Source organism: Gymnoscopelus braueri (assembly GCF_963280865.1).
Source record: "Gymnoscopelus braueri genome assembly, chromosome: 8".
NCBI classification, from domain to species: domain Eukaryota; kingdom Metazoa; phylum Chordata; class Actinopteri; order Myctophiformes; family Myctophidae; genus Gymnoscopelus; species Gymnoscopelus braueri.
In genome coordinates this window covers 11,946,938-12,049,437 of record NC_137609.1, presented here as the reverse complement: position 1 = coordinate 12,049,437, position 102,500 = coordinate 11,946,938, and the positions used below count along the sequence as shown (strand labels likewise).

The 102,500-nt window shown below is 41.0% G+C and overlaps 7 protein-coding genes across 7 annotated transcripts in view; 4 read left to right on the top strand and 3 right to left on the bottom strand.

Annotated features, from left to right (window-relative positions):
* Positions 1-1,216, top strand: part of slco2b1 (solute carrier organic anion transporter family, member 2B1) — a 24,432-nt gene extending 23,216 nt beyond the window's left edge. The window contains exon 15 of the mRNA XM_080436312.1: positions 513-1,216. Coding sequence (XP_080292438.1) covers positions 513-699 — 187 coding nt within the window. The 3' untranslated portion in view covers positions 700-1,216. The remainder of the gene's footprint in view (positions 1-512) is intronic.
* A 13,122-nt stretch (positions 1,217-14,338) lies between these two features.
* On the bottom strand, positions 14,339-22,670 carry serpinf1 (serpin peptidase inhibitor, clade F (alpha-2 antiplasmin, pigment epithelium derived factor), member 1). The gene is made up of 9 exons (XM_080434777.1): positions 22,571-22,670; positions 20,284-20,344; positions 19,708-19,897; positions 19,333-19,488; positions 17,856-18,059; positions 17,569-17,708; positions 16,994-17,204; positions 15,533-16,029; positions 14,339-14,607 (listed from the first exon to the last, which is right to left on the bottom strand). The coding sequence occupies exons 2-8, from the start codon at positions 20,341-20,343 to the stop codon at positions 15,779-15,781; spliced, it is 1,212 nt and encodes a 403-aa protein (XP_080290903.1). The 5' UTR covers position 20,344; positions 22,571-22,670; the 3' UTR covers positions 14,339-14,607; positions 15,533-15,778.
* Positions 22,671-23,824: 1,154 nt separating this feature from the next.
* On the bottom strand, positions 23,825-38,212 carry serpinf2a (serpin peptidase inhibitor, clade F (alpha-2 antiplasmin, pigment epithelium derived factor), member 2a; the record flags this gene model as incomplete). The annotated part of the gene is made up of 11 exons (XM_080435944.1): positions 23,825-23,869; positions 24,952-25,286; positions 25,638-25,842; positions 27,701-27,843; positions 28,044-28,189; positions 28,686-28,728; positions 29,164-29,307; positions 30,739-30,988; positions 31,548-31,616; positions 33,499-33,540; positions 38,150-38,212. 11 exons carry the CDS (start codon positions 38,210-38,212, stop codon positions 23,825-23,827), a joined length of 1,485 nt encoding a protein of 494 aa, XP_080292070.1.
* A 5,010-nt stretch (positions 38,213-43,222) lies between these two features.
* Positions 43,223-73,238, top strand: slc13a5a (solute carrier family 13 member 5a; the record flags this gene model as incomplete). Its single annotated transcript, XM_080435943.1, has 13 exons — positions 43,223-43,351; positions 45,029-45,196; positions 48,677-48,813; positions 49,171-49,424; positions 50,269-50,472; positions 51,685-51,883; positions 52,834-52,956; positions 53,388-53,600; positions 61,077-61,171; positions 61,913-62,028; positions 62,120-62,281; positions 67,193-67,330; positions 73,110-73,238. 13 exons carry the CDS (start codon positions 43,223-43,225, stop codon positions 73,236-73,238), a joined length of 2,067 nt encoding a protein of 688 aa, XP_080292069.1.
* Positions 73,239-76,754: 3,516 nt separating this feature from the next.
* med31 (mediator complex subunit 31) lies at positions 76,755-80,911 on the top strand. The gene is made up of 4 exons (XM_080435448.1): positions 76,755-76,958; positions 78,361-78,435; positions 79,023-79,119; positions 79,758-80,911. Exons 1-4 carry the CDS (start codon positions 76,937-76,939, stop codon positions 79,969-79,971), a joined length of 408 nt encoding a protein of 135 aa, XP_080291574.1. The 5' UTR covers positions 76,755-76,936; the 3' UTR covers positions 79,972-80,911.
* A 776-nt stretch (positions 80,912-81,687) lies between these two features.
* LOC308091212 (uncharacterized protein) lies at positions 81,688-91,438 on the top strand. The gene is made up of 9 exons (XM_080436654.1): positions 81,688-81,756; positions 83,621-83,836; positions 84,458-84,596; positions 85,183-85,325; positions 86,280-86,332; positions 87,333-87,457; positions 88,113-88,220; positions 88,907-89,116; positions 90,048-91,438. Exons 1-9 carry the CDS (start codon positions 81,731-81,733, stop codon positions 90,372-90,374), a joined length of 1,347 nt encoding a protein of 448 aa, XP_080292780.1. The 5' UTR covers positions 81,688-81,730; the 3' UTR covers positions 90,375-91,438.
* A 1,154-nt stretch (positions 91,439-92,592) lies between these two features.
* LOC308090676 (P2Y purinoceptor 6) lies at positions 92,593-94,457 on the bottom strand (the record flags this gene model as incomplete). The annotated part of the gene is made up of 2 exons (XM_080435942.1): positions 92,593-93,526; positions 93,988-94,457. The coding sequence occupies 2 exons, from the start codon at positions 94,455-94,457 to the stop codon at positions 92,593-92,595; spliced, it is 1,404 nt and encodes a 467-aa protein (XP_080292068.1).
* Positions 94,458-102,500: the final 8,043 nt, after the last annotated feature.

Below are 102,500 nucleotides of genomic sequence, written 5' to 3'. Positions count from 1 at the left end.
GCTTTATCCCCAAGCCTTCTAACCTGGGCTGACCCTCTAACGTAGTCATTTCTGATCATGTCCTTCCTTGTCACTCGTAATGAGAATCGTAGCATCCTGGTAATATTTTTTTTAAACCTTGAAAAAAATGTATTTCTTTGTGATACCAATAAATAGGAACTATACTTTGTAGGTGTATTATGTTTGTTCCAATTTTCAAGCGGGCCTGATCCAGAAAAGTTCCACTGTCCTAAATCCCAAATCTCTTCTCTGCACAATTGTACTTCCAATGACTGTTATGAACAACAATGCACTCAGGTCGCTATCACAGAGATTAGACTAACTCAGTCTATAGCTAATCCATGTCTACACTTGTCTACACTGTGAAATCCTCAGTGGTTTGGTTACTTTTGCACACTCTCAGAGATAAATGAACACTGAGCATTTTCTGTGTACATGTAATCTAGATTAGTGATTTTAAACCAGTTCTATGGTATAATTCAGTGGTATTGTACTGTGTTGCTGGCCCGTAGGTTCTTCGGCGTTCAGGCCATCTTTATCTCCGCCGGGCTGATCTGCTTCCTGATGGTCATGACGGTCCTCCGGAGGCAGACAAAGACTCAGTCCCAAGACACAGGAAAAGAGTATGAGCTGGTCAATGGAGAGAAGAGACGAGACAGCGAGGTATCCTCCAGGCAACGCCCGAGCCTCACGACCTGAGAGACGGCAAGGAGAGAGCTGGGCGGAAAATACACTGAAGAAGAAGGATAGTGAGACTACGAGGAACACAGAGTACAGATGAAAGAAAGAACTACAAAGTTACTGTGAATCTGAAGGTCATTGAGAAAGGAGTTTTTTTTTGTTTAGATGGACTCCTCAGAAAGTGTGTGTGTGTGTGTGTGTGTGTGTGTGTGTGTGTGTGTGTGTGTGTGTGTGTGTGTGTGTGTGTGCGTGCGTGCATGTGGCAGAGGGATCCCACCATGAATTGGTGGCCCTGCCCACCTGAAATAGTCTAATGTCTACTTGTCATGGAGTTTACATAGCTCATTTGCTTAGTGATGTTGTTAATTACTATGAAGCAATTGTGTTGCCTCCATGTGTTTACTGCAGCTAACAGTATATATTATTGTATAAGAGTGGGGATTGTTGCTGTATGGGATTAAATCATGGTTTTTAATATATAAAATTTGAGTGTAATATTTATTTAAAGGATATCTAATGTGCACTGAGCCCAACATTCCAAATACTACTTTGAGTGAACTCAATAAAATACACTGTATTTGCATATACAAGCCCTGGTGTCTTTCTTTCGTTGTGGTTGACACTCATTTTCAATGAGGATGATACAGTCTATTACTTGCAATTCAATGGAGGTAGAGTAGGAAGTAGGAAGTATTGAGATTGCATTACTACTGTAAATTTGATTATTCTGGTGGTATACGTATTATTACAGTGAGTAACTAATGGATTATATTTTTTAAGTAAGTGTCCATAAAATGCTCCCAGATACACACAACAGCACATTTGTACACAGACGTGTAAAATAAAGGGATAAAAACATAATTCATTACTAATTTATTTGTATGTAATGCTCTTACAATAAGATAAGATAAACGTTCACTGTTCCATGAGGGGAAATGCAAGTGTCATAGCAGCAAGAATAAGAGTATAAAGATACAATAAAAACAAAATAATTAGACTTATAATAATTTGATTTTACAATTACAATTTACGCCTTTAGCAGACACTTTTATCCAGAGTGACTTGTAAGTGAAAAATTATGGAAGTTTGTGACAAAATCACACAACCTGACCCTGGATATAGGATAGGCACAGTTATATCTGACAATTGAAAGGCAGTTTAAGTAATTGTAGCCTAGTCAATCAGGGTGCTATAGAGTGGTCTTTTTACCAACAGAAAGAAGTTCAGGCTGATATTTTCTTTTAAGGAATTGTCTGACATTGCAAAGATGTACTGAAAAAGCTCAAAGCCCTGAAACCTTCCAACGCAGCAGCCAATTTTTAGGTGATGTAGCTGAAATCATCCCTCCCTGCATAATACTGTAGGACTATATAACAAACTTGTCCATCGAACAAGGCCATTTTCTTCACTAATTCAAATGGGTGAGAATACTGTATATACAGTAGTACTGTGGCTAGTGCGGCTAGTGTCCCCACCCTTGCATCGCATTGGATACAAAAACCTCAACAACAGCCAATTAGAACCTGGTAACTACCATTACAATTCTATGTTCAGTGTCAAAGGTATACAAAGGATCGTATAACATTTGACAGTCATTTGTCATCACACAATTTGCTGTTTGAATTTCAATCTGGTTTCAGATAATCATGTTACGACTCCCAACTGATATATACGTACCTCTGAAAAGAGCTGACGCCAATGCACTGAAGCCACTGCTTCAATGTCTTGTGGACATCAAAGCCTGGATGGCCTTACATTCTTTAAATTTTAATGAAAGGAAAACCGAGGTCATGATCTTTACACTGGCAAGTTGCCTCACCCTTACTCATCATCATCATAACCTTTATTTCAGCTCGGAGTACAGTTGAGGGGCAGGCCCTCATTTTCAATGTAGCCGAGATACAGAACACAGTAATCAACAGGAATAGACATTCACATAAACAGCAATAAAATACATGACTCAGAATACAGAAAGAACTCAAAAACTAAAATAGTCAAAGAACTAGAACAGATATATCATAATCAAACAATTAAATAAAGCAGTTACAATCCTGAACAAAAATGTTGGAAATCATTTCCCTGAAACTGCCTAAAGATGGAAGTGATTTGATTTTCAAGGACCTCTGGAGCTCATTCCAGGCAGATGGAGCACTGACAGAAAATGCTGTCCTGCCTAACTCTGTCTGCGCGAAAGGAACCTTGAGCGTCAGGAGATCACTCGAGCGGGTCTGGCATGTAACAGGGTTCTGAACCAACATAGAACAAATATAAGGGGGGAGCATTCCTGATATGGCTTTAAAAATAAATAGATACCAGTGCCTATCACGCCTCTCAGTTACTAAGGCCCCCTGACTCCAGCCCAGTGCAAAAAACCTTGGTGTCATAATGGACAGTAATTTTTAATTTGATAAGCAGATAAATGCTGCTATAAGATCCTCCTTTTTCCAATTACGGCTTTTATCCAAGGCTAAGTCCTTTTTATCCTAACTTTGAAAGGGGGATACATGCTTTTATTAAGACTCGCCTCGGCTCGAGTCGATTACTGCAATGCCCTCTATGCTGGCATCACCCAAGCCTCCCTTTCTCGTCTGCAGCTAGTTCAAAACGCCGCCGCACGCCTTTTAACAGGAACCCGGAAACACAAACACATCACCCCCATTCTAGCCTCCCTCCACTGGCTCCCAGTACGTTTTAGGATCCATTTTAGGATCCACATTTTATTGTTTGTTTTTAAATCCTTAAAAGGATTCGCACCAGTTTATGTCTCTGATCTACTTAAATTATATATTCCATCGAGATCTCTGAGGTCAGCTGACCAATTGCTGCTTGTCGTCCCTAAGACGGCGGCGAGCCTTTTCAGTTGTAGCTCCCAAACTGTGGAATCAGCTACCTCACCAGGTCAGGCTGGCTCCCGCACTACCTGTTTTTAAAAACCCATCTAAAAACTCATTTTTATTCCTTGGCTTTTAAACCCTGATTGATATTTGTGTTAATGTTAATTTGCATTGTGTTTTTTTGTATTGCATTATGTTTTATTGTTGGTATGTGCAGCACTTCTGTTGGGTTTTAACAGTGCATCTTTACAGTGGGTGAGTTCTTATCTGGAGGGCAAGGAACAAGTGGTGTATGTGAATGGCACATGCCCATGCCATTATCATTTCAGTATCATGTCAGTATCATGCTTAGTCATGGTCAGCATGTCAGTATCATGGTTAGTCATGGTCAGTATCATGGTTAGTCATGGTCAGTATCATGGTGTCATGGTCAGTATCATGGTTAGTCATGGTCAGTATCTATCATGGTTAGTCATGGTCAGTATCATGGTTAGTCATGGTCAGTATCATGTCAGTATCATCTGTCAATTTAGGAACTGGTCCTGGAACACAAAATTGTAATCTGATAATCTCCTATTCACTAAAGAGTTGGAGAAACAAGCAAAACCAGACTGTGTTACTGAACAAACACTCTATAGCAATGATTACTATCAGACTACTAGAGCTTTAACTTTTTAACAGAAAACTTTTAGTTTTAACCAAAGAATATCACTTAGATCACCTGTAAGCCCCATATATTTGGTATACGACGCATAGCGAAAATAGCCAATCCACAACTCACAGTGTATGGTGATGCAACGCGTGAGCATGTAGATGAGCTATTTCTTTTACATTTTGGGGAGGGGGTATTATTTTGAGGGGTTCTTTTTTGTTTCATCTAGAATGATCTGTCCTGATTTTGTCCAAACCTCACGCAATTCTGTACACGATAATCTCTATAGTCATGTGATCAAGACGTATCTGTCAGATTTTTCATATTCAATCCTGATTGGCTAAGATTGGCTTCCAAAGTTTTTTGAACAAAATCATAAACGCAGCATCCTATTGCCGTGAAACTTTGCACGCACAGTCCCACTAGGCCAAGGAAGAAAGGCCACCCTACATTTAGTGGTGCTATTAAAGGCCGATTCACGTTTTGGCTCTTGAACTGAGGTCATACAATAAAAAAATAATTTCCCTTGGATTTCTTGGATCATTATGCAATTCCCCAAATAGGCCACGCCCATTTCCACATGACAAGATTTTCCGCCATGTTGCGGATGTTTTTTTGCAAAAACTCCTACCGATTTTGTCCAAACATGACGCAAATCAGTATACATTATCTCAATAGTCATGTGATCAAGATGAATCTGTCCAATTTTTCATATTTCATCCTGATTGGCTAAGATTGGCTTTCAAAGTTTGCAAGAGTGGCCCGTTTTGAACAAAATACCTCAAATCACGAACGCAGCGTCCGATTGCTGTGAAACTTTGCACACACATTCCCACTAGGCCATGGAAGAAATGCCATGGTGGCGCTATAACAGGCAGATTACCGTTTTGCCCTATAGCTCTTGAACCGTAGGTCATACAATCAAAATTCTTTTCCCCTTGGATTCCTTGGATTGATACGCAACGGAAGCCACGTCCATTTCCACCCAACAAGTTTTCCACCATGTTGCGTTATCTTTCTTAATACATCTGGTAATCCCAGGTTAAAAATGAACCCCAGGATTTACGGTAATTCTGTCATTTTCAGTCATTAAGAAAAAGCCCTCTGTTGCCTCTGGCAAGGCCAGAGCTGAAACAACCTCCATATGTTATTGTATTGCAACACAAGCTGGCACACTTAAGATTCTTGACTAGAGAGGAGGGAGTGTGAGAGAGAGAGAGAGAGAGAGAGAGAGAGAGAGAGAGAGAGAGAGAGAGAGAGAATTTCGAGTGTAGGAATGGGACATTTTTACACTTTGAGTAAAAACACTACACTGAGTATACAGAAAAGTTACAAAAAAAAGTTGAGCTGTCTCCAACTTTTTTCAGCACTCTAATGACGCAGTGAAGCGTCAATCAATATGTTTTTGTTTCACCATTTCCACTCCCCTTCTCTTAATATTTCCACATAATTCCTGCGTGTAAACGCCATCAGCCAAGCCATTATTACCCTGTACTTTAGGGAACGGGCGTAGTGACGTCAGAATTAAGATTCACCGTTAACTTGGAGTCTGACGTCAGACTGTTGTTATATGCTTATTGTCTGGCAAGCAGCAAACACCTGTGACAGTGGAGTGACAGTGTACATTATCTTCCATCTCTCTTCTATCTCTAACTTGTCTGTTGCTCTAATTTAGCAATGGGGCGACGGTGCTTCGTTGTCGGATGCAATAGCAAGTGTTCAGACATTGGAGTTAAAATGTACACATTTCCAACTTGGAAGCAAAACTACTGGGATCAGATGTCGGAGATTTCAAATAAATGTTGTATGGCTGGGGTGTCAGCTGACGAAATAACATAACCTTCAACAACATTCCCAAACACATATAAGCTCTCTACCTGTGCTCAAACGACCATGACAGCACACAATCAAAATATAAACATTTGTTGTGTTGATCAGACCGGAGTTTCGGCTATAGTGGCTACTGGCCGTGGTGGAAAAAGTACTCAAATATTTAACTTAAGTAAAAGTATCAATACCAGAAATAAAAGTCTGGTAATCAAAATTTACTTGAGCAACTTGTGAGCTTGTAGATCGTCTATTTTCAACTAACCAAAGTTTAAATAGGGCTGAAGTGGTTAATGTATGTTTTGTTTATAATAATTAAAATCTAAAAAGTAACTAGTAACTAAAGTGTTCAAATAATTGTAGTGGAGTAAAAGTACAATATTTGCCTCTGAGTTGTAGTGGAGTAGAAGCAAAAGTATTGAAAATTGGAAATACTCCAGTAAAGTGAAAGTACCTCAAAATTGTACTTAAGTACAGTACTTGAGTAAATGTACTTAGACTCCAAAATGACGACCGGACTACGTCATTCTGGGCGAGTCTCCGCCCTAAACTTCAACGGCCATACTTGGTAGTTTTGTAGCTTTTGTTGCTGTCAGTGTGAACGTGGAGCGTGTATGTGTGTGTTTTTTGGGGGGGTATAGCCGAGACATACAGAAAAATGTGTGTGTGTGCATGTGTGCGTGCGTGAGTGTGTGCATGTGAGCGTGTGTTTGAGACATAGGTTTACACAGCAGGCGTCAGTTTAAATACACACTGAGGCGACAGGGTTGTAGCAGCTCTGGAGAACAGCAACAGAGCAGCACTTTACTTTAGTTTACTTTCACTTATAACTGATGATCATGCTCTTGTCCGGGAAACATGTGCATGTGATTGTTCAGAATCTGAATCCACGACTCTGGTTTCACTTCTGTTCTTACAGTACATGTTTGCACTTTCCTTTGAGTTTTTCCACATTGTCATCAAACCTTGAAACACCAGTGGTTTATCCACTTAACAATTTGACCACTTAAACTAAACCACAAAGAGTTTCGAGCTTATAGATTGGCTATTTAAAATAAAATAAGAAATAAATGTAATTCCCAAAATTGGGATGCCAGTGGTTAACTGATTGATTGTTAATGTTTTGCAATGATAAATAAGCTTTCAGGGGAGGTGACATAAGTCACAAGAAGATGTGACATGAACTGCATTTTATGACCATTTCTATCTTATCTCAAGACCGCACCCAGGGCCAGCCGCTGGCATAAGCAGTTTATGCGGTTGCTTAGGGCCACATCCACTATGGGGGCGGGGAGCCCGTCATAGATTGATTGATTGATTGAAATTTTTATTAGGCAAAAAGAATGTAAAACAACACAGTTACATTTATAATGCTTTTGTCTAAAAGGTCCGACCAAAAAAGTCCTTGCGGACTTGTTTCCGTTGGGGTCCTTGAGTTAATTTCATAGACATATATAGTAGCAACCAAACAGTTCAAAAATCAACATGAAAATACAGATAATACAGAAAAAATACCACTATGTACAAAAAAAGCATTTAAAAAATATATGTACAAAAAAAAGGGGGGGGGGAAGCATGGAAAAATAAAAATTATATACAAAAAAAAGCATGAGGAAATACAAAATATGTACAAAAAAAAAGGAGGGGGGGGGTCGTCTGTCTACAGGGAAACTGGTACTAGCTCCTCTTTCGGCCTCCAGAAAGATGGGTTTTTAGGGCTGTTTTGAATGAGCCCAGCGAACTGCATTTTTTGAGGGATGGGGTTAGACTATTCCATTCCTTGGTGGCTGTGCTATAGAAGGAGAATTTGCCCATGTTTGTTTTATGGGTGGGTGGTACCAGATTGTTGTTTACGCTCCCTCTAGACACAGAAATTGTTCAGACTAATTGAGAAGCCTGTGAACGTTGACACCTCAGAAGATCACACTTCTTGAGAAAGCTTTGCCTTTCTTCCTGTGATGTCTGCTCCTATTCAGTCATTTCTGGTGATGGCAGATCAGCTTTATTAATTTCCAACGAAGAACACAGCGTCCTGGCACTAGACAGAGGGAACTAGCCCAAGCAGGGTTGAGGAGATGGCATCACACTCTGTGATGATGTGGTCGAGGTTTCTGTGGTTTCTGCAGGAGCAGGAAGAAAGGCCAAACTCACAGGCAATCAAAACGTGTGATCCCATGTTCTATACATGTCACTGTGACTGTGACAGGTACTTCAAATGACATGTGATAATTATAAGCCTGTTCAAATTATTCAAACTTTTAATGCAGTTTTGGACAGTCACAGTAAGTACACTTTTGGAGTATCAGCTGATAACAGACAGTATAATATTTGTCTTAGAAATGCAGAGGAGTAAAATAAAAAAATTAAGTGGTATAGTAGTTATGGTATATTTACAGCACATGTATGGACAATTAACCGAATAATCACTTACTGATAATTAGTTTTTCCATATAGATGGATATTCAATTAACATTTTCAAGAAAACAGGTTCAGGTGAGAGAGTAAGGTCAAAATGATGTTCCCTGAGTGCATTGCCCACAACAATCCAATATTAAATAAATTAGTATAATGTTATCAGCATATCAAAAATGTTCAAGCCACTGTATGCATTAAGCCCAATTTATACTTGGGCGTATGACACTGTCAAAAATAACCACTCTACAATTAGGCATGAATTAGGCATTAGGGGCGAAGCACCCCTAAAAGTCTAACCCTAAAAATTCCACTGATATTTACATTTACAAAAATGCAAGCTTTAAAGGAGAATTCCGGACAAATTAAGTGTTATCTTTGATGTCTCGTTACTCACCTAGCGACGTGAAAAGTGGCGTTCTTTTTTTCCATATATTCCCCTGTCGTCATTTTTTAAACCCCCTCCGTTGTCATAATGGGAGCGCGTGGGTAAGGGAAATTCGTCTATTATAACCGACGCAAAGTTGTTTTTTTCTCTACTAGTATTCATAGTAGAGTCTCATGATAGTCAAACATGCGTTGAAACTATCTGCGAGGCTGCCGTCAATGGCGAACGATTTAACACTGGTTGCTTGTTTCCAGATTCTGGCAACACGAGTTGCCAGGTTCTGGAAAGAAACAAGCATCCAGTGTTAAATCGTTCGGCAGTAGCGCTAGCCTCTCAGGCTAGCTACTCTCATGTTTGACTATCATGAGACTCTACTATGAATACTAGTAGAGAAAAAAACAACTTTGCGTCGGTTATAATAGACGAATTTCCCTTACCCACGCGCTCCCATTATGACAACGGAGGGGGTTTAAAAAATGACGACAGGGGAATATATGGAAAAAAAGAACGCCACTTTTCACGTCGCTAGGTGAGTAACGAGACATGAAAGATAACACTTAATTTGTCCGGAATTCTCCTTTAACTATTCTTTTTGTCATCCTTTTTATTCTATGCCACTGCGTATGTGTGTGTGTGTGTGTGTGTGTGTGTGTGTGTGTGTGTGTGTGTGTGTGCGCGTGTGCGCGCGTGTGTGTGCGTGTGTGTGTGTGTGTGTGTGTGTGTGTGCGTGCGTGCGTGCGTGCGTGAGTGAGTGCGTGTGATTGGGAGGTTGTGCTGGGAGTGTTTTGAGGCCACAAACAATCTCGCTTAGGGCCACCAAAGTCCTAGGGCCGGCCATGACCGCACCAAAATAAATGATTATAATAATCTTCAAAGAATAGTAATGCTGTCTTCCCACATGGCCCGTGTTATACTGTATCTGACCTTTTCCAGCAGGTTGTAGACCCAGGGTCACGCAGCCACATAACAGCGCTGGTAGGGATTCTGAGTTTAGCACATTCTGTCTCCAGGGTGGTCACTAAGAATCTGGGATGGGTTACAAATGTCAACTGTGAATTAAATGAGCAGACCTATAGTGTAGAGCCCTGGGGTACCCAGGTCAAATAAGTCGGGTTTAAGGGTATGGTCACGACTAACTTTGATTCTGCCTATGTGGCCATGTTTTTGCAATGGTTTTCAATGGGAAGGGAGAGCCTTTATTGTTGCCATTTCGTGGATTTCTGCAACATAATGTTCCGTACCGTAACCACTTTCCATAACAATGAAATTAGAAATACTGCATCGCAATTGTATGCCTCAGCCGTGTCTGTCCAGAGAAGACTTTGAAGGAACATGATGAACATGTTGTGTGTGGTCACAGTGACCAATGACCATAACCACTTTCCTTAACAAAGAAATATAGAAATAGAAATAGAAATACTGCATCGCAATTGTATGCCTCCGCCAACCAAGTTACAGCCTGTTTTGTCCTCACCGGATGACAATGACAAAAAAACACGAGGTACATTTCTTTTAGTACTACATGTTTATTTGTCCAGACTGACAGACTCATACATTAGTGAATACGACTTTGAAGGAACATGATGAACATGTTTTGCGTGGTCACAGTGACCGTAACCATTGAGCACCTGTTTCTAATTAGTACACGCTTGAGTCAAAGTAGACGTTCTTTTTGCCAAACGTCATGAAATTCCCTCCGCGGGATATCGCATTCACAAGGTTGGGACAGACATGAGCTCACAGTAACCTTGACCTCCCCAAAGGTGTAACTGAGATATCGCATTCACAAGGTTGGGACGGTCGGACAGACGGACCTGAAAACATGACTCTTCCCGCCAGTGGGACCATTAAAAAGGCATAATTGGCAGTTATTTGGTGCTGCAACAAGCTGATTGGTTCAAATCTGGCCCGTGACCTTTGTTACATGTAGCCCTGATCCTCTGTTGAATGCAGATGCCTGGATAGATGTTCTGTTGTTGTTTTTTTGTTAGTTTTTTAATTCTGTGTCATTCCTCTTTCCTGTCTCTCTCCATTTTTTGTGGCAGGTAAACAAAAATACCTTCAAAAGTGTACACCAGGGGTCGGCAACCTTTTTGACATGAAGTGCCATGTTTTTATTTACTTGATAGTCAGTGTGCCATATCAACAATTAAGTGTAAATATGACACCACATCAACATATTTTAATTGTCCAAATACATAACAATGACATCAGGACATTGTAATGAGCATTAGACTAAGAGCAATAACCCGACCTATCTGTTGTATTGGTGATTTTGTTAGTGGTGGGAGTCGCTATTTTAATGACGTTACGTGCAGTCGCTTAACACCTACACTACAGGTCACACAATGGATAATTGATATGCATTTTAGGCTCATTCCTATGTTAATCCTATGTTAAATCATGCTGGTGTGACAACCGGCAGTCGGCAGCTTTTGTTAACTTTGTTGAGGTGTGAATTTAAGGTTGTTTTGAATCTATGCATGTGCGTGCGCTTGCTCCTGCTCAAAAAAGGGGTTGCACGGCGTGTTGCAGCATCCCATGACCAATGGATAAGGATAGGATAATCCTTTTTTTAACAGGTCGTTCAATTAAGTCCTTGCGGTCTTGTTTACAATGAGAACCTGTGAGCAATTAGGGGTTAAGAGTCTTGCTCAGGGACAAATTTCATTCCATCGACAAATATGCTGACCTGGCCTGGAATCGAACCTCAGGCAACCAGGGGCCTCTGGCTCCCTAGGCGGGCTCACTAACCACTCAGCTATGCCGCCCCTGAATGCATCCCTGCTCCTAGACTCCCACCTTATCCAGTGGTGGAAAAAGTACTAAAATTCTTTACTTAAAGGGATACTTCACTTTCGGGCCGGGGACACATTTAAAAAGAATATTAAAAATAAATGAAAAAAGTTATGGAAAATTCATGGCCCCCTCACGACACGCAGTGTCCTACTAATGTGTGAGGGGGCCATGAATTTTCCATAACTTTTTTCATTTATTTTTAATATTTTTTTTAAATGTGTCCCCGGCCCGAAAGTGAAGTATCCCTTTAAGTAAAAGTACCAATACTGCAATATAAAAATACTCTGTTACAAGTAAAAGTCCAGAATTCAAAATTTACTTGAGCAAAAGTACAGAAGTATTGGCATCAAAATGTACTTAAAGTACCAAAAGTAAAAGTACTACAATATTTGAAAATAGCAGATCTACAAGCTCACTAATCTACAAGTTGTGAGCTTGTAGATCGGCTATTTTCAAATAGCCTAGGTATAAAATAGGGCTAAAGTGGTTAATGTACGTTTTATAATGTAATAATTTATATCTGTAACTAGTAACTAAAGCTTTCAAATAATTGTAGTGGAGTAAAAGTACAATATGTGCCTCTGAGATGTAGTGGAGTAGAAGTAAAAGTATTGGAAATTGGAAATACTAAAGTAAAGTACTTAAATACCTCAAAATTGTACTTAAGTACAGTACTTAAGTAAATGTACTTAGTTACTTTCCACCACTGACCATATCTTATTCATCAGTCAGGGGTCAGAGGTTGCATACCTGGACATTCATTTGACTCTGCCTTGTCTGTTTGATCTTTGAAAGAGGCCTCACGTTTAGTCTCAAAGTGACACTAAACACTGGATGTTCAGCGCTCAACATTTTCCAAACAAATTCCATATTTATTCATGAGGGCTGGTATGGCCAAACATCTATTCAACCCATTAACACCTGGAACGCATCTGTGTCACTTTTTCATTTGAGCTAAAAAGCATTATTTTACACTTTGGCTATTCAAAAATAGCAGATCTACAAGCTGATAGCGCGTCGTGAACGTCGTGAACATTTGTGCAAATCTTTGAATAAATATATTCTTTTAAAGCAAACATTAACTCAAATCTTTGCTTCTGGGGGTCCCTGGAACAAAATATTTTGAGATGGGGGGTCCGCGGCCAAATTCATATCATTTTGAGAGTCCTTGACATGAAAAAGTTTGAAAACCACTGATATAGAAACATACGTTTTTCAGAAAACCGAACTTTGCAGAATCGGAACCTCAGGCCTCAATGGGTTCAGCTTGCTTTGCTTTTTTTTGCCATTATTCTCTGAGCCAGAACTGCTGCAGGGTGGTTGCAATAATTTTGAGCTGGCATGTGACCTAGCTAGGTTTCTTCTTTTAAAATATATTTTATTTTAAAGGAAAAAATCATATCTCTCACACTTAATGCCAGTGTGCCAGTGATTACCCTCTCCTGTGCCAATGGTGGCAAGGTCCATGCCTAAGGTTGCCTACCCCTGGGTGTACACCCTATGGGGGCACTGGCACTGGGTTAAATAGCCAGAGGGTTTGTTGCTGACTGTGTACAGTATTACCCTTTGCCCTAGAGCTAGAGGTAGGTACTCAGAAAACACACCTAAAGGGGTTGGTTGAGGGATCACGGTTGATGTTGAACTTGTTGATATTTGGCTCCCTCTGGTGGAGAGAGTATGACGGTGCTTCTGTGCCACAGGAAATAAGCTGAAATAAGCTGAAGCCAGTGACCAAGACATCTTTGCCAGTGAGAAATTCAACACTGGTCAGATGACGCCATTTACAGGAAAGATGGAAATTACTTTTTTAGGAGATTACTGGAATTATGCAGAGCCACTATTCTACAACCGCCATCTGTTGTAGGGCTGGAAGAATGTAGACTGGATGCCGACACTTGTTTCGATCTGCAAATGTTTAAACTTTTCAACCATCAAAGTCGTCAGCATTTGTAATTACCTGTCATTTTACTGTCTCTTTCTGTCTGTCTGTCTGTCTGTCTGTCTGTCTGTCTGTCTGTCTGTCTGTCCGTTCCTTTGTACTTTGATTCCATACTTATTTTGTTTGTTTTTATTTGGCACCCTATTGTTCTAGCTTTGAGTCAAAGCTAGAACACAATATGCCCAACACATCATCAAGTCAAAGCCTTTGACTTGATGATGTGTTGGGCATATTGTGAGTTAGAATCCCATTCTTGTCCTGCCCACCTTTTTGAGTTATGCCGTCTGTTAATGTCTAATACCAGAGTAGGATCACAACATCAAAATGTATCATTTAGTATGCATGGTGAACCCTGGTAATTCCTGTTCTCTTTTTGTATGTTCACCTGCTGCTGACTTGTAGCCTTGTCAAGCCAACTGGGTTGTTTATTTGTGTGACTGAAAATATCTGACTCTAATTTTATCTTCAAATTAACTAGTCATAGAGGTTCATACATACTTTTGCCAATCACAGTGTAATATTGGATTTTCTTCAATAAATAATAGACCACCACCAAGTATAATATTTTTGTCTCATTTGTTTAATTGGGTTCTCTCTATCTACTGTTGGGACATTAATCTGATGTTTTGGGTCATATTTATGCAGACATATAGAGAATTCTAAAAGGTTCACAAACTTTAAATTCACCAACATAATCACTGTACTGTTGTGTGTTTATTTTTATGTTTATGATTCCACTGTTGTATATGTTTACATTCTTATTTTTTGTCCTCAATGGATGACAATGACAAAAAACACGAGGTGCATTTCTTTCTAAATGTTTATTTCTTTTAGTGACTTTTGATTTAAAAGCAAAATAAAAAAAATATGTTCCTTTTGGTGAGTGCAAAGTACCTTTAGACGCCCATCAGATAAACATGATCAGACTCATTTTGTTTCAACATGAAAACGTCAAATTCTTCTCACATAAAATGACAAAAAGGTTCCAGGGGCCGTCAGTTTGACAGTTAAATAATGTCTAAATACTAAATGGCCTTTTGATACAAAGTCAAATGTCCCCTAGCTGCACATCCATCTACTAGTATATGTGTTACAGGGTGAATGGAGAACCAGGTAGATTGAAGAAGGCGTGTTCGTTTTTACCACCCACCCAGCAATTCTGTAGAAGCAACACTAGAGGGAGCCACAAGCCAGGCTTGTGCACAAACATGTATATGGCTGCGACCACACACACACAGTCACACACACACACACACACACACACACACACAAGCGCACACACACGCGCACGCGCTCATGCTTTTTTTGGTTTATTGAAAGCAGGACTGTTAAGATACTTTTATTGTGTTCTGGCTTTTGTTTTACTTTCTCCCTGACACACACACACACACACACACACACACACACACACACACACACACACACACACACACACACACAGTGATCCATGAAAAGAACTATTCTGTCCCTATCGGTTTACAACTCAAACGGCGCTGAGTCGACTAGTAGAGCATCGGCCGGTCAGCGCGGGCACTCGCGCCTGGAGGCGCGAGGGCGCGCTTCCTCGGCCTCAAGCTCCACTAAGTCGGCGCGCCTCCGTCGTGGACAAGCGTGTGCGTGTGCACGCGTGTTCAGCGTTCCCCTAGCGTAGCTTCCTGGTTGCTATGTGGGGGGGAACAACAAAAGACAGGTCCGCGTCGGCACATCAAAGCCCCGCCTCTCCGCGTTCTCCTTCTCCTCTCTCCTCCTCCTCGGAGGAGAAGGAGGACGGTTTATTTCGCGAGGAGGAGCTCCTCCTCGCGAAATAAACCGTCCTCCTTCTCCGTTTATTTCGCGAGGAGGAGCTCCTCCTCGCGAGCCTCACGTAATAAACCCCCGCCTCGCAGCGTCCTCCTTCTCCTCCTCCTCCTCGCGAGCCTCGCTAAAAGCCCCGCCTCGCCCCGAAGCCCTGTGCCTAAAAACGAGCGCTCTGTCTTCAATCTACCTGGTTCTCCATTCACCCTGTGACATATGCACTCATTAGTCAAAAGCAAACAGCTGTTTTCCCTCCTAGGACCTGCTAAGAGTGTGTGTGTGTGTGTTATCTAAATGATGTGCCTGCAAGTGAGATAACCTGCATGTTTTTCTGCCTATGCATGTCAATGTTTGTGTTTGCCTGCGTGTGCGTGTGCGTGTGTGTGTGTGTGTGTGTGTGTGTGTGTGTGTGTGTGTGTGTGTGTGTGTGTGTGTGTGTGTGTGTGTTGTGCCTATTTCTTCAGGTCCTTGGGGCTGACCACCTTGCCAATGAAGAGCAGAGCCCCCGAGGGCTCATCCCTGACCAGGTAGAGGAATGGTCGATCTACGCGATAGGAGAGGGGACTGGGCAGTGCCCTGGTGCTAGGATACTGCGTTCCCTCGGGGGCCATCTCCATCGCGACCTTGTGATTGACACTGCTGACCTTGAGCGGTTGGGCTGATATCTTGTCCAAGTTCGTCTCTGCCAGCCAATCAGTAAGACCTGGAGACGGAGAAAGGTGAACAAGATTAGGAGGAAGTAACAGTGACGAGGACATAAGGTAGGATCCATAGACTGTATAAAAGAGATGGACAAAGTGACGCCCCCAGACTCTACAGACCGTAAATGAAGCCCATTTTTCAACGATTTCAAATATGCCATCTTTATACCAAAAAGCAACCGGAAATCAATCGCTAAATGAATGCTATTGGTTAGGTAGCTTGTCAATCAAGAGCAGGGGCGGGGAATGAATGCTATTGGTTGTGTAGCTTGTCAATCAAATCATCCCGCCCCTCCTAGAGCATACCCTACTTTATCGTCAATTTTAAAATAAATGGGACCTTAATTTACCGAAACGCATATCATGCGGATTGAAAGAAGACTTTAAACTAGCGACTGGAAGCCTCTAACGTAACGCTCATGTCACCATGACTCAGCAATAACCATATAAGGAGTTCCCAATGCAGCTACGCCCAAATATGGAGTGTGTTGTCTAACCTCAATGTGTCGTCGTGACATCAGGCACAAACAAGTCACTGAGCTCCATATATGGGCACAAAAGGGACACGGACTGACAGATACCGAGATCTCCATATATGGGCATATCAGTCAGATCGGCGGAGCGGTAGCACAAACCTCTAGGAACAAGAATAGCAGATCTACAAACTCACAATACGTTGTGTTGCGACGCATTGTGATCTTCTAGAATCTCTAGATCTTCTTTTTTTGGTGTAGAGGGAAAAAAGATTGATAGCAAGGATAGACCCCTCAGGGGTTAACATTTAAGTGGTTAAATGGCTGACTTGTTTCTTAACCTTAGTCCTCTTGTACTATTGTGAAGAGTATCTGCTCTACGCTGGATGACGTGGACTTTTTTATGTGGATGTGCATTACTGTATTTTATCTACGAGAGAAAATGAGAGGCAAAAGCAGAAGAGAAGAGAATGTTTTCTGATTGTCCACTCACCCAGGTCAGTGAGCAAGGGCAGCAGATCTGTGGAGTAACTGAATTTCAGGACAGGCAGAGTGAGGTACACCTGCGCCGGGTGAAGGTTCATGGAGAGGTCCTGGACGAATTCGGCCGTCAGGCTCTCCTCCATCAGGGTCATGTTCCGAGTGACATCATCAGGCAGGAACACGAACATGCTGACATCATCCTGCATCTGAATCTGAGCGATCTGTGTGCAGAGAGGGTGGTCAATGTGGGGTTTAACCACTTAAGTGCTATATACTTCGTCGTTGTGTAACAATTAGCAAAAATAGCAGATCTACACGATACAATGCATTTTGAGGTTGTAGCTCTACTCTGTATTCACTATTTTTTTTATTTTGAAATTATTTTATATTTTTTAATTTCTTGAAACATTTTGAAAAATTGCCCAAAATAGGTACACCAGGGTCAAGGTGGAATAAAAAGATGTCTTCTCGATAAATCGAGGGAACGGTAGTTAGATGGTTAATTGATGTTACTCAATGTGTAATTGATGTGTTTCCAAAGAATTCAGCTTTTATTTGTCATCACGAAACATGACAAATACTCACTGTGCAACCCAGGTCTGGGTCAATTCCCATTTTGATTGGGTAGTTGTCCTGTTGCATCATGGGAATGCGAGAGGGAGCCTCACCATCGAGCTGGAATGGCTCGATGACTCCGCTCTGACCAAACCGAGTCATCCACTTCCCTAAACACAGATGGACAGTATTGACAATACAGACCAGTATAGAAATGTGTAGAAAAGTCAAGCTTTATAGCAGCTTACATGCTAATATTGTCAACCATATGTTTTCTGATATTACGGCTGCTGCCAATTACCTTTTTATAGACTTACCTTTGAAGTAGGCAGCGCCCACTGGATTCACCCCTACGGCACGAGGGAGGGGCTTTGTCAGGAAGCGGTCCACCTTGCCACCTGTCTCTAGTTTAACCCATTCGTTGACGTCCTTTGTATCCTTGGAACTGCCCATCAGAGACTTAGGTCGAACGCCATACTGTGTCTCCACCAAGCCAAAGTATTCCTGTTTCTGACGCACCCCTACAGAGAGACAGAAGATTAAGAAGACTAAGGGCAATAAGAAAACTAAGGGCCGATTTCCAGAGGTACAGTACAGTGGGAATGTTTCCTTGCTTGTAGGCGTGAAGGTAGATTGAAAACCTTCAATTGGGTGTGTGGTTTGGTCATGAAAAAAAAAAAAGAAAGTATGGTAACAACAATAAATCAAACGCACCCTTTCCCAGCACAGTGTGTGTTTCTAAGATTCTCATGCACATGCACCTTTATTACGGTAAGGGTTGCTTGACCTGTTGTCCATGTTGTTTGAATACTGAACATCACGAAACATGACGTATCTGTCATTTTACTTGGGATATGTGTGCAAAATCCCAAAACAGTGGGAAAGGCCAGCACGGCAGTGGGGTTCCGCCCTTCAGCACAAACACGCTGGAATAATTTAGAAGCAATTTAGAAGAAAACTAATTGTTGTTTATGTGTATGTGGATTTTGGCAGGCAGCTTCTGACCCCAGTTCCCAGTGTTTATTCCTACTAACAACGACACTACATGTTTAGGGGCTGCTGTTAGCAGTCTTGAGAGATTACAAGAACCATGATGAGCACCATGTGCTGCCCGCCTGCTTAGACCAGGTCAAATGGCGTATACTGTATTGAGGCGTGCACTATTTTCGTCACTGCGAATATTGATTGATTGAATTGATTGAATACTTTATTAGCAGTTTGCAAAAAGCACAGGAAAGTACAGTTCAATATAAGGTCTGCTAAGACAATTTTAAACCCAAGAAAGCCTATGGCTTGTTTCCATTGGGTTCCTTTGTACTCAGTTCATCGAAACATTAATGACAGACAAATATACACTACTATGCAAAACATTATATAAACAGTTTGAAAAAAAATATATATATATATGTACAGTAAACAGTTTAGAATTGCAGCCACCTGTAAGTGCTCTTTTAGAGCGGTTTTGAAGGAGAGTAGGGATTATATTATAATACAATATAATAATAATATATGTTGTTTGGAACCAAAGTGGTGGATGGACGGACGGACGGACGGACGGACAGACAGACAGACGGACAGATGGACTGACAGACATCGCTATCCTTAGAGATAAAGTAGAGTAGATGAAATGTCATTAAAATCGCAGGGCTTTATATAGGGGCTATTTAAATCACCTCTATGTTAACTTATCCATTTGCAACTCAGAGAGTGAACAAATGTAATCAAATGGACCAATGGTCCACTTGGTTATATTTGTAACCAGTCGACATACATAAACTCAGTCAATAAACTCACTGCGGGCCAGGTAGATGCGTGCAGCAAAGCTGAGGCCCTTTCCAGGGGCTTTGACGGAGCCCAGGAGCTCTTTCAGAGTGGTGTGGAGCTGGGGGTCTTGCAGGGTGTGGTACCTCAGAGCCCTGTACAAGTGGCTCTGGCCACGCTCAGATGCTCCTGGGTGGGGGGGGAGAGATTAGGATAGATTTTAGACAAGACCAAATGTTAGCTTAGACTAAATATTATGAGAATCGGAAACCATAATCAACAAAAAAACAATTGTGGGGTTCTATTTACTGTGCAGACTGCGAGAAAGGGGTAAATTAAGGCACAATAGCGATAACAATCTTCCTAATTATGTGTTTGTGTGCGTCTGTACGTGCGTAATTAACCAACCCAGAGAGAGTTGTGACAGAGCTGCAGAGATGCTGATCGGGGACAGGAACACGTTGGCTGTAGGGTTACGATTTGTCATGGCACGGAACAGGTTGTAGCCGAAATCTGAGGTGGCGGCAGCCATCTTTGTCCTAGGTGTCGTGAAGAGTTCAACGTGCTCCTCCTCGGCTCCTGTCTCCTCCGTGTCCGACTGTAAAAGGAAAGTCAACACAGCAAGCAAAGTCAAAAAGCAGAACGACCACCCAGATAGGTACAAGGAAACCCTTGTGGCCGTTCACACTGAGCACTATATCTATGACTACTTTAACTATAACTATAACTATAAAAATATAGTTATAATTGTATAAATCGTTCTAAGTCAAGTGGATGGCAGAGTTCACATCAACTATAATAAAATACAATGGTGAACCATATAGTTATTGTTATAGTTATATTGCTCAGTGTGAATGGCCCTTTAGGCATTGTCCACATGCATGGCTCAGGTCAATCCTGAAATACTACTACTACACTTTATTATATAACTGGTGACAAACATACACAGTTGTGGAAAAAAATTTAACAACACGGTCTCATCACCTGAGCTTGAGAAAAGGCTAAGAGCGCTGCCAGAAACAGCAGAAAAGTTGCGTGCTTCATCCTGTAACACAAAAAGTGTGATAATTAAATACAGATGTATGTCTTTGTACACTAACATGCTTCCTCCCAATGTTGGAAGAATCTCTCACACACACACACACACACACACACACACACACACACACACTTGCGCGCGTGCGCTTTCTTATGCACCTATATACACACACATCTGGTTTGCATTGGGCCGACTTGTCTGGCTGAGTTGAAGAATAAAAAAACAAACAAAAGATCCATCATGTGCACCTCAGACCACAAACCACCCAAAACACACTCTCTCTCTCTCTCTCTCTCTCTCTCTCTCTCTCTCTCTCTCTCTCTCTCTCTCTCTCTCTCTCTCTCTCTCTCGTCTCTGTTCCTTTCTCAGCCCTTTTATTTCCTCCTCTTTTCTCCCTCCAGATGTTAGATGGTAAACCCAGATGCTCATCTTTCCCCTGAGGTAGACGTCCAAAACCACAGCGGCAGAGTCTTTGTCCCTGCTGTTCTGAAGCAGGTCAAGACTTTGACTAGAAAAGTGAACTCCTCAGTGTATGTGCTTATTATCTTCCAAATACGGATACAGTTAAAATGATTGATCACAGATGTTTCTTTCAGTCTTCTCAGGCAACGCAATTGCCTTTTCTTTGCTGAATTGGGATTAAAAACACATGATAACAAAAAAACTAAATGTGGGGGGAAATGATTGGTAAAATGTCTACATTGGTTAAATAGAAGGCCAGAAAATAATATTGCGTTGTGTACTGAAACAAGTCTTGACATTGGGTAGCAATAGCATTCGACTTTTTCCCGATCCTCTACAAGTTCGAACATCACTATTTCACTCAGCGTGCCAAAAGAAATCCCCAGTTTTGGCTCTTGGTTGATGGTTGCATTAAAGTTATGTTTCACCCAGGACTGGATGGCTTCACAGGAACATTCCACAGACGTCGGACGGGTCCAGCCTAAAATCTTTGGCAAGCCAAACCATTACTCTTCCTCTGGCCCTTTGTGTCTGCAACAGAATGCCTCTAATCCACACGCAACATTTTCTCACAATGATGGTCCAACTGTGAGAAGAATATGGGTCTTGTGTGCATAAGGGATATATCAAATAGTAGGATTACCCAGTTATGAATTATATGTACTAATCAATGTTTTTGAATGCTTATACAGATTAAGTTTGGCTACTGGTTCTCGTACCATGCATTTAACTCTAAAGAGAAAATTTTAGAGCTGTATGGTATTTTTTGAAATTCCTTAACAGTACAACCACTCAAAATTGGCAATGAGATGAGATCACAATCATTACACTTCATGCCACATTACACTGATTGATGTCTTTTGCAGAAACAGCCAAGAGAGTTGAGTAGCACATGTAAAATCATGCTCAACAGTGTCCCAAAATGCCCAACCATGTACTCTTTGGAATGCATTGAAATTGGCTGCAAAGTCTCTTTGATATCAGACCACTGTTTTTCCCAAATCTGGATCGGGGCCCAAAGGTGGGGTTAGGGGCGATTGAAATAGTTCACCAATCCATTCTGGAGAAATTGGTCAGATTTTTTTTTCCTATCCAAAGGCTTTCCAACTGCTTTCACTTGAATACATAAAATGGAAAGTTTTACGCACAATAATTGAAACAGAAAGTTTAAAGAATAGGCCACTGTTAGTAGCAGTGCCAGTTTCTAGGTGAGAGCATAGAAAATGGAACTATTATGTAAGCCTTGTGTAGCTTGTGGAAAAGATTAGGCAAAATTGTGTCTCTGGCACAGTGGTTGTACAGGAGGGTGGAAAGTTGATGGAAAGAGTGGGATGTCTTTGCTGGGAAAGAAGCTTGTCGACTGGAAAGTCTCTGCAGCATTATGAGTATGATGAATCAACACGTTAAAAAGAGTCCCAATGAAATTGTATTATTTATTAGTTATTTTGTATTTTGTATTTGTTTTTTTAAGACACGCCAAATGAACAGACCCTATTCCCCTCAACAATAAGTATGCCATAATATTCTGCTTGAGTTGGTGCCTGGTGGAGGCTTTGTAACTCAAGAAACTCTTTCACTGCAACCAGCATCACCAAGAAAACACGACATGGCGTGAACGACGCTTAATGTCCAGAGAACTAACGTTAATCAGATCGTTTTAAAACTTGTATTTTTATTTTTATTTTTTTTAAATAAACAAATTAGTGCTTCCAGTTATTACACAAATGCAACACGTGATGCGTAAAAGGTAAAGATGCGTAAAGCACTCACCTTTCAGCTTGAACAGCCGTAGCCACAGTCAGTCCACTGTCTCCTCGGTGTCTGCCTGCCTGCCTGCGTTCAAGTGGACACTAGTGGGAGAGAGAGAGAGAGAGAGGAAACTCACCAGGTCCACTAGCATGGATCTGGATTCCACCCGCCCCGCTCTGACGTGGATCTGACTGGAGAAAGTAACGCTGCTGACTTTGCTCAGTTATACACAGCATTGTAAAATCTTAAGAGAATTCAACTCAAGAGCAGTGGTGGAAAAAGTACTCACATCGTTTACTTAAGTAAAGGTATCAAATATCAATACTGAACGGTAGAAATACTCTCTTACAAGTAAAAGTCCGGAATTAAAATTGTACTTGAGTAAAAGTAGCCTATAAGTATTATTGGTATCAAAATATACTTAAAGTACAACAGTGAAGTACTCATTATACAGAATGTCCCATTTCACAAGTTTTTCAAATGTATAAAATGTAAGATTTAAAAAAAAAATAGCAATCTTCTAGCTCACACTGCATTTTGATCCATTGTGAGCTTGTAGATCGGCCATTTTCAAATGGCCGAAATATATATAGGGCTGAAGTGGTTACTGTGTATGCTTTATAATAATAATCTAAATCTACTTAGTTACTAGTGAAGAAGTTTTCTAATAATTTGTACAGTAGATTACACGAAGAAGGTGCCAAAACATTGTGGGCACTTGGTAAATCTGGGCACCAAAACAGAGTGGGAAGCCAAACAGTGCGCACCTGCCAAGTCTGTACAAAAACAGAATGGGCAACGGTAATAATTTGTAGTTTATATGAAGTCTTTCAGCTTAACCCTTCAAAACCGCTTAAAAGAGCACTTATACACATGTGTAAATGCCCCGTGTAAAAAGTTGTATTGATGCACATTGAGCTGTACGCAGGAAAACAACAAGCATTGTTTATTGATTATTTATTAATCCAACAATGTGAACATATACAGCAGCTTCTCTGGCATTCTCTGACTACTCTGGTAAAATAAAACATTTTGTCCACCCATGTGCATATAGTCTACCCTTCCCCAATCCGCTGTCCTACCTATACCCTGGTGCCCACATAATGATCCAATAAACCAAAGATTATAATAAGTACCAAAACGAATAGGCTATATGGTAATACCACATAATAATACTAATATATAATTTAAAATATTGAAATGGCTTCTTCTACATTTCCCCCTACATGTTTTATTATGCATCCTTAAGTAGGGTATAGTATATTTTCATTTTCACTATCCTTTGGAACTGCTGTGTTGGTAGATGGTTTTGGGTGCAGCCTGCAAATAAGCCAAGAGGAGTGAATTTATAAGGAGACACTGGACAAAGAAGTTTGAATCAGATTATACATTTTACTCATTATAGGCCTATAACATTACCTTGTTGGTTTATCAGATTATACATTTTACTCATTAATATAGGCCTATAACATTACCTTGTTGGTTTATCAGATTATACATTTTACACATTAATATAGGCCTATAACATTACCTTGTTGGGTTATCAGATTATACATTTTACTCACAAGTCATTAACTATATAATATTTATTGGCTTGCTAATGAAAAAGAAATGCAGCCAGCACTGCCCACTCTTCCAAATAAATATGACAAATATATTATATAATCAGGAAATGACACAGAGATTATATTTAGTTTTTTTATTTTATTTGGCTTTTTGTGACCAATCATGAAAGGGGAATTAGGCAAGTTCAAAAATAATATACATTATTCACAACACGGATATGTCATGTCTATTATTGGTATTGTAATTTTACTTCACATAAGATTGCATGCTGGATATAAATGGTGGCGAACAAAATACATTCAACATTGCACATGGGTGTAGGGGTAACTACTTGAAATTGCAAGCAAGAAAGTTATAGGGCTAAGCGAATTATAAATGAATATCAACTACTCTTATATTATATTAATCTAAGAAAAAATGCATGCATTACAATACACCATGACAATGATAACTGAATTGTTATCTCTACAGTAGGCTAGAATGCATTCAACCCTAGCGTTGTATAATACAACAAACACGCTATAATATTGTGCTCCGACCACAGTCATACAACATAGTACTCATGATATGCTTGCTCGGGATGTGTGTACGATATGATTAACACCTTAAAGTGTTATTATGACAATCTCACTCTTGGAGCTGCGCATTAGAATTCTCTATGATGCTGTGGGGGTACGACCACTGATTTTCAGATGGGTTTGCCGTCTGCTCCTCGTCCACATTCACTCTGAGACATTTCTGCTGGAGACTGTCCTCAACATCCTATGATAGTGTGTTCTGGTATCTCCCAGGCCACCCGTGCTAAGCACATTGTCACCCTGTTAGGTTTTTTTTACGTCTGTTCCAATTGTGTTATCTTGAGCGGGTTCATCGCTCTGGGTGCTGTTGGCACGGGGATCGTCTTGGGGCATCGGGGCATCGTCTGGGGCGGGGTTTGTGACCATGCCCAGGAAGAGGGGGGTCATGGAGGCCTCGTCGACGACCGCAAAGAGGAAAGGAGAGTTGAGGGAGAAGCGGGAGATGGAGCGCGAGGTGATGACCGCAGTGACCGCGGATGCCTCGACCCCTTCCTCGCTCAGCTCCATTGCGCTGGCGTGACGGACGCCCGACACCCTCAGGGGAAAGTCTGAGATCCCGGAGAGGTCGGGTCCAGAAAACAGAGATCCCAGGCCTGAGAGGAGAGGGGAAAATAACAAAGAAGAAGAGAGGGACATGAGATAGGAGAGTGAAGAGAGAAGGAAGGCGGAGACAGGAGAGTCTGGACATCTGTCTTGACATGTATTTTTCACCTCTGTATTACTCTGGAGTCCTTCTAAAACAGTGGTTCTCAAACTTTTTAATTTCAAGGACCCCCATGGACCAATGGAACCAAATGGATCCACACTCTCAGAGTTACAGACCTGTAAGGGTCCATTTCATTTGGAACCCCCTCAAGGAACCCTGTGGGTCCCTGAACACCACTTTGAGAACCACTGTTCTAAAACATGACCCCTCATCATGTTAGTGAAGCATGTTTTCTTACCCATGCTAGTGAGTGCCTCCTGTAGCTCCTGGCGGTACTGCAGTTTAAACTTGGGCAGGTTGACGTGCATGGCTCTCTCCTGAGGCAGGCGTTTGTACACTTCAGAGATGTTCAGCTTGGGAAGCACTGATGAAACATTTCCTCGTCCTGGCAGAGGCATGACAACCAGGAAACTGGTGTTGCCTTTGAAAGGGAAACATGCAACCTGGACAGAAGAAAAGACAAAAACATAACATGCTGAAAAAAAGAGCCCTTTCATCACTGGCTCACTGTCTTTTTGTAACGTTGAAGATGCATAATGATATCAGAGTACACACAGTAACCATGTCAGATAGTGTCCTTACTGTAATGAACTGTTGTTATACTTCCGAGCTAATTCGTTTATTGAACGGGCCGAGTGGCCATCTTGCATACTCCAATTATTTTTGTCCTGCATTATGCATGCACTGTTGAGGGTGTATATTGTTGTATATTTTGTTCATTATGGATGGTGTTTCTTTTGAATGCATGTGATATCTTTTACCCCGCTGTATCAATAGCACTTTTCTTGCCCTGCTGTGCTGCCTTTGCAGACTGAATTTCCCTAGTGGGATCAATTAAGGTCTCATCTTATCTCAACAACACACACTTCTGTGATGCTGCAGAAGAGGGATGCAGGGTGGAGTTCTGGTTCAAGCCCTCTCTGCCCCCCATTCTACTGCTGTATGACAGTCCCGGCACAACAAGATACAATATGCGAACTATCGGTGCGTATTACAATCACACCAAGAAACCAGCGACAGTCTGAGGGGATCCCAGTCTGTGTTCGGCAAAGGCTCTCTCCAATAAAACTTGGGGAGAGGGGTGTGGGAGCATGTATCTGAAAACCTGTAAATTGTGAGAATTATTTATCTGTAATTTTGTTATTTGTTATAAATAATAAGGTTTTATAGTAGATTTGTATTTTCCAGTGTTTGGAAAACTATTTTACATGGACCCGTCACCCACAGTTCTGAAATAAAGATTATTATTATTATTATAATTTTTATAGTAGAACTGTGCATGATGTAACATGCTTTTCTGCTGTAATCAAGAGATCTATTTAGAACAGCTGCTTTGATTAGGTACAGGTGTGATTATAGTCCTGTATATAAGGAGTCAGGGTCACAATGACTTGATTCAGTACAAGTGGGTACAAGTGGCAAGGTTAACCTTAAGAAAGTGCTCCCGAAATATCCTCAACACATTACAAGCAACACTCACGTTCACCCACCCACCCACCCACCCACACCCACACGACACATACTGTATATTAGCCTTTCCAATCCTCAGCCTCACCTGCCACCTATGATGTACTGTATCAGACAGTGTAAGTGTTATTAGTACTTGATCATGCGGGTAAGAACAGTATGAGTAAGTAATAATATAATGTTCTGTCATCCAATGCCGACAGCTTTACACTCTAATATTATAACACCTCATCTAAACATAATCAACACCTACACACATAGTACAGCTCAGTGCCATACTGCAATAACAGTCATTTTATCCATGCAATGTTTATACAAACAAGTACATGCATCCAACAACATACATGCTTTTTGGGTTGATGCAATGCCTCACATTATCTGTGCCGATGTCACATTTAGCCTCTTACCAGATACTTTGGCCTAGTGCTTAAGGAAAGAAAGTAGGAGAGGGCCGATTCTATAGATACTAACTATGCTGTGGAAAAGTGACATTACACAGCCAGGCCACCTGTTCTGGCAGAGATCTGTGCTCCACAGAGCACCCTTTAGTTGTCTTCTATACTTTTATTATTTAAAATATAACTGCAATTCATGGGCAGCTTGTACCAACAAAAGAAAACGCGCAATAACCCCACGTTTGCAACTACTTTCGCCTGCGCACTTCACCGGGTACGGACTAGTGTACGTAATTTGGAGAAAGTGAAATGGCTGTAATCATCTAAATCACCTTTGGACGGACGAATTTCATAGGTCACTAATATCGGTGTAACGTGAATGATGATATGAATGAGGATGATGCGCACACCATTTGGGATCAAAATGCATCTACTGTACCTGAGCCTCTAGTTGTGCATCGTGCAGTAACCGTAGAGGGTACTGGGTTGACTTCATCATGTCTACAGACACAGACTTCTGGTTGTCCAAATAGAACACTCCTTTGGAGGTGGCCTGCGGGTCAAAACGGGACTCCCATTCACCTGTCAACAACAGTGGGAGACACAGGGGAGTCGTTACAAACAGACAAAACAGAGGAATGGACAGTGGAATTGCCAACGTATATATTATTATTATATATTATTTGTGTTATTATAATAATAATTATTATGTTTTAAATATGTATAAATAATTAGTGGGAAAATGGACAGCCCTGTTAGACAGACTAGACTCTATGGAATACCTTTGAAGTATACTGCATTGATGAGCATGAGAACTACATCATGTGGAAGGTTTGGCATGAAGTTGGCAATGTGGCCCTTGGTGGCATTCTCCACCCATTGGTTGACTTCCTCTACAGAGGTAAGAGGGGCGGGCTCTGATCTGTACCTGAAGGAAACCAAAGCAAATATCCTCTCACAACCTCAAACCAACAAAAGAAATGGTTGAGTGAGTTGAATGAAATTACAGATTTCAGTGTCATGAACATAATGGCATGTATGGCTATTTGAAAGATTCAGAGGTTACTGGCACATTAAATGTGTTTCTGTAACCAGTGCAAAACAAGTTAACATCGTTAAAGAATCACAAAGTATCACAAAATCTATCTATATATTTGAATTAATAGTTTACACTATTTGGGAAGCTCCTCCGTGGCCCACTGAGAGGTGCTCTGGGGTCCAACAGTGGGCAGCGCGGCCCACCAGTTGAGAATGACTGATCTATGACGTATCTATGATGTATGAATCCAAATTTGGATAATAAAATTAATATGTATGAATTTATTGCTAACACACAAAATCAACATATTAGAGAATTCATAGCTTTCATTCTGTTTGATTTATTAAAATACATTGTTTAATTTTCCTTTAGTTTTTGTCAGTACCTGGCAAGCGAGTCTTCGATAAAGGAGAGCTTCACATTAAACCCTGGGAAGAGGAGAGGGATAGAGAGGAAGGGGTGAGTAAGATGGATAAATGTGCAAAGATTGTATGAAGAGGGATTATGCACAGAATGTCTAATTATGCTTGGTATCTGTTTCTTTTGTATACATAATTTCTATTTTCTGTTTTCGTTTTCACTACTGCTTTAAAAGTTTTTCTATTCTACTTTCCTTGCAAGAGGGTGAAAACACACACACACACACACACACACACACACACACACACACACACACACACACACACACACACACACACACACACACACACACACACACACACACACACACACACACACACACACACACACACACACACAAGCAGCAGCACAGATACGTACACACACTCACTCTTGTGCATACAGACCTACACACTCTTTGTTAAGCAGACATATAGTACAAACAAACACACACACCCACACACCTGGTTGCAGGTACATGCGTGTAGCCACTTCTAGTGTGGTGTTACTGAGATGACGTTGCAGGCCCCCCAGGATGTGATGGTAACAAGGTAGGTTGTGGGCATGAAGAGACCGCAGCAGCAGTTTTTCTGTTGCATTTTGAGCACCTGAAGGAGAATTCACAGACTATGGATCATCATGTGTGCACCTCCATCACAGGCGTTTCATTGAAATATTCCCATGATGACACTTAAAGTTGTTTGATTTAACCACTTGAATCCTATATACTTATATGTGACCGGAGTCCCCCATTTCTCTATACTAGGCCCCCTCATGTTTTCGTCCTACACCCCACTAAATATCTTTGGCGAAAATAGCAGATCTACAAGCTCACAACGCGTTGCAACATGACATGCTGTCAGTCAGCTTGTAGATCGGCTATTTTCACTGAATGTCCGCCCCCAGGATACGTCACTAGGGTTAAAGTGGTTAAAGGTGATGTTGTTGAACTTTGAGCATTATATAAGTCCTAAATATTGTCAATCAACATTATCCGTAGCTTCTGTCCTCTGAGCGAGACAAAAGTAGTAGGGATTCCATTTACTCTTACTGTATGGTGAAACAGGTCTCAAAATCACACTTTCACCACATAAATGACAGACAAAACTGACAAAGCAAATTCTGCCGTTATAAAAGAATTGTCCCCGAACATAATTTGGGCAAAGTGAAATGGCTGTAATGTTAAAATACCCTTGATGGAAGCAGAAATGTATGTCACTAATATTGGTATAATAACACTGCTGACAGAGTGCTGTCAACAGAAGGCGAGAGAATTAAAAAAAAGTAGAATAAAAACATTTGGACAGTTGGACTTGGCCAGGTAGCTGTATAACTCAAGATTCTACTAAAGTTAATCACTTTAACAAGAAGATTCAGAACCTATCCCTTAACTAAAATGTCCTTACTTCCCCAAAACATCTTCAATTGTACTGCCCAGAACTTAAAACAGATACAACTAGAAAATGTGCTCCTCGGAGCACAGGTCTCCGCCAGTACTGTTCCTGATTAATCCTGTCTTACCTATTTATATTACATATTGTCACGTGTCACTTGACCAATGTTAGCTTGGCTGATGGAAGCTCACTTCAAAAAATATAAATTATTTTTTGATTTAGAAACTTCAAAAAATATAAATTATTTTTTGAAGTGACACACCTATTTATAGGTTTCTATGTCATCATGCGTCTCGCTAGCCAATCAGAGCATTGGTGACAACAATATTGTCACGTGTCACGCGAAGCTTGACCAATGTTAGCTTGGCTGAGACGGGCGGACACACGGAAGGACAAGAACGAAAACATACTCTCCACCTCTGGCGGAGACAATTACACATACTGTACATGCACACGTATACACTGACACACACATGCCAAGATTTCAGCAACCACAATCAAGGAAATTGTGGTCAACACAAGTTTCATACAATAGTAAATGATTGGCCATTAGACAACTTTGTTCTGTCGTGTTGTGTACAAAACCTGAACACACTGACACACACCCACACAGGCCTGCCCACTCCCAAGCAACAATACACAGACCTAGGGCGAGCTGTGCCAGAGCAAAGGCCACGCTGAGAGGGGATATAATGATGTTAGGTTGCTGTGGTCCGACTGGCAGCTTCTTCAACAGCTCCAGACCCAAACGCTCGATGGCGCCCCCTACTGCCTGGCGGGCCCGGGTGCCGAACACCTTATCTCCTCCACACCCCTGCTCTTCCTCTTCCTCTTTCACCTCCACCTCCTCCTCCTCCTCCAGCTCAGCACTTGTAGCATTAGGGGGGTCATCGTCCTGGGTAGAAAATGCAGAGAGAGAGAGAGAGAGAGAGAAGAGAGAGAGATTATGCAGGATGCATGGATGGATTGGTGAATGGCACTCGCGCCTGGAGGTGCTCGGGCGCGCCTCCTCGGCCTCAAGGTCTGCCGAGTCGGCGCGCCTCTTGGCTAACCGCTTCATTATCCAACCTGTCATAGAATATTTATCTCATATTATCCATTTTATTTTCAGCGCTCCTCAGCGTTTCCCTAGCGTAGCTTCCTGGTTGCTATGTTGAACAACAAAAGTATTTTACAAATGTTTGCTTTAAAAAATATATATTTCAAGATTTCCATACATTTTCACGATTAAAAATAAATAAATGGCAGATCTATGAGCTTGTAGATCTGCTATGTTTAAATCTAAAATGACACAGATGTGTCCCCGGATTTAATGGGTTAATATACTTGAAATCTAGTCGTAGTAGCCAACAAACACATAGCTGTGTGGAATGGTGTGGTAGTGTAGGTGTAGCACAGGTGATGTGATAAGTGTAGGCTGGTTGATATTAGCATGGGGAGAGTAGTGTCCTTACAGTCATCCCCAGCCGGCATAAACACAACAGGAGCAGAGGCACACACAGCTTCATGTCAAAGCAACCAGCCTGAAACACACAAACATTAATAGGTTCAGTCAGGACAACCCATTCAAATATGTTTAAAGATAATATTGAGCAATACATTTATTTTGGTCTGGCGTGCTTTAGGTACTCTGAGGAAGCACACTACAGCTCCCCTACCCCAGTAACAGCAGGTGGTAGCTGGGGTGGAGGAGCGTGAGCAGCAGCAAAAGAACACAAAAGAAATGACAAGCATAAGCAGCAGAGTGTAGCAAGAAGCTGCTGCAGCAGAAGTAGCAGAACTGAAGCAGCAAAGCATTAGGCAGCAGCAAAATGCAAGCAGGAATGAGCAGGGAATTTCCATGTTTAAATAGGGCGGCCTAAGATTGAAGTGAGTATGTGATTGGTTCAGTTAACACAAGCCTGGAGCTGTGACCGACCAATGGTGGGCCGCCAGCAACTGCACTGAGTTTCCTGACTGAACCAAGATAATTAAAAAGAAGGTATACGGTCGTCTACGTCAGCAATTACAAAAATTCCAGCCGGTAGATTTGTCGCACTGGGAGGCAAACTGCAGCCAAGAGTTCTGTGGAATACATTGGAGTCAACGAGAGCCAGGTGGACCAGCTTATGAACAAACACTATTTCTGAACGACTGCAACCTTTGTTAGTGACACTGTCGGTCACTAACAACCAATCTCAGATGCCTCAATAAAATGATACAGTGTGCACATCGAAAAACAAGTGATTAGAAAACAATACATATCACATCACAATACCTGTGATAGGTCTTCTTTTATATTCATGAACCGACTAACTAACAAAGGTCAAACTCATTCAGAAATAGAGCTTGTTCACAAGCTGGTCCAACCGGCTCTCATTGACTCCAATGTATTTCACAGAACTTCCGGATCCAGTTTTGCCTCCCATGCACGCCAATGGCGCCTGACTGGCCTTGTGGACTGACACTATCATAGCCTCGTACTGAACTTGCTCTGCGCATGTGTCATGCATGTCAGTCCTTAGTATTTACAGTAATTAGTCTATGTACAAAATTTGGATTTCTACTGTATTCATAATGTGAACAATATTCAATTGTTACTGTATTAGAAACCTGTGTGCAGCTGACTGAGAGAGAAGGTGAGAAGGAGAAGAGAAAATAGTTTTAAAAAAAAAGAAAGGAGAGAAAGAAAGATTCTGCACAGGAGTAAGATGTTTTAACACCAATAAATCCTCAGAAAAACAAACCGGAAACACACCACTATAATGCTATGCATTAGGGACTAAAGTAGATGTGGTTACAGTGGCCTTATTTTCCCATGTCATTAGGTTTGGGATATCCTGATTCGATCAGTTCCAAGTCAAACAATTCTCTTAACAAATATGTTCAGCTCGTGCTGCACATCCACAATGCACAGGTTTTGTACACATATTTGATGAGCCTAATCGGATTTGGATTCATAATTGATAGAAACACCAACAACTACATGTCATACTATTCAGCAGGTAGTTTGCAGTGTGTTCCCTTCCATAACCGCTGTTATTCTAGGAAGTGTTTGCCAGAGGAACAAAGGTTATGGTTTCACTGCTTCAGTTCAGATTGTTGTTTGGCAGAGCCAGATTTCTCAAACACAAACAGCAAACAATAACCTATGGTCAATCTAGTCTATGTACAGTTCATCTCTGCAGCAACAGCTAGAGTCTGCAGATGCGTGTTTACAGGTCCTCTATTTAGATCAAATTTCAATTGCAACCATGATACAACCTACTGTACCACGATTACTGACAGAATTGTGCAGAATTGCAGATGGACAGCAGCAGCTAGAATGCTCATGCATGATGTGAGTCTTTCCTCTCTAATTCAACCTCTAGCAAAGAAAACAGTCAAATAATTTCTTTGAGAAAACAAAAAACTGTCCAAACTCACCTGGCCGATATCTAACGGGGTGGAGGACAACGAGAGGAGAGCCTAAACCTTGACAGAGAGAGGTAGAAAGAGAGGGAGAAACAGTCGACGCTCGTCGATCTGTATACTAGTGTTCTGTACTCAAAACTCACATCCCGCTCGTTGGCCAGTTAATATTTAATTCTGGATTGACACACAGCAGTTGTTACTCACAACTAAATGTAAATATAAAGACCCATGGTGCCCAGAGGTCGCTGGTGATTCAGCTGTCATACTCTTTTGGTATGAAGAAGTTGACCTGAGATGCCTGAGTGACCACAGGAGCCTATTAGAACACGGGGCTCTAATAATATTCATTAAATGATTCATGGTTTTAATAAATATAATATTACATTCATCATATAATATTTTACGGCCCTTGTCAGCAGTAGGGTTTGAGCAGATTGTGGATGTTATCTCAGAGACTGAAAGAAAAAGTGATATTTGCTTGTCATATAGATAGATATATTGCGAGTAGAGCACTTTGATTTAGGAAAGGGTCCCTCAACTTTCAAAAGCAAAAAGTGTGTACGCACACGCGCGCACACACACGCCCGCCCGCCCGCCCACCCCCACCCCCACACCCACACACACACACACACACACACACACACACACACACACACACGAACAAGAGAGAGAGAGAGAGAGAGAGAGAGAGAGATTCAGAAGTCTTTGATCCATGGAAAACTCCATAATGACTTCAAAGACAGTCAACATAGAGAATGTGGGGGTGTATTTTTCCCTGGCTGCATGGTTCCAGCAGTACACCTACGCAGTACACACATGGCCTTGGCACACGCACGCATGCATGCACACTCATGTGCACTCATACACATTCACACAGATACACACTTTACGCATTATTATACAATTTATTAAAAGTGGTGGAATATCTAGAATTTGCTTTTTCAGCGTACATTGTTCAATGTATTTCTCACATTAATCAGGAGTTTGTTCTTTGTCCAATATCGTACATACATTTGTGCATTTCAACAGGGGGACCTGTTAAGTTTTAGGGAGTTAATTAAGGCTTAAGTATTATGGAGTTAAGTAGGGGTGCTGTATTAGAGAGTTAAACAAGGGTTAAGTATTATGGAGTTAAGTAGGGGTTCTGTATTAGAGAGTTAAGTAGGGGTTCAGTATAAGAGAGTTCAGAAAAATAGTACGTTTTTTGTTAAAGCTCTATATTCTGATTGTAGTAATTTCTATAGAGTGTTTGTTCAGTAACAGGAGTCTCGCCATCTCTCGAGCTCTTTAGTAAATAGAAAATAAATGTTCTTATGGGTCACCAATTTCATACAATTTGGAGAGAGACTCCATTAATCAGCTCCAATTTCCACTTTTGTCTGCTCGTTTCTTTTGTTTATTTTCATCACTTCCAATTTTACTTGTTTATCCTGTATCTTGTATGAGTTCTCTTTTCTGATTGGATTAAATTGGTATCCTGACCTGAAAATGTTCAACTAGGCAGTGGTGGAAAAAGTACTCAAATGTTTTACTTAAGTAAAAGTATCAATACTGCAATGTAGAACTACTCTGTTACAAGTAAAAGTCCGGAATTCAAAATTTACTTGAGTAAAAGTACAAAAGTATTGCTATCAAAATGTACTTAAAGTACCAAAAGTAAAAGTACTAAAATGTTTGAAAATAGCAGCTCTACAAGCTCGTGAGCTTGTAGATCGGCTATTTTCAAATAGCCTAGGTTTAAAATAGGGCTGAAGTGGTTAATGTGTGTTTTATAATGTAATTAATTATACCTGCAAAGTAACTAGTAACTAAAGTTTTCAAATAATTGTAGTGGAGTAAAAGTACAATATTTGCCTCTGAGATGTAGTGGAGTAGAAGTGAAAGTATAGACAATTGGAAATACTCCAGTAAAGTAAAAGTACCTCAAAATAGTACTTAAGTACAGTACTTGAGTAAATGTACTTAGTTACTTTAGTTCAATGATAGGGGTTCAAGTCAACTAGGAGTTCAATGTTTGGGGTTGAACTAGGAGTTTAGTATCGAAAATAGCAGATCTACAAGCTGCTTGTAGGTCTGCTATTTTTTGGCTATTTTGGCTATATACTGTAGCATAAATTAGGCATTAGGGGTTCCATTCGAGGTTCAGTGCTAGGGGTTCAAATAAGGGTTCAGTGCCAAGTACTGATGAGATCATGCCTGCATAGACACAAGTCTTTCTAACCAGCACCACTTCATCTGTTCATACAAAGATATTAGCCTACATTTCTGAACATTCTATAAGCTGTTTATTAATAGTTTGGCTTTGCTGGGGCTAGTCTTTAGACCAGAGTAAAACAACAGCCTAACTAGGTCAAGGTCAGTCTGGCTTTGCCCCACTGCATGTATGCAAGTCAATCAATGACCACAGGGTGGCAGCATAGGATAGATTCACAGTATAACATTAGTTTGATGCATAAATTATGCCCAATATTCTTTCATTTAATGAGTGAATATGAAACATTCATATCCATAATACATAGTAATCATTATGCACAGTACATTATATTGTGATGTAATAATGATCAACTTTATCCATAGAGATAATTTACAAAGCTCAGAGTGAAATATCTGTGATCATTATAAATGCACGTGTCACATGCGTGTGTGTGTGTGTGTGTGTGTGTGTGTGTGTGTGTGTGTGAGTGAGTGAGTGAGTGAGTGAGTGAGTGAGTGAGTGAGTGAGTGAGTGACTGTGTGTGTGTGTGTGTGTGTGTGTGTGCCCGCGTGCGCATGTGCGTGCGTGCGCGTGTGCGTGCGTGCGTGTGTGTGTGCGTGTGTGTGTGTGTGTGTGTGTGTGCGCGTGCGTGTGTGATGTAACATGTGTCTCAAAATTCTCAGCACTGACAATCATCTCAGCACCTACTGTTGTTCTGAGGAAACTCCATCCTTCTTCCTCCCTCCCTTCCTTTGTTCTACGCCCTCCCTCACCTCACCTCTCCCTCTCTCCCTCTCTCTCTCTCTCCCTCTCACTCTCTCTCCCTCTCTCTCCATGACAGAGGGTCTTTGTCAGGCTTAGCAGGTTGGATTTTAGACTCTGAGGTCCTGTCTAAACATGCAGGACAGGAGAAAACGGAAGAGGAGGTCAGAAGGGAAACAGAGCAGGAAAGAGTCCAAGATGGTGAACATTCTCCTTCTCCTCCTTTCTTTCTCTTCTACCTGCTCTAATATGCCCTTGTTTGGAATACCTCTCACCTCTGCTCTCATCGCTCTCTTATTTCATTTCTTGAACTTGTCTCACATGTTCCAAAAACACAGGAATACCAACAGGGTATAATGACTCTGACCCTTGAACTCCATACAGTCAGCTGCTTGTGAAGCATGAGGGAATCAAAAGGAACGGATAAAGAAAGAGAAGTCATAGAACTATTCAAGAAGGAGAGAGGGAGGTGTGTGCAGGAGAGAGGAGAGTGTGAAAGAGTGAGGTTTGTTTGAGAAAAGATGAAAATAGTATAAGTTCAGGCCAGGGGACTGAATGCCCTGGTCAGAGTTGTGACATGATAAAACATTACCCAGAGAATACCATAAAGTCAACGTCGGTGTAAAGTAACTAAGTACATTTACTCAAGTACTGTACTGTTAGGTAAAATGTTGAGGTACTTTTACTTTACTGGAGTATTTCCAATTTGCAATACTTAAACTTTTACTCCACTACATCTCTGAGGAAAATATTGTACTTTTACTCCACTACAATTATTACCAGCTGCTGCAAAGCCGCTGGTCTATATGTCACAGGGTGAATGGAGAACCAGGTAGATTGAAGACAGAGCGCTCGTTTTTAGGCACAGGGCTTCGGGGCGAGGCAGGGCTTTTCGAGATAGGGTTTATTAGCGAGGCTCGCGAGGAGGAGGAGGAGAAGGAGGACGCGGCGCTTCGAGGCGGGGGTTTATTACGCGAGGCTCGCGAGGAGGAGGTTCCTCCTCCTCCTCGTGAGCCTCGCGTAATAAACCGTCCTCCTTCTCCTCCTCCTCCGAGGAGAAGGAGAACGCGGAGAGGCGGGGCTTTGATGTGCCGACGCGGACCTGTCTTTTGTTGTTCCCCCCCACATAGCAACCAGGAAGCTACGCTAGGGGAACGCTGAACACGCGTGCACACGCACACGCTTGTCCATGACGGAGGCGTGCCGACTCAGCAGAGCTTGAGGCCGACGAGGCGCGCCCGCGCGCCTCCAGGCGCGAGTGCCCGCGCTGACCGGCCGATGCTCTGCTATAGTCGACACAGCGCCGTTCGAGTTGTAAACCGATAGGGACAGAATAGTTCTTTTCATGGATCACTGTGTGTGTGTGTGTGTGTGTGTGTGTGTGTGTGTGTGTGTGTGTGTGTGTGTGTGTGTGTGTGTCAGGGAGAAAGTAAAACAAAAGCCAGAACACAATAAAAGTATCTTAACAGTCCTGCTTTCAATAAACCAAAAAAAGCATGAGCGCGTGCGCGTGTGTGTGCGCTTGTGTGTGTGTGTGTGACTGACTGTGTGTGTGTGGTCGCGGCCATATATGTTTGTGCACATGCCTGGCTTGTGGCTCCCTCTAGTGTTGCTTCTACAGAATTGCTGGGTGGGTGGTAAAAACGAGCGCGCCTTCTTCAATCTACCTGGTTCTCCAAACACCCTGTAACATATACACAGGCATACCTCAGAGTCAGAGATGGTCTTAAAGTTTAAGCCAATGGGGAGACCCTGCTCCCTCATTTGCATCGAGATCGAAATTTGCATCGAGTTGGTCTTTAAGCCACACACACACACACACACACACACACACACAGACTGAACGCTTTGAGGACCCCTAAGGGTCTGTAGGTTTTTGTCTGTCGGTCCCAGGGACCCCCAAGGACCCCTAAGGGGGGGGGGGCAGGGACCCCCTGGGTATTTGAGCTGCCTGCTGTTACCCCCCCCCCCCCCCCCATTTGAATAGCAAAAAAATAATAATTCTTGTTTGATAACTTTAGTTACTAGTTACATTATTATATTATAAAACATACATTGACCCCTTCAGCCCTATATTATACATAGGCTATTTAAAAATGCTATGTTCAAACATTTTAGTACTTTTACTTTTGGTACTTTAGGTATATTTTGATGCCAATACTTTTGTACTTTTACTCAAGTGACATTTTGAACACAGGTCTTTTACTTGTAACAGAGTATTTTTATATTGTGGTATTGTTACTTTTACTTAAGTAAAATATCTTGAGTACTTCTTCCACCACTGAAAGTCAATCATATTTCAGTCATTGTGTGTCTTCAACTGTCTGTCTCCAACCTAGTCTCCAGACCCGGTTCAGTACTAATGTTTGGCTTGTTTGCAGCAGAAACGTTAAACATTTAGGTCTGGAGACTGGGTTGCTGTCCCAAATGAGTTGGTAACTTTGAATAACAGGTATGGTAAAGGTACAGACATTTGTCTTGCAGAGACGTATGCTGTATGAAGACGACAGACTTTCACAGCATTTGTTGACTCAAAGCACGGGAGGACCTCACACAGAGTGCAACGTAGCAGTCAAAGTCACGTTATGATGGTAACCTAAAATTAAAGCTTACCGTCTGTCATTTCTCTTGCTAAATGATTAGATTATGGTGCCAATACATCAAACAGCGGGTCCCTGTCCGACTGGGAGTTTAATCACTTAAACCTTACATACTTCGTTGACCGGGGTCCCCCAGGGTTCTCTTCACCGAAAATAGACTATTTACATGCTCACAACGCATCACAAAGTGATACGTTGTGAGTTTGTAGATCTGCTATTTTTGGCAAATGTTTGCCCCTGAATAGGGGTGCTATGGGTTCATGTGGTTAAAGAAATTCAACAAAGTCACTGAATGGCTGTCTTCATACCATACAATTTCAAACCAGCCCAGTTCATAAACACTTGACCACTGTCTCTGGTGATGACACATTGTTATTCCTAGGGCAGAGAAATGTTTAGACTTATTTCATGATACTGCCACTGTATTGAACCGTGCACTCCACATTTAGCTGCTTGCAATATTTGTGAACAGGCATTTTCTGTCTACAGTAGGTCTCTAGGATTTGGAAATTGAATTTGTACTCCAACGCATCACATTGTTATAGCTTGAAAATCTGTTCAATTAGCCTTTAATGCTGACAACATGATTGATGTTACTGCATTCACAATTAAAATTCATAGTTAAGTATTATCTTTTATTCTGTTTGCTTTAACTGTTTTATTGTATTATTACATTGTATTAAAACATGTTTTGTCTATGTTTTTAACAGATGTCATGCTCAAATAATTAATTTGTGTTGATATTGATGATTTACTGTTTTAGTTTGTTTATGTTTTAATGCCTGACAATTGTAATCACTAATATAAGCCTAAAATGAAACATTCAAACTAGAAAATGGCACTTTTTCCACGTGTGTGGCACCACGACGTGGCTGTCCATCCTGGCAATGGGATCCCAAGCTATACAGTAGTCCCATTGGTTGACCTAGCTGTCAAGGAGGCATCACAACCAACTGACATGGCAGAGACTTTGCTTCCGTCTGTCTGTCTGTCTGTCTGTCTGTCTGTCTGTCTGTCTGTCTGTCTGTCTGTCTGTCTGTCTGTCTGTCTGTCTGTCTGTCTCCGTGCGGAGTCGTGCGGCTATTTAACTACAAAAACAAAAACATTCTGAAAAAAGAAAATATTTCTTTCTGTACGATATCACATATTTGGCGCTATATCTTGGGCCTTACCCCTTATCCCTACAACTATTAGCCATTTTTTTCTATTTTTAGAAACATTTTAAAATAGTTCAACTAGCCGATATACATCGACACGTTGTGAGCTTGTAGATTGGCTATTTGAACTATTTGAACATGTTTTTTTAAATAGTAAAAAATGGCAAAGAAGTTTAGGGATAAGGGGTAAGGCGGCGCTAGAGAGTTGAAGAGGTGTGTTACTTCATTGACTCGAGTCAGGGAAGCACCTGTCGTCATTATCAAACAGGGTTTACACCATAGACATATAAAGGTATACTACTGGAGGGGGCAAGCTTCCGCGTACGTCACAGAAGGGGGCGTTCGGTAGGCCAATCAGAGGCAGGTGGGGGCGGGTCTTTTTGTAACCGGGCCCTTTACCCTCTAACTGATTCACTGCCAATCACGTAGATCTACGCGAACCTATTTAAAGCCGCCACGTGCCAATCGCGTAGATCTACGTGAAGTGAAAAAAAAAAAAAAAAAAAGAAATCCAAGGAGATATGATTAGTCAAAGATCTAGACTCCTATCCACTTCCTTGTTAACTTAAAACTTAAAAATTCTGTATTTCGGCTCCTGAGTACTTTTTTTTTTTCAATGAAAAACTCTGGCACTGGCAAAAAAAATATGAAAATACCTCTGGCAGTTAATGTGTTTTAAGAGGCAGCCGCGCAGCAACTAGTCAGTTAGACGTGCTGTGATTGGCCAGTAGTCAACGCGCTGTGATTGGCCAGGAGTCACTTTGAGTGGCAGCGTGCCCCCTCTAATATGGTGGCCACGATACAGGTCGCTCTAACGAACTGCAGAGGCCAATGAGGTATCTAGGTTTGTATATCTATGGTTTACACAGCCTATGACCTACAGCAGGGGTCTTCAACAGGGGGTCCGGCACCCCTAGGGGGTCTTCAGAGTCAGAATAAGTAGTATACTTAAGTTAAGGTAATAAGTTAGTATAAGGGGGCCACCAAATCTTTGTGCCAAGAATAGCAGATCTACAAGCTCACAACGCCTCGCGCTGAGCTTGTAGATCGGCTATTTTCGGCATAGAGGTTTGGTGTAGAAGGGAAAAAAATCAGACTAGAGTGAAAGGTCAAGTTTACTACATACACTGATGATATACTGTCAAACTAAAAGTTGAACCGGCCACACAATTCTATACAATATGTAGTGGGGGTCCCTGCTTCATCTCTCTCTCTTAGCTAGGGGGTCCTTGGCCTGAAAAACATTGAAGGCCCCTGACCTACAGTATTTCCATGATATTTATTTGTATGCAAAAAATACAAATATATGTTTGTAGGCCGAGGAGCCCACATATTTGAGCATTAACATATACAAATATAAATTTATTGTAAATACTATATATGTATATTTTGTACATTTAAGTAAATGTGGGCCCCTGGTAGTCAAGGGCCTTTGGGTACCGGACCCATTGGCCTGGTCCTTAACTAATCCATCCATTAGTGGATGATGTTGACATTTTTGGACAACCTCCAAACAGACAAGACCTCTTGTGACCTCATTGAACCTTTTAAAACATATTATCCAGGACTATAGATTCACAGACCCAACGACACAGATCGATTTCCAATCACGTGTGTTTGAGATGTAGGCTATATAGGTAGGTATGTATAGGCCTCTGTGAGCGCAGATTCCCCATTTGTGGTTTTAGTTTGCCTACCCAATGATTTGGCTAAGACAACAAAGGGGTCGAGGACGAGGTCAGCATGGTGTCACGTGAAAATGAAATCCCCCACTACTAATATTATAAAGCACCATTTTGCCATGTTTTTTATTTTATTGAACTTTCCTAATAAATCTAGTCCAAGAATGCCAATTCAATTAAGGAGAATGAACATAAAGTAACTGTAGTGTCCATGTGCCACTTATTGTATTTGGACACAGGTGTATGTGATTAACACACAAGTGTATGTGATTAAATGCACACAGGTGTTAGATGATTATTAGAACCTGGCAAGTAAGGAGAGTAAAAGGCAGTCCTGTCTCTGAGTGTTTGTATATGAATATTCTGGATATAGAACACTATACAGTAACTATTGAACAATATTTTATAACAGTTAAAAAAAGAAAAATTGGGCTGCATTAAAGTAGATTTCCTTTTTGTAAGCCTTTTGAACTTCCAACCGTGGCATGTACGTTTGAGCATGAGAGGTGCACATCAAGCACCTGATTGCCTGCATAAAGTAAATAAGTGGATTTAAAAGATGACATAATGGGGAGAATTCAAGTTTAATCAATGAAAAGGTGATGTTGTCTCTGCGTAAAAGTGGAATATAATTTCCCTTCAAAAATGTTTACCTTAGTAAGAGTTTAGATAAACTCTCTCCAAGGGACAGAGGTTAATATTTAAAGTATGACAGGAAAAGTGTAACCACTCCACTGTAGACTGAGGGGGAGGGAGATGGGATGCAAATCGTGCAATGAAAAGACAAACGTTAGTAGAATAGAACAAAGGGCTCCAAAACGTTTTAGCTCGAGAGTAGACCCAAAAGAGAAACTAGTGAATGGGCTGTTTTCATGTTTTGAAATAATAATTAAAAACAAAATGTATAGCAAACTAAAACATTTAGAGATATTTATTTACTCGTGACCCATACAAAATGTGTCTGCTGCGACCCACAAATGGGTCAAGACCATGGTCAAGACAAGACAGAATAATGAATAGTAGTATTTTAGCCTACTGGATTGTTTGGGAGGGGGCGGCAGATAGGAGTAGAGAGGGGGTAGGCCTATAGGCCTACTTAAGTATGGGGAAGAGACAGACAGACAGGACAAGAGAGGCTGCTACACACAGTGAAAGAGAGAGACAGAAGTACATTGGTCACGCAACGTCCTAGTATTAACACGGTTGGAGACGGTCAGACATCACAGATCACACCCCCATCACACACTATAGTCTACTTCACTCACTCACTCACACACAACTGTCAACGCGGCGATCGTGAATCCATAGTGTGATCCAGACGCCGGTCATCAGACAAACCCCATGGCGCTCTTACCTCTCCTCCAGAAGGTGTTCTCCTCCCTGCGGGCAGCCTGGAGACTGAAGAATGGGCTGATCCTCCTCTGCACCCCGCTCATCCTGCTGCCGCTGCCGATCCTCGTTGGCACCAAGGTATAGAGGAAGATTATTATGCATTTTTTGGTGTAACATGCGATTTGATTTTAATTTACAAGTCCGTGGTGGTCACTGAAAAGTTTTTTACTTTAAGTAAAAGTATCAATAGGCCTACTGCCATGTAGAAATCTGTTGCAATTTAAAAAGTCCGGAATTAAACATTTGCTGGAGTAGAAGTACAAAAGTATTGGTATCAAACTGTATTTAAAAGTAGCCTACCAAAAGTAGAAGTACTCATTATGCAGAATGAATGTCCCATTTCACAACTTTTCAAATGTATAAAAAATATTTTGAAAATAGCAGATCTACAAGCTCACAATGCATCACATGGCAATTCATTGTGAGCTTGTAGATCGGCTATTTTCAAATGGCCGAAATGTATATGGCTGAAGAGGTGGTTAATGTTTTGTAATAATTATCAAAATCTACAAATTAACTAGTAACTAAAGTTTTTATAATAATTGTATTGGAGTACAATTTAATTATATAATTTGCCTCTGAGAGTAGAAGTAAAACAAAAGTATTGAAATGTGTAGATACTGAAGAAAGCAAAAATACCTCAAAATTGTACTTAAGTAGCCTACAGTACTTGAGTACATGTACTTAGTTACTTAGCTGTTCACAAGTTCATTCATTTACCTCTAATTGCAGCCTTTCGGTGTGTGAGACAGTGTGTGTGTATTTTTTTAATTTTATTCTTAACTACCAGGGGAATAAGCCTTTTTTCTCCCTTTGTTATGACTTATTGGTGATTGAATGAGTTCATGTGCTCTGAGGTTCAGTGTAAAGCGCTCAACATTGAAACAACTCAACATGTCTTGGGGTTTTCTGTCACAATCGCAGCTACAGTTTATAGCTAGTCAATTGGGCAATTGAATATTTTAATTGAGCCTAAATCCAAAATAAATGTTTGAACATCTGACAGTTGTGTGTTGTGTGTGTGTGTGTGTGTGCGTGTGTGTGCGCGTGTTGAGATTATGCTATTATGCCCCAATTATGCTATACTCTCCACTATTCAGTGTGTTTTGGGGTCAAGACCTTGTGTGACACGGGATGGGGTGAAATTCCTTCGTCTCCAGTGGGGGATTTCATTTTCACGTGACACAATGCTGACCCCGTCCTCGACCCCTTTGTTGTCTTAGCCAAATCATTGGGTAGGCAAACTAAAACCACAAATGGGGAATCTCCTCCGCTCACAGCAGGCCTATACATACCTACCTACAGTATAGCCTACATCTCAAACACACATGACTGGAAATCGATCTGTGTCGTATCTGGGTCTGTGAATCTATAGTCCTGGATAATATTTTTTAAAAGGTACAATGAAATGCAGAATCCACTCATTCAATGTGTTGAGCGTCTGGGTGCACGCACAGCAGGTGTCTTTGTAGTATCTCGTACGAGTAGCTACACTCCAGTGGAACTAGGGTTTATTGTTGTAGTCGGCAGGTCAGTGAATAAAAGTAAAAACATTCCATGAGATCCCATGTTTTCAGAAAGAACGGTCTCTGTCATTGTCTATACACCGTTCCCATAATCACTGTGGCGCTCTGCAATAGGATCCATGGACCCCTGACTGTCTGAAGGTTTCTTAGGAAAAACAGTACATCTATCTAGTATGAACCATGTATGTAATTGTAATTTTTTCCGTGTGCATGTGTGTGTGTGTTGCAGGAGGCTAGCTGTGCCTATGTAATTGCCCTGATGGCAGTGTATTGGTGTACAGAGGTGCTGCCGCTGGCTGTGACAGCGATCCTGCCCACTGTTCTCTTCCCTCTGCTGGGAGTCATGGAGTCCAAACATGTAAGATTCCTCCTTACTCACAAAAACACAAACTACAGCAAATAATATATATGATCATAACAAAGCATGTTTTTTACACTGAGACCTTTGTATGTTTCTGAATTGACCAATACTTCAAAAATAGGGATATTCCTCTATGAAGGTTCTTTGACTGTGACTCACTTTTAGATCCTGATCCGGTGGTTGAGAAATACTGCACTTATTTCATTTTCTGTGGATTCAGCCTTTCAGGTTATACTTGTTTTATTCTTATTCAAGTTGTATTTCCTCAAATTTTTGTGTTGAGAGTTCTTGGCAAGGTCAGGCACCCCACTCTTAGCCCTAATTTATTTTAGCCACGTAAGTTGACTAGTAACAACACATACAATATGTCATAATGTAATTATTATGACTTATTACAGCATGAAATTGTGTCATGTGATAAGATAGGCTGGGCCAATTGAGGCTTGATTAAATCGGCGTCATTTGTTGAGGAGATGACAAACAAACCTCTTATCACATTAAAACATTCACATCTAGTACGTACCTGCTCAGTTCAGCCTGTACTCACTGAGAGTACAAAGGGAGGGCCTCTGGTGACAGCTAAGGGAGAGGGAGAGTGCTGCCCCCACCCAGGTCATCTGTTTCCCAATCTGGGAACCCACAACCCATGGTCAAACAAAAGGAAAAAACAGCGCCCTCTGAATCTGTCTTGAGAGATTATCTGTTTCCAAGAACAAGAATGAATCACACAAAATGCATTTTCTTGCAAGCTGATGATTTTTTTCATCACTCTGGTTGAACTCTATAGTTCAACCTCTAATAGAGTTCAACCAACTCTATTAGAGTTTTTACCGTTTCTAAATGGTAACTGTGCAGGCCTGCGCTCTTAACAATACAATTTCTCAATATAAATGTAACAAAAGGGGGCGCCTGGTGGCTCAGCCAGTTAGTGCACAGACCATAATGCTTCTTGTGAGCGCAAGGACCCAAGTTCTTGCGCTCACAAGAAGCCCAAGTTCCAAGAGGGACCCAAGTTCAAATCCGACCCTTGTCTCTCCTCTCTCAGCCTTGGTTTGGTTTCCTCTCTCTCTCTACACTGACCTCAAGTGTGTGTGGCATCTAAAGTGTAGAAAACAAAAACTCCTCCAAATCTAAGCCACACCTTATTTTCAACCCAAAACTAAGACCATCGAGGACAAGAAATCTTTAAAGAGTTACCATAACTTTTAAAAGAATAAACCCAAGTGGCACGAACCCTTGTCAACAAACGACAGGGTAATTAGACACATGCGGTGAGTAGAGTGCAAAGATGCAATTTAGTGCTTCAAAGGAACTAGGATACCAGGCAAACATTACAACTAGCATCTGTCTAAACAACATGCTATCTAAATAGCATTCTTAGCGTTTGTGGTCAAGCAAATAACAATAGCAACGATAATAACGGTCTGCAGTCTAAGCCTGTATGGCAGCATAACTAAGGGCTAGTCCAGGGCACGGCTGAGCCAGCCCTAACTATAAGCTTTATCAAAAAGGAAAGTTTTAAACATAGAGGTGGGTGTCTGCCTCCTGGATCAAACGTTTTGAGAAGGTTCCACAGAAAAGGAGCGTGATAGTTGAAGGCGCTGCCTCACATTCTGCTTTGGGACATTCTAGGAACCACAAGTACGCCTGCATTCTGGGAGTGCAGTGTTCTAGTGCAATGGGTTTCAACCTTTTTCATGCCAAGGACCCCTAAATTGATATACATTTGGCCGCAAACCCCCCATCTGAAAACGTTTTGGGCCAGGGACCCCCAGAAGAGAAGATTTGTGTTCAAAAATGCTAAATTCCACAAAATTCTTCAAACACTTTTTGAAAATGTTCAAAAATAGCAGATCTACAAGCTCGCATCGCGGCACATAGTGACGCGCTGTGAGCTTGTATATCTGCTATATTTGAATAGCCAACGTATCCACCTGTTTCCGCGGGAATTTACTGGAGCAAAAATCCTGTGTGGGAAACATCCTGCGGGGGGACCGGAAGTAGGAAATAGCGGCTCAGTGTGTTTACATTTGCCAGCAGAACGTAGCTCGTTCGCAGCGTGCATCCGTTGTCTGTCAACAACACAGTAGTCTGTAGTGTGCCTTGACTTCAGTGCGCTGACTCTCTCCCCATGCACCGCCCCCCCGCCCCCTTGCGCTTCAACTACATGCAAAAGGCCCGTTCGCCGCAGTACAGCTACGTTCTGCTGGCAAATGTAAACACACTGAGCCGCTATTTCCTACTTCCGGTCCCCCCGCAGGATGTTTCCCACACAGGATTTTTGCTCCAGTAAATTCCCGCGGAAACAGGTGGATACAATATGGATAAAGGGGTGAAAATTAACACCTTTAACTGGGGACCCCTGGAACCCCCCCGGACCACTGGTTGAGAACCACTGTTCTAGTGGGGCAACCGGGGTACAATGAGCTCTTCTGGTATGATGGTGCCAGACCATTAGTGGTGAACATTTATATTCTGGATTTTACAGGGAACCAGTGCAGATAAGCGAATATTATCTCTTGTCCTAGTTCTTGTCAGTACAGTACAGTACATGCACAGCAGCATTTGGACCGGCTGGAGAGCCTCGAAAGAGATATTGGGCCAGCCTGATAAGAAGTTGTAATAATCCCGCCTGCAGTTAAAGGTAGGGTAAGTGATATGTTTGGGTTAAAACAAAAAGTATGTTGTTAAAAGGTTAAAGCACTATATTCTGATAGTAATCATTGCTATAGAGTGTTTGTTCAGTAACAGGAGTCTCCCCGTCTCTCCAGCTCTTTAATAAACAGAAAAAACATTTTCCGTTAGCCGTTAGGTGTCAAAATCTCAGCCAATCAGGAGAAAGTACCAATTTTTAAGCCTCATTTTTATAGTGTTCCAGTTCCAATTTTGTGTGCTCATTTCTTAGTGTCATCACTTCCAATTTCACTTGTTTAATCTATATCCTGATTGAATAAAATTGGAAATGAAACTGAAACTGAAACGAAAATGCATTTTCTGTTTTATAAAGAGCTGGAGAGACAAGGAGACTCCTTTTACTGAACAAACACTCTATAGCAATGAGTACTATCAGAATATAGAGCTATTTAACACTTATTTTAACCAAAGAAAATCACTTACCCTACCTTTAACAAATGCGTGTACTCGTTTTTTCCTGCATCGTTTTGTGCCTGTTTTTGCAACTTTATAGGCCTTAAAATGTGTTTTAAATGTGTTGTTCTTATGTGTCTCATGATGACCCTGATGATTGCCACAAGCCAAAACTTGTTGGTCTAACAACAAAGTTGTTCTACGTACTGCCCAAGTTTTGACCTCATTAGACTTTTTCACAATGCTGGGTGAATGTTATTTACCTTTCAGATAGAGAGGGAGCCGCATCACATTTTATTATCTCTAATGTCTACTGTTTTGTAAATCACTTAGTCAGAGACATAACTAATGTGTGTGTGTGCGTGTGTGTGCATGTGCATGTGTGTGTGTGTGTGTGTGTGTGTGTGTGTGTGTATGTGTATCAATCAGGTGTGTATGCAGTACCTGAAGGACACTAACATGCTGTTTGTGGGTGGTCTGATGGTGGCAGTGGCTGTGGAACACTGGAACCTTCACAAGCGTATTGCCCTCAGGGTACTGCTCATCGTGGGCGTCCGGCCTGCCCTGTGAGTAATCACTTACACCTGTTATTGCTGGCAAATGTTAATGATTCCTCGATCCTCCAACTTTACTTTTTATAAGTTGTGACAGATAAGAGCGTGTGCTAAATGCCTAAATTGGTGGACCTGGACCAGTGGTTTTCAACCTTTTTCATGCTGCGGACCCCTAAATCGATATAGCAGATAATACAAGCTCATAGCGTGGCACTCGGTGCCGTGCTATGAGCTTGTATATCTGCTATTTTTTAATAGCTAAAGCTATTACCCCCCAAGGACCACTGGTTGAGAACCACTGACCTAGACGAAAGGAGCCTGCACGGCAAATAGCCAACTATTATATTCCATCGTGCTACCGTCTCTCAGGTTAATGTTGGGATTTATGGGAGTGACCGCCTTCCTGTCCATGTGGATCAGCAACACGGCCACCACCGCCATGATGGTCCCCATCGTCCAGGCTGTCCTCGACCAGCTCAACCAGTCCGAAGATTCCCAAAGCAGGAGCAGGAGCCAGAAGAATGGTGCGGTCCCATACCAGGACGATCAGAGGAAAAGCACTGTCAACCTCCAAGACGGGAGTGCTGGCCAGGAGTACACCGCACCAAGGATTATAGAAAACGGTATGCCTATGTTAAAGGACAGTCAGGAGGATATGGGAGTTGATGGTGTTCAAAGCATTGTATTGTCAGATCATTGTAATGTTCACTCTCCACCTCACTCAAGTGAATGGTGAACATGTGCATAATAGTCTATTATTATGCGTTTTGTACAGCTGAACGGGCAGTAAATGGCACTAACACCAGAATACCAAAGTTAGGCTTTCTTGTTAACACGTGTATGTGTTTAATGGGTGTTGTGTTCATGAGTGAGAGGAGGATGGAGCGGGAGATCAGCCGGAGAAACAGAGCAGCAGGAGCGGTATTGTGTTCGCTGTACCGCACTGTTGTGATGAAAAGACAGCTGAGCCAGAAGGCAAAGCCCTTGATATAACGGCCAATCTTCGTTCCTATACTCTGACCTATGGTCATGAAGTATGGGGTCATGACCAAAAGAACAAGATTGCAGATACAAGAAAATTAGTATTCTCGGGCTGGTAGCTGACATCTCCCTTAGGGTGAGGAGTTTAGTTACCTGGGAGAGACTCGGAGTAGAGCGACTGCTCCTTCATGTGGAAAGGAGCCGGTTAAGGTGGTTTGGGCATCTTGTAGGGATGCTTCCTGGGCATCTCCCTTGGGAGGTGCTATGGGCACGTCTCACTGTGAGGAGGCCGTGGGGCAGACCAAGGACCAGATGGGGGGATTATATCCCCATACTGGCCTTGGAACGGCTAGGGATCCCCCCGGATACAGTGGCTGGAGCTGGAACCCATTAAGTAGTTGAAGGTGGACGGACGGACGGACACATGTGATAAGGCATGAGTTTTATCATCATTTTCATCAGCAACGTTTCAATTATTTTGCCCAGGTGTGAATGCTGAAACACAACAGGACACACAACAGGACAGCCAGGAGAAAGACACTTACCTACAAGGCATTGAGACCCAACAGGACACAATTGGCTCAGAGGGTCACCCGGACAGCTGGGGCAGAGTAACCTTCCAGGCCATGCCAGCACCCCAAGACAAACCTCCCTCAGACAGTCCCAACAGCAAGCGTGACAGTGGGAATGGTGAGTCCATACCAGCTGTTCATAACTCTGATCCTGTGGATCCAAACTGCTGCTGGTTTTCATTCAGGGAATAATTAAAGGTAGTGTAAGGGGTATTTTTTGATTATAAACAAAACCTTTTTTTGTCGTCAAAGCTATATTCAGATAGTAATCATTGCTGTAGAGTGTTCAATAACTGGGATCTCCCTGTCTCTCCATCTCTTTAAGGAAAGAGTACCCATTAACAGCTTCAATTTGACAGTGTTTAAACATTTCTGCTCATTTATTATTGTCATCACTTCCAATTTCACTTTTTTATCCTCTATGAGTTCTCTCTCTTATCTTGATTGGATAACATTGGTATCCTGACTTGAAAATGCATTTCTGTTTACTAAAGAGACAGAGGGGGAGAGACAGAGGGAGACCCCTGTTACTGAACAAACATTCTATAGCAATGATTGCTATCAGAATATAGAGAAGTTTAACACTTATTTGAACAAAAATCACTTACTGCACCTTAAGACCTAGATCAGCAGGTGAGTGGAATTAAATACCTGGTAGAGAAGAACACTAACAGCAATTCCCAAGCTATCCCACAGGGTTAGCTTTATTGCTCCAGTATACTTCTGGTAGATTAGCTTTGCTAGCACAAATTCACAGTGATGTCTAGATACAGGGGTTTGGCATAAGCAGTTGCTGAAAGAAGTTATATACTGTACTTGAAATTCATTTGACATTGTCTCTCTCTCCCGATGGAGACAGGTAATTGCAAGGATGTCCTTAATGGTGGCACATCTAGTCCAAACCAGTGTAGTGTCTGCTTCAAATAACTTTGACAGTGTCAACCAGTAGGTGTCTCAAGGGAAAAGTAGGAATACCACCTCTCCAACCCCTGCAGATGTGCTAGTTATATTGTATTAACATACTCTAACATATAGATTGGTTAAATTAATGTTTTATTCACTCAAATTAGTCCTGGATTGTATCTAATCAAACAAGTTGTTTGTAATTAGTAGAGTATATATCAGCTTAGAATAGAAAAGATTAAAGAAATTATCACAGAAAATGTCAAGACATTATCACAGAAAATGTGAAAATCATCATCATCATCTCTGTTCTTTGGCTTTAACCAATTCAAGAAAAAACGTTATTTTAACCCAATTTAACCCAGTCCAGTAATCAACTAGAGTCCCAAGACATTCTGTGTAATGCATTTCTCCCCTGGTTGTGCAGTGGTTCTGCCCATGGCAGCTCTGAGGTGTCAGATGGAACTTGAAGAGCTCTGCGGGGGGGAGGAGGATGAGGTAGAGGAGGAGAGGAAGAGGATGTGCAAGGGCCTCCTGCTGTGTGTGTGTTACGCCGCCAGCATCGGAGGGATCGCCACTCTCACAGGCACCGGACCCAACCTGGTCCTCATAGGGCAAATGAGCCAGTGAGTACTACCACACATGTACATGTCTATGTACACACATGCACGTATTTATACATATCTCTGCTGTCGGGCAGAAACCAGCTAACTCCAAAATGTAAAATTTTCAGGAAATTAAAAAACAAAACAAAAAGTGGAGTTAGGAGGTTTTGTTCATCATTGATAAGAACAGCTGAATGGACCTCCAAGCTCACAATGAGGTTGGAGGTCAAAAGGGGGTGGAGCCTGGAGTCAGAAAAAACAGCTAACCCCACCCCCCTTTGGTGAAAAAGGGGGGTGGAAAAGTTTGAGGATCCAATGGAGTTAGCTGGTTTTGTCAGAGCGCTTTTTAATACTTTTCATTGCTTCAATATTTTTTTAACCAACACACAGACGTAAAGGGTGTGATTCATGAAAAAAAATCAAAGTTGAAGAATTGAGTTAGCTGGTTTCTGCCCGACAGCAACGAATGATAAAATACACACAGGGATAAGACATTTAACAGCTTAAGAATGTATTCTTAGTATAAACGTATGAGGTTGAGAGATCCGTAAGTTTCGAGGTGGGTTTCAGAGACCATCCTGTAATTGAGAGATCACAGACTCGATCCCACTGCGATGTCCAATGTGTCCCATTGAGTCATTCACCAAGACACTGAAACCCAACAATACTATTCACTGCAGATCACAGTGATTATCGTCTACTTTCATGTCTTAGAATGAGTTTTCAAGTGAATGAAAAAACATTGTTTTTCCTTTAACCCATTAAGACCTGGAACGCATCTATGTCACTTTAGATTTCTTTGGCTATTCAAAAATAGCAGATATACAAGTTCATTGCGCGGCACCGAGTGCCGCGCTATGAACTTGTAGATCTGCTATTTTTGAAAAATCTTGAAAAAAAAAGTTTTAGATTTTTTTCAAAAAATTGTTCCACTCGTCCTCACGCACTGTCTGTCTCGCGCTTCCACACAGACTCTTCCCACAGAACGGTGACGTCATCAACTTCGCCTCCTGGTTTGCCTTTGCTTTCCCCACCATGCTGATGATGCTGATCCTAGCTTGGTTCTGGCTGCAGTTCCTCTATATTGGCTTCAAGTGAGTACGGCAACAGATCTACAGCAAAAAACGGGAGCTGAGAAAGTAGGCAGAGTTCGTAACAGGTTTCACAATCTCAGCGATAGCAGGCACAATCGTAAGTCAGGTAAACAGGCAGGGCCATTATGTAGGAGCAGCCAAATCTGCAATGACAGGAGACTCGAGGAGAGAGTGACTAGGTGGGGCAAAGTGAAGGAATGGGACTGTCTCTGTGACTGCATAAACGTTGACAGTCAGTAATTAGTAATGAACTACGTCATGCACTACTATTTCAGACTGTCTAGTCTAATCAAATTATTTATTATTATTGTATCTATGTTGTGGTGACTTAACTGGTTGAATTGAATTGAACTAAGCTGAACTGAATAAGCCATCATGTTGAAATCAATGCCTCCACAACCCTGATATTGTGTCTTTCTTCTGTCCTCCAGTCTGCAGCGTACGTGGGCCTGCGGGGCGGTCCGATCGGAGAAAGAACAAGCAGCATACGAAGTGATCAGAACAGAATACCGCCGCCTGGGCCCCATGTGCTACGCAGAGCTCAACGTCCTGGCCCTGTTTCTGCTGCTGGTTGTGCTGTGGTTCACACGAAGCCCGGGCTTCATGGACGGGTGGGCCACGCACGTCTTCAACGCCAAGGCTGAGTAAGTTCATGTGCTTAATCGGAATCATTTTAGTTAACCCGTTCGATCCGGGAACGCATCTATAAATGTCTTCTAAGTCCTAACTGTTCTCTGAAAAAACGTTTCAGAGAACTGAACAAAATGTTGATCGGTGGTGCTCAACCGTTTTCATGTCAAGGACCACCCAAAATGATATGTATTTGGTCGCGGACCCTCATCTCAAAATATTTTGTTCCAGGGACCCCCCAGAAGCAAAGATTTGAGTTTAAAATTATTTTTTTTTATTTAAAAATATTCGCTTTAAAATAAAATAAAATAAAATCATAATTTGCTTTTCAAGATTTTTCAAAAATAGCAGATCTACAAGCTCATAGCGCTCAGTGCTGCGCTATGAGCTTGTATACCTGCTTGAATAGCCAAAGTTTAAAATATGGATAAAGTGGTTACACAGATACTTTCCCGGTTTGAGTGCAATACACGTGACATGAAGTAACAGAACATTGCACCCGACCTATGCCACTAAGGTATGATAACCATACTGCATGATTGCATTTGACTTAATTATGAATTGAAATCGCTTTTGAATTTCATTTTCACCATTATAGAATGTTCACGATTACTGAACATTATTCTATACACAAGGGGGACAAGGGCCACACGTTTCGTGCAATACAAAATGTCAGTATTGGACCATGAGTTACTAACTAATGCAACTAGAGTAAGGTACTTAATATGCATATTAACTGATCCATTACATCAAAGAAGTAGCTAGGGTTGCAGGGACCATTTTTCTCTTATGTCACAGTCACACTCATGGGATGGGAAAATGATATCCCCAAAGGAATGAGCATATTACCTTACCTTGTCCTTTAGCAGAGATTTTGGCCCAGGACAAAATTCCGGACTGACTAAACAAGGAAAAACACACACACACACACACACACACACACGCACACGCACACGCACACGCGCACACACAAACAGGAATCGAAGGTGAAATGCAAACAGACAAACTGTGTCATTAGGTCTGAGTTCTCCGAAACTTTCGCTCGCACCGCGTTAGGAGCTCATGCCGTGCTATGACATTGTACATCTGCTATTTTTGAATAGCCAAAGTATAAAATATGACAACAATTCTATTTGTTTCTCACCGTTATATTATTTTAGACAGTATTATTATAGTATTATTTTCAACATAAATTGCAAGGACGTGTTGAAAGTTGACCATTACCCAAGTCTACTACATTTGAGCTAATTTAAAACTTGTTAGCCAATTTCACTTTAGCCTCCAAGCCACGAGTCATTAATAAACCAACTTTTTACTAATACTAGACAATTTGCAGTGCACAAAGCCACGTGATCATGCAAAAAGGTGTGTTGAAGGGCATTACTTTAACCCATTCAATCCGGGAACGCATCTGTGTCACTTAAGATCTCTTGGGCTATTCAAAAATAGCAGATCTACAAGCTCATAGCGCGGCACCGAGTGACGTGCTATGAGCTTGTAGATCTGCTATTCTTGAAAAAGAAATTGTGAAAATGTGTGCAAATCTTTGAATATATATATACATTTTTTAACTCAAATCTTTGCTTCTGGGGGTCCCTGGAACAAAATATTTTGAGATGGGGGGGGGGGGGGGGTCCGCGGACAAATACATATCATTTTGGGTGGTCCTTGACATGAAAAGAGTTTGAGAATTTGGGATTTAGAAGACATTTGTAGAATCCCCAGAAGCAAAGATTTAAGTTCAAAAATCTCACTTTATAAAACATATACCGTAAATTTCGGACTATAAGCCACGACTTTTTCCCCATTTTTCGACCCTGCGGCTTATATAACGGTGCGGCTTATCTATGGATTTTTACAGCTAACGGCCACTAGGGGACCTCCTAAATCTATGGATTTTACACCCGCGGCTTATAGTCCAGTGCGGCTTATATATGTACAAATCATTCAATTTAGCTGCTGCGGCTTATATTCAGGTGCGGCTTATAGTGCGAAAATTACGGTATATTAAAAATGTCACGCTTTTTCAAAAAAAAATAGCAGATCTACAAGCTCGTAGTGCAGCATTCAGTGCCGCGCTATGAGCTTGTATATCTGCTATTTTTGAATAGCCCAAAGTGTAAAATAACGGTTATAGCTAAAAATCGAAAATGACACAGTACATGCGTTCCCCGGATTGAATGGGTAAAGGGAACACATGTAAAAAGTAGGTCAGAGAGTAACCCACCACTCACGGAAAATAACAACAGGACAAACAGATCAATGGAGATCATCATACACACTGTGTTCCGCTCCTCACCCCCTCGTGTGTCACCTGGTCATGTGACCTCTGAGTCTACGCTCGTAGCATCACTAAGAAACAAACCAGGTACTAGGAAGAATCAAAGGATGGGGCCCTCTCACGTTGATATAGATTTTATCTTATCTTATCTTGACACAGCTGGAGTGGATGTCCTATTTAACTCCTTTCATCAAATGCCTGTTTAAAGACAACTGGAATGAATAACCATGCGTTGAATTAGATCAGTCACCAGTCACCTTAGGTCCGTCTTGTATAAACACGCTATAAACAGATCAAAACAATTGTAACATAATTCACTATCTGCTGATGTTTGTCTTGTATGTATCAACTTGTCTTGTAACTGTATCAATTGACAGAATCTAAATGACCCAAAAAATAGATACATTGTGGAACTTAGAATCACTGTCAGCAGTGAAAAGTGGGAGGCTGGTGAATCTTACAAGTGAAGATGTGGAGACAGGAGCATACTGTAGGAATCCTCTTCTTAAAGCTGTAATCTGTAAATTGTCTTGATGGGTCTAGATTCTGATTCAGTACGATCAGATTCAGCACAAAAATGCCTTCTTTTTGATGATTTCCATGCAAAGTCATTTGTCATGATTTCTGAAATTGAGAAAGCAACTTTATATGCAACACCTGCCATTTACAACTGTCCAATAAACCCAGCAAAAACATCTGCATAAAGTAATTATTTAGCCATGGAGAACATAAATAAACACTTTTAAAGTGTCGTTTAGACCTTTATATTTCCCACAACTCGAGTTTGTTTCCCCACACCCAGAGTTTGTGCACCACCAGTCTAATTGAGTGCAGTCTAACCCATTGGTTCTCAAAGTGGGGTCCGGGGACCCCCAGGGGTCCTTAGGGGGGTACCCAGCAAAATTTCTTAAAATAGCATCACAATCATTTGAACCGCTTTAACCTTTTATACTTTGGCTATTCAAAAACAGCAGATACAGTATACAAGCTCATCGCGCAGCACCGAGTGCCACGCTATGAGCTTGCAGATCTGCTGTTTTTGAAAAATCGTGATTTTTTTTTTTGCAAACCTTTCAATGTATATTTTTTAAGAGAGCATTTTTAACTAAAATCTTTGCTTCTGGGGGTCCCTGGAACAAACTATTTTGAGATGGGGGTCCGCGGCCAAATACATATCATTTTGGGGGTCCTTGACATGAAAAAGTTTGAGAGAACCACTGGTCTAACGAAGGTGTTGCTCAGAGGGTTGATGAAGATTCCCCTCGTCCTCACACGCTCCATTCACCCGCAGGTCTGTCCTCCCTGCTGTGTCCTCTTGGCAGGTCCTTGTAGTTGTAGATGACCCTGTGCTTTTTGTCACTGGGTCCATGCAAATAGAAGTCAGACTTTGGGGACATCCCCATTCATAAAGTGGCAGGCATTACAACATAGCATGCTGCCATCAGTGGTGTAAAGTAACTAAGTACTTAAGTACAATTTTGAAGTATTTTTACTTTACTGGAGTATTTCCAATTTTCGGTACTTTTACTTCTACTCCACTACATCTCAGAGGCAAATATTATACTTTTACTCCACTCCAATTATTTGAAAACTTTAGTTAGTAGTTACTTTGCAATTATCAATTATTATAAAACACACATTAACCACTGTAGCCCTATTTTATACGTAGGCTATTTGAAAATAGCAGATCTACAAGCTCACAACGTGTCGCGATGCCACGCGTTGTGAGCTTGTAGATCGTCTATTTTACAACTTTTACTTTTAGTACACTTTGATACCAGTACTTTTGTATTTTTACTCAAGTACATTTTGAATTCCAGACTTTTACTTGTAACGGAGTATTTCTATATTGCAGTATTGATACTTTTACTTAAGTAAAATATCTGAGTACTTTTTCCACCACTGGCTGCCATTGAGCACGTCACAACAGGTTTTATGTCACTGGGTTTTTGGCGGTTGTCAAAGTTGGGTTTTCAAAGTTGTCAAGTTTTGAGGGGTTTTCAAAGTTGTCAAGTTTTGAGGGGTTTTCAAAGTTGTCACTGGGTTTATTTTGGGTTGTTGTCACGAGTTTTTTTTTTGGGGGGGGGGGGGGGGGGGGTTTGTCACTGGGTCCATGCAAATAGAAGTCAGACATTGACTCCATGTCCATGGTGACATCCCCATTCACAAAGTGGCAGGCATTACAACATAGCATGCTGCCATTGAGCACGTCACAACAGCACATGAGCAGCAAAGAGGCCTATAGACTTGGCAGAAGTACAGGGAAAATAGTTGCCAAATACAGTTTGATGCTTCAAATACTTTTTTTGTCTGTCTGACAAGTCTTTATATGCTTAGCTATCTACCTGTCTCTCTCAACCACCCAGTGGTGGAAAAAGTACTCAAATGTTTTACTTAAAGGAGAATTTTGGACTAACGTTTTCTTACCTTTTCTATGACGTTATGATATCTTAGGATGAATGGTACAGTAGAACATTTTCATAACTCTGAGCCGCCACAGCTTAAAAGGTGCGCGGATAGGCCTTAGGTTAGATCACATATTTTAATAGCTTTTTAAAAAAAAAAATTTGGTGAGATCTGACGTTCATAGTGACAGAACACTATGCAACCAAAAAAAAAAAAACAGAAGTCTCGCCAGACGAGATTTCAGTCTCGTCTAGCGAGACTTCTGTTTTTTATTTTTATTTTGGGGGGGGGACAGTGTTCTGTCACTATGAACGTCAGATCTAAAAAAAAAATAAAAAAAATAAAGCTATTAAAATATGTGATCTAACCTAAGGCCTATCCGCGCACCTTTTAAGCTGTGGCGGCTCAGGGGTGGAGTTATGAAATTTTTCTACTGTACCATTCATCCGAAGATATCATAACGTCATAGAAAAGGTAAGAAAACTTTAGTCCAAAATTCTCCTTTAAGTAAAAGTATCAATACTGCAATGTAGAAGTACTCTGTTACAAGTAAAAGTCCGGAATTCAAAATTGACTTGAGTAAAAGTACAAAAGTATTGGTATCCAAATGTACTTAAATTACCAGAAGTAAAAGTACTAAAATGTTTGAAAATAGCAGATCTACTAGCTCACAACGCGTCGCATCGCGACGCGTTGTGAGCTTGTAGATCGGCTATTTTCAAATAGCCTAGGTATCAAATAGGGCTAAAGTGGTTAATATATGTTTTATAATGTAATCGTTTATATTTGCAAAGTAATAATAATAATAACTAGAAAATGTGCTCCTCGGAACACAAGTCTCTGCCAGCAGACTTGATTTGTACTGGAAGGTACTGTTCCAATCAAGACTGATTGATCCTGTCTTACCTCACTTCAAAAAATATAAATCGCTTTTTGAAGTGACACACCTATTTATAGGATTTTATTTCGTCATGCCTCCCTCTAGCCAATCAAAGGCATTGGTGTCAACATATTGACACGTGTCACGTGGAGCTTGACCAATGTTAGCTTGGCTAGGAGGGAGGTGAACACACAGCGGCACGAAGCGAAAACATACTCTCCGCCTCTGGCGGAGACAATAATACATACGATTTATATAGCGCTTTTCTAAATACTCAAAGTCGCTTTACATAGCAGAAAAATAACAACTTTATTAGAATTGACTAGTTAAAAAGGATTAAAATCTATAAAAGAAAAGTACGATAAAAAGGAGGGGCAGGGGTTGGGGTTTTATGTAGGGAATGCGATTCTGAAAAGGTGGGTTTTGAGTGTGGTTTTAAACATGGTGAGGGTGGGAGCAGCTCTGATGTGAGCTGGGAGTGAGTTCCACAGTGTGGGGGCAACCACAGAGAAGGCCCTGTCACCCCAGGTTTGTTTATTTGTCCAGAGGGTGTCCAGGATGTTGTCATCACCCGACCTGAGGGAGCGGGAGGGGGCATGGCGTTTGATGAGTACAGAGATGTAGTGGGGGGCCTGGTTGTTGAGGGCTTTGTAGGTGGTGATGAGTATCTTGAAGTCAATTCGATGTTTGACTGGGAGCCAATGAAGGTCACGGAGGACAGGAGTGATGTGGTCTCTGGATCGGGTCCTGGTGAGCAGGCGGGCGGCGGAATTTTGTACATACTGAAGTTTATTGAGGACCTTGGTGGTGATGCCATAGAGTAGACTGTTGCAGTAGTCGAGGCGGGATGTAATAAATGCGTGTATGAGTGTTTCAGCAGCAGTGTGTGAAAGGCTGGGACGGAGGCGGGCAATGTTGCGGAGGTGGAAGAAGGCAGTTTTGGTGATGTGGTTAACATGGGACTGGAAGGAGAGAGTGGGGTCCAGGATGACACCCAGGTTACGGACTTTGTTGGAGGGGGTGACAATGGAGCCGTCAATGTTGAGGGAGAAGTCCTGAGTGGAGCGGGTGATGGAGTCGGGGCCAATGATGATGATTTCTGATTTATTGCAGTTGAGTTTTAAGAAGTTTGTTTGCATCCAGTTTTTTATGTCGGTCAGGCAGGAGGTGAGGGTGGAGTGGGTGGTGGGAGTGATGGCTGAAAACTAGTAACTAAAGTTTTCAAATAATTGTAGTGGAGTAAAAGTACAACATTTGCCTCTGAGATGTAGTGGAGTAGAAGTAAAAGTACTGAAAATGTAAAATACTCCAGTAAAGTAAAAATACCTACAAAAAAATCTCAAGTACAGTACTTGAATAGATGTACTTAGTTACTTTAAACCACTGCACACACCTTATGTATATTTTATATTGTTGTCCTTATTATGTGACTTTTACATATGTTTCTTTCTCTGTTCATATGATTATATTGTGTAACTGCAAATCGTTGGGAACTTGTACGGATAGTAATTCCACCCACTCCTTTACACCTGTAAACTTATGACGTGACGGTAAACTAGATGTTGTAGTTATTGCCTCACAGCAAGAAAGGTCGGGTTCCACTGGGGGCTGACTGGGACCGTTTGCATGTTGTTCACGTGTGTGTGTGTGACTTTGATTGTTTGAATTGATTGAAATTTTTATTAGGCAAAAGAATGTAAAACAACACAGTTACATTTATAATACTTTTGTCTAAAAGGTCCGACCAAAAAAGTCCTTGCGGACTTGTTTCCGTTGGGGTCCTTGAATTAATTTCATAGACATATATATAGTAGCAACCAAACAGTTCAAAAGTCAACATAAAAATACAGAGAAAAAAAATACCACTATGTACAAAATACACTATAAATAAAGTACAAAAACTGTGGGTTTTTTTTACCGTAGGTTTGTGACTGATGCTACTGTGGCCGTGTTTGTGGCTGTCCTACTGTTTGTCCTGCCCTCTGAACCACCTCGCTTTTGGAGGGCCTCGGACCCAGGTACAGACAAACACACACTCTCTCACTAATCTATCTCTTTCCTATCTGAGGTAAGTATGAACCCCAGGCCTCTTTGACCCTCACAAAGTCAAATCCTCCCTTAATTGAGAGTGTCTCAATTGTTGTGAATGCACCCCATAAGGGTTCATTTGGACCCCTTTTATTTGATTGTAAAAAATGTTTACACCTTCACAGAGTTCAATGAACACTAAGGATTTAGCTGTGCATACTGTATGTCAGGGGTCTTCAACAGGGGGTCCGGGACCCCTAGGGGGTCCTCAGAGTTACTCCAGGGGGTCCGCATAATCTTTGTGATAGGATTTTCTTTTTATATTAACCACTTGAACCCTAGCATCTCTATTCTGATGAACATTAGCCGAAAATAGCAGATCTACAAGCTCACACGCGTTGTGAGCTTGTAGATCGTCTATTTTCGGCAAAGAGGTTTGGTGTAGAGGGGAAAAGAAGCAAATCAAGTACAGGTATTGAATGTTTAAGTGGTTAAATGTCTGAAATGAACAAAATATATTAATTTACACAGCACTGATGATAGTCAATGAAGCTGTCTATGAAATCTATGAAAAAGTTTAATCTGCAACACAACTGTATGCAATGTATGGGGGTCCCTGCTTCGTCTCTCTCTCAGCTAGGGGGTCCTTGGGCTGAAAATGCTGTGTGTGATTGACAATGATTGCTGTCCAATCAGACTGAAAGATGACAGGTGTGTGTTTGTCCTATCAGACGTGTCCCACAGTCCCGCCCCCGCCCTCCTGACTTGGCAGGTGACTCAGAAGAAGATGCCTTGGAACATTGTGCTGCTTCTGGGTGGAGGCTTTGCCATAGCGAAGGGTAGCGAGGTGAGTTTTTTTTTCATGCGCGCGCATGTGTGTGTCACAAAGATCTCCTGGTGTCATTACTGTGTTTAATACGTGCCTCTATATTTCCTAGGTGTCAGGTCTCTCCCTCTGGCTGGGGTCTCAGATGACTCCCCTCCAAACCATCCCTCCCTGGGCCATCGCCATGATCCTCTGCCTCCTCATCGCCACCTTCACCGAGTGTGCCAGCAACGTCGCCACGGCAACGCTATTCCTGCCCATCCTGGCTTCCTTGGTATATAACAGTGTGATACATACAGTACATACATACAGTACATACATACATACATACATACATACATACATACATACATACATACATACATACATACATACATACATACCGTAAATTTCGGACTATAAGCCGCGACTTTTTTCCCATTTTTCGACCCTGCGGCTTATATAACGGTGCGGCTTATCTATGGATTTTTACAGCTAACGGCGACTAGGGGAACTAAATTAAATTAAACATTAAAACACCCGCGGCTTATAGTCCAGTGCGGCTTATATATGTACAAATCATTCAATTTAGCTGCTGCGGCTTATACTCATGTGCGGCTTATAGTGTGAAAATTACGGTACATACATACATACAGTACATACATACATACACACACACACACACACACTGACACTGACACTGACACTGACACTGACACTGACACTGACACACACAGACACACACTCACACAGTACATACATACATACATATTATACATTCCCACATACATAATCATAATTATGTACAAATAAGATACGGGCACATGCACGCACACACAGATGTCATTAGGGATCGTCAGTCTTCATATGAAGTCGTGTCTTCACATCTTGAACGCGTCACCTCTTCCTGTCTCTCCACCGTTTGTCATGCTCACTAGCAGATAGTGAGAGATAAAGGAGCAGAGACACACACTTTGTCATCTGTTTTATACACAATCACCAATCTTAGTCGAGTGTAAACGAAACATAGTGACGTAAGAGTATATGACATTGATTCAAACAGAACGTATTGGACATGACAGATCTTCCCGCCACAACACATCGTGACCTTTTGATTGTGAACAATCAAACAAAATAGTCGCTTAACTCATACAGTAGTTACAATGCAAAGTGTATTAAAGGACAATTCCGGACTAGCTTTTTTCTTACCTTTATCTGATGTTATTATATCCTAGAACGAGTGGTACAGCAGAACACTTTCATAACTCCATCCCGAGTCCACCGCAGCAAAAAAATTTGAAAGATGATCCTTGCGCTAAATCGCGATATTTTTTTTAAAAATATCTGATGTTCATATTGACAGAAAACTCTCCACAGTGTTTGTGTTAGACGCGCCCCTCCCTCCGGAAGTCTCGCAAGACGCGATTTCACACGTGATTTCATCCAAGTCCACTTGTAAACACTACGGCGGACCATTTGGGACACAATGACATTGGGTCATTATGAATGTCAGATTTCAACTAATCTCTCAAGAACAGATTCTGCTCTGCGTTGGAATCTGTCGTGAAGGCTCGTCATAACATGTACGGCTACAAGTGGGCGTGCCTTCAGATCAGGAAGCAGGCCGCGCTTTACCCAATGTAGTGGGCGGGATTCACGTGTCCGTCGATCCTTCCCCCTCGAAACAAACCCAAACTAATTTAACAATGGCGTCCGCGGAGCAGACAAAACCACGGAAAGATATTCACATTTTAACTTACTCTTTCATCATAGAAACAAGTGGGCTTATAACCAAAACGATCCATGTTCTCTGGGAGAAGTGGTGTTAGTGTTCCGTGTAGAAATATTGTTAGTGGGCATGAAAACATAGTGGCACCCACCGGAAGTGAAAGCTGAAGGCAGACCAAAACCCCGGTTTCCTTTGCGCACGTGTGCTACGTTGTCATTGTCCCAGAGCCAGTGAGAGATAGTACAAACAGCAGAGGGCGCTATTTTTCATTCTCACTGGCTCTGGGTTCCCAGATTGGATTTCAACAAACAAAAGGTTTCGAGCGATAAAAATACGCGATTTAGCGCAAAGGACCATCCAGCTCACATTTTTAGCTGCGGTGGACTCCGGATGGGGTTATGAAAATGTTCTACTGTACCACTCGTTCTAGGATATAATAACATCAGATAAGGAAGATAAGGTAAGAAAAAGGCTAGTCCGGAAATCTCCTTTAATTAAACAAATACCAACATTTCGACAAAAAGTGTCTGCACTTATACCGGTATATGTTGTATGTCAAATAGAGAAAAACGCATCACAGCGCTGTGTTACGAACTTGTAGATCCACTGTATTTGCTGAATATTTGCCTATTTTTGTTCGCCTGTTATGACATGCCCAGAGTAGAAACGCCTAGGGTTCATGTGGGTTCGTTTTGAAATGAGATACAGATTATTTTAAGAATTTGATATCTTCTCTTCCTAAATTAGTGCTGGCATTAAAGTTAAAGCTCACATGATTGGATGTTATTCCCGTTGCAAGGTCATTATCTTGAGCCTTCTGCTGTGTAGTTGTTTCATATTGGAAAACAAATGTCAGGAGAAATTAACACAATAGCAAGCAAAGCAAAGATATTGCTTGAAAAGGTTACAATCAAAGACTGTATCAATTGACAGAATGTAAATGACCCAAAAAATATATACATTGTGGAACTTACAATCATCACCGTCAGCAGTGAAAAGTGTAATCCGTAAGTTTCATGTCTTACCCTGGATTTGAACACTGGTCTCCCACGTGGGAGACCAAATATCTACCATTCTTAAAGACAGAATCCCCGCGTTACCAGGGAATATATATATTGAGCTTGTGAGCTTCAGGCAGTACTTCTTATCCACCTAGGTGTCTCACCTGACAGCAGGGTCTAAATGTTTCCGTGGTAGAGTAAAGAGACCACCTCCGACCACTGCAGATGTACATCACTAGTTATATATTGTATAAACAAACTCTGCCATACAGATTCGTAAAAAATACGGTTTTATTCATTAAAATACGTTTCGGATTGCAGCTTTAACCATGATCTTATATTAGGTTTCCCCCTTGTTAATCCTGGAATGTGCTGAACAGAACATCATAATGGCCCAAATGGAAGTACTCAGTCAGGCTCCCTGTTGAACAGCATCTTTAAGGCAAGAATGAAAGACGGCTACAAAGAGCAGAGGAGAATAGCACTGAAAGAAAAGAACCAGATAAGACAAGAGTGAAAGAAAGGAAAGGGCAAAAAAGGTGAAACGGAAGAAGGACCGAGACAAGGAGACACACACACACACACACACACACACAGAGGGGTTATTCTGTATAATAGGGCCTATTAGAGACCAGGCAATGGGCCTGAGTTGGCAGCACTGTGTAAAGGGGAACCTTGTCCACACGAGGACACCAAATTGGCCTTTTATCAGGCTTTTGCTTTCTTTGAATGCATTTCTAATTTATTTAAATAGTTTACAGTGGAGTGACAGGATGGGCACAAGATGATCATACTCTTGATGTTGGAACATATTAGTACTTACTGCAACTTTACCCACTGAGTGACTGGGACACTGCTTGAGTCAGGCATGTGTCCAAGTATATTTTGTACTAGCTCAAAATAAGGTTATGCACATTAAATAAGCACAAAATAAGTTACAACATAAAATGGAAATAGTCTTGCACTTGCTGTGCCAATACCTTTACTGTACAAAGACACAAACAAAGGTGGTTTGCGTCCCTGCACTGTAAATGTTTATTCCTTTTTATGATACAATTATATTTTGTACACATGGATTCTATTCATTTATCAGACTTAACCCATTAAAACCGGGAACGCATTTGTGTAACCACTTTAACCATTATTTTATACTTTGGCTATTCAAAAATAGCAGATACTGTATACAAGCTCATAGCGCGGCACAGAGTGCCGTGCTATGAGCTTGTAGATGTGCTATTTTTGAAAAATCTTGAACATTTGTCCAAATCTATGAATGTATATGTCACAGGTAAATTGGCATTCCAGGTAAATTGGAAGTGGAGCGCTTGTTTTTAGGCGCGGGGCTGCGAGGCGAGGCTTTGATGCGAGGACGACAACAAGAACATAGCAACAAGGAAATGCAAGCACCAGCCTCAGTGGCGCACTTTGATAATCATTGGACTCCCCATCCACTACCACTAGGAGCCTGGGTTTGACTCCCGCTTGGGACATTACTTTTTCAAACAACCGCGGACTACTTTTTTTCGCCGATAAAGTATAGTTTTGGACCATGAGTCCATGACGGAGGCGCGCCGACTCAGCAGACCTTGAGGCCAAGGAGTCGCGCCCGAGCGCCTCCAGGCGCGAGTGCCCGCGACGACCGGCCGATGGTCTGCTAGTCGACTAAAGCGCCGTCCGAGTTATGTACCGATAGGCACAGAATCGTAAATGATGTTGTGGGGACTGCGTTTGCCCCAACTGCCACTCACTGCACTAACATAGCCCGCCAGCACCACCCCCTCGCCCCCTTGTGCTTCAACTGCATGGAATATGGCTGTTTGCGGGTGTGTGTGTGTGTGTGGGGGTGTGTATGTGTGTGTGTGTGTGTGTGTGTGTGTGTGTGTGTGTGTGTGTGTGTGTGTGTGTGTGTGTGTGTGTGTGTGTGTGTGTGTGTGTGTGTGTGTGTGTGTGTGTGTGTGTGTGTGTGTGTGTGTGTGTGTGTGTGTGTGTGTGTGTGTGTGTGTGTGTGTGTGTGTGTGTGTGTGTGCGTGCGCGCGTGTGCGTGTGTGTGCATGCGTGTGTGCGTGCTCGTTTGTGCGCGTGTGTATGCGTGCGTGGTGTGGGGCTCATGTCTGGCTTGCATTGCCCTCTAGCGTTGATTCTACAGAATTGCCTGGGGGGGGGCGGTGAAAACAAGCGCTTCTTTTCCAATTTACCTGGAATGCCAATTTACCTGTAACATATATATTTTTAAAGGGATTTTTTTTACTCTTTGCTTCTGGGGGGTCCCTGGAACAAAACATTTTCAGATGGGGTCCGCGGCCAAATACATATAATTTTTGGGGTCCTTGACATGAAAAGGTTTGAGAACCACTGATATATATATAGCAACATGTGTTGTTTCAGAAAACTGTTAGGATTTAATTTGCCATTAATCTAACTTGACTTGCCATGAAAGTGATTTGGTTTGTTTGTGTGTTCCTCCCCACCATCCCAGTCCCAGTCTATAGGAGTGAACCCTCTGTATGTGATGATCCCCTGCACTCTCAGCGCCTCCTTCGCCTTCATGCTGCCCGTCGCCACGCCTCCCAACGCCATCGTGTTCAGCTATGGCTACCTCAAGGTGTCCGACATGGTGAGTCCACTCTCGCAACAGGATGCTATGCCATTCAGTAACGGTAGTAGGCCTAGTATTATTTGCAGTTTTAGCACTATCAGTAGGTGCAGGCATATTAGCCATAGTAATAATATAGCAGCAGTAATAGCAGTAGATGTAGCAGTAATAGCAGTAATAATAATTGTATGAGCTTGTCTCACCCAACAATTAGGCCTAAGACTGACTGACAGACAGACAGACAGACAGACAGACAGACAGACAGACAGACAGACAGACAAAGTACTCAAACGTTTTACTTAAGTAAAAGTATCAATACTGCAGTGTAGAAATACTCTGTTACAAGTAAAGTCTGTTAATCAAAATTTACTTGAGTAAAGATACAAAAGTATTGATATCAGAATGTACTTAAAGTACCAAAAGTAAAAGTCCCATGTCCCATTTTACAAGTTCAAAATGTATAAGAAATATGTATAAAGAATCTTTTGAAAATAGCAGATCTACAAGCTCACAATGCGTCGCATCGCGACGTATTGTGAGCTTGTAGATCGTCTATTTTCAAATGGACGAAATATATATATTAGGGCTGAAGTGGTTAATGTCTGTTTTGTGATCTGCAAAGTAACTACTAAGCTGTCAAATCATTGTAGTGGAGTAAAAGTACAATATTTGCAAGAAAGAAAAACTGGTAACACTTTAGAATAACTATTCGTTATAAGTAGTTAATAGATCATTCATAAACTGTTACTTAATGAGTTATTAATGACTTGTTAATCATTTGTTCATAGTTAGTTAAGGATTAATAACAATGCCTTATAACTACTTAATAGATCATTTATAAACCATTAGTTAATGAGTTATTAATGTCTTGTTAAATGTTTGTTAACAGCTACTTAAGGAGTTGTAACCATGACTTATAGATAGTTAATAGATTAGTAACAAACTATTAGTTAATGAGTTATCAATGACTTGTTAAATATGTTTTAATAGTATGTTAAGGATTTATAAATATGCATTATATATAGCTAATAGATCACTCACAGAGTATTAATTAACTGACTTATTAACTGTATGCTGATTATTTATACCTATGTCTTATGAATGCCTTATAACTAGTTAATATATCCTTTATAAACCATTAGTTAATGAGTTACTAATATCTTGTCAAATATTTGTTAACAGTTAGTTAAGGAGGTATAACTATCCCTTATAGATAATTTATATATTACTCACACAAACTATTAGTTAATGACTTGTTAATAACTTGTTAAATATTTACTACCTGTATGCTAATGATTTATAACTATGCCTTATATATGTTCAAAGGATTATGAACAAGCTATTAGTAAAACACTTACTAATGGCTAGTTAAGTATTTGTTAATAGTTAATATATGTTATTGGGTAGTTATTCTAAAGTTGCAACTACTCCTCATTTACTAACATGAGTTACGTATGTGTTAATGGTTAATTTATGTTATTGGGTAGTTATTCTAAAGTTGCAACTACTCCTCATTTACTAACATGAGTTAAGTATTTGTTAATGGTTAAAATATGTTATTGGGTAGTTATTCTAAAGTTGCCACTACTCCTCATTTACTAACTATTAACAAATACTTAACTTACCTTTTACAAATCAATTGTTAATGATTTGATTCCCATCTACTAATACCACAGACACGTTGTACAACAGCAAATGGGTGGTACAGAAATTTGATGTGATACTGTGGACATATTTCACATTTTGGTACCTCAACCTTGCTCTATATTTTACAAAATAAATACCACAGATGAAATAATGAACAATGTATTTTTAATGAATAAAGAAAACAGTTCAAAAATAACAAATGCAGCCATCTAAAATAACAATAGCAAATAAAGAAATATTCATATCAACAGTAATACAGTAATTAGAAATAACCAAAAGGGATACCTTCATAATCCCATCATAATCCGCCTCTACAGTCCAGATTACATATAGCTTTAACCAGTGGATATACAGCACACACATTAGCTTTAGCTTTATAGCAGGCCTTCTGCAGTAAGCAGTATGGCCACAGCAACACCATGTGCTAAAATTGTAGCTATGCTAATATTGTAGCTAACAGGCTAATAAGTGTTCCCAAATTATAAATCTTACTCTTTTTAATCAAACAAACACAAACAAATTCTTTATATTAACTAATAAACACAACAGTTCATACAGTTTGAATGGTTTTGCACTACATCACCTGAAATGCATAAAATAGAATACACAATGTATCAGATACAGCACAATGGTGTGTCTTGTTCACAATAACTGAACATCCTGCTCCTTTCAAAATAAAAGGCAGTTCAGCTTCAGAACTCCATTGAGACACACTGCCATCTACTGACACAAAGTGGTATTGATACTACACTACAGACTAGTGTAGTTGCATGAACTGCTGAACTGTATAGGACAATAAAATAAAAATACATGGAACATACATGGAACATACATGGAACATACATGGAACATACGTGGAACATTGCCAAAAATGGTAGATAATAAATGACAGATCTACAAGCTCACAGCAAGACGCATTGCAACGTGTTGTGAGCTTGTAGATCTGCTATTCCTGATCTGATATTTCTGGATGAAGAGAAACAGAAGAAAATAATTGCAACCTCACAAATTTCAAATTGAGGGTTATTGCTTCTAAAAAGGCCCAGTAAACACCTAGGGGTCAGTTATGAGTCCATTTCTGGTCATGGCCTGGAATGTTGAAAAGGGGCATTTTTCTTGAGTTTTTCTTGAGCTCACACTTGAGCTTGTAGATCTGCTATTTCTAATCTGCTATTTCTACTGAATGAAGAAAAACTGTTCAGTTCATGCAACTATACTAGTCTGTGTGTAGTACCAATACCACTTTGTGTCAGTAGATGGCAGTGTGTCTCAATGGAGTTCTGAAGCTGAACTGCCTTTTATTTTGAAAGGAGCAGGATGTTGTTCAGTTATTGTGAACAAGACACAAGAGAAAGGGCCATTGTGCTGTACACATTGTGTATTCTATTTTATGCATTTCAGGTGATGTAGTGCAAAACCATGAAAACTGTATGGACTGTTGTGTTTATTAGTTAATGTAAAGAATTCGTTTTTGTTTCTTTGATGAAAAAGAGTAAGATTTATAATTTGGGAACACTTATTAGCCTGTTAGCTACAATATTAGCATAGCTACAATCTTAGCACATGGTGTTGCTGTGGTCAACTGCTTACTGAAGAAGGCCTGCTATAAAGCTAAAGCTACATTTAATCTGGACTGTAAAGGCGGATTATGATGGGATTATGAAGGTATTCCTTTTGGTTATTTCTAATTACTGTATTACTGTTGATATGACTATTTCTTTATTTGCTATTGTTATTTTAGATGGATGCATTTGTTATTTTTGTACTGTTTTCTTTATTCATTAAAAATACATTGTTCATTATTTCATCTGTGGTATTTATTTTGTAAAATATAGAGCAAGGTTGAGGTACCAAAATGTGAAATATGTCCACAGTATCACATCAAATTTATGTACCACCCATTGGCTGTTGTACAACGTGTCTCTGGTATTAGTAGATGGGAATCAAATCATTAACAATTGATTTGTAAAAGGTAAGTTAAGTATTTGTTAATAGTTAGTAAATGAGGAGTAGTGGCAACTTTAGAATAACTACCCAATAACATATTTTAACCATTAACAAATACTTAACTCATGTTAGTAAATGAGGAGTAGTTGCAACTTTAGAATAACTACCCAATAACATAAATTAACCATTAACACATACTTAACTCATGTTAGTAAATGAGGAGTAGTTGCAACTTTAGAATAACTACCCAATAACATAAATTAACCATTAACAAATACTTAACTCATGTTAGTAAATGAGGACTAGTTGCAACTTTAGAATAACTACCCAATAACATATTAACTATTAACAAATACTTAACTAGCCATTAGTAAGGGTTTTACTAATAGCTTGTTCATAATCCTTCGAACATATGTAAGGCATAGTTTTAAATCATTAGCATACATGTAGTAAATATTTAACAAGTTATTAACAAGTCATTAACTAATAGTTTGTGATTAATATATACATTATCTATAAGGGATAGTTATACATCCTTAACTAGCTGTTAACAAATATTTGACAAGACATTAGTAACTCATTAACTATTGGTTTATAAATGATCTATGAACTAATTATAAGGCATTTATAAGACAATCAGCATACAGTTAATAAGTCAGTTAACTAATACTCTGTGAGTGATCTATTAGCTATCTATAAGATATATTTATAAATCCTTAACATACTATTAAAACATATTTAACAAGTCATTGATAACTCATTAACTAATAGTTTGTTACTAGTCTATTAACTATCTATAAGTCATGGTTACAACTCCTTAACTAGCTGTTAACAAACATTTAACAAGACATTAATAACTCATTAACTAATGGTTTATAAATGATCTATTAAGCAGTTATAAGTTATTGTTATTAATCCTTAACTAACTATTAACAAATGCTTAACAAGTCATTAATAACTCATTAACTAACAGTTTATGAATGATCTATCAACTACTTATAACGAATAGTTATTCTAAAGTGTTACCGAAAAACTTAAACTCTGGCCTGGCCATCTGCAATTGGACTGGCCAGGCTTGCATAATGTATGAACCATTAGCAGATTTAAATAAAGGCATAAGTATCATACACTATCTATCACCATTAGCATGGGCATTGGGCATATAACATAGGAAAGAAGACTTAAAGTCTGGCCTGATCGTCTGCGCTTGGACTGACCGGATTAGCATCAAGCATGAACCATTTGTAGATATAAATATAGGCATGTAATAGATATAAATAAAGCCTAATTTATACTTGCCTCTGTAAAGGCCTAAAGCCATGAGCCACTCTTGGGCTCATAGCTCTGTATGCCCAGATCTATGAGCCATGAGCCATGCCATGTCTCATACACACAGTATACATTAGGTTTAATGATAACATCAGTAACGATAGCAGCAGTAATAGCCGTAGAATTGGCGGTAGCGTGTGCAACAGTAACAATAACAATAGTAGTAACACATCAGCAGCACCATAATAGTACGACCACTAATAGTAGACGTGGCGTCTGGTCAATGCCTGTTGAAAATTGGAACAATACAGTTTGCATTGTTCAGCTCTCAGATGCGAGGTTGTTTGCATGTGTGATCCTCCGTCCGCAAACCCCCTGCAACCAGGTCACCACTTCACAACCAGCTCACTACTTGGAATGTGTCAGTGCTCTGAGTCAACATGGCATTTCAACAAACAGACAGAGACACAACATGTCATCAAAACTTTAAACCACATTCTGTCATATATCTCATAACGTACTGATGGCCTTTCATCTCTGTGAGCCCCCTGCACACGCGCGCACACGCGCACACACACACACAGTTATTTAGCTGACGAAGAATTTTAGACTTAACTTTAATTAAATTAAGCAATTTAGAGTTGTTGTTTAACCACTTAAACCCTATATAATTAGTTGTACGTTGTTCTCAAATTGTTCTCCTATTTTTGCGGAATTTCCCCTATTTTTGCAGAAGGTTCTCCTATTTCTGCAGAAGGTTCTAGTATATTTGCAGAATGTTCACCTATTATAACATGCCCGGAATAGGGATGCAAGGGTTCATGTGGTTAAAGGTTGTACATTTTCCATAATAGTCTCTTCTTTTTCTTGTACATAAAAACAGCTTCATCTCTTTTCTTCCAATCTTCTCTTCCTCCTCTTTCTGTCTCCCCTGCAGGCAAAGACAGGAGTGGTGATGAATATCATCGGGATCCTCTGTATCACTTTGGCCATTAACAGCTGGGGCAGAGTTCTGTTCGACCTGGACACCTTCCCCTCCTGGGCTAACACCACTGCTACTGTCTAGTACTGTAGTGGCTTTGTATAAATTGTTTATTAGAATGTGGTGATTCTAAGCCGGTACTTGAAGGAGCAAAGGCTGCAGCATACTACCATGATGCCAAAAGAAATTCGGCTTCGGCAGGACTTGCCGAACCCAACAAAGTTCTTAGAGGACAAAGCGTATTTATAGTCACTCCAAGTTCTGAGCACTAGACCTCACCCCACTCAGTAGTCTGCCTAGCAACACCGCAGCTTGTTCGAGCCACTGCCCTCTGAAGCATTGTGTACAGCGCTGGAACGTCGGTGGTTTTACCACCTGGATCTCCGCTGTTTCTGTTTTTTCTCCATCAACCTCCAACATAATTGTTTGTCTAGGGGATTTTACAATTTCTCACCGTGGACAAAGCATGTGCTATCTCTCTTAGTTAGTTGCCATTTGGTTGTGTTTGTAGTCACTCAGAAAGGGATTATCCTCAGCCAACCTTTCTTCAAAACTATTCATTGTATGTTCATAATATTAATAATAATAATAATGATAATAGCTCAGATTTTCTAAGTACACAAAGTCGCTTTACATGAAATATGTTGCTGACAGAATGCACAAATAAAACACTATGAAGGATGAGCACATTGAGTGTCGGTGTTCGGCAAGGCACTGCCGAAGATCGACTTATGATCTTTTCTTATTGACCTGCCAAAGTCCATGTTTGGTTGGAGTATGCTGCAGCCTTAAGAGAATATGGGAAAAGGATGACAAACTATCCTTTTTGACATGACTGTTAGCCATGTCTTTAAGTATTCTGTGAATAAGAAAATGTGTACGCGCATGCACACACACACACACACACACACACACACACACACACACACACACACACACACACACACACACACACACACACACACACACACACACACACTCTGACGTTACCAAGGCATGCCCTAATTTTTTCTATAACCATGACCAAATATATGACATATATTCTTAATAAGAATAACTTCTTGATGCTGTAAATTACAATAGTTTTCATTAATTTAGAAACTTTTTGTATTGCTGCCTATTTAAATGACTGACTTCTTATGCAGTAAGATACATGTAGCTATTTATGAATATACTGTACATAAGTAATTTCTAGTTTTTGTATTGCAATGTCTGACTAACGGTTTTGTCTTTGATTTTAATAAAAGCATTTTAAGCTATACCTTTGTGAAGGCTGACAAATTATTTTATTGTCTTTCCTTGTCATTGTTTCGCTGAATAATGTAAAACTTTTGATAGCACCTCAGGTGTTCAGTTTGAGAAAGATATCTTTTATTATTTTGTTCTACTGTATATTTGATACATTTGGCGCCTAAACAAACACACATGCACAAATTTAGCAAAAGTGCCTGAGAGGGAAGACACAGGCAAGACACACTTTTCCACGTCGTATAGTCTAAAGTCCGCTGTTCCTCCGGCCAGAAGAAATACTGACGTTATCTATTCACTCAACTCTGACAGCAACCATGTATATCAAAACAACTAAGAAATGTCCTTCAGGGCCCAGTGGAGATTGAAGCTGTGTGCAGGACAACATGCATGCAGCGCAAACGTTCCATGAGTCTCAAGTTGTCCGACAGTCTTCATCAGTCCTCAAACTTTTTAAATATCAAGGACCCCCACTTTGGTATGTATTATTAGGTCACAGACCCCATACCTCTGATGGTATATTACAGAACTGTAAGGATCCATTTGGTTCTTAACTATCAATCATTTTGCTGGGGACCCCCTGGAACCCCCTTGAGGATCCCTGGAGATCCCCGGACCCCACTTTGGGAACCACTGGTCTTCATTTTGTAATCACATAGCCTACTTCCATTAGGTAGCAAACTTCCAATGGTTTATAGTTGATTGATTGATTGATTGATTGATTGATTGATTGATTGATTGATCTTCAAGATCCTAACAGTTTTTTGAAAAATGTTGATATATCAGTGGTGCTCAAACTTTTTCATGTCAAGGACCCCAAAAATGATATTTATTTGGCCGCGGGCCCCCATCTCAAAATATTTCGTTCCAGGGACCCCCAGAAGCAAAGATTTGAGTTACAAATGTTCGCTTTGAAAATATATATATTCAAAGATTTGCACACATTTTCTCGATTTTTCAAAAATAGCAGATCTTCAAGTTCATAGAGTACCGCGCTATGAGCTTGTATATCTGCCATTTTTTAATAGCCAAAGAAATCCAAAATGACACAGATGCGTCTTAATGGATAATGGGTTTACTTTGGCTAATGTGAGTTTCTCTGACGGTGTGGACTTTCTGTATCACTTTCTGAACCAAATTGCACATTGCAGTCAGTGGAAGATGTACCAGGGCGCCTTTGCAGCAGTAACATAGTGGCCCTTGGTGGTAGCCTGGTAAACCCTCCCTCCGGAAATCTCATCTCATTTCCATTTAGAAATGAGATTTCCGGAGGGAGGGTTTACCAGGCTACCTTGGTGGTGGACTTTGGCATTGATCTGTAGCCTAAATGTCAATTCAAATAGAACATTTAATCAGGACAAGAGTTTTAAGTTCCTTTCCTTTGTAGGCATCACAGTGGAAGAAAATAAGGCGGTGAACTTAAAGAAGGTCCAAGGCAGCTCTGTTCAGTACAAAATATGTTATTAATCCATAGCATAGCGAGTTTAAGAAATGCACAGGTGACCAGTGGTGTAAAGTAACTAAGTACATTTACTCAAGTACTTAAGTACACTTTTGAGGAATTTTTACTTTACTGGAGTATTTCCCATTTTCAATACTTTTACTTCTACTCCACTGCACCTCAGAGGCAAATATTGTACTTTTATTTCACTACAATTATTTGGCAGCTTTAGTTACTAGCTACTTTGAAGATTTAGATTATTATCACAAAATATACATTAACCACTTCAGCCCTACATATATATATTTCAGACATTTGAAAATAGCCGATCTACTATTCGATCTGCTATTTTCAAAATACTTTTTGACCTTGTGAAATGGGACATTCTGCACAATGAATGAGTACTTTTACTTTTGGAACATTAAGTATATTTTGATGCCACCATACTTTTGTACTTTAACTCGTAACAGTAACAGAGTATTTCTACACTGCAGTATTGATAGTACTTTTACTAAAGTAAAAAATGTGATTGCTTTTTCCACCACTGCAGGTGACCAGAGGCCTTCATCAAGGTCTAAGATATATTATAACTCTATGGTCTAAGACAGTGGTTCTCAAAATTGGGGTCCAGGGACTCTCAAGGGTCCTTGAGGGGGGTCTAAACTGACACTTAAAAGTCTGTAACTCTGACAGTATACAAATGGAACCAAATATTTGGTTCCATTTGTATACTGTCAGAGTTAAGGGGAGACCTTGAAATATAAAAGTTTGAGAACCACTAGTCTAAGATCCCCAGACCACCACAGCAGGTGACAACACCCCCCCTTGTGGTCAGAGAATTAAACTTCAGTTATCGTAAACTGTCGTAAAGAATGTTGAAGTTGCTGCTGGTGCTGTGCTTTTCGGCAAATATGGCCACTACGCAATACGCCCTGTGTGCTAATGCTAATGCTAACTGTTGATGTTGATCAAACCGGGGCACAAAGACATATAACCCTGATCAGGATCGATCTGTATTTTTCTTCGAAGATTATTGATCGTTTCACTGAATAGGAGCTGCTTTGTTGTTCTTTTGAACAGCATCATCTTTACCATGGCTGCCGTAGCAGAAACAGGTATGGATTTAATATAAAGGAGCTTATATGCTACCGATTCAGTTTGAATATATGTATTTACATTGCAATGTAACTTCATTATGCTATAGCAATTAGATCATATTAAAACTAACTTAATCATTTTAACCATCCCTCATTAAAAGCTGTGTGTAAATACATGGAACCACCTCGGTTGGTTGGTTATTATTATGTGCTTATAAAGACGAAGGCGCAGAACAAAATGGATATTAGCTGGTGACTTTCCACTGGAGTCTTACTTTACTTTAGTATAGCATAACGCAGTGATTCCTATACTTTTTCATGTTAAGGACCCCATAAATTGTCATATTAGCCTGTGGACCCCCCATTTGAAAAGATACGCCATGCAGCCTGCAAAAAAAATCTCTTATGGGGGTCCCTGCATGATGCAGGGACCCCATAAGAGATTTTTTTTTTTTTTTTTTACAGTCATAGCAGTGATTCTCAACTATCTTAACTTCAAGGGCCCCCTCCAGTTTGACATGCATTAGGCTACGGACCCTCATTTGATAACATTTGTATCGCTGGGACCCCCAATCTACACCGAAATCATTGTTAATTTAACTCTGTAATTAACAGTGTACAAATGGAACCAAACAGAGTTACAGTGGGTTGCAGACCCATAAGAGTCCATTTGGTTCCATTTGTACACAAAGTTACAGACCCATAAGGGTCCATTTGATTCCTATCAATCATTTGGCAGGGATCGAACCCCCCAATGACGCTTGGGGGTCCCACTTTGAGAACCACAGGTATAACGTTACTGATAGTATTATTACCTAGCCATGGTTCACATGACGCTCGTCTGTATGTCAGTCATGTTTCAGGGCTATATTATTACACAATTGTTGAAAAAAAAACTGGCCGTAGTTACAGCCTACGACCCATCCAAGAGAAACCACAGCACACGTCTTTGTGTTGGTTATATATTTAATCAGTGGTGGGAAAAGTACTCGCATTACTCACAAGTGTCAATTCGGCAATGTAGAAATACTCTTGTTACAAGTAAGTCTGGATTTCAAAATTTACTTGAGTAAAAGTACAAAAGTATTGTTATCAAAATGTACTTAAAGTACCAAAAGTAAAAGTACTTTAAGTACATTTTAAAAGTAAAATAAAGTAAAAGTAGATTTCACAAGTTCAATGTGTATAATCTTTTGAAAATAGCCTAAAGTTTTCAAAGAATTGTAGTGGAGTAAAAAGTACAATATTTGCCTCTGAGATGTAGTGGAGTAGAAGTAAAAGTATTGAACATTGTAAAATACTCAAGTAAAATAAAATACCTCAAAATTGTACTTAAGTACAGTACTTGAGTAAATGTACTTAGTTACTTTCCACCACTGTATTTCATGTACTGTATGAATGTTTTGTCTTTACTTCACAGAGGAGCAGGCGAGGACCCGCTTTCAGTCAGAGCTGGAGTTTGTCCAGTGTCTGGCCAACCCAAACTACCTGAACTGTGAGTTGACCACAACACTTTGATATTATCATATAGATACATAATTGGACTATGGGCATTAGTATTTCAGATGGCTCCTGTCATCATAGTAGAAAAACTCACGTGTACCAATAGGTTTTACAAGATCACAGAAAGGGAGCTTAGATTTCTTATTTGGTTACTCTTTTTGTAAAATGAATAAATTACACACACATGGAAGAATAAATAACTGAATGCTCGCACTGCGACTCCAATCTGTGACGTTTCGAGCACAAAGCTCTTCTTCAGACTTTTTAGTCTGAAGAAGAGCTTTGTGCTCAAAAGGTCACAGATTGTTTTGGTGTGGAAGGCAGTGGATGTAGATCATTAAAGTATAACTTAAAATATTCTTTACCTCTTATTAAAAATGTTCACCGTCTGCTTTGGGCATGTCAAATGTGCATATTTTCAAAAATGTAAAAGAAAGCACATCTACAAGCTCAACGCTTGTAGACACTTTGGGAGCTTGTAGATCTTATGTATTTGTGCAAACATGAGGCCAAGTCAAGTTTCTAGTATACATACATACACATGATGGAAAATAATCCTATCTGTCTCCATTTCTTCAGTTCTGGCTCAGAGAGGATTCCTGCGAGACAAGCCCTTTGTCAACTACCTGAAGTACTTAATGTATTGGAAAGAGCCCGAGTTTGCCAAGTTCCTAAAGTAAGTCATGGTAAAAATCCACATTAGCCACCAGCCTAAGACAAGACGCACCTTTATTTATCCCCATAGCAGCAACAGTAGTAAAGGTGCTTGCGCCGATGTGAATTTAGTGGTCAATCAGTTTTTAACGCATATAAGAAACCCACACAGGAATTGAACTGGGTTCAACTTTAAAAAGTGACACACCGTCACAGCCCGGAAGGTAATTTCAGAGTAGGTGTTGAAGCGGTAATAGAAGTGGGCGTTCATTTTAAATGTTTGTTGTCTGCCTTTGGAATGAAACACAGGAAATGTAAAAGTCAAGAACCAAACCACTAAATATCTGCAATGGGTCTCTGAATGAATGTATGTTTACAATCTATCAATAAATATGTACAGTCGGTGAGTAATGAATATATGCTGAAGCTCGCGAATCAATCCGTTTCCCCAGTCATAATACAGATACTCTAACCCTGAATGTATTCTATATGGATCCTTTGAAGTTTCCCTATGGACCCACATTATTCTATTAAACTTTCATAAAATGGAGAACATTTAGTTGGATTTCAGTCAGCATTTAATTGGTCATTCTCTGCAACAGAAAAAAGAAAAGTGGCCGATGCCGGCGAATGATAAATAATGAATATTTGTTCTTGCAGATACCCCCACTGCCTGCACATGCTGGAGCTGCTACAGTACGAGCATTTCCGCAAGGAGCTGGTGAACGCGCAGTGCGCCAAGTTCATCGACGAACAGCAGCTGCTGCACTGGCAGCACTACTCCAGGAAGCGCACGCGTCTTCAGCAGGCACTGGCCGAGCAACAGCAGCCTCAGCTCACACAGCCTCCACACAGCAACGCTGCCACCAAATAATGACTTTTTGGGTGTGTTTGTGTGTTTTTGAGTGCCAATGTTTAGTGCAGGGGTCTTCAACAGGGGGTCCGGGACCCCTAGGGGGTCCTCAGAGTTACCACAGGGGGGGCCGCCAAATCTTTGTGTGATATGATTTTTCTTTTTTTTACATTAACCACTTGAACCCTAGCATCCCTATTCTGGGGAGAACTTTAGCCAAAAATAGCAGATCTACAGGTAGATGTAGATCTGCTATTTTTGGCACAGAGGTATAGGTGTCGAGGGAAAATGGAGCAGACAGAGTAAAAAAAATAATCTGAAAAGCAATTTTATACAATATAGAGGGGGTCCCTGCTTCATCTCTCTCTCAGCTAGGGGGTCCTTGGCCTGAAATCATTGAAGACGTGTGTGTGTGTGTGTGTGTGTGTGTGTGTGTGTGTGTGTGTGTGTGTGTGTGTGTGTGTGTGTGTGTGTGTGTGTGTGTGTGTGTGTGTGTGTGTGTGTGTGTGTGTGTGTGTGTGTGTGTGTGTGTGTGTGTGTGTGCGCGCGCCAGTGCTTTGGATGATAGATGGTGTGTTTTTGAGGTTCCAGTTTGTTTCAGTGTATAACGTACTGTAAGTATGTGCTATAAGCCGACAGTTTGCGTTGTTACAGTACATGCCTCTGTTCAAGAATATTTATAGTTACATGCCTCTGTTCAAGAATATTGTTTGTTTTTTCCTTTAATGTTTATGCTTTTGTGACGGGGCTCATTCGACTAAAAAAAAGTGCTGTGAGGAGATGAATAACAGGAAAGAGCTATATAACACAATTGTTGCTTTATTAACTGCTTTCCGCTCCTACACATAGAGAATATTATGTCTTGTATTGTTCAATTACATATGCGTGTCCCTCTCTGTCAGTATTTTGCTTTGGATCCTTTTTCTTTTCTTTTTTTCCAAATAAAATATTTGAAATTGAACATGTTTCAGTTTGATTTGGGTCAAATAAACAATACAGACAATACCAATTAGGAACAGGGTTTAGGATTTACAAACTTATAAATATACGATTTCATAAGCACTTGTTAACATAAAAGCTAGGTTTATATTTGCTTTCACCCAAATAATTGCATTATTGTGTTATCGTCAGGGCAGTAATTTCAGGGAGGCCTTGTGCCCATTAAATAAATGGCATGCCCTGAGGCCACAGTGGCCTGAATGCCCCAGCTTACTGTACAACTTTCTCCTCTGTCTCTTTCTTGTCATGTGACACTAGTGCCTTGTTGAGATTCTGAATTCTTAAGTCCCCAGCTTTAAACCAATCCAGTGACTTTGATTGGTGCAGGCCGAGCATGGATCAGATTGTAAATACCCTTATTTCTTTATTTCGCTACATTTAAAATCATCCTTAACCCTTTAAATTAAAATTTCAATGGACTAAAATCTTGTTTTATTTGATTGCCTTCCTGGCCTGGCATTTGGCCTTTCTGCCCAAATGGACAACACCAAAGGCCAAGTGGCCTTGCCCCTAAAATGACAAAATTCCAGGCATGGTTATCGTTTAAGTAAATTACAAGCACAAGGCATTCAAAGTTCAAACATGCACCGGTATCATGGCAATCTGACGTGTCACGAATAAACGCCACAAGATGGCGCTAAAACTGCATGACTTGCATAACTGAGAAACCCGGAAGATAAACATATATGTTTTGTGTAAAATGTTCTGAGCCAGCAGCACATCTTCCACGGTCTGATATTTAGCCAAAGACTAAAGTAGATGGAGAAATGATGGAAAATAAATGACAGCCCTGGGAGTTATTACTCGGTAATTTGACTTACTAAGTAGTGTAGTACAAGCAGCTGCACCCAATGCTGGCAGTTTTATACTCATGTGTCTGATCATAAACCTATAGAATGTACATCGCGAATGGCAGTTTTTCCAGTTTGCTATTTGGCCAGAAAATCAGATGTATAACGGGTTTCATGTTATCATTAGCCAACTTTAACACGAAGACGAGGTCCAAACTATGGGTCCAACACGTCTTACCTCTCTTCAACTTTGCACGTAAAACATTTAAAGTCACTGGTGGAAAGTAACTATAAGTAGATTAAGTACATTTACTCAAGTACTGTACTTATAAGTATAAATTTGAGGTGTTTTTTTTACTTTACTGGAGTATTTTTTAATACTTTTACCTACATCTCAAAGGCAAATATTGTACTTTTACTCCACTATAATTATTTGAAAACTTTAGTTACTAGTTACTTTGTAGATTTTGATTACATACAGTAACCACTTCAGCTCTATAGGCCTATATATTTCGGCCATTTGAAAATAGCCGATATACAAGCTCACTTGAGCTTGTAGATCTGCTATTTTCAAAAGATTTTTCATACAATTTATACATTTGAAAACTTGAAAAACTTGAAATGGGACATTCTGCATAATGAGTACTTTCTACTTTTGATATTGTAAGTACATTTTGATACCAATACGTATATACTTTTACTCAAGTACATTTTGAATTCCGGACTGTTGTATACTTGTAACAGAGTATTTCTACATTGCAGAATTGACACTTTTACTCAAGTAAAACATGCAAGAACTTTTTCCACCACTGTTTAAAGTCACGTGTCTGCATGAAAATGCTTTGAGTACCAAAGTCCAGCTGTGAGTGACTATAGGTGGTACTAATAGGCTGAGCATACTATCTAGCATCTACAGTCAATGAATGGCTACACAGAGGGAGGTCACAATTCTGGCTGTTACAGCCCTTAATGTCATTTCTCAGGTCAGAATTCTCAATTATTCGGGACGTTTTTGACACCAGTCCAGCACCAGAACAGGTATCAGCCCAGACTGTGGTCTTTTGCTATAAGTGCGAAATGTGAGGGTGCTTGACATGACGATGTAGGCCTATTGTTGGATAATAGTTTGCTGTTCTTTCAGTTATCTTTTTATCCATCTGTCTCATCTCTCTGTCTGTCTCTTTCTGTTCATCTTTCCGTCTGTCTCATCTCTGTCTGTCTGTCTGTCTGTCTGTCTTTCTGTTCATCTGTCTGTCTGACTGTTTCTTTCTGTTCATCTGTCTGTCTGTCTGTCTGTCTGTCTGTCTGTCTGTCTGTCTGTCTGTCTGTCTGTCTGTCTGTCTGTCTGTCTGTCTGTCTGTCTCTTTCTGTTCATCTGTCAGTCAGTCTGTCTCATCTCTGTCTGTCTGTCTGTCTGTCTTTCTGTTCATCTGTCTGTCTGTCTGTCTGTCTCTTTCTGTTCGTCTGTCTGTCTGTCTGTCTGTCTGTCTGTCTGTCTGTCTGTCTGTCTGTCTGTCTGTCTGTCTGTCTGTCTGTCTGTCTGTCTCTTTCTGTCCATCCGTCTGTTCATCTGTCTGTTCATCTTACTGTCTGTCTATCTTATCTATTTCTTTCTTTTATCAGCATTATGTCCCTTGAGTGAATCACAGGAATGAGACGAACCAGGTTTATCAGATGTTTTTCTTTTCTGACAGAGCTGTGAGGAGGATGGCCCGTCTTTGTGTGGCAGTCATCATGTTAGTCTGTTCTCTTACAGAGCTGTGAGGAGGATGGCCCGTCTTTGTGTGGCAGTCATCATGTTAGTCTGTTCTCTTACAGAGCTGTGAGGAGGATGGCCCGTCTTTGTGTGGCAGTCATCATGTTAGTCTGTTCTCTTACAGAGCTGTGAGGAGGATGGCCCGTCTACGTGTGGCAGTCATCGGGGCCGGGGCCGCCGGCCTGTGTGCAGCTCGACACATCCTGGCCCGTCCCGGAGCCTTTGAACCTCCTGTGGTCTATGAGCTCTCAGAGCATGTCGGTGGCACCTGGTTCTATGAGGAACGCGTGGGCCGCCACGACAACGGCCTGCCCATTCGCAGCATGTACAGAAACCTCAGGTGTGTTGCTGACTGACTGGTCCACTGACCAGACCACTTGGTTTGTGATGTATTGATGGTAGTCATGGTCCCTGGGTAGGTGCCCAACATGCCCTGTTGGTAATGTAGGCATGGCACTTGTGCTTTCTTTCTGTCTTTGACTCTATTGTTTTTCTTTCTATGGAAGTTTGATTCCATTTAGTAGGGGGTGTAAAGTGCTTTATTTATATATATTTTTTTTTATTTAAATAAGTATTAAATAGCTCTATTCCCATAGTAATCATTGTAGCCTAGGGTGTTTGTTCAGAAACAGGGGTTTCACCATATCGCCAACTCTTAAACGTAAACATAAGATACGTTTTCAGGTCGGTGAAACATGATGAAACAAAAACAAAAAATGAGCCGATTTTTCTAAATTTGAATACTATAAAATTGAAGCCGATAAATGGGTTCTCTCTTCTGATTGGATGAAATTGGGGACCCATCTTATTAAGGAGCTGTAGAGACAAGGAAACCCCCGTTACTGAGCAAACAATATAGCAATGATCAGAATATAGTGCTTTATTGTTTAATTAGAAGGAAAAAAAGTTTTATGAAGCAAATATCACTTTTCATCCTCTCATCATCTCATACGTCATATAGGACCAATCTCCCCAAAGAGGTGATGATGTTCCCAGATTTCCCCTTTGACGCCGAGCTGCCCAGCTTCCTGCCACACCAGGAAGTCCAGCGATACCTTGAACGCTACTGTGACAGCCATCACATCCTGCCTCACATCAGGGTAAGCATTCGTTCCTACATGTAGACTGTAGGTCATCTACAGTCACGCTTCCTCATGCTGCCTTACACTTTTTTTTTTTGTACTGCATGTTCATTCATGCTTCTTAACTTATTGACCACCGAACTGTCTATCATGAAGCGTATTAGCTACTGATCAAAATGTGGTTTCAGTTCATTCAGTTAAGTGCACCATGTCTGAAGCTTAAAATGAACCAGTTCGTCCCACCTACAGTAGGTCTCACCATCTGGAGTACAGATTCAAAGCAGAAACTTTCTGACCATGGGCACTAACGTTTAGGATACCGCCTGCCCGGTTTCACACTAAATCTCCCAGCTTCCCTTTCTGACTTACTCATTTTGTATGTCACTGCACATTTTCTTCCTTTTTTATTCAGTGGCACCTTTGATAAAAATTGTTTATTTTGGCCATGGAAATTGGAAGTTTCCAAATTTTCGAAAAAAGGCCAAAGGTATTGCGAAGTATTTGAAAACAACTGATGGAAATGTGTAACTGAAATATTGCATTTTTGTATTGCATTTGTAAGTATTTGACCTGATATCTCTCTCCTCTCTTACTGACTGGTCAGTTCAACACAGTAGTGGAAGAGGTGAATCCTGCCACTGTGGAAATGGAAGGACGGAGGTCAAAACAGAGCTGGGAGGTGAAGACACACGACAAGTCAGGATCACAGAAAACAGAGATGTTCGACTCAGTTTTCGTCTGCACTGGGTAAGACGTTTGATGGGGAATCATTATACGCTTGTCTTGGCTGTGTCTTTTCTGTGCTAAATATGATACGTTCACGTTGCAAATACTTTGTCCTCAGTGTGGACACAGAGAGAATAATATTCTCTTATACCTTTTATATTATCTTTTGCTAAGCTAAATGTTGGAAATATAATAGAAAGGCTTATATTAGAACTTAGAAGCCTTTGTGTGGTGCTCTGTTTTCCCATAGGGGGTGTAGTGTCGCCCCATCCCACATTATAGGCCAGCCGTCACTGATAGAAGCCTTTGTGTAGTGATCTGTCTCTATAATGTGTGCATACTGTAGGACATTGGTTCTCAAAGTGGGGTCCGAAAGTTTTTATAAAGCGTCACAATCATTTTAACCCCACTGCTGTAGGATGTTCTGCAGCAAGGTCGAGATTGATAGTGAAGTGTGCAGTGGAATAATGTCCATGACAACTTCCTGTTATACACATGTGCAGTGTTTAGTTTTACAGCAGCAGTGCATGTTAGCTACAGCTTTAAAGCATTAAAGCATATTGGTTGATGTTTGCTGGGTTTTCAAATTTCAGGAGCAGCAGCATAGTTGTTCCTGTTCTTATACCAGTCTATATCTTTGATGAACTTATAGAGGTTAACTCATTAAAACCGGGAAAGCATCAGTGTAACCTCTTTAACCATTATTTTATACTTTTATTTTATTAAAAAATTGCAGATATACAACGTCTCTTCGTGCTATGAGCTTGTAGATCTGCTATATTTTTTAATCGTTCAATATAGATTTTTTAAGCAAACATTTTTAACTCAAATCTTTGCTTCTGGGGGTCCCTGGAACAAAGTGTTTTGAGATGGGGATCCGCGGCCAAATACGTATAATTTTGGGGGTCCTTGACATGAAAAAGTTTGAGGTCCTCTTAATGGGTTAAAGTGAATTAAAATGTACTCTTCCTCTAGGCATTACTCTGACCCGCACATCCCATCCATCCCGGGGATAGAACATTTCAAAGGTGATGATTAAAGCAATTTCCTTTCCATCTATCTCTCTTGATGCTAATGCACTCTATAAGTAGAGTTGTACACTCTACACTCCTACAGGTATCCACATCCTTTCTCTTGACAGTCTGCTCATTTATAAAATGCTATACATCACATTTTTCAATAACGTTTTTTTATTTTATATTTTTATGTCGTTGCCAATTCCCCATTATCTGGGGAAAATAACTTGGGTCTCTGCGGTGGTGGGCAACTGTTTTTTAACTCTGCTCCACAGTTCCCCCCAGAATAGGGACGCTAGGGTTCATGTGGTTAAAGCTAGGGTTCATGTGGTTAAATCCATGTCTTTGCTAATGTCTTGGTTTAGCTCCACAACCCGTTGATATATATAGCCAGTGCTGTCACAATACTTTTCAAAGGTTTTTTAAAGCAGAAAGTGTAGAGAGACAGGAAGCTGAGGGAAGAGAGGGGTGAATGACATGAAACACCGTTCTCCGGTCAGAATCAAACCGGCTACGTTGTGTTATGTGGTCGACACTAATCAGCTACTGTAGCAGCACCCTGAACTGACTGTCCTTTAAAGACTGACAGCCATTCAGCCCAGTTAATTACAGGTGTAAATTGGGGGGTTGGCAACGGCAACGACTCCAGTACACATAGCAATGACAAAATGAACTGACAACGGTGGAAACAAACAAAAAATAAAACCATAATATAAAATTACAAGTGTAAAGCAGTGGTTCTCAACCTTTTCAGGCCGTGACCCCCCAAAATAATCATATTTGAACTGGGGACCCCCCAAAATAATCATATTTGAACTGGGGACCCCCACCCTGAGAAAGCACTTAGAATGAAGAGTTGAGGCATTACATTTTTGGTTCCACAGATAAATATTGTGAAAATAGCAGATCTACACTAGATCTATCTAGTGTAAAGCACAGCACCGGAGCATCAACCCATGGCTCTCCACTTGAAGCCGATACCCCCCTCTGTCTCTCTCCCTCCCATCTATAGGTAGAGTGCTACACAGTCACTCCTACAGGTATCCACAGCCTTTCTCTGGACAGTCCGTAGTGGTCCTAGGAGCCGGGGCGTCAGGATTAGATATCGCCATTGAACTTGCCGGCGTTGATGCCCAGGTAATTACTGTTCTCTCACTCATTCCCTCTACAGTATTAACCCTTTAAGACCTGAGATACGATTCTACAGATGTCATCTAAATCCTAACAGTTTTCTGAAACACTTATGTTGCTATAATATCAGTGGTGCTCAAACTTTTTCATGTCAAGGACCCCCGAAATGATATGTATTTGGCCGCGGACCCCCATCCCAACATATTTAGTTCCAGGGACCCCCGCGAAGGGACCCCGCGAAGCAAAGATTTGAGTTACAAAATGTTTGCTTCCAAAAATATATATATTCAAACATCTGCACAAATTCTCACGATTTTTCAAAAATAGCAGATCTACAAGCTCATAGCGCGGCACTCGATTTTCAATTTTTCTTTTTTCACAGAATCAAACGTTTTATGGTCATGAATCACCAGGATCATGGATGGCTTGATCGTAGGTTTAAAATAATTGATATAAATATTTTTGGAAATCTCTATGGGAAAAATGTATGGGGTCTGGAACGATGGAACCAGAAAATGGCTGCCACTGCTATGCCGTATAGAAATGCAGACCATTTGCCATTTAATGACCAGGTTGTTGAATAAGTAATGTGGTTATAAGTTGGTCCACAATGTAGTGTCTGGTTTCAAACAGTCTCTCTCCTCTACCTCTCTCTCTACAGGTGATATTAAGCCATGGTAAGCCCACTCTGACGGTCCCTCTGCCCTCTGGTGTTCGACAGGCCAGTCCAGTGGTGGGGGTCCAGGAGGACGGGTCGCTGTGCTTCCAGGTTAGCTTTAATATGATTCCATTCAACTTCCATTTTAGGGCCTGACACTCTTTTCCAGGGTGACTTTATAGCAAGCAGTGCAACCCCAAAGAGTACTGTAGGTAGTACTAAACGTCAAGCCCATCTTTAATTCTAGTGTAAAGTGCATTGAATTGCCCATTATAATAGTATTATACAGCAGTTCTCAGAAATTGACAGAATATTGGATTTATTTTGTATCCCTATTATTTTAAGTCACTGTTTTTAAAGGTATAGTTCACCCCCAAAAAAAATTCTATCGATTAATCACCCCATGGAGACTTGAATTCATGGATATTGTTTTGTTTTTGTCGCATTCCTAAGCCAATAATTTGATGACCGGCAGCGGTTCCGGTAGGAGACACAAAGAGTCTCCTTTGTGTCTCCTACCGGAACCGCTGCCTACCGATCAAATTATTGGCTTAGGAATGCGACAAAAACAAAAAAATATACATGAATTCAAGTCTGCATGGGGTGACTAATCGATAGGAAAAAAGTCATTTTGGGGTGAACTATACCTTTAAAAAGAGTGACTTAAAATAATAGGGATAAAAAAATTAATCCAATCCAACTATCCCTTTTAAGTTCAACCACAAAACATGGAAACTAAAGGGAAACACAAAAGGAAAACAATTGATCAAACGTTATAACGTTGCTCTGTTATTTAGGACGGGTCGTTAGTCCGTCCGCAGGTGCTGCTGCTGTGCACGGGGTACAACTTCACCTACCCCTTCCTGAACCCGGCTCAGCTGGGCCTGGAGATCCAACAGCATTTGGTGACTCCTCTCTACCGGTTCATGATGCCCCCGGCGTTCCCCTCGCTGTTCATCATTGGCATCTGCAAAATCATCTGCCCCTTCCCACACTTTCACTGCCAGGTGTGTTACTCTAAATCAGTGGTTCTCAACCTTTTCAGGCCGTGAAACCAAAATAATCACCTTTCTTTAACTGGGGACCGCCTCGCAACGCGAGGCGTTGTGAGCTTGTAGATCTGCTATTTTCTTTCTCATATTATTTGACAATTTGGCCAATGTTTGACCAGTTTTTATAGTATAGTTTGTTGATTACTTTTGATGAAGTAATGGTATTTTTCTTTTCTTTTTTTCCCCTTAAATGTCCTTAAAGGGCAAGACCACGTTGGTAGAGGTTTGGGTTGTGTATGCCATGATGTAACTCCAAAGGTGGACAAGAAATCAAAAATAATTTCTCCATTGATTAGAAATTGATAATTCAAAATATGCTCCTCGTTGACTTACATTGTACGGTAAAACAGCTCTCAAAGTCACTCTTTTAGCACATAAACGAACACAAACAAAGCTGATTCGACAATATAGAATATCACAAAACCCAGTACTTATTTTTTTTTATTATAAGTTTTATATAATGTTAACTTCCGGTGGTTTTTGCTGTTTTTATTAAGAAGAATGTTCTATATCGTCTGAATCAACTGTTTGTGTTCGTTTACGTGCTAAATGAGTGACTTTGAGAGCTAATTTACCGTACAATGTAAGTCAATGAGGAGCATATTTTGAATTATCCATTTCAAATCAATGGAGCAATTATTTTTGATTTCTTGTCCGCCTTTGGAGTTACATCATGGCAAAACCTCTACCAAAGGGGTCTTGCCCTTTAAATTGTCACTTCACTGTCATCTGCCCCCCCCCCCCCAATCATGCAATCATGTGGGGACCCGCCTGGGGGTCCCAACCCACAGGTTGAGAACCACTGCTCTAAATGGGTCCTGGTCAAATTCACATACCAGTGGAAAAACCCATTCCCCACATCATCTCTACTCTGTCTCTCCTGCAGGTCCAGTTTGCTCTGGGCACTCTGGAGGGCACCGTGTCGCTGCCGTCCAGGCCTGAGATGGAGGAGGAGGTGCGGAGCGAGAAGGAGGTCAAGGTGGAGCACGGCGTCCAGCACAGACACTTGCTGAAAATGGACAAGGACCAGTGGGAGTATTGTAGGACCCTGGCCCGCAGCGGGGGCTTCCCCTCGCTCGCCCCGGTCGTGCGGAGCCTATACGAGGAGGTCTGGAGGCAGAGACAGGTTCACCCTCAGAATTACAGGAAACTGGACTACCGACTGGTCAGTGACACCCAGTGGGAGCTGAGGGAACGACCGAGTCGTGAATGAGTGCCTTGATGTGCATACATCTATATATGCATCGTTGCTGTCTGGCAGAAACCAGCCAACTAAATTTTTCCGCTTTTGCATTTTTTTCCATACATCGGGGCTATTGAACACCCTTTACGTCTGTCTGTTGATAAAAAAATATTGAACCAATGAAAAGCATTAAAAATCGCTTCTGACAAAACCAGCTAACTCCATTGGATCCTCAAACTTTCTGCTAAACCAGCTAAGTCCACCAAATGGGGGTGGAGTTAGCTGGTTTTGCTGACTCCAGGCTCCACCCCCTTTTGACCTCCAACCTCATTGTGAGCTTGGAGGTCCATTTAGCTGTTCTTATCAATGATGAACAAAACCTCCTAACTCCACTTTTTGTTTTGTTTTAGTCATTTCCTGAAAAATTTACATTTTGGAGTTTTAAAGCAGATATATGGTATTTCAGATAATAGATCTTATCTGTAGGGGTGTCACGATTACAAATTTAAGTTGACGTTTAATTGTCACTCAAATAATTGCGATTAACGATTTAATTGTGTGTTTGCCATTGAATAGCCTACTAGAACTTATGAATAACAAAATAATTTCTGTTTGCCTTTTATGCTTCGTAATCAAAAGTGGCACAGGCCAGATATCCATATTTCAACATGGAAACGATTATGACGATTATGCAAAAATAATTGCGATTATCTCAAATAATTGCGATTATACGATTATGTAATAATTGTGACAGGCCTACTTATCTGGGGTATTTTTTAGCCTTACCCCATGATGCAAGCTCTACATTCTCATTCTTGATCCTAGACTGACACCTAGTGGTTGGTTTGTTTAACAGCAGCAGGCTGTGCATTCATTTTTACATGGCCCAGGTATGATCGTTTTTAATGAACAATTATTAGTTGTTCTACTAACTATGTGGGTTTTAGAGTCTCATTTGTTGTACAACCAGCTTTTTGGTGGTTATTCTGTTAGTGTGAGTCCCATATCTGTATTTCTCTTTAATTTTTTTTAATATAAATCACTTTGAATTACCTTTGTGTATGAAATGTGCTATATAATTAAACTAGCCTATTCTGTGCCTCTTAAGGGCATTATACAGGGAAAACGCTGGGTCATTACACAAACCAGAAACCACCTGCTTAGTATTTCAATAGCAAAACGTTTGTTTTCCTAATGAAATACTAAGCAGGTGGTTTCTGGTTTGTGTTGGTCAGAATGGGAGCTTGTGTTGAATTTGTCCTCTGCATATGACCCATCCTAACTAATGGGGGCACTGGGACGTGAAACTCAAAATCAATTGTTAAACTATCGACTACTATACACAGTGCAGTACATCCATAATCCATATTTGAAATTAGCAATAGTTTCTAAGTCATTTCACTCCATTGCCAATAAAGTGCCAATAACCTCCAGAGGTGTTTGTTGATGTTTATTCCATGGACCAATAATGTGTGAGACAGCAAGAGCATGTGTGTGTCTGTGTGTTTATCCAGACCGAGAATGTATGACTCAGCAAGGACTTCAGGATGTTTTGACCCCCTTTTTAATGAATGAGCGTTTTAGTTTTTCACCCAGCGGATGTGTTTCCTTCAGATGAAAGGAGAAGATCATTTACCTGGCTAATAATTCCAAAGCCCAGGGCTTTTATTGGTCCACAGTACTTCACAATGTCAACCATAAGCAAGTTAACGCTGGGGACACAAATCCAGTGTTAACGACAAACCTTAATGAAGTTACTATGCCAGGCGCTATGTCATAATGGTAGTCAACATTTTTACTCAAATAAAGGGAGGTCTATTACTCCTACTAGGACTAGCATGTGGGTTGCTTGGGGGCAAAGTTCCTGCCCACCACCATGGAGACTATGCAATTCAAATCCTCCACGGTCCAAAGTCTTTTGAAGCAGGAATACCATGAGCATTACATTTATTTATCACAGGAAAACAAAACATGTCTGCCAGAGGTACAAGACAATTTATAGTCTATATCTCATCACTAATGATAGAAGTGCTGAAATCTTTTGAAGTATACGGGGGTCCCGGACAATGGTCACCCTTCATTTGTTCGTCCACAGTTAAAAATAGATCCCTGCCCTGTCTAGAATAGTGGTTCTCAAAGTGTGGTTCCTTGAGGTGGGATCCAAATAGACCCTTACAGGTCTGTTACTCTGAGAGTATACACATTTGTACACGCTCAGAGTTATGGGAGCTCCTTTAAATGAAAAGGTCTAGAAGACAACCCTTGAAGACTTGGACTCCATCTCCATGCCCACCTCCCTTTCCGCTTCCACCTTCTCGGTCACCTCCGGATCCTCCTCTCCCACTCCCTCCTTCTTTATGATCCTCAGTGGCCACCAGAGAGAGCCACTGCGGCGGTCCCGGCGGAGAGTGGGACCCGCCAGCCAGCAGCAGCTGGTGCCCTTGTCCCCCGTCAGGAAGTAAAGGAGAGCGTTGAGCCAGGCGTTGCAGGAGGCCAGCGGCCGGGTCACCTTGTAGCAGATGGAGACGGTCTTCATGGTGTTGCAGCTGCCGACCTGACCTCGCCGCATCAGCAGGAACAGCGTCCGGGTCACGTGGAACGGCAGGAAGCAGAGGGCGAACAGCAGCGTGATGGTGACGATCGTCTTGATGGATTTCCTGCGGCGGCGTATGTAGTGGGAGTGCTGCGAGCCGGACATGGACACCGAGGTCCTCTCCCTGGCGTCGTTTGACCCGTCTCCGGTCGCCCCGTCCTCGCCCCCTTCGACCGAACTAGGCGGAGAACGCAAGGTCCGAAATATCGTCCTGACCACCTGGGAGTAGCACCAGGCGATGATGACGAAGGGGACGAAGAAGCCCAACAGGTGAAGGACGATCCCGTACGGGACGTAATCGGCGAACTCCTTATCGATGGCGTCGTCCCAGCAGTTCACGTATCCCTCGGAGACGCCGCCGCCGACGGCAATGCTCCCACCGTGTCCCTCGGATCCGGTCCTGTTCTCTCCTCCGCTCCCTCCTCCTCCTCCTGCGACTCCCCCTCTCAGCACGTAGCCGGTCTGGGCAAACCTGAAGATGGGGCACGTGAGGATGAAGACCACCACCCACACCAAAGCGCACGTTCCCTTCACCACTCTCCTGCTCTCCATGGTGATGGTCCTCATTGGATGGCAGATGCCCAAATACCTGTGGACAGAGGGATCATGTCTGAGGTCACTCTGCTTCTACTCAACCATAATGCTGCTGACATTGCTTATTTGGTAGACTCTTTGTGGTTACAGAGACTGGTACAGGTAGCCAAAGGTTCACAGGTTTTATCCCTGCAAGCCACAGGCCCTGTGTAGTAAAATACTGGATTCCTACTATACTTTTACCCCCAGTATATTTAAAAAAGTGAAAAGCAGGTTTTATGTTAGTGACCTTAGGGGCAATAAACGATTCTTTCTTTCTTTCTTTCTTTCTTTCTTTCTTTCTCAGAAACGTGTTGACATTTTGGCTCTGTATCCTCCACTGAACTTTTGGAAGGACACAGCGAAAATGACAGCCTGTTTCTTCCAACGAAAGACTGACTTGGGACAACAGACTGCATTCACCCATTGATTTCCTTTAGGACGATAACATTTGAAGTTGTTCCGAATGCACCCTACCTGTGGACGGAGATGCAGGTGAGGAAGAAGATGGAGCAGTAGAGGTTGAAGTAGAACAGGAAGCGGACGAGGCGGCACATGAAGTCCCCGAACACCCAGTGGTCGTGGAGCACATAGCTGGCCACCAGGAAGGGCAGAGAGAGGCCGTACATGAGGTCGGTGGTGGCCAGGTTCACCATGTAGATCAGTGACGTGTTCCAGCGCCGCCTGGCGCCGCCGTTCCCGCGGCGGTGGCAACCGCCACGGTGCCGGCAGGAGCGCAGGAGAACCACAGAGTTGAGGGTCAGGCTGAAGAGGAAGGTGAGGGAGTAGCAAACGGGGAGGAAGACATACTTGTAGGATTCGTCGATGGTGCAGGCGGCGGTGGACAGAGGCGGGGCGGGGATCGTGCCGGAGGTGTTGGGGTGGAGCATCCCTGACGAGGTGGTAGCACTGCCAGGTGTGGCGTTGGAAGCTTGGTTCAACCCCATGATATCTGGTCGCTATTCGGGGCTGTTCTGAAGTGGCTTGTCATGTTCACGCTCCGCTCTCATTGCAGCTTATAGTCGGGGCAAATTCTATCATTACCTTTTTGAGTCTCTATGTCTCTCTGTCTGTCTGTCTGTGTCTATCTATCTCTCTCTCTCTGTCATTGGCGGCGTATACTCCACTGTGCAGTCCATTCCTCAGATAAGGTGTGTACTGTGACAAGGGGGAAAAAAACACGGTCATTAGTTTGGAAACACTCTCTCAGAATGTACCGCATGCGTTTTGCTGATGAAGAGTATGTCTCGGTCTATTAGTCCCTCAATCATTAACACCGTTTTCCGGAAACCTCCCTCAACTCATGTAGGCCTTACCGTATGTAGTATGTTCCAGCACTGAGCTACTTTGACCATGGTTAAATTCAAGCCCATGTTTTAGAACAGAGTCATAGACTGTTGTGCAACATAATAATCCCTATGCCCTAATTGCAGAGAGGACAAGAATTTGTCTTGGTGACAATGGTGGAGACACATGTAACAGTAAATAACATTCACACAGTGGCAACTGTATGTCATACACAGTGCAACAGAGGACAGTGCATGACTACTTGAAAACAATTCTTTAGCTGTGTGCAGTTGAACAGTGGGGCATATGTCATGCATGCAGCTGTAGAGGAAAGTGTGTGTGTGCGTGTGCGTGTGCGTGCGTGCGTGCGTGCGTGCGTGCGTGCGTGCGTGCGTGCGTGCGTGCGCGCGTGTGTGTGTGTGTGTGCTTGTGTGTGTGTTGGGTCAAGCAGCCTGGTTGGGTCAAGAGTACAACAAGGAAGTTATACTGGGCTGCACAACATGCACTGAATGTGTGTTTGAGAACTTACTGCACCAATGCCTGAAAATACAATTCTGATTAGATGTATGTTAAATGTATATTTGTGGAGTGATAAATATGAGTAAAGTGATATGTATTGATAAAGTATTTCTTATACTGTAAATCATATGCCGAGCACTGTCCCCTGAGTGAGTCTCAGTATGTACTATAATGAGCAATAACTTGATACTTCCGTCACTGCCGTATCATCGTAAAAAAAACAAATCACTGTGTTCGGTATACAGATGCTCTGTACCATGGCATGTAACTCTTGTAAGGTGCTTTATAAATAAAGGTTACTTACTTACCAAGTACTTACTTACTTAGAATTCCATGTCTGAGCCTGAATCAAATCAAAACGATGTTTGTGCGCTAAATGTTTACCCCTCCCACACATGTTTACATTAAAGATGTTAATAACAGGGGAATTCCTCGGAACACCAAATTGACATGAGTGTAAGTGACTAAAATGCAGACCCCCACACACACTCACATTCACATTCAGAGGCATAGTTTAGAGTAAACTAAGCGGTTACCTGAAGATGCTCCTGTTCCAGAAGAGGTCATTTACACAGCATAATCTCCTCCTGCCTGTCCACAGCGGATGTGGCTAAAAATGTCTGGGGCCCCAGAGCTAAGTAAGGGTCCCGGGCTCAATCCGCTGACCTTCAGTGTCTCTGTAAATAATTGATCACCGTTCATTCAGTAAGAACTGCAGGAATGAAACCCAATACAAGAAGCTGCAGGGACTCTGATCATGTCACTGCAGTGCAGAGTGGAAGGTACATAGTTTAATTAATAGATTATGCTTTTCTATTGTTGGCTCGCTCATGAATGCACGCTGCTTTGAGGATACTGTATCTTGTTTAGTTAACCAGTTACATTCCTAAACTGAGACATGTGTTCAACATTTTATACATACATGACAAATTTATGAAAATGGATATTGCATGAACCTATTAAGTTATTAAGACCTGAGGCGATTCTTAAAAATGTTCTCTAAATCCTAACCGTTTAAAAAAAAAAAAAAAAAAAAAACGATTTTTGAAAAATAGCAGATCTACAAGCTCATAGCGCGGCACTCGGTGCCTCGCTATGAGCTTGTATATCTGCTATTTTTGAATAGCCAAAGAAATCTAAAGTGACACAGATGCGTTCCAGGCCTTAATGGGTTAAGTTATTAGTGAAGTTGACGTTGAAGTTAATAGTGAAGTAGACACGTTCTTGTTCTTACAGAACAGAAACACTGACAATGTTGAAATCTAGTTATTACTCAACATGCATTTAGATTGCATATGAATTAATTGCAGAATAGTATCAATGTGCCCTCTTTCTGTGATCTTGCCTCTGAGATAAAATTGTTTGCACAAATTACTTCAAAATTAGGGCCCTGTTAAAAAATGATAGATTGATTACGGTACAACTCAGGGTCAGGTGCACTAACAATTCACTTACCTGATACTTCTGTAGTTACACGTGGTTTGTTGTCCCTTCAAAATGACCTTCTGAGTGAAAACCTCTCCAGGGACCATGCTCTGTTGTCTCAGTCTCTCAGTCACCCATTAGCTGAACCACTATTTGGAAATAAACTGCATCAGTAGCTGCTCGTCTGTGTTTCATCTCCAACACAGATCATAGGATCTATCTGGGTAAACAAATCAATCCTTCGTTGTGTTCCTCCTCCCCTCTCTCTCTCTCTCTCTCTCTCTCTCTCTCTCTCCCTCTCTCTCTCTGGGTCAGTCATCCCGAACACTGTTGCCCCCCCCCCCTCCCGCCCCCCATCCTCATCCCTCGTTTTGTCACTGTTAGTGTGCTTCATTCTGCTTCATTAACACCGAGCTTGTCAACATGACACGCACAAACACAAAAAAATGACAAACGTCATGATGTTTATTTAAAACGTGCAAGTGATGTGTGCTCAAGCATCAAAAAGACAATCACGGGTCAAACAGCACATAGGTAGCAGTGGTATGAATAAACAAAGCAAGGGCAAGGACGATAAATAACCCCTATGACATTTATTGAACATAAAATAATTCAGATAAAGGTAATTACTGAAAAATACTTAAGATAACTTCTTCTTTTTTTTTAAGTACAAAAGTCCAATGCCCTATTTCTCTTTCAGGATTATTTATTATTTATATATTATGCATTAATGGCTTAACAAAGACTAGGCTATATATGACCAAACGTCAGTGGACGAGCAAATCATTGTCATTGATATGGAGTTAGGTCCATCCCTTTGCTAATAACATTTTCCACTATTCTGGGATGGATTTTCACAAGTTGGAACATTTGCTGCTGCAATTTGCTTACATTCAACCATAGCCACAAGAGTAGGCCTGTCACAATTGTTTCATAATTGCCTAATCGCAATTATTTGAGATAATCGCAATTATTTATGCATAATCGTCATAATCGTTTCCATGTTAAAAAAAAATCATACATTTTCAAAAAAAATCAGAAATAGGATAGCTGATCTACAAGCAAGTGTAGGTCAGTATAGGCCTTCAACCACAACTATTGGTGAGTAAGAATCACAAAATAGTAGAGTTTTTAACTAGGCACACGGTCGGTCACACAAAAAGTTGAGTAGCAGCCTTCTGTATCTCAACACTGTCTCGGCCGTAAGACCTTATTTTCAGAACAATGCCCATGTAATACGTTTTCATCACGGACGGGGTTTGTAGGTTTCACAAAACCCGGTCATCCTCTTAAAGATCACATAAACCTTCAGTTCAAGTAACAAAAGTAAAAGGTCTGCTGTAAAATACATGTTTTGTAATTACTCTTCATTTGTAGCCCATTTGTAGCAATATATTACGTTCTAATTATTTTCGTAATAAGTATAATGAGTGGATTATTCCCTTGTGATAAGTCAACGATTATGAAATGAAAATCCAACACAAAACCTTTTTATGGAACCATTAAAGAACACCAGCTCCATCAAAAGACTGCATTATTCAAGTTATTAGGTGTTACTGTTAGGTCTGATATGGCTAAGATTACACTTTTTTTTCTTCTCCTTTCTTTTTCTTGGGGGGTGGGGGGGCTTTTTATTCCTTTATTGATAGTTTAGTGTAGATAGACAGGAAACGGGGAGAGAGAGATGGGAGTGACACGCAGCAAAGGCCGTCGGGATCGGGACTCGAACCCCTGACGCGCTGTCACGCTACATTGGAGCTTAGGTTAGATTACTATTAATTTACTATACTACTAGTACCAGATTACAATTTCTATGCATTTGATGTATTACGTTGTGTTTACCGTGTTTACTGTAAATCGCTCTGGATTAAGAGTCTGCTAAATGCCTAAATTGTAAATATATTTAGGGAAATTCATGTCCATTTACTTATATTGAATGCTATAAGTTTAAACATAGAGTACCGGTAAGTGATATTTTTTGGTTAAAACAAAAAGTTCATTGTGAGTAATCATTAATGTGGAGTGTTTTTTCGTTTTTTTTTTTTTCCAGTAACAGGGGTCTGTCTCTCTGTCTCTCCAACTCTTGAGCAAACATAAAATGCATTTTCAGGGTGGGTTGCAAATTTCATCCAATCAGAAGAGAGAACCCATTCATCAGCTAAAACGTTAAAGTGTTCCAGTTCCGATGTTGTGTGCTCACTTCTTTGTCGCATCACTTCCCATTTCAGTTGTTTAATATCCTGTATCCTGTATGAGTTCTCTACCCGGATTGGATTAAATTGGTATCCCAATCTGAACAATGCATTTTCTGTGTACTAAAGAGCTGAGACGGGGAGACCCCTGTTAAACACATAAAGCTATTTAACACTAATTTTAACAGAACAATATCACTTGCTACGCTTTTAATGTGTATTTCTGAAAGAATTTTGGAATATACAGTATAACTGAGAAAGATGTTTTTGAAAATGGATTTCTTCTCTATTCTTCTTCTGTATTAGTTTTAAGTTAGTTTTAGTTGGTCCTGTCAGCTCCCCCCAAAAGTTAGCATTTCTAGTTCTGAAATCTGAAAACAAACAAATTTAGATACATTTTAGATGAGCAATATGCAACAAAAACAAAAAGATACAAAAAAAATCTCTTCAACCTCCTACACAGGCTATACTGTAAGTGGAGTATTCCCTTGTTATAGTAATAAGTTAAGTATACTAAAGAAAAGAAAGCACAATAAAACTTGTGGAAAGCTGGTATCTCTCATTTGTATATAAATGATTGTCTGGATTTACTACTCTAGCACAGTGGTTCTCAACCGGTGGTCCGGGGACCACCAGTGGTCCTTGGGGGGGGGGGGGGGGGTACCAGGGGGTCCCCAGCGAAATTAGTTAACATAGCGTCACAATCGTTTGAACCATTTAGCTTTGGCTATTCAAAAAATAGCAGATCTACAAGCTCATAACGTGGCACCGAGTGCCGCGCTATGAGCTTGTAGATCTGCTATTTTTGAAAAAATCTTGCAATGTGTGCATATCTTTGAATATATACATATTTTTAAAGCGAACATTTTTAACTCAAATCTTTGCTTCTGGGGGTCCCTGGCACAAAACATTTTCAGATGGGGGGCCGCGACCAAATGTGTATCAATTTAGTGGTCCTTGGCATGAAAAAGGTTGAAAACCACTGCTCTAGCATGGCTGAATGCCCAAATCTAATGGTATGATGGTATGTGATAGTGTGGCAGGACAGGCCACACATTGTCTCTATATGAGGCACACATCAGGTCTGTGTATCTGTGTTCTGACAAACACAAGTTGAAATGGGGACGCGTAACCCTGTGGTTCTCAACGTGGGGTCTGGGGACCCCCCCAGAGGTCGTTCAGATGGTTCCAGGGGGTCATCAGATAAATTATTATAGTTAGGAACCAAATGGACCCTTATGGTTCTGTAACTCTGAGAGTGTAAAATGGACCATCACGGGTCTATTTGGAAAGATGTGTGCATTCTCAGAGTTAAATGAATACTCATGATTGTACAGTGTACATTGGTCCAGAGATAAATCTTTCATCAAATGGGGATCAGAGGCCTAATGCTTATCGTTGCTATCGGGCAGAAACCAGCCTTTACTGTCTGTGTGTTTTTTTTTTTTATAACAAAAACATTGAACCAATGAAAAGTATTAAAAAGCGCTTCTGACAAAAGCAGCTAACTCCATTGGATCCTCAAACTTTCTGCTAAACTAGCTAAGTCCACCAAAGGGGGGTGGAGTTAGCTGGTTTTGCTGACTCCAGGCTCCACCCCCTTTTGACCTCCAACCTCATTGTGAGCTTGGAGGTCCATTCAGCTGTTCTTATCAATGATGAACAAAACCTCTTTTGTTTTTTATTTTGGAGTTAGCTGGGTTTCTGCCCGACAGCAGAGATATCAAACTGTGTGGGGCATCGAAATTAAAACGTTTGAGAATCACTGATGTAACCACCGGTTACTTGGGTCACTAACGGGAACACTGCAGACGGTTTTGGTTCTAAACGCACAACCCTCTGCTGATAAAAGACCGGTCACTTAGTTGTTCCACTCTCGCCGGGATGTGTTTGCATTTTGATTAGTGAGACTGCATATTGGGCCGTTGTCCATCACTTCCTTTCATTTGAACAATGTCAGAGGATTTCCTGAAAGAGTGCAGGAGGAAGCCTTCACTTTCCATCGCACTCAAAAAGTCACGTCACAATCAACCTCCTCCTTTTTCCCTAAAGGACCCGCTCTCTTCCTGTGATCTGACGTCCTACTCCAGAACAAAGGGCAATCACACATTCTGAGCTCCCACGCTCAGTCGAGTGTCGCTGTGTGTACTTCTTCTGTGTAGTTTGGCACTATTTGTGTGGCGTAAACCGCAAGGCACAATCTTTGCCAGGGTTAGGAGCCCGTTCCCTTTCTAAGTGGACATGGAACTAACACAGCAATTGTCCCGGTTTACCGTCAGACAGGCACTATCGATGATCAGATATGTACAGTATGTAGCCATTTAAAAGCACATCGAATGTCCACCAGATGGCACTTTAGAGCTGTATAACATTTTTTTACTGTGCCTGTTGTGTCCCATTGAAAGCAAGATCAGACATTTTATTAATCTCCTAGACCAGTGGTTCTCAAACCTTTTAGGTCTCCCCTTAACTCTGACAGCGTACAAATGGAACCAAATGGACCTGTGAGGGTCCATTTGGTTCCATTTGTACGCTGTCAGAGTTACAAACCTATAAGGGTCCATTTGGAAACCCCCTCGAGGAACTCTGAGGGTCCCTTGAGGGGTCCCTGGACCACACTTTGAGAACTACTGTACTAGACCATTGGAAATGGCTTCCTATAGCCTCTAGGCTAGTGACATAGTGACATAGTGTCTTCATTAGCCAGAATTTAAACTGGGCTATAAATGGATGTGTCACGGATATGGCTGTCACGTATAACTCTAACGCTTAGTGACCAAAATCCCTATGATCTATCCTTGATGAAATACTTGTTGTTTACTTTCTTTTAGCCAGGGGAGCCGATGAGGTTCTGATTATGTTCTATTAGGGTGACATGGTGTTATGGCAATGTACAGTGGTGGAAAGTAACTAAGTACATTTACTTAAGGACTGTACTTAAGTACAATTTTGAGGAATTTCCAATACTTTTACTTCTACTCCACTACATCTCAGAGGCAAATATTGTACTTTTACTCCACTGCAATTATTTGAAAACTTTAGTTACTAGTTACTTTGCAGGTATAAATTGTTACATTATAAAACATACATTAACCACTTCAGCCCTATTTTATACCAGGGCTATTTTCAAATATTTTAGTACTTTTACTTTTGGTACTTTAAGTACATTTTAATGCCAATACTTTTGTACTTTTATTCAAGTACATTTTGAATTCTGGACTTTTACTTGTAACAGAGTACTTCAATATTGCAGTATTGATACTTTTACTTAAGTAAAACATTTGAGTACTTTTTCCACCACTGGGTAATTTCCAGTTGTCCTGGATGTTCATGTTATCAATAAAGGGGTCATTTCCTATTATTGAGGTGCCCAGATACAGAGTAATGGTTATGGCTGCCATCTCTACAGTCACCTGTACATACATACATATTCCAGGCCCTACAGATGAGCCTCAGGTCCCATAGAGATCTTAAAGGGATAGTTCACGAAAAAAAGAATTCTATCGTTTATCGTTTCACCCCATGGAGACTTGAATTCATGGATATTTTTTATGTTTTTGTCTCATT

What these genes read in the sequence shown, in the direction of transcription:
- serpinf1 (XM_080434777.1), bottom strand. Translation starts at nt 20,343, where the DNA reads ATGAAGCACGCAACTTTTCTGCTGTTTCTGGCAGCGCTCTTAGCCTTT. An exon ending in GGGCGCTGCCTACTTCAAAG is followed by an intron (nt 17,709 to 17,855) that starts GTAAGTCTATAA and finishes ATCTGTGTTTAG; the next exon opens with GGAAGTGGATGACTCGGTTT. An exon ending in ACCCAGACCTGGGTTGCACA is followed by an intron (nt 17,205 to 17,568) that starts GTGAGTATTTGT and finishes CTCTGCACACAG; the next exon opens with ATCGCTCAGATTCAGATGCA.
- med31 (XM_080435448.1), top strand. Translation starts at nt 76,937, where the DNA reads ATGGCTGCCGTAGCAGAAACAG. An exon ending in CAACCCAAACTACCTGAACT is followed by an intron (nt 78,436 to 79,022) that starts GTGAGTTGACCA and finishes CCATTTCTTCAG; the next exon opens with TTCTGGCTCAGAGAGGATTC. An exon ending in GAGTTTGCCAAGTTCCTAAA is followed by an intron (nt 79,120 to 79,757) that starts GTAAGTCATGGT and finishes TTGTTCTTGCAG; the next exon opens with ATACCCCCACTGCCTGCACA.
- LOC308091212 (XM_080436654.1), top strand. Translation starts at nt 81,731, where the DNA reads ATGACAGCCCTGGGAGTTATTACTCG. An exon ending in GCCCTGGGAGTTATTACTCG is followed by an intron (nt 81,757 to 83,620) that starts GTAATTTGACTT and finishes GTTCTCTTACAG; the next exon opens with AGCTGTGAGGAGGATGGCCC. An exon ending in TCCCACACTTTCACTGCCAG is followed by an intron (nt 89,117 to 90,047) that starts GTGTGTTACTCT and finishes TCTCTCCTGCAG; the next exon opens with GTCCAGTTTGCTCTGGGCAC.